This window comes from Archocentrus centrarchus, chromosome 7, assembly GCF_007364275.1.
Source record: "Archocentrus centrarchus isolate MPI-CPG fArcCen1 chromosome 7, fArcCen1, whole genome shotgun sequence".
Classification (NCBI taxonomy): domain Eukaryota; kingdom Metazoa; phylum Chordata; class Actinopteri; order Cichliformes; family Cichlidae; genus Archocentrus; species Archocentrus centrarchus.
Window position 1 is genome coordinate 5,995,420 of NC_044352.1, and position 144,179 is coordinate 6,139,598.

General features: G+C 41.8%; 6 protein-coding genes across 7 annotated transcripts; 2 read left to right on the plus strand and 4 right to left on the minus strand.

Annotated features, from left to right (window-relative positions):
- Window positions 1-6,574: 6,574 nt before the first annotated feature.
- Window positions 6,575-25,168, minus strand: LOC115783287 (torsin-1A-like). Its single transcript, XM_030734045.1, has 7 exons — window positions 25,144-25,168; window positions 24,819-24,841; window positions 21,032-21,064; window positions 20,636-20,644; window positions 7,605-7,870; window positions 7,343-7,518; window positions 6,575-6,719 (listed from the first exon to the last, which is right to left on the minus strand). Exons 2-7 carry the CDS (start codon window positions 24,823-24,825, stop codon window positions 6,575-6,577), a joined length of 636 nt encoding a protein of 211 aa, XP_030589905.1. The 5' UTR covers window positions 24,826-24,841; window positions 25,144-25,168.
- A 17,364-nt stretch (window positions 25,169-42,532) lies between these two features.
- Window positions 42,533-51,792, minus strand: hsd17b10 (hydroxysteroid (17-beta) dehydrogenase 10). 2 transcript variants are annotated; one of them, XM_030734762.1, is made up of 6 exons: window positions 51,686-51,792; window positions 44,476-44,640; window positions 43,774-43,938; window positions 43,558-43,686; window positions 43,353-43,461; window positions 42,533-43,247 (listed from the first exon to the last, which is right to left on the minus strand). In XM_030734762.1, the coding sequence occupies exons 1-6, from the start codon at window positions 51,719-51,721 to the stop codon at window positions 43,057-43,059; spliced, it is 795 nt and encodes a 264-aa protein (XP_030590622.1). In that variant the 5' UTR covers window positions 51,722-51,792; the 3' UTR covers window positions 42,533-43,056. The 2 variants fall into 2 exon arrangements, with proteins under 2 accessions (XP_030590622.1, XP_030590623.1); XM_030734763.1 differs by lacking the exon at window positions 51,686-51,792 and adding an exon at window positions 48,368-48,519.
- A 3,539-nt stretch (window positions 51,793-55,331) lies between these two features.
- On the minus strand, window positions 55,332-90,788 carry fam120c (family with sequence similarity 120 member C). The gene is made up of 17 exons (XM_030733080.1): window positions 89,942-90,788; window positions 83,243-83,489; window positions 82,973-83,055; window positions 79,381-79,509; window positions 75,712-75,814; window positions 75,479-75,552; window positions 74,847-75,121; window positions 73,324-73,486; window positions 73,147-73,230; window positions 71,004-71,175; window positions 68,038-68,287; window positions 65,109-65,223; window positions 64,108-64,317; window positions 62,358-62,595; window positions 61,033-61,168; window positions 59,629-59,692; window positions 55,332-59,531 (listed from the first exon to the last, which is right to left on the minus strand). The coding sequence occupies exons 1-17, from the start codon at window positions 90,455-90,457 to the stop codon at window positions 59,277-59,279; spliced, it is 3,114 nt and encodes a 1,037-aa protein (XP_030588940.1). The 5' UTR covers window positions 90,458-90,788; the 3' UTR covers window positions 55,332-59,276.
- A 3,174-nt stretch (window positions 90,789-93,962) lies between these two features.
- LOC115783187 (isocitrate dehydrogenase [NAD] subunit gamma, mitochondrial-like) lies at window positions 93,963-101,895 on the plus strand. The gene is made up of 12 exons (XM_030733891.1): window positions 93,963-94,054; window positions 96,822-96,857; window positions 97,105-97,110; window positions 97,340-97,437; window positions 98,602-98,717; window positions 99,126-99,186; window positions 99,319-99,451; window positions 99,552-99,685; window positions 99,771-99,873; window positions 100,121-100,267; window positions 100,839-100,994; window positions 101,137-101,895. Exons 1-12 carry the CDS (start codon window positions 93,986-93,988, stop codon window positions 101,236-101,238), a joined length of 1,161 nt encoding a protein of 386 aa, XP_030589751.1. The 5' UTR covers window positions 93,963-93,985; the 3' UTR covers window positions 101,239-101,895.
- A 7,198-nt stretch (window positions 101,896-109,093) lies between these two features.
- LOC115783775 (vasopressin V2 receptor-like) lies at window positions 109,094-112,922 on the plus strand. The gene is made up of 6 exons (XM_030734766.1): window positions 109,094-109,363; window positions 109,782-110,027; window positions 110,506-110,652; window positions 110,723-111,011; window positions 111,845-112,066; window positions 112,626-112,922. Exons 1-6 carry the CDS (start codon window positions 109,094-109,096, stop codon window positions 112,808-112,810), a joined length of 1,359 nt encoding a protein of 452 aa, XP_030590626.1. The 3' UTR covers window positions 112,811-112,922.
- Window positions 112,923-114,324: 1,402 nt separating this feature from the next.
- LOC115783774 (monocarboxylate transporter 1-like) lies at window positions 114,325-141,808 on the minus strand. Its single transcript, XM_030734764.1, has 5 exons — window positions 141,645-141,808; window positions 127,925-128,255; window positions 117,704-117,847; window positions 116,779-117,567; window positions 114,325-116,615 (listed from the first exon to the last, which is right to left on the minus strand). Exons 2-5 carry the CDS (start codon window positions 128,139-128,141, stop codon window positions 116,338-116,340), a joined length of 1,428 nt encoding a protein of 475 aa, XP_030590624.1. The 5' UTR covers window positions 128,142-128,255; window positions 141,645-141,808; the 3' UTR covers window positions 114,325-116,337.
- Window positions 141,809-144,179: the final 2,371 nt, after the last annotated feature.

The window sequence follows — 144,179 nt, forward strand, 5'->3', positions numbered from 1 at the left end:
AATACTGATACTCCACCGCCCGGGGAGTGCTGATGGAAATTATCTTGCCTCTAAATCAGTGCATCTCCTCTGTTGTGAGATTAATGTTCTTGTATACTGTCAATAACAAATAAGTTAATACAAATATTGCTCAGATAACTATTTCCCAAGATTTCAAAGTGTACTGGGGTGGGGTCGTCACTGACTTCTTCATGATGCTTTCAAATGAGTAGAACTCTTTTGCCATTTGAAGACATCATCATAAAAGTGGGACAAAGTAATTTTTTGTTTCCATGCTTTTGAATTCTTTATGGTGATAATTTGATGCTTTGTAAGAGACTGAAAGGACCACTATTATGTGTGGAAACAATATCAATATCAGTTCATCTATGGTGCAGTTTTTGCATCATACAACAATCAGCTTTGATTGGAGAGACATTACTCACTCATGTTTGCTGTGAATAATGAGCCTGTCCTTTAAAAATATTAATGTTATCATAACCTGCATTTACAGTATATACCAACTTTTAAAGACAATTTGCAGACAGGTGCTTTGAAAGGGTAAATTTACAGATAGATGAACACTGAACTCACACAGAGCACAAAGAAATCAAATGATTAAAATAAGTGAAAGACTAAAAGCAGGCAGCAAAGATGATAAATAAGGCAGCTGAAGAGGATAACCAGACACTAAAAAGAACATCAAGTGTAATGGACTCACACAAGTCTATAAAAATGAGCCAAGGAGCCCTGATGGCAAAAGCACACTCATTTAAATGATGCAGTCGTCCACATGTTGGGCTGAAGCCTATCCAGTTACATTCATGTAAAGGTTGGTGTGGTTGGGTATAATGGGCAGCATAATATATTTGGAAAACATATTGGTATAGTATGAAACTGCTGCGATCTATGGCATCAGTCAAGCTGGAGAAACATATCATCCACCGCAGTAGGACATATTTCTTCCTTTGTTTCATTTCACATAAGTTTCACTCCTCTTATTCAAACTGATCCGAAAGACAAACCACAAACCAGAGACTATGGATGTTCCTGCAGAGCAGCTGATGTCATCAGCTGAAACGTACCAAAGTTAACAGGTCAAACAACACTTACTTTTCCCATGAGGAACATCATATTGCTGTTTTTAATCCGTCCTGTAATTTCTGCCATCTTGTGGCCACAATTATTTATTGGGCCATTTGGGAATTAAAGTATTAAATTACTGTCCATGAACATCTGAAAACACAAGGCCTTGTTTCATTCTTCTTCTTTTTTTTAAATGGCGATTGAAGACTAGTAAAATTGTACAAGGAAAACAAGAGGAAACCGGCCTTAAAGAATTATCTAGCATCTATGGGTATTCCCTACTTGCTACATAAAGACTTATTTACTTCCTGTCAGCAGTGTGCTGCTCAACTGTAAGTCAAACATTAGGTGTATAACATGCTTGGTAGTAGTTAGCAGAAATATTCCTGTACTCAACTACTGAATACACAACAACTACCGAGCTGAACACAGGTGGGAAAAGGATAAACTGCATGTGTCTCTTCAAATTTTAAGACTGCTGGCACCACTATCAGAGCATGGCTAAAGAAGCAATAAGGGAATATTTTGCAAATATGATATAAAATACAATACTACCAGGGCTCTTATCACAGCTCCCCTCTGTTTCAGTCCCTTGCTCTGCTGTTTTTACTCAGTTTGAGTCTGTGACTCTTTCACTTTTAGAGGATATGGTTGGCCATATTAAGCCATCAGGTTCCCCCGGTGATCCTGTCCCTCCACGACTTTTTAAAGAAATTTTATCTAGTATAGAGCAGCCTGTTCTTGCCACTATAAATAGCAGTCTGTCCTCAGGTGTGGTCCCTGCTAATTTTAAACATGCAGTAGTGCAGCCGCTGCTTAACGAACCCGGCCTTGATCACACTGCTAATTATCAGTTTATTTCCAAGCTGACTTTTCCTTCCAAGGTTTTAGAAAAAATTGTATATTGTCAGTTGAAAAAGTTTGTTGATGAGAACGGCATCCTGGAGGTTTTTCAGTCAGGTTCTAAAACCCTTCATAACAATCAGTAAAACCTTTTCTTTCTAGGCAGCACTTTTATTTCGTCTCGACTGGATTACTGTAACTCACTTTATTTAGGAGTCAGTCAATCGCTACTCTCACATCTGCAGCTAGTTCAAAATGCTGCTGCGTGACTTTTGACAGGAACTCGAAAGAGAGAGCACGTGACCTCTGAACTGGCCTCACTTCACTGGTTGCCTTTGTATTTTAGAGTTCATTTTAAAATTCTCATGTTTGTTTTGAAATCTTTGCACAATCTTGCCCCGCCTTACCTTCTTCACCCCTACATACCTTGTCGGTCTCTCAGGTCAGCAGACCAGCTGGTCCTGGAGGTCCCGAGATCAAGAAGGAAGCTCAGAGGGGACAGGGCTTCCTCTGTTGTTGGTCCTAAATTATGGAATAACTTGCCTTTGCATGTTAGAGAGGCCCCTTCACCGTCCACTTTTAAAGTTCATCTTAAAGCCTATCTCTTTTCCTTGGCTTTTGACCCAATGAGACCAACCTGTATGTTTTTAAACCTGAAAGAGTTAGGTCATTTTTATGTATTTATTTATATGTTTTAATGTACAGAACTTTGTGTCAGCTGTGGTTGTTTTAAAGTGCTTTATAAGTAAAGATGGTATGGTATGGTATATATATTCCATATCACAACTCCAATCCACTCCTTGACTGCCACTTATCAGCCACATTTGGTGGTACATGCCTGCAGGGGCATCTCCACAGTGACACCTGCTGGACAGTTTGGTTATCGCCACATCTTGATAAGATGAAACAGTGGCACAGAAAAGCCCTGCATACTTCCAAAAAAAACAAACTATTTATTAAACCAGACTATCAATAATTATAATCAACACTTGTTTTGGAGAAAATAAGAATTTTTGAGATTGTGGAAACCAGCGAGCTGTGACTGTAAAAACCAGGAAGTACAATTTTCTCACTGTTAACATTTGTGAGGCTGTTTCAGTTGCTTAGCAATTCAGTGGAACGCACAATAAACCAAATTATAACATAAAATTTACTGCTGTTTCTTGTGATAATGGCTTGGATGTGTTTAGTTCACTTTTATGGTTTCTGGGAGTCAGTGTCATCAGATCAGCCTTTATCTTCAATTCATTCAAAAATAAATATTTAAATAAATTTTAAAAAGTGTTTTCCTTTAAAGTTTATTAACATTTTTTCTGACCAACAGTCATTTTCATGTTTTCATATTGACCAGAACCTTTTTAAATATGAGCAAACCCACATTGAGCAACCTCTGAACCATGAAGAAAGTTTCCTCAACTTGATTTGCAATCCACACAGCTGTGGACGTCATATCTTGTGACAGGAGCACAGTCTGAGTCTGAGGTTTTGGCTGCAGTGAACCTGCTGTTTACAAGATTTTTACACCTGAAGCTTCAGTGGGAATTTAAAAAAGGTGGCAAATAAATAATTTGTCATGAGAATTGTTAAGAAATAGATCATGTGGAAGTAATGGATGTTTTTTTTTTTTCTTGCTTTTTAGACATAATTATTTGTTTACAGTATGAATACTCCTGGGTGCGCAGTATGCCGATCACTCTGCAGGTCACCGTGAGGATGAAGTCACTTGATGCTGCAAATAACATTTTCTGTTTAAAGTAGAAAAAATAAAGAATAGAAATGAAAATGTCTACCTGATTTATTTTCCTCCTTGGAACCATGGGCAGGTTTTATTGGGATGTTTTAATACATTTACAGTGCTACGCATCACTCTCACTCTGCGCATATAAGTCAGTGGAGCTCACCCAGTCTTTGTCTCGACACAGACCTCTTCAGTCAGCTTGAAATCTCCCCTGTAGTCATTTTGGGTGATGGGGTTAAAGCTGCGTGTACTGGCCATCCTGAACAGGCTCACAGTTCAGGTAAAAAAGGGGGAGCACACAAACAGCTGTGATTTGAAATAACCAAAATATATTTAATTGAAATAAAACTCCTGCCTACTGGGGAGAAGACAGCTCACATACCCACCCCTCTTACACATCAGTCAGAGAAGTGAGTTCTTGTCTCATCTTGGGACTCACCTCTAACACAAAACCAGGATAACAGACAGAAGGCAAAGTGAACTTTGTGTCCCTCAAACGTTGACATTATAGGTACAAGTTCAACCTGCTTGCTACAGTCATGCAGCCACTCTTGACAAACACATTCTCAGAGAGGTGAACATAAGATATATCTCTGGTCACTCTATCTGCCACATCCTTGTCTGGCTGCAAACCTCTGCCTTTCATCTCAGCCATCACACACTGGGTGACGTGTCTGTACTCCAGAGGCAGGAACGGGACAAAGAAGTCGATTATGTTATCATCAATCAAACCTGAGTGGAAAATGTGATGAATAGAGAGATGTTCAGTAATAAATGTTTGTGATCAAAACTAGTTTATGAATTATAATGAAACATGTATTTGTGTGATTTACACTCAACTCACTCTGGTCATTGTTGAACTGAGAAAGTGACGTTTCAAGATGTTTGAGCTTGATCTCTTCTCGATCTCGTCCTTTGTCCCAAAAATCTAAAGCTGTCTGTGTGATGATATCTGCTCCTGCATTGCTGTGAAAGACCAATAATAGGCAATACTTTAGATATTGCCTCTTATATTGCTTACTATTGCTTCATATTTATTCATTAAAAAAAAATTTATACACACAAATGCACATGGTAAAATATATTTACATATTTATATAATGACTATGTCTCATTGGTTAGTCATCGCCAGTCCGTCTATCTTTCTAACAAAGTCTATTGAAGTCCCACAAGATCTTAGCTCAGTCATTCTCTTGCACCCATGGTAGAGAATAACTGGATTTGGAGTGAAACCCTCCATGCATGGTAAGAAGCTTTCTTCCAAGGTACTTGTAGCTGTCTTCAGTGTCTGCAACGTTGCCCTCTGGTAGTGCAACCCCATCACTTCTGACTACCTTCACTCTATTTGTTACCATCTGACTACATTTCTCCTGTCCAAATGTCATTCCAACGTTGTTGCTCTCGATCCGTGTGGTGTGGATCAGTAAATTGATGTCTCGTGCACTCCTGACATCAGTCAGTCAGTCAGTCAGAATACTTTATTGATCCCAAAGGGAAATTACTACTGTTACAGCTGCAACCGTTTCATTTAAACGAGTAAACCTAAAACACAATAACATACACTAAAGGCATAAAAGTATAAAGATTAAAGAGATATTTTGACTATATACACATCTAAATCTATACACATATGAAAATTGTGAGTGCAAAAATTTTAAATAGGTGTCATTATATATATATGCACAGTCCTTTTTTGTACAATGTATAAGTGTATGTACAATGTACAATGTATATAGTGTATGTACAATGTATATGGAAATTTAAACAATTTTATGTACAATTGAATACTGATAAGTGAATGACACTGATGAACCACAATGTCACCTATTAAGGGAGGAGTTATAGAGTCTGATGGCCACAGGTAGAAATGACCTCCTGTGGCGCTCTGTGGTGCATTTTGGTGGGATGAGTCTTGCACTGAATGTGCTCCTGTGTCCCATCACTGTGTTGTAGAGTGGGTGGGAGCCATTGTTCATAATGGCCTGCAGCTTAGACAGCATCCTCCTCTCCGACACTGCCATAAGTGAATCCAGCTCCACTCCCACCACATCACTGGCTTTGTGGATCAGTTTATTGAGTCTGTTGGCGTCTGCCGCCCTCAGTCTGCTGCCCCAGCATGCAATAGCATAGAGGATGGCACTCGCCACCACAGACTCATAGAAGATCCTGAGCATAGTCAGATGTTGAAGGACCTCAGGCGTCTCAGAAAATAGAGGCGACTTTGGCCCTTCCTGTATAGGGCATCAGTGTTCTTAGCCCAGTCCAGTTTGTTGTCAATGTGTACTCCCAGATATTTGTAGTCCTCAACGGTGTCCACACTGACCCCTCCGATGGACATAGGGGCCACCGGTGCCTTGTCTTTCCTCAAGTCCACCACCAGTTCCTTTGTCTTTGTCACATTGAGCTCTAGATGGTTCCGCTTGCACCATGTGACAAAGTCCTTCACTGTCCTCCTGACATGCAGCTTGATGTCATCCATGTAGAGGAGGTGGCTGATGTTTGCTCCATTCCATAGTTGGTATCCATAGCCAGTCTTCTTAATGATCTGGTTGAGGGTATTCAGGCCTATGCAGAACAGCAGTGGGGACAGAGCATCTCTTTGGTAAATTCCATACTTGATGCCGTACTTCAGCATTTCATTGCACTGTAATATGCAATGACAATGAATTGAATCTAATCTAATTTAATCTTGATGGTGACTTGCACAATTGACTTCAATTTGGTCTTTAGTGTTGTTCTCCACATCCCCATTGAGTTCCTAATGAAGCCTCTTAGGGTCCTATTGAGCTTGGCTTTCTTGTAATCAGTCCAGGCGGTGCACAGATTGGTCAGTCTGGTCTTACAGTCTTGAGTGACCGCTCGATCAACCAGTAGCTGCCAGTTCCTTTCTGGGCCCTGCTCATGTATTGAGCTATGTGCCTGATCCTCTTAGCCACTATGATGCCCGACAGGAGCTTCCATGTTGTGCTGAGGCAGGTTATTGGCCAGCTGTTGGATGGGACCACTCCCTGGTGTTGCATCCTTCTCCCATGTGTTCTCCAGTATTGTTCCATCTCCAGTCTTGGCAGGGCTGCTGTTCTCACATTGTTCCTCTGCAACTGAGAGTACACCTTGGATGATTCAGTGGAGAAGATCTGGTTTATTCTCCTGGCTTCAATCTCTCTGGTATACCTCATCAAGCAGTGAGCCAACTGTGAGTCTTTGGTTGGCAGGACACCTTTCTGCAAGTCTGATAGTTGGCTAACTTTCCTTTGTGCTGCCTTGAGCTTGGCCAGAGAGATTAAGTGCTAAGTATAAGAGCAATTAAATGTAAAAGTAGAACAAGTATTAATATGTGAATGGGCAACTGCACAGGCAAAATCACTAAATTCTATTGTTAGGTCTGTCAGTTTCACTGCACAAACTGCCTATTTATTTATTAAATGATTGATTTATTTTATTTATTTATTTTATTAACCAATCACACCTTTTCAAAGATTATGTCAAACCTAGCAATGACGTCAGCCACCACCCTCACTGGCATCAAAGTTTTAGTCCCTTCCTTGCTACAACACTCTTAACCTGGGACTCCTGGCTAATATTTTTTAGTCTAAGTTCTGAGATGTTCAGAATGTTTATTCATATCATACATCTAAGATTAAAATACAGCAGGAGAAGGCTGGGGGGAAAAAAACAACTCATGATGCAGCTTTTTACCTGAGAAAGATGAAGATTGATTTCTGAAAAGAAACTCCATCCAACTGAACATGGTGGTTCAAATACGGCTTAATGCTGTCAATCAAACTAGGAGGCATTTTGTCTATGTTATTAAAAATGAACATGGAGCGTTCACAGCTTGAGACATTGCTTTTGATCCACTCCTGTAACTGAGACTGAGGAGAGAGCAGAACGTGAAATTCAGGTGGCCAAACAGAACAATGCAACTGGGTTTTGCTTGAAAATTTATGGTACTTCATACTTTATAGGTTAAAGTTTCACTTGGATGTGGGAAGTGATGTGTGGCTGAGAACACATGAACAGACTGGCTGGACTTTCCCTTTTCATAAATGTTTTTGGCAATCAGCTGGATAACAAAGCTCTTCCCTGTGCCAGTCGGTCCATGCAGGGAGAGCACCAGAGGCTTCGTCGGGTTGTCATTGTTCATGAATCCACTCACAGCTTTAAAGATGATGTCTGAAGCGATGTGCTGTCCAAAGAGTTTGTTGTCCAGGTCAGCCTTCAGGCCTAGAGAGTGCACGAGTACACAGTCATTGGGATCAGTGGCTAAAAAAAGTGACTGGAATGGCACTAAGCCAGTAAAATCTTACTTCCTGTCATTCCTGACATGGCAAAACAAACTGTAAAACCAGAAGACTAATTAAGCATTTCACTAAGAATTAAGTATATCAATCAATTTTACACAATGACCATTTAACAGTCCTCTCAGAAGTCAGTTGAACAGCTATATGTCTGTGTAGATTCTCAGTCATCCAGGTCATAGTAGTCTCTGGAGCTTGAAAAAAGGCGACTGGACTTCTTTTTGTTTCTTGAAGACGTTTCACCTCTCATCCGAAAGGCTTCTTCAGTTCTCAACCAAATGGTGGAGAGACCCAGGTATTTAAACCCCTGTGGGCGTAGTCCCCTGGAGGTGGTTATGACCCTCTATTGATCATGTGCGTGAACACATGTGCCCAGGTGTGAAGAGGGCGTGGGTCATATTTAATCAGTGGTTTCAGTTGAAACCAATTTAGGACTCCGCTCCATTGTTTCCTGTGGCCTATTGAGGTCACTGGAACAAAGGTGTGAATGGGGGTTGAGACGTCTGGGAAGGGAGCTCAGGACAGCACTGTAAGCGGGGGAAAGTTGGTGACGTAATCCACCTCCTCTGTTCAATGATGGTTGTTCACAGTGGACATAGATGGCTTCTTTCACTCCTCTTTCAAACCATCTGTTTTCCCTGTCCAAAATGTGAACATTGGCATCCTCAAAAGAGTGCCCTTTTTTCTTCAGATGCAGATGTACTGCTGAATCTTGTCCTGTCGAGGTGGCTCTTCTATGTTGTGCCATTCGTTTGTGAAGAGGCTGTTTGGTTTCACCAATGTAGAGGTCCGAGCACTCTTCACTGCACTGAACAGCATACACTACATCGCTGATCTTGTGTTTGGCGGGTTTGTCCTTGGGATGAACCAGTTTTTGTCTTAGGGTGTGACTTGGTTTGAAGTATACTGGGATGTCATGCTTGGAGAAAATTCTTCTGAGTTTCTCTGACAAGCCTGACACATATGGGATGACAATGTTTTTCTTCTTGTCCTTCCTATTCTCTGTAGTTTGTGTTTGGCCTTCATTCCTGTGCATCTTAGCTGATTTGATGAAGGCCCAGTCGGGGTAACCGCATGTTTTGAGGGCTTTCTTAATGTGTGTGTGTTCCTTATGCTTCCCTTCTGCCTTAGAGGGAACACTTTCCGCACGGTGTTGTAGGGTCCTGATCACCCCAAGTTTGTGTTCCAGAGGGTGGTGGGAGTCAAAGAGGAGATACTGGTCTGTGTGTGTGGGCTTCCGGTAAACTTCAATGTTGAGGCTTCCATCTTCCTCGATAAGCACTGCACAGTCCAGGAATGGTAACTTGTTATCTCTGGTGTCCTCCCTGGTAAAACGTATGTATTTATCCACTGAGTTAATGTGACGAGTGAAGGCTTCTACTTCTTGGGTTTTGATTTTGACCCAGGTGTCATCTACATATCTGTACCAGTGGCTAGGTGCCATCCCTTTGAAAGAACCAAGAGCTTTACTTTCCACTTCCTCCATGTAAAGGTTGGCTACAATGGGAGACACTGGGGAGCCCATGGCACATCCATGCTTCTGTCTGTAGAATCCATCATTGTATTTAAAATATGTTGTGGTAAGGCAGAGATCTAAAAGTGCACAAATCTGATCTGGGGTGAAGCTGGTTCTGTTCAGTAGGGAATCGTCTTCCTGTAGTCGTCTTCTGACGGTCTCCACTGCCTCAGTTGTGGGTATGCAAGTGAAAAGTGAAACCACATCAAAGGACACCATGGTTTCATCTGGATCCAGTACAAGATTCTGGACCTTGTTAGTAAAATCTGTAGAGTTTTCAATGTGGTGGGGTGTGATGCCAACAAGCGGTGATAAGATGGTGGCGAGGTGTTTGGAAATGTTGTAGGTGACCGAGTTTATACTGCTGATAATGGGTCGAAGTGGGACTCCTTCTTTGTGGATCTTTGGGAGTCCATAAATGCATGGAGTGGCTTCTCCAGGGTACAGGCGGTAGTAAGTGGGGCGGTCAATGGCTTTTTCCTTTTCAAGTTGTTGCAGGCAGCAAACAACTTTTTTCTTGTAGTTGCTTGTGGGATCACGTCTCAAGACCTCATAAGTATTGTTGTCACTGAGGAGTGTAGTAATTTTGTTGTGGTAATCCGATGAATTCAGCACAACCGTGCACCTCCCCTTGTCGGCTGGCAGTATGGTGATGTTTTGATCCTTGCTTAGGGCTGTGATGGCCTTCTTCTCCTGAATGGTGAGGTTGGATGGAGGAAGTCTTGCACTGGAGAGAGTGGCTGAAACTTTCATCCTGATCTGTTCTGCTACAGGATGAGAAAGTTTGTTATTTCTTATAGCGGTTTCTGTTGCTGTGATGAGGTCTACTATAGGAAGCTGTTGTGGGGCTATGGCAAAGTTGAGTCCTTTGGCTAGCACATTTTCTTCTGGTTTGGTGAGGACCCTGTCTGATAGGTTCTTCACCCACTTTCCTTGGTTTCCATTGCTTATCGTGTCGTCCTGTTTGTTACCAGATGAATGGTATGCCTTGGTTTGCAGAGTTTGAAATTTACGTAGTTGTCTTTCCTTGCCTTTGATGTGTTGTGCGAGCTGGGCTTTGTCCACAAATGTAAAAACTTCTTCTGTGATGGTGTGAGGTAAGAGTGATGAGAGTTTCTGCTGAGTCTGGTGGATTTTGTTCTGGAGTGCATCTATGGTGAAATGGACCTGTCTTATCCTTTCACTCAAAAGGTGGTTCTGTGCTCTCCATAGAATTTGGTCAGCTCTATGTCCTTTAACAGAGGAGGTGAACAGAGGAGGTGGATTACGTCACCAACTTTCCCCCGCTTACAGTGCTGTCCTGAGCTCCCTTCCCAGACGTCTCAACCCCCATTCACACCTTTGTTCCAGTGACCTCAATAGGCCACAGGAAACAATGGAGCGGAGTCCTAAATTGGTTTCAACTGAAACCACTGATTAAATATGACCCACGCCCTCTTCACACCTGGGCACATGTGTTCACGCACATGATCAATAGAGGGTCATAACCACCTCCATGGGACTACGCCCACAGGGGTTTAAATACCTGGGTCTCTCCACCATTTGGTTGAGAACTGAAGAAGCCTTTCGGATGAGAGGTGAAACGTCTTCAAGAAACAAAAAGAAGTCCAGTCGCCTTTTTCAAGCTCCAGAGACAAGTTGAACAGCTACATTTTATCCTTATATACAGAGAGCAACATTTCCAGCTGCATTAAGGAAAGGAAGCACACCTACTCTCACCAGAGACTCTTTCATATACAACAGACAAAACCAAAACCAAAAGTCTAGTTGAACTGTGCTGAGTAGGTATTAGTGGAAACGCAGCAACATAGACCACAAACACAATGTGAAGCCTGACCTTGCACTCTGGGCCCTGTGTCTTATCTTACTGCTCAACTGATTCAGTTTTTGTCTTGGAGATACAGGTGTTTTTGTCTCAAGCCATCATTTAGCAGCCAGAAGTCCTTTTATATGTGTTGTCATATATACTGAAGCCATATCTGATCACAGAGAAACACTGCAGCAGACAAACGGTCTGCAGCAATAACGTTCATATTACTCAAACACGCTGCTATCTCCCAAGATTTCAAACTCGTGCTGGGGTGGAATCATTATTGCTCATGAAGTCAAGAGAACTCCTGTTAATTAAAAGCTTAATTTAAATTAGAGTTTTATTTTCTGGAGTTAAACACTCAACTTAACATGGCATGACATGCCGAGAACTTAACAAAGGCATAAACATGAACAAGCAGCTACAGCACACAGCAGGAAACTAACAAGGACAACTCTGACGAGAACAATGATGAGGGAACCTCAGGACTTAAATACATGAGGGCTGATGAGGGCAATGAGCACAGCTGGGAACAAAATAATACTAATGACCAAGGGGAAGCAAAACAACACAGCACACTGGGAACAGACTACTGTCAAAATAAAACAGGAAATGAAACAAAAATCCTGACTTGACATATGAGGAGGCAAACACACAGGGAACCTAAACACAACACTCCAGGAAAAGAAACACGAGACATGAGAAACAAAACAGACACAGGAACACCGACAGAACAGAAATCAAAACACAGCAACCATCAATGCTGAAAGGAAAACACGATTCAAAAACTAAGTACAACCAAAAATGCTGGGTCAAAGGACTCAGGACCATGACAGTCTGAAAGGATCACTAGTGTGTATGTGGAAACAGTGCAGATGTTTGTCCACCTATGCTGCAGCTTTTAATACTACAGCTACTACTACAACTACTAACTCTACTACTACTAATAATAATAATAACAGTAATAATAATCATTATATTGGTTACTGTTTTTAAGCCATTTTTGACTGAATGATGACATCATTATTTTAGTCATGTTATTTTCAGTCATGTTTGCAGCTGCCCAACCAGAACGCAGCAGGTAAGAACCGGACCTGCTGCTTCTTAGGTTTCATTTTTAAGTGTTAAAAAGCAAAAGTCATGGTCTTTTGACATCTACACTGTGCAGTAATGTGAATAAGTAAGGTTGAAGCTATCTACCTTTAGTCACAGTTAATCGTACTATTAGGATATTTAAATATCTGCACATTATCCATCAATTTCCATAACCCATTATCCAATTCCATGAGGGCCTGGAGTCCATTCCAGTTACCTTTGAAGAGGCAGGATACACCCTGGATAGGTCAGCAGTCCAGAGCAGGTGAGAGACAGACAATCATTCATACCTATAACCAATTTAGAATCACCTAACATGCCCCACCATTAACCTAATTGATATAGCCCCCATTAAAAATAGAGCTTACAAAGTGCTTTGAGGGAACAGCAGAATACTGAAGGGGTCAATATAAACAGTGAGGACCACCATAGTCACAAATAACACAAAGAAACAAGAATTTCAATGAAATACTGATTGCATACAACATAAACAAGCCAACTGAAAAAGATATCAGGATGCTAAGAGCTAAGACACCAAAAGCAGCTACCCACCTGCTGCGTGGAAGCCGGTCCCTTCAGACTCAAGCAAAGTGCGGCCCATTATAAATGGACTGACTAAATACTTGCACAGTACTCCTATACCCATCCCAAGCAAGACGCTGATGGGGTCTATCGCCAGGGTCAAACCCGAGCGGAGCAGCATCCCCAGCAGCAGGATGTGTTGCTTCCTCAATTTCATTTCCTGCAAGTTTCACACGGCTTCATCAAACTGATTCTAAAGACAAACTGATCAAGTGGACAATGTTAACACAATGGGCGTTCCCTCAGGGCAAGCAGAAGGAGTGAAATCAGTTAAAGCAAACCGTACATTTCAAACGGTAAAGTTCTGCTACATAGTCATAGTCGCAGAATCATGTTTCCTTTTGGCACCAATCATGTAAATTCCTGCCACCTCGTGGCTGCAGTTGGCTGCAGTCTTTGTGAGGTCATATGACTGCCAGCCTCTGGAATCAGTGTATAGTTTCTGTAGTGTTCATGTTGTTCTCATGTCTTGATAAAAGAGGCTGGAGCTGGACGATCTGTGAGGAGCAGCAGCAGCTTATTCACTGACTTATTAAAGACCTGAGTTTCCTTTCGGTGAGCCCAAAATCTCTTTAGGGGAAATAACACATTTTTGTATGCATGAAAAACCCTGAAAACAGTATTGAGATATGTCTTGCAAAAGTTGATTTCACTATGATTCATATACAATAGTGAAATTACAGAAAGGGACAAATGTCCCTTTCTGTAACATGCATACCCACAAAGTCCAATATTGATTTAATAAAATTCATTGAACATATGTGTAAAAGATAAGCACAATAAAAATTAAGGCACTTGTTACCAATAATCCATATTCATTGCCAGTGATCTATATCAGGTTTGTCATTAACCCTCAGCATCAGGGGTCAGGAGCCCCGGATGTTTTTTGAATAGTCCTGGATCTGCTAAAATAAATGTTTGTTTAAGGACAGGATCATTCAGGTATCTGTTTGTCATCGTTCATCACGGGCGAAATCACATCTGAAACACTCCCATATCTCTCTGACCAACCTGCCCTAATCAGAAGAACCAATCGCAGCTGAGTATCCATCCAGCAGGAGCAACTTAACCCCAGCACTTCAGACTTCACTCAGCAACGAGCGGGAGCTGAAGCTCCGCAACAATACAAGCGTTTCTAAAGAGAAAAATAAGGAAGACACGAGGTGCAGGAAGAGGAGGAGAGGGAGCTTCCTCCTGCTGCATGCCGTAGATACAAACTCATATATCACATTGTAATATGAAACCAGTGTAACCATGGTTACAAGGAGATGCGTTGACCCTCATGATTCCCAATCAAACATCTCAGTGCTGAACTCTAGTAAAATATACTGTATATGTATATTCTGTATATTACTGAGTTAACCATTATAATACTGACAGTTTTTGTTTAAAAAGTCAATAACTCAACTATAGGGGAAAATGTCTGTCACTAATAATATTTTAGAAGAAAAAAATGAACCCTACATTTTAGTGATTTTGTGTTTCCCGTTTACATTTTTGTTCTGCTATTCAAGTACATGCACTAAAGAAGATATTTGATGAAATCCAGTGGACATTTGAAGACACTACACAAAAGAGTTTGCGCGAAATAAATGTAGATAAATACGATGGCAATGACAGAAACAGTGGGAAAAGATAATCATTAAAATGCTGGTTGGGTCAGTGTTTAAAATATAAATAATGTGTTAAATACCTAATCATTACATCAAATATTAGTGATTTGAATAGAGTTTGACTGATACATGACTGACTGCATTCTTTATACAACCAGAACAGGATTGAGAACAGGAGGAGAGCAAAGAAAACAAAGACTGCAGCAGACTGATGAGAGCAGGAAAGGTGAAGAAGAGGTGAGCATCTAAAAGACAAGGCAGAGGCATTTAAAGGGGCCATTACAATAGAAGCAGAAGCTATGAGACCAGAGCTGCTCACGTTTAAATATGCATATAATTAATTCATCAAAATCAACATTTTGATTTTTTTTTCTTAAAGTTTTTATTTCTGCTTAGAATTTAAAAAAAAAATAGTAACACAAAGCTGAAAAACTCATATTCACAGATTATTTATTTCAGTATTATTCTGTGAAAGACCTTTAGGAAGCACACAGTTTGATATCTTTTGTATTAATTTAACAATAAAATATAGTAACTAACTTAAAAAATTGCTTTTACTGAGTGAAATTCAAAAGATTTCAGAGCAGGACTAAACAGAATGTTTCCCATATCCTAACAACGCCCCTGATGATCAGCACACAGTGCCATAACATTTGACTGTTATACTATATTTAGAAAGTTGTTTATCCTCCACTGAGGGGGGTATAAGTTTCATTTTGAGTCACAAGTCTCCCCTCTGTTCAACAGAAAGCAAAAGTTAAACACACCCACACACAAACACACACACACACACACACACACACACACACACACACACACACACACACACACACACACACACTTTGTCAAGCAAGAGCAGGTGCTCCTGGTTTAGTGTGTATTCTTAGTTCTGACATGTGTGACAGCTATGCCTCACCATTCTGCTTACAGGAGAATAATAGTGTACTGCATGTGTTTGTTAGTCATTGTGTTTATTATAGAAGATTAAATGCACTCAATACACAGTTCAATAACATTTCTGTTCGACTGTTTTCAGTAAGACCGTCTTTTGGGCTGGGAGGGGTGAAGGGTCACAAGCCTCCAGTTTGTTAAACAGAAAGCAAAAGTTCAAATGTTCTCCTCCAGAAATCTGCTGAAAGCATCAGAATTTTTGCTGGGCGCTTCTGGGAACAGTTTTCTCCATTGATAGATGTCAGTGGCTTTGTTTCTGTTCTTGAGTTTCTGTAGATTGTGGCATGATGTGTTACATTTTGAGAACCTCTAGCCTACTTCATTTATTTAACTCAGCTTTCCAAAAAATCTGGTTAGTCACAGTTAATTCATTATTTAACAACGGGGGGGGGGGGGGGGGGGGGGGGGGGGGGGTACTTTCAATCCAAGATGGCGCCGGTGAGGTCAGCAGCCGTCGTACCTGCTCCTACGCTTTGTTTGTATATATTAGGTTTAGCTCTAATTTTGGACTTTATAATTCCGCCTGCTCTGTGTCATATCACGTATGACAGACAGACTCTTTTTAATATCAGAATACAGCACTCTGGCTGTATTCTGACACCTTTTTCTCCCGACCCGACTTGGCCTCGGGAGATACTGCGTTTCCAGTGGGCCAGCTCAAACAAAGGACGGACCAGGTCACGGACAAGGCCCCGAGGGAAAAGAGCCGGCGTAAGAGAGAGGCTGAGGCGCAGAGCGCACCAAACGCCACTGCCGAGCATCCTGTTGGCTAATGTCCAGTCACTGGATAACAAGCTGGACGAACTCAGGGCCAGGATACAGTTTCAGAGGGACATAAGGGACTGCAACATCATCTGTCTCACGGAGACATGGCTGACCCCCCTCATACCGGACCACGCCGTACAGCCGTCGGAGTTCTTCAGTGTTCATCGCACGGACAGAACGAGTGAGTCTGGAAAATCAAGAGGAGGAGGTGTTTGCCTAATGATTAATAACAACTGGTGTGACAGTAGGAATGTTGTCCCTCTGAAACAATCATGTTCACCTAACCTGGAGCTCCTAACCCTGAAATGCCGTCCCCACTACCTGCCCCGCGAGTTTACTTCGGTCATCTTCAGCGCCGTCTATATTCCACCTCAGGCGGACACAAACACTGCACTATCCGAGCTACATGAGGCTATTTCCACCTATCAGGCTAACCAGCGTGATGCGGCTCTCATCGTAGCCGGGGACTTTAACAGTGCAAACTTGAAAAAGCTGATACCGGAGTTGATTCAACACATCGACTGCCCCACCAGAGGAGAGAGGACCCTAGACCACTGCTATTCTCCATTCAAAGAGGGCTACAAAGCAAAGCCTCTTCCGCCTTTTGGGAAGTCTGACCACACCTCTGTCCTTCTCATGCCGAAATACAAACAACGGCTCAGGCAGGAACCCCCTGCTGTGAGAGAAGTGACACGGTGGTCTGATCAAACAGAGGCCGCTCTGCAGGGTGCGTTGGATTCAACCGACTGGGACATGTTTCGCAGCAGCGCGGGCGGAGACATCGAGGAGTTTACGGAAACTGTTGTGGGATTTATTGGGAAAGTTGTTGAAGACACTTCACTTAGGAGGACCATCAGGACTTTTCCCAACCAGAAGCCGTGGGTGGATAAATCTGTCCGCGACGCCCTGAGGTCCCGCACCGTTGCCTACAACTCCGGCCTCGCCTCTGGGAACATGGAGGACTACAAGGTTGCATCATACAACGTCCGCAGAGCGGTGTGAAAGAGGCAAAACATCGCTACGGCCGCAGACTGGAACAGCAACTACAACAGTCTGACCCCAGGGGACTGTGGCAGGGACTACGCACCATCACGGACTACAAAGCACCACACACACACCCGGTGAGTGCCGACGCTTCTCTGGCTGATGAACTCAACATCTTCTTTGCGCGCTTTGAGTCGGGAAGCCGACAGCCCGCTGCGCTCCCGGCCGGAGGGGCGGAGACACTCACTGTGACGGAGCGCGACGTGAGGAGGGCGTTTAGACGTGTAAACACCAGGAAAGCGGCTGGACCAGACGGTATTAGTGGACGTGTCCTTAAGACCTGCGCTGACCAGCTGGCACCTGTTTTTACAGTGATATTCAACCTCTCACTGAAACTGTGTGTGATTCCCACCTGCTTTAAAAAGTCCATCATAGTCCCTGTCCCAAAGAAACCACATCCCAGCAGCCCCAATGACTTCAGGCCCATAGCACTCACCTCTGTGGTGATGAAGTGTTTTGAGAGACTCATCAAGACATTCATCACCTCCTCACTGCCCACCACCCTCGACCCACTACAGTTTGCATACCGGCCAGACAGATCCACAGATGACGCCATATCCTTCCTCCTCCACAAGACCCTTTCACACATAGACACTGGTAAGGGGAACTATGTGAGAGTGCTGTTTGTAGATTACAGCTCAGCATTCAACACCATAGTTCCCTCCAGGCTGGTCTCTAAGCTGCTGGACCTGGGCCTGGGCCCATCCCTGTGCAGGTGGGTTCACAGCTTCCTGACCAGCAGACCACAGGTGGTACGAGTGGGTCACCTCACCTCATCCTCCCTCACCCTCAACACTGGATCCCCCCAAGGCTGTGTGCTCAGCCCTCTGCTGTACTCACTGTACACCCATGACTGCGAGGCCACGTCAGAGTCCAACGTCATCATCAAGTTTGCTGACGACACTGCTGTTGTGGGACTGATCTCCCACAATGAGGAGACAGCCTACAGGAGAGAGGTCTCCCGCCTGGAGAACTGGTGCCAGGAGAACCACCTCCTGCTCAACGTCAGCAAAACAAAGGAACTGATCGTGGACTTCAGCAGGAAGCAGCAGAGGGACTACCATCCACTTGTCATCAGTGGTGCTGAGGTGGAAAGAGTGGACACCTTCAAATACCTGGGAGTGACCATCTCACAGGACCTGTCCTGGACTCATCACATAAACATCACTGTGAAGAAGGCCAGACAGCGTCTCTACCTCCTCAGGCGGCTGAGAGACTTCAAGCTCCCACTCAAGGTGCTCAGGAACTTTTACACCTGCACCATTGAGAGCATCATGCGTGGGAGCATCACCACCTGGATGGGAAACTGCACCAAGCAGGACTTCATGGCCCTAAAAAGGGTGGTTCGTTCAGCTGAACGGACCATCAGAACCACCCTCCCCAACCTGCAGGACATTTACACCAAGCAGTGCAGGCTGAGGGCCATGAAGATCCTAAAACAGCCCAGCCACCCCGGACACTCTCTCTTCTCCCTGCTCCCATCAGGCCGGCGTTACCGCTGCCTGAGGGCTAAGACTGAAAGGTTGAAGAAGAGTTTTTACCCACAAGCCATCTGTCTGCTCAACTCTGAGCCCTAACTGGACCATTATTGCACAGTGTAAATATTATAATTTAAAAAGTGTGTATAGTGTATAGTATATAGAGTATAGTGTATAGTGTGAATTAATTTTTTTTTATTTTTATTCTTCTTATTTATATGTGTGTGTATATATGGTTGCAGGTACAAAATACATTTCACTGTGCATTGTACTGTGTATAACTGTGCATGTGACAAATAAACACTATCTTATCTTATCTTATCTTATCTTATCTTATCTTATCTTATCTTATCTTATCTTACTTACTTGAAGTTGCTTCAATTATAGGAAATGTTTTTATGGTGCGCAGTGAGAGAGCGAGGGAAGGAGGGAGGAATAAATACCAGAGCAAAGCAAGAGCCCACCCACCCTCCGTGTGTGTGTGTGTGTGTGTGTGTGTGTGTGTGTGTGTGTGTGTGTGTGTGTGTGTGTGGTGTGTGTGTGTGTGTGTGTGTGTGTGCGTGCGTGTGTGTCTGAGAGAGAGACAATTGTACTTCTCTGTGTCATTCATCATGGATAGATGGATGGACAGTCAAAAGTAAAAACACAAACCAAGTCAGCTTTCATATTTTTTTATCAGCAGGAAAATGTACATTAAGCAATGTTTCTCAATCATGACTGGAAATCTCAGGACAATTCATAAACCAAAGATGCCTCAGTCTTTTGATGAAAGGCACAAAATGGGCTTAGAAAGATCTGCATTTGGCACAGTCTACCACAAATGAATTTCAAACCCACTGCCAAACAGAGAAACGCTCGTTCTCCGACCAAGGGAGAAGCCAGTTCCCAGCACCTGTGCCTCTACCTGTACTAAGCTGATCCCAACTCCCGTGTCTACCGCAAGACCAAGTTTAGCTTTCACTGGACCAGCAGAGGCTGAAGCACTTCCTATTTCTGCTTTTAAAAAGGCTTTAGCACTGAGATCTTCCACAGAGGCTTCGGCTCCTGCGCAGGCGTTGGGCAATTTGGCCTCTGCTTCAAAAATGCTCCATTCAGCGCGTGCACTCGGAAATCCTGCTTTAACACACACTCCTGCCTTGGGAAGACACTGCCCAAGTTCGTCCTCAAATCCATCTGCAAATGCTTCAGCACGCACATAGGCATCCTCAGTAGAAGATTTATGAGGCCGATCAAGGTTTTCCATTATCCCCATCAATCCAACAGGATCAATCCTATTTTCTGCACGGGGCTTCATATCTATATGGGCTACAAATAAGGATAAATGTCATCTTCAAGATGACTATATAGAAAACAATTTTATAGTGATGGTTATTCCTAAAACATTACAGTCACAAATCATATGAAAATTATTATTTAAAGTAGGTCACAGACTTTACTGGAAATTATAAGTGCAATCATTGTTTTAATTTTTCGTCTGTAAATGTGACTTTTTTGTTTTAATTTTAGATGAGTATGATGGTGCAATTTAATCTTTTTTTTTTTTTTTTACTTTTTGGCATATGTGAAAGAAGTGTAAGTTTTGTCGTGAACAGTTTTTAGTGAATTAAATCAGTGTCAAACAATATCAGAGCAGGGGAAAAAATACATTAATGTCATTTAATTGAATGTGTAACTTAAAGAAACTTGATGTGTATAGTGGTACATCTCTCATGTGCTTTACTCTTATAGCACAAATGGGAAGTTCATTCTTAAAATTATGAAAGGAGAAAAGAAATCACCTCCATAAAATAAATCAGTCGCTCTGTAGCAATGATAATAATAATAAACATTTACTTACCATGAGCAACTGCATTTGAAAGAAAGAACAGAAAAGAAGTGTTATTTAAATAAGTTTATTTATATATATATATATATATATATATATATATATATAAATCACATCAAACTTGTTTAACTCTTGATTTCATCATTTCTGGAGTCATATGTGAGCTCCACTGAAGATTGAAGCAAAATAGCCTGTAATAGTAACCCACAGTATTGGGAGAAGTTTGCCGTTAAAGTTTTCTGCCAGAAAGATTTAATTTCTTTTACTTTTTTTGATTTTTTTGCTGTTCAGGTTTAGAATAAGGTCAAAGCTGTGGTGAAAATACGCTTTTTCAGTAAGGTGTGGACTTCTTAGAGTGTCTGTCTGGGAGAAAGTGAGAACAGAAAACTTCCCCATGTTGAAACCTACCTGCTGCACGTGCCCTTATCCTTGGCCCATTGCCTGGAAAAAAAGGATGCATAGATGACACTTTGGAAACACTGGAGGATGTAGGACTATTATTTGTTTTCCCCTCTGTTTTTATTCTCTTGCCAGCATATAATTATGCAGCTTGCAATGTTATGTTATAGTTTTCCCACATTTACATGCATTTTTTCTGAATTTGGGGTCTAATTTTCAGTTAATAAAAATACCCAATTGATAGTTAGAATGTAGGTAGAGAAGAGCATGGAAATAAAAACTGGCAGGTTTGATGGCGAAAAGAAACAAATTACAGCTCAAATCGATGTGGTCGGGAAAGCAGCAGAGGGGGCTTGTTACTCAGTTTCAGCTGCTTTGGTGTTAATGGAATTAACAACAGGTGCAATAGAGGTGCAACAATGAGACAACCCCCAAACAGGAATGTCTGTGCAGCTGGAGCCCATGCACATCTTTCCCTCCTCATCCTTTCTGACTGTATTTTCACTTGTTTAGCATTTGGCTAGGGTCAGTGTCACAACTGGTAGCTTGAGGTAATAAGTGGACCCCACAGAGTAGGGTAGCCTAACTCCTCCATTATTTGCTGTGTCACTCAACACAGTGTCAGGAGCATAGAGGAGATTTCAGGAGACAGACAGTAGAAGGTCCTTAACCCATCAGCAGGACCGGTATCTGCTCCTTTGAGCAAGGTGGAACAGGATGAGCACTTCCAGAGCTACAAAATGACCTCCAGATGGTCACTGGTGTGAATGTCTCTGACCAAACAATTAGAAACAGGCTTCACGAGGGTGGCCTGATGGCTCATTGTCCTCTAGTGTGCCCAGTGTTCACTGCCCGACACTGTGGAGCTCAATTGGCATTTGCCATAGAATACCAGAGTCGGCATGTCCACCACCAGCATGCTGAGCTTTTGAGCGGGTTCACCCTGAGCTCATGTGTCAGATATGAAAAGTTCTAGAGAAGCTGTGGAGAACATTATGCTGCCTGTAACATCATTCAGCATGACCAATTTGGTGATGATGGGTAAAGTGACGGTCTGAGGAAGCAAGTCCCTGAAGGGACACAGACCACTACAATTCAGTTCAATTCAATTTTATTCATATGCATTAAGTATTCAAAGACGTACGCAGTGAGGATGTTAAAGTATTGATGAGATAATCTACCTCTGTGGGAGCAGAGTTTAGGTAGCTGCTCTGCACCGTGTTGGCACATGGCACTGAAGAGCATAATAATGAAGGAATTATATTTTTAAACTTGATTGATTGATTGATTGATTGATTAATTTATATAGCGCTCAACAACAACCAAGGTGGCCAAAGCACTTTACAGTAAAAATTGCATCAAAGAAAAATACAATAAAAGTTACATCACTGAAGAAATGCACAAAGAATAAAACACCAAAACAAAAAAAAACAAAAACAAAAACACCACAAAAAATGCCATTCCACTACATGGTATTAAAAGCCTGTCTAAAAAGATAAGTCTTAACTTAGACTTAAAGTTTATCTGGCCAGAAGTTAATCGAAGATCTAACGGGAGGTTGTTCCAGAGTCGGGGTGCTGCCACTTGTTTGATCCCACAGGTTTTTACCTCTGTGACAGCTACTCCGTTTCATAGGGTCCAGGCCACATCTTCAGCGGGGTTTTACCCTCTTCTGAATTCTGTGACACTACTTAAGCTGTGGCGGGGTGACTCGTCTGGCTTCTAACCACTGATAATCCTAACCTCTGCCCCGCTTCCTCTATACTCCGATGCCGCCGATCAGGAAGGCTTACACAGTTGACCCCGAAATATAGTCCAAATTAGTTATAGTGGTTCACCCCTTGATCAGTGCACTTGTTACTGGCCAGATTAATTTATCGGCTCGGACAATGAGCCCAAGGGACATAAGTAAAGTTGAAGTGGACTACTAACGACTAGTGTGTCCAAACAGAACCAGATGTTATAGCTTGACTTGCCTAGAGTTTTACTGTTGCATGGACATAGATGTACCGTTTAAGGGGAAAATGATTCTCAAGAGGATTATACCGACTTTTCAAATTTTATTATGCAGGTTTCAGCTCAAGCAGTTGCATTTAGCTCAAAATCAATTCTTAATCATCTCTCGACATGCAATAATTAATTCGAAATTCAGATCTCAAAATCAATATAAATCAATTACTTAATCTTGATCAAAATGAATACTTATGAGCTGGATTGATGAAGAAGGGGCTTTAAAAGGTCCAGTTGTTTAAAATCCTTTTTGTGCAGGAAAGACTTCGAGTGGGTGCCTGGCCAAAAGCGACCACACCCAAAGTCCAGTCCTATTAAACTGCCTCAGTGAAGTGGAGAAAAAGGGGAAGTCCACAGAAAGATGTTTTCTGACATTCGGTCCTCTCTGTAATCCTCACTTCTTAATTCGGAACTCTTCTCTGACCTAGTCCAAAGTCCAAAGATAGAAATTCTAAAGCAAGGTCACATCCAACTTCAGTCGGCAGGGAGAATCCAGCAGAACTGTTCAGGTTCGTTTTAGGTACTTTTCCATTCTGAACATGTTTCTATCTTTGCTCTGCGCGTCTCCAGGCAACAGCTTTCAGTTCCTCATTTTACCCTTAGCTCAAGGATTTCGCAATTTCCTCAACACACTGCCCCAGCCATCATTTCTCTTACACTTACACACATCATTTGATCGTAAATCATATACTTCATTCTCTAACGGTTCTATAAATTTGAATTATGATTGTACATTCAGCACCAAGCTTAGGCTAGCAGGCAATCAAGATCTCAATCTTCACTTGACATCAAGGCCCGATCATGCCAGTGTTTTAACCTAGTTCTTGGGACGTCTTGGGACGTCTAATAAAAGGTAACTGGATGACCTCAGAGATCTCCCATGTACAGGAAAACTTAAAAGCTCAGATAAATATGGAGGGGCTAGCCCATTTAACGCTTTAAAAACAAACATTAAGATCTTAAACTCAATTCTAAAATGACAGGAAGCCAGTCCAAAGAGAATAGAACAGGGGTAATGTGCTCACGTCTAGAGGTGTCGGTTAAAAGCCGAGCAGCTGCATTCTGGACAAGCTGAAGTCGTCTTAGGGAAGACTGATGGACAGCAATATAAAGACCATTACAATAATCAAGTCTAGAACTGACAAATGCATGAATGGCCTTCTCTAAGTCAGTGCGGTTTACAAAAGATTTGACTTTAGCCAGCAAACGCAGATGATAAAAACTAGATTTGACTACAGAGTTGATTTGTTTATCAAAATTAAACTCCTGATCAGTCATTACCCCGAGGTTTCTAACTGTTTTGTTTAACTTAAAAGGCAGAGCACTGATGTCTGTGGTTGCAACGTCACCAACGGAAAGCACTTTCAGAAAGACTGCTCTGCACTGTGTTGGCACATGGCACTGAAGAGCATAATAATGAAGGAATTAGATCCTTAAACTTAGTTACAGGACTTTCAAAAAGACTTCTACTGTAATAAAACTTATTCCCCACTGCTGTGTAATCCATTGCCTGGTTCTGCTGGAGGTTTCTTCCTGTTAAAAGGAAGTTTTTCCTTCCCGCTGTCGCCAAGTGCTGCTCATAGGAGGTCGTTTTGACTGTTGAGTTTTCTATGCAATTATTGTAGGGTCTTTACCTTACAATATAAAGGCGACTGTTTGTTGTGATTTGGTGCCATATAAATCGAACAGAATAGAATGCAATCCTTATCCTTACTGAAAATCATTATTATACTTTTATGTCTTTAAGGGAAGCAGGAAAACAGATTTTTAGATAGTGTTTGCCTACCTGGCATCTTCAGCTGCTTTACTCTGAAAGAAAAGTTCAACCCACATTTAAACTCCTGTTGTAAATTATATATTAAATATCACATCCAGACAAAAGGATTTCTACAATAATTCTCAGCAAGCATTTAAAGCTATTTAAAAAGTCATAAAAAAAACTGCCTCACAATGTGAGTCAGCTTTAACTTAACAAGATGCAACAAATCTGTCAAAAAGTATCCTGTACTAAAACATAACACACCATTTGATATATACTGTAACACAAATTTATATTTATATAAAGTTTTTTTTTTTTTTAAATCACAATTCATTAGTCCATGACTACTTACTTTAAAGAAGTCGCTCTGATTACAGGAAAAGTTACTGTGGTGCATGCACTGAGGGTGGGTGGAATAAATACCAGGCCAAAAATAGAAGAGTCCGCCCACCCACGTTTTGTTTGTGTGTGTGTGTGTGTGTGTGTGTGTGTGTGTGTGTGTGTGTGTGTGTGTGTGTGTGTGTGTGTGTGTGCACGCGCGCGCACGCACGTGTGTGTGTATGACAGTTATGTCTTAGGTTAAAATAAATCCACACAGGTGAGACAAGAGAAAGAGCAAAGACTAAATTATCATTTACAAACTTTGTTAAGAATTATTAGCCTCCAAGTCCAACATTGACATAAACAGGAAGTACCTCTAAGGGCACCTCGCAGCCAAACAATGAACTGCTTGCCCTGTCACCTTCTGGAAAAGGGTATAGGAGTCTCTTCTCCTGAGCCAGCTCTTTGTAATGTACTTCCTCAAATACAAAAAGTATATAAAATAATGTATATCTATATTGTTAGCCTCATAGCATAATTGCCCAACTCATTTTTAAGCACTAATAGGCAACAATGCAGGGTGAGTCTACAGTGTGAGGCAATTTGCTATGAGGCTAATGATATACGTAATAATATCGTTAGCCTCATAGCATATTGCACTCATATGCACTCTGCACATGTATATATTATGTACATATATACATCTATGCTAAATTATTTACCTTTTTACAATGATGCATTTCATGTTTGTATGCAATGTTTATATTTATTGGAGAGAAAGAGTCTAAATAAATACAATCAGTACTAAACACAGCCAAACATAAAGATATGTGTGTGAGATGGTTATGAAGAATAGTTAAAATTTTATTTGTAAAGAAATGCATGAAGTCACTACTAGTTAAAGTGAAAGGAATACTCAGTTCAACAGAACTCTGACTCTTTGTCAGTCTGGCTACAGTGCTGAAAAAAATCTTGGACATATTTTATTTTCTTCAATTACTGATGAATAGTGAGATGTTGTATCTTTATGGAGGGCTTCAACAAACTCTTCTATCATGATGATGATCATAAGAAGGAGAGTAAGGGGAAGAAGAAAGAAAGAATGAGGAGAATGAAAATAGAATGAAAATGAAAGTATTTCAAAGAAGGAAGAAGAAGCACAAAAGAATGAAGAGCAGGGAAGAATAAAAAACAAACAAAAAAAGAATGAAGAGGAAGGAAGATGACTCTCAATCTTATTTTTTGAGTATACAAAGTATGCAAATATTACACAGATTAACAAATCAACAAATCTACCCCAGACACACAGACACACACACACACACACACACACACACACACATATTTTGTACACCTGTGACAGGATGTGCAGTTGCTTTTTATGGTCGAGTATATATTCCTCTCTCTCAGTGCACGCAGCACAGAAACACTTCCTATAACCTACAGTAGGCAACATCATTCAAGTAAGTAATCATGGGATTATGTATAACCTGATTATTTGATTCTTACATTTTTATTTTTTTAATGATGAAACTGACTCACAAAAGATGACATGATTTTTTTTCCTGCCTGGATGTAACTGATAATTTTTTATATTAATTTGCTACAGCAGTTCTCCCAGAGAAAATCCCAGATTAATTGGCTCTGCTGTTGACAGTTTCTTTCACAGTAAGCAACCCGAAGATGTCAGGTAGGCAAGCACCATCTAAAAGTATATTTACCTGCTTAATTTTGAGCATGGTAATAAATATAAAACAAACAGGCTGCACTGACAGACTACAGGGAAAATAAAAATAACTGATTGCTATAATTTCCAATAAAATAATATAAATATTTTCATGTAATGGGACATATCTGTATTTCCAGTCATCTCTGCATTCAAATCACTCTTTTTGAATTACGTAGTTTTTATTTTAGTACTTTTTCAAAATTTTGTTTATATAACTTTGTAGGAATAACTACTACTATAACACTGTTTTCTATTTATCTCAGAAATGACATTTCTCTTTATTTACAGGCCACGCAGTTTACTGCAATTACTGCTAATACAGCCGGGTTATTGGAGATGATTGACACCTTTGATCGGCCTGGTACAGCTTTTGCTGATGAAACCTATGCTCGGGCTGGAACATTTGCAAGTGCATTTGAGGACCAACCTGGGAAGCGTCTTCCCAAGGCAGGAGCATATGCTGAAGCAGGAGTGGGGCACGCTCGTGCTGAATGGAGCGTTTTTGATGCTGAGGCCAAAGGGCCCAACGCCTCTGCAGGAGCTACAGCCTCTCTGACATCAGCTGATGCCTTTGCCAGAGCAGAAGTAGGCAGTGCTTCAGCTGCTGCTGGCCCAGTGAAAGTTAAAGTTGGTCTGGGATTTGACACAGGAGTCAGCCTCGGTCCTGGAGGAGTGGAGGTCAAGGTGCTGGGAACCGGAATCTCCTTTGGTTGGAAAATGAGCATTTCTCTGTTTGGCAGTGAGTTTGAAGTTAAACTTTGGTAAACTGCACCCAGTGCAGATTTTTCTAAACCATGTTGTGCCTTTTATTAAAACAATAAGCCCTCAAATTTGCATATAATACATATCATTGCATATAACTTACAAATTATCCTGACATCTAAACTCATCATGAGACTTTTCTTAATGTGCATTTTCACTTCTGATAACATTAAACTTCATAAGTGATTTTGGTGTTTTCATTGCTGTTGTTTTTAATTTTAATGTCCTCAAATGATCACATTAAAACGAGTTTTACCACACCATCACACAAAACTGGAGGAACACACACATACGCACACACACTGCCTGCCAGGGGGTGAGAGGGAGATATAAAATTATAATATGTTGAAAAAGTTGCTTTATTTCAGTAATTCTATTCAAAAAAGTGAAACTTGTATATTATATGCATTCATTACACACAGACTGATATATTTCAAATGTTTGTTTTACTTTTAATTTTGATGATTATAACTGACAACTAATGAAAACCCCAAATTCAGTATTTCAGAAAATTAGAATATTACTTAAGGGACGCTTCGCAAATATAGACATTTTCCAGAGCGTACAAAGCGTACGACGGGGGGAGGGGGGTAACACCGAGCGTACGCTTTTTAAATAATTAGAAAATATCAGTGGGTCTGTGTAATTTGAGCGCTGCCGCCTGACTGCCAATGCAGTGTTCCTGGCCTGTTTTCATCAGTGCTGGCCTGTATATTTGTGCGTAATCTGGCGATCGGCGGCCGGCACTGTTGCCAACTTTTGTGCAACAAAACTCACTGTGGGCTGTCTCAAAAATTGCTAGAAATCATTAAAGGACGAATCGAGGTCTGGGTGTGTGTGTGCTGTCCCCCTCAGTGTCAAAGAGAGGTTTGGGCGATGCCACAGCGTACGAAGGGATGCAGTACGAGCGCTGTATGTACACCAGTGATTCTCAAATCCAGGCCTCGTGGCCCGGTGTCCTGCAGGTTTTAGATCCAACATACCTGAATAAAATATAGAAGTCATTAGCAGGACTCTGGAGAACTTAACTGCATACTGAGGAGGTAATTCAGCCATTTGAATCAGGTGTGTTATTGATAAAGAATATATTGTAGCGTCTGTTAAGATGTTGAAGAAGATGGCGAGAGATTGCCAGCAAAAGCTGCCCTTTTATTAACAATTAAATGGTTGCTGTGTGCCGCAACCATGCCAAAAACAACAAAACGGGACTCCAGCTCTGACCCTCCTCTCACTCCATGCGCACACACAAGTTCAACAAAACAGTGGGAAATCACAGAACATCTGCACAGAACCATCTAACTTTAACAGAATCGCTACTAATCTACTAAGAAAAGAGAACTTTGTAGCTGCTCCATTTCCGTTGTTTCACACAGAGAAATCTGCAGTACGGAAGTTAAAATATGCTGATGAATTGTTAATACGAAAAATTATTTTTATCTGATTGATTAATAGAATAATTGGTAGAATACTCGATTGCTAAAATAATCGATAGTTGCAGCCCTATTTGTATTCAGAAAGCCATAGTCAAACATTATTTTTCAGCATCAGTGGAGCTATGAAAGTCCTTCAAGAAAAAACTACAGGTGGCTGATATTCAAATGCAGGAAATGTTTTTAGCAGCTGATCGATAAAACATCTGGATTATTTTGTGTGTGTGTGTGTGTGTGTGTGTGTGTGTGTATGATTTCTGCCATTAGTGGAAGGAAACAGCACTCGGGGACACAATTTGTTAGATCGGTTTTTGTTGTAGTTCTAAATTGTGACCTTGAAATATTAAAATAAATTTATTTTATTATTACTTTTTTATTTTTCATCTCTCAATATATGCATCGCTCGTGGAAGCCAGTAGTGGCTACCAGCTTCTGGTAGTATTTGCGGCTCTCAGTGTTTTCTTTTCCATGGAAACCGGGTCGAAATGGCTCTTTGAGTGTTAAAGGTTGCCGACCCCTGTGCAACAAGATCATCAGCAAGAACCTTGGTGAGAAGGTGGCAACTGATATTGTGATTGTTCGGACATGAAAATGACCATCAATCGCCCTCAGTCTGGAGCTCCATGCAAGATCTTGCCTCATGGGGTGAAGATGATCATGAGAAAGGTGGTGAATCTGCCCAAAATTACACGGGAGGTGTTTTTTAATGATCTGAAGGCAGCTGGGACCACAGTCACCAGGAACACTACTTGTAACACACTAAACTGTAATGAAGTGAAATTTTGCAGCAAGGTCACTCTTGCTCAAGAAGTCACAGGACAGGCCCGTCTTAAGTTTGCCAGTGAACGTGTAAATGATTCAGAGAAGGCTTGGGACAAAATGCAGTGGTCAACCAAAATCTAGCTCTTTGGCATCAACTCAACCCGCTCTGTTTGGAGGAAGAGGAATGCTGAGTATGGCCCAAGGAACACCATATCCACAGTCAAGCACGGAGGTGGAAACATTATGTTTTGGGGCTGTTTTTCTGCTAAGGATACAGGACGACTTCACCGCATTGAGGGGCCAATGGATGGGGCCATGTACCGTATAATCTCCTTTCCTCATCATTCCTCCAAGAACCTCCTTTCCTCAGCCACAACACTTAAGATGAGTCATGGATGGGTTTTCCAGCATGACTTTACTTTTACTCCCTACATTTTTACACAAGTATCTGTACTTTCTACTTCTTACATTTTCAAAACAGACTCGTTACTTTAACACGTCTGAAAAAAGTTGGCATTTCCATCAAACATCAAACGATCTGAGCCTAAATGGAGGGATAATAACACATAAGAGACAATCGTACTGGCGTATCCTCCATCACCAGGGCTTATCGGGTACAAAGGGATTAAATACACAAACTCATACAATTTATGTACCATTTATAGCGCTATAATCAGGGGTTAGAGAGGGCCAGACCGAGTCCATAAGTTATCTAGCTTTACTGAAGAGGAGCGAGCATAAACAGAGTAACATGTGGCAGGTAAATGCAACGTTTCTAAACAAATATCAGCAAACACACAAAGTGTGTGCATTTTGTCACACAGTGTGTCTGCTAGCTAAAAGAAGAGCTGCTGCATTTCCAGGGAGAGCAAAGAGAGAGACGTTGACTCAGAGATGGAGAAAGATGTAAGAAAGAGGACAGGAGAGGAAGAAGAGAGGTTAGATTTAAAGGTAGGGACTGCAAAGGAAACTAAGGTATGCTGACTTTGTGTTATTCAAAGATTGTCTGAAAATACTGCAGTTTAGTGTTGTTGTATGGAAAGCCGTTTCATTCAAAATGAAATAAATAAATAGGTAGATAAATAAATAAATAGATAGATAAATAAATAAATAAATAAATCTTGAAATAAAATAATAATGAAAAATTATTTTTAAAATATTTTGTTTTATTTCATGGGGATATTTATTTATTTCATGGAATATTCATTAATAATTTATCAATAGCAGTATTTATTTATTTATTCATTTATTTATTTATTTCATTTTGAATGAAACGGCTCTCCATATTGTTGTACTGTATTTACAGTAAAGCTCTGTGTTGGTGCACAGAGGCTTGTTCATGGTCAGAGTTACAGGTTACATCAGTGCAGCAGAGATGAGTTTGAATCAAAGCTGCTGATGCTGAGATTCATTCACTGAATCCAACATTTCTACAGCCTGTATGCTGTCAGTGTAGGGGATGGAGATCAGCTCAGATAGCTGTGAAATACCGGGTTACATCTTCGTGAATTCAGTTCATCCACACAGAGCAGTAAACCTCAGAGCAGCAGCAGCAGGTCAGCTGATCACAGCCTGCACACCAACATCATTTACTGCAGCTCACAATACAAAGTTGTGATTCTTCTCCCCATGCAGAGCCACTACAGCTGATCTTAGGGTTCCTCCACCTTCTGAATCCCACTGTAACCCCTGAGTATCCTCATGTTTGTGTTTAGGTGGAGGCACAGTCACCCTCTACTATGGAGGACACAGAGAACAGAGCTGTGTTTAAATTCCCTTTCACAGTTTGTGTCCTACATAACAGATTCAAGCTGAGTGCATTCATTAGAATTAAAATTTAGATTGGTATAATGTTTCTATTCTCATGTATTATTTTATATTATTACGATAATATATAATGAGGTTCAGTTAGCTTTACAGAAAAATAGCAGGTAGAAACGTCCTCCAAAGAGCTGCTTTTACTTTCTTACTTTGAGTACATTTTAAGAGCCTGTACTTTTTACTTTTACTTAAGTAAAGAAGTTGAACCAGTACTTCGACTTTTACTAAAGTATTTTTTAACACATGTACTTGTACTTCTACTTAAGTACAGAATATCAGTACTTTTGGCACCTCTGAGTATTTTATTAAATTACTCTTGAAAAGATAGTTTCAGTTTTTGTTCTTTCCAAACTCGGTGGTGTTAAACACTGAGAGTAAGTAAAGAATAAATATAAAAACTAAATTCAAAATTAGTTTGGATTGGTTGTAAGGCTGGATGTAAGGTCAGCAAGTACAAATAGGTGCACTGTTTTAGGATTGCATATTAAGGCTTGTAAAACAATAAACTGTTGTAAAAGTGTTTGCAGCCAACAGAAAGAGCTAGCTGATCATCAGGGAAATGCAAAGACATTAGACAGTAGTGGAAAACTTTAAACCCTCCTACTGCCAGCACAGTGAGGTCCAAAGGATCTTCCAGGAATGGTGATGCAATTTCTCAGAACTGATTGTTGAGTAGGTGGTTATTTCATACTTGTTGCTCTCTAACCTGGTTAACTGCATAAGTTACTATTGCAGTGTACCCAACTAAGAAGTTCACCACCTTCATAGTATGGAAAATCCAGGGTTAACCCTGGAGCTACCTGGATAAGCCACAATCCTGCTTCGTAGTGCAGGCCTCAGGTTGGGTTGTAAAGGCATTTCCCCACATTTTGAGTGGAACACAGAATTCTCACTCTTCAGCCAGACCACCTGCTTCTTATCAGCCTCATCCCGAGCCAGCACTTAAGGACCAGCTCCAGTGTTCAGTCTCCACCAGATTCTGTATCTCAAAAGTGTGGCAATCAGACACACTTACATTTCTCCTTTCAGTTCCCTGTGCTAACACCTTAGTCTCCCTGCTTCCAGTGTAATTCCCCCTCACTGAAGAGTAGAATACAGTTGTCCCTCGCTATATTGCAGTTCACTGTATTGTAGATTTTTTTTTAAATATATCTAATTCTGTATTGCAAACTTTTTGCTATATTGCGGGATTTTGCAGTATATAGGTATTTATATAACTCCCTATAACTATGTTCATCATTTGGACAAAGAGATCAGTTACACTTACGGCTTCAGCAGAAACAGAAGCTACAGCCGAGGATGAAGATGCTGCACCACCTGATGAAGCGCCTGATGAAGTAGTGCCTTCAGAAGAGCTGTAAAGTTCTTTTTGGTTGTGCAGTACTGTACATTCATCTCATCGCCATCAGTACTGCACAGCTACATAATTCATCATCTTCATCATTCAAGTTGTAGTAAGAGAGTGTGGGAAAGGTTTATAGGAATGTGGGAAGGTGTCACGTTCTGCTGGCGCAGGCAAAGCAGAGTACCCCAAAACAAGACTCAGAGGCAGAGCTTATACTTAAGCTTAAACTTTATTTACTACGTTGAACAAAAAGCGAGGCTGGTCAGGTGCAGCAGTACACAATACTAAACTTGAACATGAACATAGCTATGAACGTAACATGAACTAAGAATGTGGCATGAAACATGAAGCACACAGCAGGGCAGTGACGACAACACTGACCATACAGAGACGAGGATGCAACAAGGAACAAGTGAGAACACAGACAATATATACACAGAGGGACAACGAGGGAATGGGCAACAGGTGAGAGCACAGCTGAACACAATACACTGAGACAAGGGAAGTAAACCTAAACACAAAACACAAGGAACACAAGATTGTCAAAATAAAACAGGAAGTGACCAAACCCAACACACACGCAGACCTAACAGAAAACCTGACAGAGGAAATCAAACATTACACAAGGAAAGAATGGGAAGGGAAACTAAACACAGAAGGGCCAAGACACAGGAACAAAACAGACAGGAAGATAAACCTGAATATACAAATAACTAAATAGACAACCCAACAACAAACTGAGAAACTGAACTACAAAAAACACAACCCGAAAAATATAACAAAACAAAACTACACAAGACATAAGACAAAGGACTAAGAAATGAGAACAAAACAGATACACTATAACAGAAAACCATGGTAACCTAAAATCCTGACTCATAACTCAAAACATAACTCAAAGAAACAAGGTGCACTGGGCCACTGGCCCAGGACCATGACAGAAGGATTTATAAAGCCTTAAAATTTTTATATAAATAATATATTTATAATATACTATAATATATAATATACTTCGTGGATTTTCACCTATCGCGGGGGTCTATGGAACGTAATCCCCACGATAGGTGAGGGATCACTGTACTTACCAGAGTTACGTACCTGTTTCTGCTGAGCTGGTCCACTTATCCTGAAAGCGTTCTTTGAAACACCTACCTTACCTACTCACCTGCCCTCTGACATCCTCTACTCCTACGGAAAAACTAACCAGTGGCCTTCCCCTCCAAAAGTTTCCTCCAAGTAAGCAACAAAATTTTGATTGCCTTTATATCTTTTCAATATCATGAAAGAGCAGCATTGAAGAGAACCAAAATATCTGAGCTATAGTTTATTGAATTAAGTAGGCAAAGAGGAATATTCAAAGTTAGAGTGTGTAAATATCACTGTTAGATGTCAGTAGATTGCAGGCAGTAGTCAACTGAGTTCTGTTTTCTTACCCCTCCCAATTCAAGTATGTAATTCTAGCTACGGTGACCACTGTAGGACAAACAGCTCTGACCACTGTTCATATGTAGTGAGCGTAGGCTGTTGGTCCACTGTTTACCTCGACTGGTGTCCGTGTCTATTTACTCTGGAGGGGCTGCAAAACTTTAAGGAGTCCAATATGAGTTGATGAGACAGAGAAGCTCACTTCTGACCAGTGATAACAATACTGAGGTGAGCTGTTGAGGATATCCTGAAGTTTTCTATTGTTGAGCACTGCTGTTTTTGCCACTGTTAGCTGCTGTTACCCGATGTTAGTGAATCTTTGAAGTGGCTCAAACATTGCTGGATTAAGACAACTCGCATATGATGTGAGAATGTAATCAAAGTGTTTATCAGAGGGTACGTGTGATTTTTAGGACACTCAACCCTAACATGTCACCTTGAGGTGACTGTTTGTTGTGATTTGGTACTATATAAATAAATTGAATTGAACTATCATTAGTTGCCATAATGTTAGCTTATAACCAGCTATTGTTGTTTAATTGTTTTGTTTAGTCAGCTGTCTGAAGACAGGAGGGGTGCATGTCTAATCTGCTGACAATAGGTACAGTAGAAATCGCCTAAGTCAGATTCAAGGTGTAAGTCGGATAAAATCCTATTCTTTAAAATATCAGACAGTTTGGGGTCTAATATTGAATTTTGCAGCAATGGCTTCATCCCTGGATTTGCTTCTGCAAATTTTATAATCTCAAAATTTTGCTCATAAGTGCAAGTTTGTAGCTTATACTTGACTCCTGCGCTTGTCATGATTGTCTCCGGTGAACTGATTCGCCCAGTGCAGCCAATCCAGACATCACGTGACTGTATAGACACTCAAGCGATCTCCAGCCGTTGTTAGTTTGTGTAGTTGTGCATCAACGAGCTGATGCATGGAGTTTGTGTAGATCGCAGATATTGGAATTGGACGTGATGGGAGCTTTTAGGTCTGATTTCGATTATGATTTTTATTGGAGTTAATGTTAGGAAACAACAGAAGCCATCCGACTACAGCAAAAATCCAATTTGTGTGACTTTGACTTAGGCGATTTCTTTTGTAATCGTTACAATGTTGGGAATAAGTAAACATGTTTATGCACATTTTCGTGTGTTAGATCCCTGAATTCAGTTCAGGAGATGAGAAGGAAGAGGATGACATTTTTTCCAGATGCTGGACACATTGTCTCTTTCCTTAACATTTTCTCTTCTTTGGTGAAGGGTCTCCTCAGATGATGGAGCGTATGATCCTCATATCTTGAGTCTGAAAGCACAGACATGAATTAAAATTTGCCTCCACAGCATGCGAAAGCTTATGACTTCTCTTCTCCTCCACCTTTCGCATACTGTGTATGTGGCTGGTCTCTAGTCACATACATAAAATGTAATTAGTGCAAACGGTGACCACTATTCAAGATGGGAGGGCAACATGGCAGCTTTCACAAACCAGCATCTGCTCCTTTGAGAATGCATCAGTTTGTTGGAAGACATACTTACACACTAACCAATGTGTTTATATATATATTTTTTTTTTTGCATTTATGGCCACAGCGGCTTTTGCTAGCAGTGGAGAGAGACAGGAAACGGGGAAAAGATACAGGGGAAGACACGCCGGCAACTGGCGACAGGCCGGGACGCAAACCCGTGCCACCCGCACCGCAACGCGGCACATGTACGTGGTCGCCAGCTTCACCACTAAGCCACCCAGGCGCCCCCTAACCAATGTGTTTATGAGTACAGCATTTTTTTTTTCAATTAAATAAACTAAAAAAAAATTACTGTACCTTTAAGTGACTACAGAGTATTAGGACAGTTGTTAAAATTAGTTAAACAATAACACTTAATTACACAGGCTTGGATGATGAAATATATAAGCCATAAAGACTGTCACAAAACTGTGCATGTCTAACAGATTTTTTTTATGTTCTTAAACTTTTCTTTATTGTCTCTGTGATTATCACAAATAGCTGTACAAAGTACAAGTTCACACCCTGGGTGTACTATTGCAGTATTTATACCGCACTTGCTTAGTCCACACTGCATCCGAATATTGCTTAAAGCCCAAGAAACGTCATCTAATAAAAAGTATAAGTAAGTATTATGTAAATTTATACCAAACTGTGGACATTCACTTTAAAATGCACATTAAATGGTGTGGTGTTAGTATATTATATTTTAATTGACTGATCTAATGTGTCTTATTGAACCACCAGAATATTCCACCTAATTTTTAATTTTCTTATGTTATTTATTGTTCTTAATGTTTTTATTTATTTATTTTTATTTTATTATTTTATTTATTTATTTATATATATATTTTTATTTTTATTTAGTATAGTCCTTGGGGTTACAGATCTTGTACAGCACTTTGGTCAACGTCGTTGTTTTAAATGTGCTTTATAAATAAACTTGACTTGACTTGACTTGACTTGAAGAGTTCAGCTACACAAACAGATGAGAGAGATGCATCACCTTAAATTTCAAATTATTTTAAGTTTGATGTTACTTGTTGCAATTGTGCGGGGAGATGAAGACATTGCTGGAGAGGCTGGGCTAGAAGAGATGATTGACACCTTTGATCGGCCTGGCAAAACTTATGCTGCTGGTACCTACGCAGGCACTGAGGCAATTGCACATGGATTCAAGCTCGAATCTGGGAAGCGTCTTCCCAAGGCTAAAGTGTCTGCTGCAGCAGGAGTTGGGCATGTACGTGCTGAATTGAGCATTTTTGAAGCTGAGGCCAAAGGGCCCAATGCAGGTGCAGGAGCCTCTGTGGGACTCGATGGTGCCAAAGCTTTTGCCAAAGCAGAAATAGCCAGTGCTTCAGCTTCTGCTGGTCCAGTGAAAGCTAACATTGGTCTGGGATTCGACACAGGCGTTGAGATCAGTCCACGACAAATAGAGGCAAAGTTCCTGGGAGTTGGCTTCTTCGTTGGTTGTAAAGTAGATTTTACTTGGTTTGGAAATGGGGTGGAATTCAATTTCTGCTAGAAATAACAGCCAAAGAGAGCTTGTATCTAACCATGCTGTGCCTTTCATTAAAACATTGAAGCCTTTATTTTTGTAGCATTTCCTAAGGTGTGTCTTGACTGCTGTTAAAAATGTTAAAGTTGATGAGTGATTTGGTGTGTGTGTGTCTCTGTGTGCGCATATTATGTGCTTTTAAATATATCACTGTCTCACGTTACAAGTAAACTCACCACATTTTGTCACACTGAACAGAATTTAAAATTGGTTTAAAATGAAATCCGAATCTATCAAACAAGGACAATGTCAGTAATAGTCGTAAAGCCATAGTTTACTGCATTAAATTGGCACCAAGAAATATTTAAGGTGACTACAGAGTATTTGGACAGTTAGTGAAAGCAGGTAACTGTACAATAACACTTAACACAGGCCTGGGTGATGAAGTAAACAATCCATTAAGACTAATATGTCTAAGATTTTTTTATATTCTTTTATATACACAGATTCTTTCTCACATATCCTGTATATTATCATCATAATGTGATAATATTAATTGTCCTGCACAATTATCACAGCTGTACAAAGTACACACACACACACACACACACACACACACACACACACACACACATGGTATAAATACAAACATCTCTAATAGTCCAAGAAACTTTGTTCAAGTAAGTAATGAATTCTGTAGGTTTATTTTATTTATTTTTACCAAAATGTGGACACTCGATTCACAATTCCTATTAAATGGTGTGGTATTTGTACATTACATATTTATTGACTGATTTTAATGCATCTTGTTTTTATGCTGAAACTGACTCACAGATAATGATTGAGGGGGTTTTATTACTTTAATTTTGTAGCCAGGTGGGAAAGATGTGTTAAATCATTCCACCAGATGGCACTGCTCCTTTTGGGATACCCCTGCGAGAGCAAGGAATTTGGGGGAATAGTGTAGAGACGTTCAGTGAAATGCACTGACTTTCATTGGTGCACTGATGTTTCCGGGGGCTTGTTATCTTGAAGTGTGGGGAACTGAGCATCGGTTGTGAAAGGGGCAGACCTGATCATTGGCACCTTTGAAAGCTGTGTGATCTGTTTTCATGAGCTTCTGCACTGATGGACTGAACAGTTTGCATGTATTTGAGTTCACAGCTTCCTGCAATGTTTTCTATGTGTAAGTGGTGCAAATGAAATATGGTTAACTGGCTTGGTGACAGCAGGAAGGAAAAACTCCCTTTTAATGGGAAGAAACCTTGGGCAGAAGCTTTAGGCCTAATCTTCAAAATAGAAAGGGTGTCTGTCTCCCGAATCCAAACCGGGAGCTGGTTCCACAGAAGAGGGGCCTGAAAGCTGAAGGCTCTGCCTCCCATTCTACTCTTAAGGATCCTAGGAACCACAAGTACGCCAGCAGTCTGAGAGCAAAGTTCTCAATTGGGGTGATATGGGACTATGAGGTCTTTAAGATAAGATGAGGCCTGATTATTCAAGACCTTGTAAGTATTAAAATTGGTGATTGGTTTCTGAACTATATAGTGCTAGTTCGGGTATTGTGGTGTCACCCTGGTAAGAACACCTCCAGAGTCCAGAACAGGGGTGTCCAAACTTGCAGCCCACGGGCCGCTTCCGGCCCCGCCCACTTTCGGCCTGCGAATTGATGTCAAAAATAACATACAATTTGGCCCTTTAAGTTGCTTTTTTGACATTTCGCCTTCCCCTCCAATTAAGAGGGTTAAGCGAAATGCCAAAAAAGTCACTTAAAGGGCCACACACACCTGAATCACATATAGAAGTCATTAGCAGGACTCTGGAGAACTTGACTGCATACTGAGGAGGTAATTCAGCCATTTGATTCAGGTGTGTTGGATCAGGGACACATCTAAAACCTGCAGGACACCGGACCTCAAGGCCTCGAGTTGCCCACCCCTGTCCTAGAATATCACACCGATTTAGACCAAAATCTCTGAACATAATCTACACAAGTAGCCCATCAAAATTTATTTTTAGTTTTATTGAATATCAAACGCTGTTGCTGTAACAACCATCTGAGTGTGGCATTTTTTTCAATTTCAAGCTCCAGAACATTTTAAAACATCAGCCCCAGGGCTATGCTTCCTCTGTGTATCTGAAATTGTGCAGGCTCATGTAACATCCTGAGACATGCAAAAAAGTTTCTTGGAGCTGCATCCAAAACCCAAGAGGCAGCTATTTTGAATTTAAAGTGTCATTTTTGCAGCATTTTTCACCATTTCCAGGCCCTCTATTTTAACAAACTCTTCCTAGGCTGTTTGACCCAATGAGACCAAAATCTCCCTCTATCATCTAGACGAGTAGCCCATCAGAGGTTATCCAAGGTTTTACAGAATATCAAACGTGTTGCGTAGATTTGTCAAATCTCAAATATACATTGTCCAATCTGTCCCAAACTTCACATGCTTCATGACAGTGTGAGTGAGTCTGGACGCACCAGCTTTGCATCACACTCATAACACCACCTAGTGGGGACAGGAAATCAGTAGTAGACTGATAATCTTCATCCTGTGATCATTACAATTTCATTGATGGGTATAGGCATTACATACACCATCGTGACATGTAATTAGTGGCCACTTGCCAAGTGGCACTGGGCTGACGATATTCAAGTGAGCTCGTGACGTACTCGACCGCGGCAACTTCCGAGTGCGCCAAGGCTCGACGCGTGCAGGGTGCGAGGCCCTGATCATCGCCGCTTGCGGCTTTAATTATCATTTTATTCCCATTTTTCTTGATGCACCAACATTGGTTTGAAGACAGCGACCACTGGCAGCTCCAGAAATCTTTTTCTGCAGGTGCTAAGAGGGGGCTAAGCATTTTACTGAGGGTGCTATGAAGGATCATTTGTTCTTTCAGTGCTCAACACACACACGGACACAAGCTATTTTCTTGGGGGTGCTACAGGGGTGCTATGACTTTTCTAGGGGTAGCTTTAGTACCCCCTAGCGCCCCTCTGGCACCGCCACTGTCAGCGACTGACAGTACACCTGGTCCTCATATCTGCAGCACCATTTCAAAGGTAAGAACATTGCAAGTTGATTGCACAGGGTCACACTGTGGTCTTCAACTACTGTTTTCCCAGTGTAACTGTAGCCTAATATCTTTGAGTTTCACTGATGAGCATCTGTGATAAATACAGGCAGCATTATTCCTTATTTCTTTCCTATTGTTTGCAAACGATTTTACAAAAATTATATTGTTCAGCGTAAAGCATAAATATAATCCTGAAATAGAGAACCTATTTTTACTTGTTGACCTTGTATCAAATTAGCACATAGTCTAAGCTTACACTTGAATTCTGTTTTTCTATTTATTCTTTATTCTCAGACTATTAAACACCACCAAGGCTGCAGCAGACTGGACTTTATTAATACAGTATCTATTTTCCAGTCTGCAGAAGCTGTATTGCTTTCAGTGTATATTATGCCCCTTCTTCACCTCTTCTCCTCTAATGTTATACTTTTATTACAGTATTATTACTGTTTATATATATCATTATATATTATAGTTTTATTCCTTTGTAAAATCAGCAGGCTTGTTGACAGTACACTTCTGTGTTTTTGATTGGTCAGATGATGCAAGTACTATCTGTTTCATGAGAATTCTCAGGGGACACCGTGGGTTAACTTAACAAGCTGATAACTAACTTTGTGTGACTGCTTATCCTGATTGTCAGTGTTAGGGTAAGTAAATCCAGATAACGAAAAGATACCCTGGGTATGTTGTACTCAGTTTGTTGTAAAGAAGCCTAATCAATAGTCCAATGTCAGCAACACAAAGTAGCTGGTATTGGACCTGGTGAACTTGGATGGAGAACAGAAGTATGAAAAAAGGAGGCTTAAATTTCTGGCTGATATGAAAAGTCCAAATTTAGTCCAAAATATTAAGTAAAACAGTAAAGAATAAAGATGAAGAGCCAGAGAACGATCCAGAGAGCCACAAGAGCCACTCAGAGTTTTTGTTGTGCATTTTAAAAGTTTGTAGTGCAGTAAAAATCAGATAAGGGACAGATGTTTACTTTGATCACTCAAACATTATGTAGCAGCAGGTGGTGGACATTAGGTATATATTTGTAAATAACTGGACATGAATAACTTGAGCTTATTATTTAATTTTATACTACAGTATATTTATAACTAAGCAGCTCATTCTCTTTCTCTTGACAATATTTTCTTTAAGGATGTAACGCATTTTGGAGTCAACTTGGAAGAAAGGCAGATGTGAAAAGAGGTCAGAGGTCAAATGTGACATATTTGGATGGAAACTATAACGTGGCATTTAGAATCCCCATATACCAGCATCATATCCTAAATGTTGCAAAATACAAACAAAGGCAGTAAAATCTTGAGCAGTTTTAAGTAGCTCAGTGTTCCAACATTCACGTGAAGCAACTACTATCACAACTAGAGATTGATGAGCTACAACACAAAGGAGTCAGGACATCAGGTAAAGAGGAGATATCATCATCCCCACACTCTGACTTTAGGTACCAAGCAACAAGAACTTGTAGACTGAATATGAGAACAGTTAACCTGAAAGAGAAGATCATGGCTAAGCTGGAAACCTGCACCCTCCATGACCCATTACCAAGGCTACATTAAGTACCTTCTAACAGTCGACTAGAAGATGTGGTTGCAGCATTACACATGGTCCCTACTTCGACCATCACTGAAACCAACCAGCTGATCCTTGAGATGCTTGGCTACAAGCTGAAGAACCCTGAACAGGATCCAGTAACGGTCACTGTGGCAGACATCCAAGAAAAAGTCTCAAATATGAAGAGTCGGCCAGCACCAGGCCCTGACATGATCCACCTCTACATGCTAAAGAAGCTAACTGCCAGGCTGTTATAAAAGCCAAAGGAGGTCCAACAAAGTGGTTTTTGTTGATTTCATCATTTTCCCCCCTAACTGATGTGGAAAATTATGCCATTAATTCAAATAATTTAACTGGTTTAAGACAAAGCTCGAATGTTCACCTATTGAAGTAAAATAGTTATTTTTTCATATCTCTGGTTTGTTTATTTGCTTCAGACTAAAAAGGCTGAACTTCCTCTAAGTGAGGTGAGTCCATACCTGCTGATAGGGGTCACAGAAAAATAACTCTCAGATTAGTCAAACTCATGTGAGGTTTATTGTACTGCAGTCATTTTTTACATTCACATAAAAATCTGATAAAATGGCCGGTGATCCCTGACAGACTTATTTACAGTGTGCAGATTCCTACAATGTAAATGCAGCCACAAAGACAAACATAAGATTTGCTCGTTAATTAAATCTCAGCAGCCTGTTCTCACCCTGTACATGCTGTTCTGTCAGAGACGCTGGCGTCTCAGATGCAACGCTGAGCGTAATTCATAACAAGTGTGTGTTGTTTGGACCACTTGGCGTCACATTTAAAGGCACTGGGTACCATTGGGTGTCATTTCTCTATGTGTACGGTTTTTGTGAAGGAGTGTATTTAACCCAAACCTAAACAAGTGGCTAAAAGTAAAATTAAAAGTGGAAATCACAAACATCCCAAACAGGGAACAAACTGAACCCCTCCTGCTTTCTCGGGCATCTTTGTGACGCCAGCGGCTCCTGATAAAACGCTGAGATGAGAACGTGTCAGAGACTCGTGCTCGGTCTTGTCTCAAGGCTGCATGCGAATGGCTCCGTCCAGTCTGATGACCTCTCCGTTGATCATGGGGTTCTCAACCAGGCACGTGACCAGGTGAGCGAACTCAGCGGGGTCGCCCAGGCGCGGGGGGAAGGGCACCTGGCGGGCGAGGAATGCGCGCACCTTCTCTGGAAGACTGGCGAGGAGAGGGGTGGAGAAGAGCCCTGGAGGAAGAACACAGTTCCATTTTTCCATTGGCAGGTATTTTTATTTGCTTTTTGTGTTTGTTAGTTTAGTTTAACTGTGATGGTCTTGATATGAACACTAACCAGGTGCTATGGTGATGACTCTGATGCCCATGGGTGCGAGGTCACGTGCGATGGGGAGGGTCATCCCAACGATGCCGCCCTTAGAAGCAGAATAAGCTGCTTGACCAACCTGGAGAAATTAAAAAAAATAAAGCTCATTAATGAGGCGACTGCTTCTTTTTATTGTTTGCTTATGTTTTTGTTTTGTTTTGAAATAAAAACCTGCCTGTCCATCAAAAGCTGCCACGCTGGCCGTGTTAATGATGCAGCCTCTGTGTCCGTCTGCATCGGGCTCGTTCTTCCCCATCTCGCCTGCAGCGAGGCGAATCACGTTAAAAGATCCCGCAATATTCACCTGCAGGATAAACAACAACAAAAACACAAAAGTCACACACAATTCTCTGATTTCTTCCTCTTCTCGTCAAATGTCCGTCCATCTTACATTGATGACACGCTGGAAGTCCTCCAGGCTGTGAGGGAGGTCCTTCTTAAAGTTGTATGTTTTCACAGCCACAGCAACGCCGGCACAGTTCACAGCCAGGTCCAACTTCCCAAACTTCTCTTTGGCCAGAGACACAGCTGACTGCACGTCTGCCTCTGACGTCACCTGGAAAACATCACCAAGAACCCCTTTTTCACATCAAACTATAAAATATCCCAGCAAATGATACTAATGGCACCAATACAATAACCCTAAATACACCAAAGAGTCACAAAAATACTCTTCTTTAGTACAGTAAAGGTTGGGGGCCAGAGAGAAGAATTAATTCACTGGTGCTGGGTGTGAGCACCATCTACTGAGCTGAGAGGGTATTACACCTCCGGCGACCCCTGCACAATCAAATTTAATGTTTCTCCTACAAAACGAGTCGTTTGCTCCCACAAACGACCCGTTCAGCCCTCAAAAAATTTAACAGTTACTTGATTTTTAAAAAGCCAAGTGGGTCAAAATGACCGTGTTTGTGGTTCTTCTAGTGTTAAAGTACAAATCTTCATGAAGATGGTCCAAAGTCCACGTGTGAAACTACACGCTCCTCACAGCTCACACAGATACGGGTTTAAGGTTAAGTGTGACTTCCTCTGTCGATGTTTCCACTGGGAAAACATGGATTCACGTGTCCCGTCCGCTGAGTTTTGAACTCACGTCTGCAGGAGCGAAGGCACAGCGGTCTCCCAGACCGGCTGCCACAGCCTGTCCGTCAGAGGAGGGCAGGTCCACGATCACAGCAGACGCTCCGCTCTGCACCAGGCGCTCCACGGTGGCCCGACCCAAACCGGAGGCACCACCCGTCACCAGGCCAACCAAACCCTGCTCAACACACACACACACACACACACACACACACACACACACACACACACACACACACACACAGACAGTGGGAGAGGAGGGCAGGGGCAGAAGAAGGTTAAGACTCAGGTTTCTTTCTGCATCCTTAGGTAGATTTGTTTTCCAGATATCAAACACAGACACTGGACAACATTCACAGAGAAAAACAAAAGGGAATAAAGGGAGAGCGCTCCAGGCTTCACTAAAACCACAAAAAAAAAGTCCAAAAAGCTAAAAACTACATGATAAATATAGATTCAAATTGAGGAGGGAGTCGTCATTTTAGATGGAGCTGGCCATCCTCTGCAACTGTCTGACTCCAGGTTAAGTTGTAATTAACCAATCAGCTTCCATGACAGTTCACAGTTCCTATCAGTTTGTCATTGAATCGGTTTTCTCTTTTTCCTCGGTGTTGCGCTCCTATCTCTGAAGGACAGGAACTCTGATGACCCTTTCTGCACACAGCTTCACAGTTTGTGTCAAATTCAATCTGGAACCAATAACAGTCCCGTGAGATTTCACACCACCTGACAACATGCTCAACAACAACAACAACAGGTTAACAGCTGGTTTCTGTGCCACGCTCAAGACTGAATGATCATGTCATCTGTGTACTTTAAAATGAAGAAGGGAAAGTCACAGATCAGAAGGACGAGTTCAAGGAGAGGTCACTGATTAATCATTGATGTCATTGGGTTCTTTTGTGGAAGAAAATCAATAGTTTGGATTTTATTTGTTAAAGCTGGACTGAGTTAAAACCCCTTAAACTTCATGAAACTGATGTTTTTTTGTTTTTTTTTTCGGGGGGGGGGGGGGGGGGGGGGGGTCAAACCTATTTCACATTAAAGCTGCTTCCACAAATACCTTTAAACTATTTTAAAATCCTGCCCAGTACCTTTACAGTACTTCAGTCAAAACCACAGCAGAAAAATGTTCAATGTGATTTCCTGTTACTTTCATCAATATTCCAATGAAGGATCTCCAGCCGATACTGCAACATCCGCACTGTCCTGAAAGACAGCTTTAACTGAGCCACAATTCCATTAAAGACGTATTTAACTGAGACGTCAGAGCACGTGTGATGACCTGCAGTTACAGCTGCACCATCAACATCACATCCACGAAGAACACTTTAAAACCTCTGTCTCCACAGCTGCTTCACGAGCGTTCAATTAGCGCTCAGATTAATTTTACTCTTTTCACATTTTGATTGATTTTTGAAAAAAAAAAAAAAAAAGAAAGAAAGTGATTATTATCAAATCCTTTAAATTGAGTATCGACGGTATAAAAGATGGACGCAGCTACTGTGATGTTTTCACTGTCACCAGATTTGCATTTTGGAAGCTGACAATCAGAAATCATTAACCAATGAGGAAATCCTGGATAATCCTCCTTTCTGACACTTAGAATGAGCACAATTTTAAACTGGACTTAACCATTTATGCAGTATTTATACAGCATGACACAAAACGGGCAACAGAATATAAACTGCAGGCAGAGGGGACGGAGCAGATCCTGACAAAATAAATGTGCACCAAAGCCGAGCTGTCAAAACCACCGATGCTGAGCGGGAGTCTGGAATACAACAAACACAAACTATGCAGGTTAAAGGTCAGGTGAAGGTGAGCGTGCATGCCACTTCATGCACAAAGCATAGAGCTGAGGAAACCTACCAGGTACAACATCAGCAAAGAGACAGCAGTTAAAGATGAAGATGGCGGTGGTCCCACCTCTGCTTCCAAAGAGCCGTGTAGCTCATTTAGTGCTGTTACACTGACTCACAGGCAACACATAAGAAAAAGACATCCTGTCTCTTTTCCTCATCATTTTTCTTCAACCTCAATAGAGAAGTTGGTGGCTGACCCATAAATGAAGCCATAATCACCTGAAGTAGTATAATCTGCAGGAAATACGTTTTTAAAACTGATTTATATCAGATTTGAAGTCATTTTTATCTCTCTGAAATGACAGTTAGGGCCTCATCATTCATCTGGAAAGCTGCTCTGTCTTGGTCGCCTGAGATAACTGCTCAGAGAGACGGCTGAGTGGAAAAACCTGCTCCTAGCTGAAGTCTGACACCACTTTCTCATAACAGAACCGAGCGTTGCACTTTGACCTTCTTGCTGTGTGTGCAGCTGCTCCTGTGGAACATTTGAAGCCAAAAGATAATCTGCGTCTAAACTAACCAAGTGGCTTTGTGTTACTTAAATCTGACCAACTGAAAACTGAAAATACATGCGTGCGTGTGAGGTAACTGAGTGGGAAGTCAGCAGTCATTCCCAAAGCTGCTGGGAGAAGCTGAGATTCCCGTTTTATACAGCACACTTACACACACATTAACGTGCCATATTAGTGCTGCTAAATCATATTTTATAAATCAGGAGCATAAAAACATGCAACACAAACAGTGTTTTACTGGAGCTGGCGACCTCACGTCCTGGAGCCCATTTCTTATCCAGCGAGCACTAAACGGGCCGGACCGCAGGTTTAAAATGCAAACACCTTCAGGCAGACGGGCCACAGAACAAATGTACATGCAAATATAAGTAAATGGGATAAACTTGTGTTGTTTAAATGCATCCAGTAATACCTCTCTGTGCAGGTGGAGTTCACACAGTGTGGCTGACTGATTAAAGACATACTGTAGCAAAATTGGCTGTCAACAAAATGTCATAATAAAGAAAAAGGAAAAAAAATGGGCACATGAATTCATTTTATTATTGCTATAACAAGAACTATACTCCTTCCTTTGCACGAGAGGAATCTGGACCCCTACTGTACACATGAACACCACCAATCTGTCTGCTTACAGTCTGGTTTATGTCTTCAGGCCACGACGAGCGTGGATATTGGAGATGTTTCAGTGTTTCCACCTTGTTTGCTGGGATCAGTCTACAGCAGGAGATCCAGTAAAGCAAAATGGCACAGAAACCATAACCACAGATTTCCCTGCAACGATCACCTGCGGAAACCAGGGTTTCAGGGACTGCAGCATAAAATACACGTTTGTTTATCAAATGAGCAGAAAGCAGGCTTCTGTGAAGGGACCCCACAGGCCAATTCTGAACCATGAAAAACCTCGTGTGTAACCCACAAAAACCACAAGGTGCAGCATTATTATTGCTAAAGCGTTCTCAAACTGCAGATTTTCCTCTCATCACTGAGGCCTACAGCAAACACAAGAGCAAAACACAAAAATGTGAATTAGAATAATGATTCATTTTTACAATATAGTGAGTCCGAAGCAACAGGCCAAACGTGACAAAGGAAGTTATTATTTTGGGAAGCCACTGGGGGGAAATGGACAATGACAGTTTTTTTAAACCTGTTTATTACTTGGTTTGTTTTGATGTTACGAAGGGAACCAAAAAAGCTGCAAACCGACGCACAGACCCTGGTTCAGTCTTCAGAGTCAACGCAATGATTTTTAAGCGGTGAAATAGAAACAGAGGTATTTTAAAGCCCTCATGTGTCCAGTGTCCCTGCAGCTGAGTCCGGAGGGGAGGTCCCAGCACGTCTGCTAACCTGCGGGAATGTTAGCCGGACTTATGGACTAGAAAGAGAACATGCACGCCGGAAGACACACGAAAACTCGCAAAAATCGAAACCGAAGCGACACGAAAGCCTAACCCATCAGATTTCTTTAGAGGAAGCAGAGACAGCGAAGCGGTGCGGAGAGATTTCACGTTTTTTTTCTGTTGCTCACCTTCACACAACGAATATTCGCCATCGTAGACCGGACTCGCTCTGACGTCACACCAAAGATCGTGTGGTTGCGCCAGATGGACACGTGCTGAGCGCGTGACTAATTAATGAGACCGAAGATCGAGTCGCTAGTCTTTTACAGCTTCAGGCTCCCATAATGAGCGCGCTCCTTCACTGTTTGTTTATTAAGCTGTAATCTGTGATTGTACTGTTAATGTTTGTAACAAGTACTGCGAAAAGTACTGAAATAGTGTTACGCGTCATGATTTGAGTATCCGGAAAAACCAACGAATGTGAGAGCTCTACTTTTACTGATCTTTGATTATAGCCCCACCCTCTTAGTTCTAATTTGACCAATCAGGGAGAGTTTCGGGGGAACGCCCCCACCCTACGCATCAATATTATCCAATCAGCACAGTGATACAGCTCCGCTTAAGTTGACCCGGTTTGAACTGTCAACTCTTTAAAAACATATTTGATCCTGGAAATCACACAGCAAAGCAAACAGGCCGCATTTGTTTCAGAAAAAAAACTTTATTTTTATGTCAAGTGCAAAAATACACATTAAATATACAATCCTGTTTCTTATATCCACTCTGACACTGTTAAAGATTGTAAAAAATATGGATTTTTGGCAGAATTACACACATTAGATAAGTCATTTTACTGTCTACATCACAGGTTGATTGATATTATCAATCATGATAATGATTGATATTATCAATCATGATAATATCAATCATTAGCATGATTGATAATATCAGTCAGCAGCTGGTTGGTTTAACTATTTGCCAAATTGTTATTTTACGTCTAGAATTTACAAAATGCATCTCCGAGAACATCATGAAACTTTGTTCCAACTCCATCACAAAAATAATTATCTGAATTATATTTAATTAAATAACCCGAGTCTCATCTGTTATTTAATATAATAAAATACAAAGAACCCACACGAGAAACTGAAACCAGCAGATCTGTGCTGCCTGTGCTTTAGAAAATCTGATCATATTTCTATAGATTACTTAAGAAGCTTCATCTACAATCCACAATGAAAGAAAGAAAAAAAAAAACTCAGCAGGTGAGATGATGATGGAGGTGATGGTTTCAGGTGCTGTGAGAAAGACAGTAGGCTGTATAGTTATCTCCCAGATCTGGTATGATCCTAAAACTATACAAACTACTACCTCACCCCACAGCTCCCACTTTCTTTCTTGGAGTCTGCTTTGCTGATGTTATGACTTAACAAGCAAACAAGCAAAATAAAGGTGGCTGCTCTCTGTTCTTGAGGAGGGTGGGTAGGCATCTCCAGGGCCAAACCTAGGAGAGATTAAAAATAAGAAGAAGAATTGCAACATATGCTGAACTGCAATCAACCTTAACTACACAGCAGAAAGCTTTAAGCAACACATCCTGTTAATGTTTCTTTTCACAACCAATAAAAACAGGTAAAAAGGTATCAAAGAAGAGTTGAATATGGTTTGGGAGACTCTATAAAGCATTACCTGAAGGTAGGACCTCCTTTTCTGACAAAGACAAGCCAAAAGTGACAAGATCACCTGCTATAGAAATCTTATTTAATGTTAATAAAATTTGTGTATGAAGGTATTTTTGTTTGTGGCACTTTTCAAACTTGTCTTTGCTAAAATCGTGTTTGAATGTTGTCACATGTATCTTCACAACATATGCTCAGAATATAAGTGTATTTCTTGTTTGATTTAACTGCTTGTAACATATTTTAACAGAGCAGGGAAACCCCTCCAGACAGTGAGACAGGAGAACAATGCCCCTGAGCAGAAGTGGGAACAAAAAAAAAAACAAAAAGAAAAAAAAACAGGGTTTTAAATGTTACTTCTCTGGCTGTTTAGTGAACTTATTAGCCTTAAATGGCTTTATAAATATATTAAATGCTGGATGGCTGGTAACTTCCTGCAGATAAATATGGATAAGTCAGAAGTGATCGTTTCTGGCCCTGATGCAACATGCCAGAGCTCCTTATCTATGAAGTCAGGCCAGTATTGTGAAAACCTCAGTGTCATCTTTGACAACCACCTCAGCTTAAGAAAGGATGACAATTCAGTTGCCCAGTCTTGTTTTATGCAGTTAAGTTGACTCAGCAAGATCAGCTCAATTTTATCCCAACAAAACAAATCTAGAGAGTCATGCATGTTTTTATCTCCTCTAGGTTAGACTACTGTAGTTCATAACTGCAGCTCCTATTTTAGCTTCCATTCATTGATACACCTATTGATTTCAGATTGATTTTACTGTTGACTTTTAAGGCTCTCTCAAGTCTCCCATCAAATTTTATTCCAAGTCTTCTGACACACCAATAATCAGACATTTGACCATCCATCTGGATTTAAATAATAGATTTATACAGTTGACAGTAAACAGTGCTCAGCTTTAGTCATTCGTGGTGTGGACTCTGGCCACACCACTGGCCAATAATGTGTGACATCAAGGAAAGCTGCAGAGTCATGTACAAAGGAAGCACAGAATAACTATGAAGTTTCACACACAGTGAAATCTCATCAACCTAAATCGTCATGCACATTTTACAGTGTTTTCTCCCTTTTTAGTTAATGATTTTTTGACTTTAAAAAAAAAAAAAAAAAAAAAAAAATATATATATATATATATATATATAGGGAGGTTGTGATTTTTGGTATTTCTCTCCGAGCACTGTCTGACAGTCATTCCCATACCCCAGGCTGCTCAGTAAGTAAGTAACTGATCAGAAGATCAAACCGAATTAATAAAAACACAAATTAAACCTTAGTTTCCTGCTTGTGTGGTGATCAGGGTTGAGACTGAGGTTAGGGTGGGCCCCTGAAGATTTTCTCACTTAAAACTGCTCAGTCTGATGTTTGGGAATGGCTGCAATAAACGATGCGGAGTCATTTTTAAATCATATTCCCATAAAATGTGTGCGACAGACAGTTAAAATGAAGCAGGGACCCCCGCATCATCCTGCATCAGATGGAGCTAACAGGCTAACTTGAGCCCCCGGAAACATCACTTGCCCGGTCCACCGTAAACCTGAAGTCGTCAGCATCACGGCGGTGTCCATTAAAGAAGGCTGAGGAGCAGCTGCTGTCACCGTGTGCGGTATATTTACCTGAGCCTGCCTCGGAAGCAGCTAACCCGCTGTTAGCTCGCAGAGCTAGCTGATAGCGAGCTCAAATTGGCGGTTCTCGATCTGCTGTCATATCCGCCCCGCACGCGACAGCACACACCTGTCGTCGTCTCCGTTCCTAGACTCGGTGCTTCCCCTATAACTCGTCGAGTGTTTGGGTGCCGACTTACAGCAGCGGTTTACCTCAAAAGCCTCCCCGTAGCTTGGGTGGCCCTTCATATCGCCCTCGCCATCTTTCCGAGCCGAGCGAGTTTGTAGAAGGTAGCTGATGGGATACCCAAATATCGCGAGAGTTATGTGTCGTGCCGGGATTTTTTAATGTCACAGAGCTCATAAATACGCAAGACTTCCCGCTTTGTAGACTTCCTGTTACACAGGGGGCGCCAATAAAATGTACATTTTATGGCGTAAACATTTTTATTCTGTAAATTTCCGTCCTGTTTTTTTTTTTTCCCCTGAGAGAATGGATTGAAACGAGAGATTTAGGAGGAAGTTTTTCGTAGTAAAGTCTGAGTCACTGAATAGCATACAAGTAGAATTCTAGGTGGTTATAGGCAAAATCAGCTTTCCTACATGGACATAAGTGGGGTTTTTTTAATTTATTATTATTTCAATTCATACACATACTGTTTTTGTTAAAACTTTAAAAAATGCCTTTTGTCTCGAAGAAAGCTTTATCACCAACTCCTATTCATTACTATCGCTCATGAGCGCCCTCTGCTGCTCTCTCCGCATGTAGTGCAGCAAAGTTCCACATAAAGGGATTTAATTTAAGCGATGCAGCCTCCCTAGATTGGCTCCAGTATATACATACATACATTTATTTATTTAGCAGAAGTATAGTTCTGTTTTTTTTTTTGTTTATTTTTATGGACCAATATCTGGGTCAGTCTATATAAAATTAAGAGGAACAGACAATGAAGCAACTGGGGAGAGAGCATTCACTGATCCTGAGACCCAGCGCTTATGGATTTAGAAACTTCTTCAGGGCCTAAAGCTGCAAGATCACTGAGATGTGTCCAAACTTTTATACAGAATAGAAGCACACCAGTATTGTTTCTTCACTTCACAGCCATAAGCTACATTTGCAAGTGGTAAGATAGGTATTTTAACACAGCAGAAAGCATATCTAGACGATGTTTTGTATTAAAATGTGGCTAAAAGGAGCTTCTTTCATATACTATAACACGTACCCAGTCAAGTTGGAACAGGAAGGGCCACACCACAATCCCTCCTCCACCAAACTTTACATTTGGCTCAATGTAGTAAATGGGGGATTATGGTGTGGCGTTGTTTTCAGGAGTTTGGCTCTGCCCTTTAGTTCCAGTGAAAGGAACTCTTACTGCTTCAGTATACTAAGACATTTTGGACAACTTCATGCTCCCTACTTTGTGGGAACAGTTTGGGGATGGCCCCTTCCTGTTCCAACATGACTGCACACCAGTGCACAAAGCAGCTCCATAAAGACACAGATGAGCACATTTGGTGTGGAAGACCTTGCCCGGCCTGCACACAGTCCTGACATCAACCTGACAGAACACCTTTGGGATGAATTAGAGCAGAGACTGTGAGCCAGGCCTTCTTGTCCAACATCAGTGTCTGACCTCATAAATGGAACATTCTTCTGGTAGAATGGTCCAAAATTCCCATAAACAGTCCTAAACGTTGTGGAAAGCCTTCGCAGAAGAACTGAAGCTGTCATAGCTGAGAAGGGTGGGCCGACCTCATATTAAACCCTACGGATTAAGAATGGGATGTCACTCAAGTTCATATGCAAAGGCAGACAAGCAAATATTTCCAGCAGTTTAGAGATAAATACCACTAACAGTTGATAGTGGAATATTTAGTAGTGAGGAAATTTAATGACTGAACTTGTTGCACAGGTATCATCCTATCACAGTACCACGCTGGAATTCACTGAGCTCCGGAGCGACCCGTTCTTTCACTGTTTGTACAAGCAGTCTACATGCTTGATTGTATACACCTGTGGCCATGGAAGTGACTGGAACACCTGAATTGAATGACTTGGATGGATGAATGAATATTTTTGGTTACATGGTGTATCTTTCTCCATCTCACTGGAGAACACTATTCTAGAACAATCTGCAAAACTTCAAAGTAAAAGCCCTCATAAAACCAACGAAAGACGACACAGGACACAGCAAATACTTTTTTTTTACTAAAAGAATAAATTTTATTTCAGCACTGTAAGTCATTTCCCAACCAGTACAAACATGACTGCCATCTTTGTCTCTTTCTGAACCATTTCTCCCCTGCCTCTGTGAGATCAGACCACCAACAGCCAGACAAATTAAAAACAAAAGAAAAAGAAAAAAAACTCTCTCTCACCTTTCCACAAACCGTCTGGTGCTTCCATAATGCTAACAATGATGACAAATTATACCAACCATAATTATAACAGCAATAATGATGATAATATTTCTATAACAATAATATTATGGATAAATTTTAACCCTTTTTTCGCTGCACAGGTAGTTTTGGGTGGTTCTGGGTACTGATGCATTGACCAACGTGACAAGAAATGGCTCCCAACGTGACAGGAACTCAGGCACGAGGGGGCGGAGGTGGAAGCGGGGGGTTATTCTGAACCTTCTGGGGGGGGGGGGGGGGGGGGGGGGGGGGGGCTGTTGAGGGGGAGGGGGGGAGTGGCAGTGTAGAGAGAGACAGACAAATTAGGGACCTTTATTCATGCCAGACAAAAATGCTGTGAGATTTCCTGGACAGATACAACCTAACCGATGACTCCTTTCTGTATGACAGAAGATAATACTGCTTCATTTCTACAATACTACAGCGTACACACGTCTGTTCTGGGGCTTTTGCTTCTCTTCAGAGGATGCTCCCGTTTTCGTAGGCAAAGAGGCGGGATGAGAATTTTCCTCAGATTGCTTCAGCTGAGATTATCGCTTCTACCTTCCTCCTGGATTAAATCAGTAACTGGAAATGAGTTTTTATGGACAATCATAGCAAGATGTAAGCCACGGGCTTGAATCTGTTAACAAGGACTGAAAGTAACACAGACTTTGTTGATTTCTTCAAAAATAATGCAGCTTTTAGTGGAGGAAACATCTTATTTTTGGTAGACCGACAGTCCAAAATGCAGACATTTAGCTTAAATGTCATGACATAAAGCAGTCAGTAATATAATTAATAACTCCTTTCACTATGATGAGTAATTTTAGTAAGATTTGCTGGGAAAAAGTTGGATTTTCTTAATTTTTTTATTTAAATTGCTTGTTAAGTCCACAAACTCTGAAAGCTCTCTTTGTGGTTATTTCCTTGAGTCACACAAAAGCTCCTGGAAGGCCGACCGATCTCAGATTCGCATTTTGAGGAAAATCTGCTCTCTCTCCATCACCTCGGTGCCCACGTACAGCTTGAAAAGACTCAGTCGGCTCGAGTCTGGGGGAGTTAAAAAAGAAAAAGAAAAGCAAAAGAGGGCACCGACACCCCGGCGTGACCGAGAGCATATTTGTCAGGTGTCATTCCTTCCGTCTGTGTGTGGTTTGTTAATCTGATCTGATGGGAGCGAGCGGAGCGGTTCCTAAAATTCACTGTGAGGAAGCGAGCGAGCAAAGCGAAGGATTTCCTTCATGCTCGCTCACTCGCCGCCCCGTCTGTCTGCGTCTCCGCAAAAACCACAGTGTAAAAAAACAAAAACAACAAAAGCAAAAATAAAAACACCACACCGTTACCTCACAGATCTGTCGGATAAATCACACGTGCTGTAATGTCATTATACATATAATCATCAGAAACCTGTTACTCGTGGGGGAGGGGGGGGGGGGGGGGGGGGGGGGGGGCAATGTTGGTTGGGGGAGGGGCTATAGAGGGGCTTCAATGGGAGTAGACGGGGATGCTAGGTGTACTTTGGTTCTCAGGTGTTCACAAGAGATGTTTCGCTGCTTTGTGCAAGGGCGCAGAGTTGAGCTTTGATTAACAACGAAGAGCGAAAACTCGTTATCGGGGATAATATGAGAATCGAACATAGTGCAGACGACGATTTTCAATCCGAAAAAACGGGCAATATTTACTTACGTACAATAATAAAACGGTGAAGTGGTCTACAGATGCCATATAAAATACAGGTAAGGAAAATGGCGATTGTTACAGTTCAAATCTCTAGGTTGGCTAAGCGTATTTCAGTACTAACTGAAGCGATGGTAGAAGGATTAGATTAGAAGATGTAATAACATTAAAAATAGTAAGAAAAAACACATTTTGCACAATTGAATAAAACAGTTTTGATTTTTTTTCTGATTTTTTTTAATCCACTCTGGCTAGATACATACAGAAACTGATTATCAACGTTAATATAACCTTTACTGTTAGTTGGGTTGATTAAGGGGGCGGGGCAGCCCAAAGAGAAAAGAGAAAAAAAAAATGGCCAATAGAAACGGTCCTATAGGGGCTAACGGAGCGGCAGAGACGGAGGTGAAAGAAAACTGAGATACAGGGGGAGGAGGACGGGGGGGGTGGGATTAACCTGTGTGTACAATATCTGTGCGTGTATGCAGTGGGCTTGGTTTATAGTGTGCGTCTGTGTGTCTGTGTATGTGTTTTCGTGGATGTACGTACTCTACAAAGAGGCTGAGGAAAATTTGAGGGCGGGTTAAAAGAATAAATGGATGAACAGCGAGAAGAAGTGTCATAGCAGGGGCGGGTTAGAGGACAACAAGCATAAAAATCACTGATCAAATACCTATCGAACTAAAACAGACGAGGACAAAAGAGGGACACTACATCATATGTTGTGTTGACTTTTTTTTTTTTTTTTCCCCAAACTACCTACTGTGTAACTCAGGATTTAACATCTATATATCTGTATGTATATGTGCATGTATTAACTTGTCGTCTCTAAACGTGTGCGTGAGAAAGTGTGCGATTCTCTAATCCGTGTCCATGCAGCAAAAACTTGAACGTGGGATTTCTTTTTTTTCTCTTCCCCGCGGTCAGTAGAAAGTGTTACCAAAAAAGATCTCCGATGAACCGACGACCACTCCACTGGGAACTGAAACTGCACGAAAAGAAACCACTTCAGCACAAAAGCAGAGAAAATGCCGCTGGTAACAAATGCAACTGATTCCTGTCTGTGTGTTTGTGTTTTATGAATATATATATATGTATGTATGTGTGTGAGTGTGTGTGTGTGTGTGTGTGTTTGTGTAACTGTTATCTGGCGAGCGAATCGAGAGAGGGCATCGAATACCAGATCACACTCTGGCTCGCCGCAAAAAAGCCATCTTCTAACAATGTACTGCTGCAATACATGTATTTGTACTAATGTCAAAAGTTGAAAGCAGTTAAGTATATGACTCCTAGTAAATCTAGACTTAGTATTTCGGCCAGTGGAGCTATATTCTCTAGCCTAGTCTTGGTGTCTGTTTTACAGTCCTGTGTTAAGCCCCGACGCTGTTTACCTACTCTTAACCTAAGAACACCTAAAGTGCTCGTAGATCCCTACCAATTAACGGCTAACTAGTCTGAACCTTTTTTGATTTCATTTGGTGTTGGTGTAAGAGACGGCGGCGTGGCCCAAACGAGCGCAGGCCTACGCTCACGGCTGGGTCGACTGTCAGCGTGTCACTGTAAATGGCTGAGTTCATAACAGAAGGGATGTCTGACGCGACTACATTAACACTTACTTATATATATTTTTATATATAGTCAGGGTTCTCTCTTTCCTTCCAAAAAAAAACGAAAAAAAAAAAAACGAAAAAAAAAAAAAAAAAAAACGGCATTTCCTAGGAGCTTTTATTCCGTGTCAATTTTGTGGCACATGATGAAGCGCAAGTCACCAACATAGTAAGAAAATAAGGTGCTTCTTTGCTGACTTGCCCTTTTTTCCATGTGACGAGTTCATTTCAGCCTCTCGGCAAGTTTATAGAGATCACAACGATCATGGCCAGCGTCTCTCAGGCAGTATCTGTCGCTCTACTGCTTTTACGTTTGCAGTTGTGCTACTGGTAATCAGTAAGAAGGTACATGCTTGTATTTCTGTTGTCAGATGAGACGTTACTCTGTGTGTGTGTGTGTGAGGGGGGGGGACACATTTCATTCTCTACAAACATAAATGCTCTAATAAAACATTTCTTAAAAGTCTCAGATTGTGAGCGGCACACTCAGGGTCCGCCGTGAGGCCTCCCTCTCCCCTGTCAAGTGACATTGTGGTCCGGCCCGTGAAGGCTCTCGCCGTGCTCGGCTGATGGCGCTTCAGGGGCAGGGAAGTGCTTCCTGCTGGTCTAAAGTGACACACCGGAGCGTCGCGGAGCAGCAGCTCTCGGTGTCGGGCTATCGTAATGGCAACAGCTGCTCAATCCTTTGAGGCTTTGCTGCCACGCCCCTTTTATATCACACGTCTTATGAAAATACACTTTGGAAATAGAGTTTAGAAATCTGAAATGATTCCCAGGAGTACGCTGACGTGAACCATCAAGACTCCTTTTAGCTTCTTTGCAAAGTGAATGTCTGAGGGCAGTCTGAGGGGAACTCTGCCTGGCAGCAGTTACCCAAAAACCTCACCACTCATTTCCATCTTTTTTCTATTTTTGGCCTTTAACTGAAGAAGGTGCCTCAGAGAGGCTGTCATTTCTTTATCACCTAGTAGAGGACTGTCCAGTGTGGTTTAACATTTTTTAAAACAAAGTGCTTCGTTGTCTGAAACCACTCTGTTCACATTCTGACGTCTCTCAAATAGATCTCTACCTTCAAACATAGATCTATGTGTCATAATGATTTACTCGGGAGTGGGGAACGCCCCCCACTGACTGTCAATTCAACTGTGTAGGGGCTCGTTTAAATTCATTATATTTAAATACAACATTAAGTGCTTCTGCTGGGGTAGTACAATCAAAGCTTTGGGAGAAAGGGAAGGGGAGAGGGGTGGGACAATAACATAATAATGCACTTTTTTTTTTTTTGGAGGGGTGGGGTAAAATCTTGCATACTGTAGGGCTTAAGGTGCATAAATTCATGGGATCTCTTAGCACAGCTAAGTACTAGGCTATGCTACATAGGGCAAAGTAAGATAGCACACTAATGCCGCAATGGTGCATTAGTGCTTCAGTGACAGATTAACCAATCAGTAAAAGAAAAAACAAAACAAAACGGGGTTTGATGCTAACGCGAGTGCTACCATTGTGTTTAGCAGCGCTGCCTGCCTGCCTGCCTGCAGAGCGGGGTTTGGCGAGGGTCGCTGCACAGAGGAATCGGACTCTGAACATCTGACCTCTCGTGAGGTGGCTATGGCAACAAACCACATCGACACACAACGACCGCCTGTCACCGTCGCCGGATGCTTAACATCTGTGTGCAGAGATTCAAACAACGGGATGATTAAAAAACACAAAATAATCAGACTGTACAGACAGCCCTAATAAAAGGGGGCGGGATTGTTTAAAGATGTGGGGGAGGCGTGATGGGGCGGGGCTTTAAGCTTATTTCACTCTGAGTGCGGTTAAGGGAGGATTTGGGGGATTTTTTTTGTTTTTTTCAGGTGGGGCGCTTACGGACTCATGGAGAAAACCTCTCTTCATAAACAATGTAAAACCATATGAGACAACTTAAGGGGGGGGTAACGGCTAACTGGTTTAGCTAATCACACGGCGCAGCAGAGGAGGCGAGGAGGAGCCTCGCGTCACCTCCTGCGCCGTGCGATAAATGTGCACAGCTAGCAGACAGGGCTACAAAAACAGGGAAAGGCAGTCGAACACAGATAACTCTCTTAGAGCAGCACATCCTGGGAAGGACGCCATCACTCCTCCTTCTGTAGTGCTCCGTCTGACGGGCAGTCGTCAAGGCAACAGGGGGCCTCCACTTCCACCCCCTCTGATTGGTTGTCTCTGCTGGCTAAGGCACACGGGGTTGGCTGGGCCAGGGGGGCCAGCTCCAAGGGCTGGCCAATGGCGGAGGCTGCTGAGCTGCCGTTCAGCTGCTGAGAGGCAACCTCTGGCGTGGAGCCCGCCTCCTCTGAGGGCTTTGGGGGACTGCTGGATGGGGGGGATGACGTCTGTGGAAGGAAAGTCAGACAAGTTGGAGTGCGACAAAGAGATGTAGGCTGAGATGTCCAAGAGAGGCTTTTAGGGAAGGTTCACCTGCTGTCATACCTGTGTTCTGTTGGCAGTTGGCTTCTTCCCTCCCCTTAATTTTGATGGAGTCTCTTTACCCCTCCTGTGATGAACACACAGAAAGGCATTTTAAAAACTTCAAACCCGTCTGCTTCAGACTAGAGAAGCCGACAGGTTCAGGCTTCATATTCTCCATATGGGTTTGATTATCATAATGTGGTCAAAGTAGACTTAGTATGAACTACACTGTGAAATGATGGTATGTGCTCCTGTAGAAACCACATCTGGATCAGATCAATCTTGTTTTGAAAACATGTGTTTTACTCACAATGTTGTGGGAAATAATTACTGTGCTTACACTCTTAACCTGAAACAGTGACTTGTCTGATTGGCCGAGGTTGCTGTTACCTTGGAAATGTTTAAACCCGCGAACACCGGATAGCTTAGTGAGTATGAAACTTCAGAAATCGTGACTGCGGTCAGGAACAAAGTACTGTACAATATCAACAAGTAAGCTACATATTCAAAATTATTATAATACAACACTACAATAATGAAGGATTAAATTCAAAAGGCTGGAAGTCGCTGTGGAAAATTGGATTTGCAGTGCATTATGGGATGAGACTTTGTTCCTTTCTCCATTTATGTTTCAGAAAATCCTTTTATAACCAAGCCAACCAGCTACAAGGTAACCAGAAAAAATCCAGAAAAAAAAAAAAAAAGGCAAAGTGAATGGGAAATTTAACCAGAGCCCTTAAAAAAGTGGCCCTATAGGCTTTAACTGTTAGGGACACTCCTGGTAACTAGTTTAGCAGTTATTTAAACAGAAGAGGGAAAAAAAAATACTAGACATTAGTCTGAAAGTAAGAAAACAGAGGAAACAGTCAAAATTGAGCTCAATATGCTGGATGAAATGAAATACTGACCTATTTATGATCCATCTCAAACCTTTAATTGTATTCATCAATAATAAAGTTGTATTGGACATTTCACAGTGGCTATGTCTGTGATTCACACAGGATTAAATTCTTCAAGTAAAGAACTCTGAAAACTCCCCGCTGTAATCTCTGCCTATCCTCGGAGTCAGAACATGAGCACCCCCCCGCAAAAAAAAAAGTAGGCTTTCCAAGCTAGCACTAAGAAAGAAACATTAATGCTTTTCAGAGGGTGAGGAAGACTTTTCATGATGAGAAAGCTGAACTCGGTGTAAAGAATTTCCGGAGTGCAGGTTATTAATGAGCATGATACAGCATTTATAGACCAGTGATGTCAATAAATGGAAAGTAGAAGTATAAACTGTGGCTAAGCCCAGAATAAAGTCCAGTGACTAAGGCTCAAAGGACCTCAGACTTTTTAAATTAAACTAATCAAAGCCTTTACAGTCTTGGCCGCACTATCCCTGCAACATCTTCATTTTACCTGCAAAACCATAGAGGCACTCACCCTTTCCCGGTTCCCACTGACACCACCTGCATGTTCAAGCCCCCTCTCCCACGGACTGGTTTGTTGCCAGCCCACTGACCAACCACCATGCCAGCTATCTCCAGTTTCCCTCCCTGAGGGGGGATGGACTGAATGCCTGAAAGAAAAGATTGTAAAGTCAGTCTACTAAAATAAACTCTACCCATGTTCCAGTTTTATATTTCATATTAACTGCATATAATATATATACTACATATTTATCTTCATTCTACCATTTTTTTCTCCAGCTAGTAGACAACCAATCAGCACTCAGTTTTATACTAACAAGAAACTGTACAACAGTAGGCTGGAGCCTTGTCTCAAATTAAATGTAATTACATTAGGGACAACTTTCTGTTTAATCTGCTACAGGAGATCTATTCTGCTTTTCCCTTTTCTGCCATATACAGTATATACTGCTGCAGTGGTGGATACTCATAATAAAGTTTCAAATAATGAGGTCCATGCATGTTCAAAAAGTACAGCAGTCCAAATCTCAGTTCAGACTGCTCTAAATGCTCCATTTCCAACAATATTTTCCTACTTGTCGTCACAGAGCGATTAGCTCAGACACACAGCTCAAATGTCCTGTTTGCAAAGTCCGACCAATCAGAAGAAAGTTGGCTTAAAAGAAGTGGGAAAGGAGCTAAAAAGGCTCATTTCAGACAGCAGATGCACAAGGACCAAATAAAGATAAAGGATTATTTTGAACTATAAATCATTCAAAGCTACTCTAGCAGATATCTTATACAGACCTTTAAATTAAGGCGCTAAATAAACTTGCTTCACCATTCAAAGGCAGTCCAACTACGGTCACAGAGACAGCAAATGAGTGTCCCACAAATAGTAAAAATACAAAGTGTTGTAACTATTTGTTGGAGAACTTCTATTACCAGTTATGAGTGTTTTTCAGCTGTCAGCAGTTTATCCTTTATGCTGTGCCTTGCATAGCGGGGCAGCTGTTTATATATGTTTCAGAGCAAAATGTACTTAGGTTTTAAATGCTGGGGGCTTCAGTTTCTTGAGGTTTTTTGGTTTCTCCCATCATATATAAATATGCTAGGTTTGTGCTGCGTATGACTGCCCAGGACATTTTTACAAGACAGATTCTAAAATCTCAAGAGTTTTATGTCCTGTTAAATAAAGGTTTTAAAAGAAGCTTGTGAAAATAAATGTATATTTTTAGACTCTGTATTTGTCAGCTCATCCTTAAAATCTGCAGGATGATGTCGGCACAAAGTGAAGAGAACATTAGCTTTAAAGTGTCTGCAGAGAAACCAGCAGGAGAAACGAAAGCATCTCCGTACCTGGGAAACCTCTGGGTCTGTGCTGGGCCGGGTGATGTGGATGATGCGGGTGATGTGGGGGCATGCCGCCCATGGGACGAGGTGGGTAGAGAGGAGGCATGGGATAGAAAGGGGGCACCATGGCAGGGGGAAGGAAGGCAGGAGGTGGAAGAGGAGGTGGAGGAGGAGGAGGGCGAGACAGGTTGATGCCCTCGAGGATCGCCTGGCGCATCTTCTCGACCTTGGACACCAGCTCCTCCTGCAGAGCAGAAAAGAGAGTTTAATGCACAGCAGATACAGAGTAGATCAAATTTTCTCTTTGCTAGTTTTATTAGCCATAAAGCTGGAGTGCACACAAATCATTTGCCACGTTCTATTAAGCCTTAAAAAGCTTAACAATTACCTAGATCAACATGCATCCAGTACCCTCCGTCTATCCTGCTTATTTTATAATTTCCTGTTTTCTAGGTTGTATGTCCATGTCTTATTGCTGTTCAATTATTGCAAATAAAGGAAAAAGGAAAAAAAGGTAATGCTCTTGGTGTACTGTACATATGGGAAAATCACTTCGTTAAAAAGTTTTATGTCAATAATGTGCCATTAAAACTGTTTAAAGTAATGCAACAGTCTATACAAACTATCCCACCCCCTCACAGTCCAAACAGGGGAGAGAAGCTGATACCTTCACAATAATAATTTAAAATGCGATTTTTATACATTTTTAATCTGTAATCATTTTAACTGTGAGGATAAATAAATCAATATCCAGTGATATCAAGCATTAACAAAGAGGTGTAAGAATTATACGAGCAGATGCTCCGTTTTCCTGCTGCTCTGAAGCTTTTTATCCCAGGTCTGTTTGCTTCCTCCTGTACCAATGTCCCCATCCTGTTGGTTTAATGTCTACTTCACTTTTGGCCATGGGACAGCAGCTGGAAACTTGGTTAACACAGACACATTGGTGAGTAATTTACACTGCCCCTGGAAAAATAAACCAACCACGGTCACCGATCAGGGCTCCAACAAGCAAAAGAGGTTTATAATCCTTCAATAATTCAGCCTCTGTACATTCTCCCTCCTAATAGCAGAATGCTAACGAAATGCTGCTCTCCTTTTACATGCAACTAGTCAGTGAGATGCTAAATATTGCAAAAGTTTTGTATTGTTATTGATTTTCCTTTTTATATTGTTTTCTTTTTTTAGAATTTAATTTAATTTTTAAATCGGGGATATATGCAAATAATCTACTTGATGTTTAAACAGCTGCCGAACAGCAGAAATACAAGCGGGTTAAACGATTGGTCATATTATATTTCTAGTCCTGTATAGCGACTCAGGTGTTAACCAACCACTCACCACTAGCAGGCAGCACTCACACTCTCTAAATAAGCAGGAGTAGGTTGGTGTGTACTAAGCTGACACTGTGTGTGTATGCACAATGTTGTTTATAGTTTATTTTGGGGTTTTTAAAGCCTTCATTTGATGGGCACAGCACACAAACATTGGTGTGGACTCGAACCCAGGCCGCTGCTGTAAGCCTTCAGCACATCAGGCACGTGCGCTCCCAGGTGAGCTACAAGAGTGTCCTACATGCAGCGTTATGTGCCAAGTAACCCAGATTTACTGGGTTTTTGTATGGACAGTGTTAAACCACAGCCATTAAAATTTCCTGTTTTACTTTCAGATGTCTCGTTTGTTTCCGTCCCTAATGAGCTCGTATTCACCTACAAACTGGGACCTGAGCGACAACGAGTGGTGCTCTGTGTCATACCTGCCCCTCACACATGTCCAGCAGGGCGGCTCGGTCGCGGGCGGCTCGGGCCAGTTTGCTCTGGAACAGTTTGCCGTCGAAGAAGCCCCAGGGGCAGCAGTGTTCCCACGGCAACGGCTGACCGCAGACATCGTTGATGAACAGCGCCGTATCGACGCCGGCCATAAAGAGAGCGGCCAGCTGCACGCCGCGGGCATCCACCTTCTCCACCTGACAACCAACACACAAATGAAAAATGACAACACTCAGGAACTGGAAGCAGAAACGGTAAAAGAGGCGACGGCGCAGGGGAGCGGTGAGGTCTCTGGCACACGTGAGCGCTCGCAGCGGAAACACTTCTCGTCGGGGTTTTTACTCTACGGAGGAATTTTGACTCTACAGAGTTTCATCCACTCCTGAAGGCGCCCACGCACTGCGATCTCAGGAAGTTCACTGCCACCCACATCACAGCTGATGCATGTATGATGATAATCAATACTGAAATCAGGGCCAAGAAGAACATCTCTACTATTCGTTTTCGTGCTACTTCCTCCTCTGCTCGGTCATAACAGCAGCTCGATGACATCATACAAACAAAGCTTCTGCTGTCAAAGCTGAACTAAATTTTCTTTCTATGCTCAAATCTCAACCTTTTTTCCCCAAAATTTTACCACCATCTATTCTGTTTGGGTTTATTTTGTTGTATCTGTGTTGAACAGTGTGTCATCATGCGTTTTGGCTTGTTGTACACCTCCCAGTTTTTGTAACCTGCTGCACATAGTGCGGCCGCAGCAGCCAGCCTACAGGCGTGAATATGCAAGCAGGGCAGTCTCTACATGGATTTCAGTGAAACCAAGAATTTCAGAAGAAAATCTTGAAAAGAAACTCTGCAGTCTCTTCACTGCATGAGCTGGTGCACCAAGCACCAAGAGATATAACAACACAAAACAAGAAAAAAATAGTGCAGAAACTGTCCAAAAACAACATTTATTAATTATTCCATGAAAGGAGGGGACTCTCACCTTGAGCTCCTGTAGCTGGTCAGGCTCATAGAGCTGGCTGGAAACAGCTTGAGCCAGGAAGGCATCAAGCTCATGTCTCTGAAGGATCCTTCCTCCAGGCCACTGCATCATATACCTGAGAGGAAAGTAATTAATACACACAGTGTCCTGAAAATGCAAAGGTGTTCATTTATTGATGAATCATTTTTTATGATTATAGATCAAGTTATCGAAATAAGCTACTATAAAGGGGATCATTTTAGGGGATATCCCAGAGCCAGACAAACATTTACTTAACCAGGCAGTGAAACTGGGCCGACACAGGCAGCATTCGGAGAAATAGGAGCTTCCAGGGAAAAGCCAGAACAAGCCCAGAGCCATAGTGCACCATTACACAAGTCAATCCCAGGCAAAAACATGCATTCACAGCCACTGAGCTGCTCCAGTTAGTGTTTGAAATGCAAAAGTCGAGTTCGTTTTGTGACTTTTTGATTTCTTGAGTCTGGATGATGTAACATTTTCTCCCTGCCGTTACTGTGTCCACATCAAAAAGGCTGAAGATTCACTTCGTGTTTCAAGTCATGAAAAACAAAGCAGCTAGTTCCACCTCTTCGATAAATAAAATTGCAATTCAACTGAACTGTGAGGCATGTTTAATGTTACTATAAATACCCACACAAATCAGAAATAATCAGCACAGTATTTGGTTTGTCTACAAATAAAAAAGCAGTTTTGTGTAGAGACTGTGCAGCAAAGGCACCATTACAGGCTCCACTGTATGTCATTTTTCTTTGTCAATCTACTGACGGGCCTTTTTCACAGAAGGCATCCTGACATATCACCGTAAGAACAGCACGGCTATAAATAATAAAACGACTGTTGAAATCCAATTAGCATCCTGGTATTGTGAGCGCTGGCTCACAGCAACACTGATGAGGCTTACCAGGACAGCAGACAAAGCCATTGTTAACGTCATTAGTAACAACTGTGTCTTTCCTACTGTGACGAGTCGAGATGTCTGCTGTGGGAAAACACCTCAATTTTTAACTGTTATAATCGACTTTAATAATAACCAAATGGGAGGATTATTCCAGGATTGTAATCCCCATCTTCAGCTGGTTCAACAACAAGTGAAACCAGATTCATATGTATTTTATTCTTCTAATGTGTGACCCCAAGTGATTTCTGAGTTACAAGTACAGCTATGAATGAGGACTGGGAGGCTGACGTGAGGACAGTCATAAGAGGACATGAAAACACCTTTGACAGAGCATCACCGTTCACGGCCTTGTTTACAGAAGACATTTTGGCTTTTGTAACAGCTACAATTACAACATCAAAATGAAATTTTTCCTTGTGCGCTTCCTGCACTGTAGTAGTCTGTACGCTGACTCACTGTTGGGGCTTGACACGACACCTGATGGGGCATAGCCATCATTATCACATGTGACAAAAGGTCCACTGCTACAAAGGCAAGGCGACAAGGGCTTTTCAGTTGAAACTAACAAATGAAAACGACAGACTCTCCTGCTCAAGTCTTGCATATCACCATTATTACCAAACAAAGGCCAAAAAGAGGACGTCTTGCGTAAACACCGTAACACGGACTGATAGGGTTTTTTTTTTTTTTTTTTTTTTTAAATCCTTTGCACACTTTTGCACACCTGGTTCTGCTGGAGGTTTCTTCCTGTTAAACAGGAGTTTTTCCTTCCCACTGTCACCAAGTGCTGCTCATAGGTGGTTGTTTTGACTGTTGGGTTATGCTCTACCACAACCATTAAAGGTCATAAACAGCTTATCTCTTTTTAAATCTCGTCTAAAAACCCATCTGTTCAAACAAGCTTTGGGCCTATGACTCGGTGGGTTCTTCGATTTTATCCTGGTCTTAACTATTGTTTTGCTTTTCTTCAATTTTTGTTTATTGTGTAATTGTAATTTTTTCATTTTTGATTGTTTTTTACCTGTAAGGCAACCTTATTATTATTATATAAATAAAATTGAACTGAATTGAACTTTTAGTTAACAGACGCCTTTAGAAGAGTTTAATCCTGCTAAATCTGCCGTATCACCATTATTACTGAATAAAATACAAGGGTGACTCTCAGGGAAAATTCAGAAGAAAACTGCAAATGATATTATGTTTGCCATCAGCTTAGAAACGGTTTTATTGCAATAAAGACAGGAGAGTAATGTTAGATCAACTCTCAAGCAGGTAAAGGAAAAAAATTTATCAGTGGGACAGGCATTTTATTTCACTTTATAGGCCATTTATTCCTATTTCTTAAAAAAAAAAAACCTTAATAATGAAGTAATAATTAATAATTTTTCACTGGTTTTATATCACCTACACGAAACAACATGGTAAGAACCCATAGGGCAAAGATGAGTTTTTGGCATCCCAACTTTAGGTGCTATTGTAGTTTCCCCTCTAGAACTTCCTTGACCTCGTGGTGTTTCCATCGAGAAAAAGATGAGATCTTTTTTTTTTTTTTAACTATTCGACAAGACCTCTTGACATACTCTGAAATAACTACCTGTAGACGTTGCCAAGATGCCTGCTGAGTGCCAAGACTTGCTTTGTGTATACCCAAGAATGCACATATGCTGCTGTGCCACATTCATACACTGCTGCATTTGCAACAAGGCAAACATTTGGACAGTTCACCCTCCAACAAACCGGAGCCCATATCCAGCAAATTTCAGATAAAGGGGTTCAGATATGCACCAAAATTTAATGATGCTCCACCACTTCACCAAGATCACGCGTAATCTCACTGACAAACTATGAAACAAAGCCCCGCCTTGGCTTTGCTTCGGCAAAGAAATCATGAGAGGGGGTCAAACAGCATTTAACCTCAAATATTCTCAGCTAAGCAAGCACTAAAGCAACACATATATACAGATGTGAGCAAAGCATTTTAAACTATATGATTACTGCAACTGATGATACCTGAGCACGCAGCACATGAGCAGCAGATGCTGTGGGACCTGTGCTGGGTTGAGGAGGGCTGGGCAGTCTGAGCGTAGGCAGGCCAGGAAGGCCCTGGTTCTCCGGGAGCGGTCCTCGCTGGCACGACCTAGCCAGAGCCGCCGCAGGTTGGGGCAGGTCCACTCTCGGAAACACAGGGCGGGAACCAGCTCTGGCGTCAGGGCCGACTTGGCCTTACCGCTGCTCCACTCTTTGATAATCACTGGAGGAACTGCGACACAGAAACAAGGGACAAGTTGGAATAATAAGGTATATAATGTGGTACCTTTTTACATCTTCCTGAAAGTTGCAGACGTTTTAGTTTCAGGAAACTTTGGAGTCTTTCAAAGCTGCTAAAGATGAAAGCCCCCTGCTCCACATGCTCTGCTGTGTGCGCCTCATACCGCATGTGTGATGGGTGAAATGCAGAGACTGAATTTCACTGCATGTATATGTAGGTGACAAAGTTGCTCTTCTTAAGACCTGAATTAATACAAATTAAGACTGGGAAAACTTGAAATTATGTGTAATTTTCCAGCATTCATAAACAAGCTGTAACTACTAGTCGGGTATTCGACTTCTGCTTTTCTTTGCCACACATCACAGTCAAGTGAATCGCATGTAAATGTACTTTCGGTCAGACAAAACAAGAATTGGAAGACGTCACTGGGATTTGTGGTTATTTGTTTGCAAACCTGGCAGCCCATCTGGCTGTTAATGACTCTCCACATGTGGGAATTTTGTATTTTAATATGTCTTTTCAGACATAAACTACAGCCTTAACCGAGCTAATGCATTAATAGATCTTTGGCTGCATCAATGGCAAATCTTAAACACACCATTTGCAAATGTAACAGCAGCAGCAATTTATGGGAAATAAGAGTGTATTTTCCTTGATTTTAATGACCTGTAGAAATCCTGGTACTTCTCACCCTAAAACACAATATTACTAAAGCAGTTTTTCAGCATGAAATCAAAATGACCTCTGTAGGAAAAGGCCCAGGAGCAGACGAAAAACTGCAAATGTCTGAATAATAAGCTCCCAGTCGGTTTTCTGACAAGTCAGCAAATATACAACCCCTACAACCCACTTCCTTTTAGTCAAGGGAACTGAGAAAGGAAAAAAAAGTAACAGGCACACACACATCTGGAAGGTGGCCTAGTAAGAGCCCGACATGAAAAGTTTACCCAAGCAAACGTAAGGTTTGGGAGGTCCTGAGGCTACATGGCACCGCATGAAGGTGGAGTAAGTATCTATAGCCTGTAATCTGTTCAACTCAGAGGCCTTCTTCCAGTTTAAATTTTTATTCTTGAACTCTCGTAGAGGAGCTCTGCGTGATTCACAGTTCAAAATAATCCCTACTTATCTCACACTGGGCCTTTTTGCAGTTCCTCAGTTCACTCTGTCTGAAATAGAGACGCTCATGGCAAATAATTTGCTAGTCATTAAAACGAGAGGAAAAAAAAAAGAGAGAGAGACTGACTAGTCTAAAAGAGAGAAACATGACCAAACAAATATTTGTGTGTTTCCTCAGTGATATGAAACAGTTATTCATGTCTCTCAATTAAATATAATTAAAAATTAAAAATTATAAATATAACAGGAAAATGCACAGATTACTGTCAGACCCACTGAATTTAGTGAATGTACTGTGTGCGCCTACATGTAGTTGTGGTCAGACGTTTACATACACTAGTCATGAGCATGAACATCATGGTAATTTTGGGCTTTTAATGACTTTATTGTTCTTTTCCCAGGTCAGAGAAAACAGGAAAAAAAGGAAATAACAGTGCACAAGTTTGAATTTATTTTGGATTTTCTCTAATCCACACAGTACCAAATGTATACATACAGGCTCAAATATATACATACACCCCCACGGACACTTTTTGTAGCCATCAACAAGCTTCTGGTATAATTCTGGCTGGATATTTGACCACTCTTCTTGGCAGAATTGGTAGTTTATTTAAACAGTTTGCTATCCTAGCACAGATCCTGCTTTCAAGCATAGTCCACAAATTTTCAATAAGATTGAGGTCAGGGCTTTGGGAAGCTTAATGTTAGCCTGCTTTACCCATTCCAACCAGTTTTGATGTGTTTTGGATCATTGACCAGTTAGAACATTCAGCTGTGTTCAAGTTTCAACCATCTAGCTGTTGATTTGAGGTGCAGTTTAAGAATTTGGAGGTAGTCCTCCTCCTTCACTACTGCATTCACTTTGTACTATGTACCAGTACCACTAGCAGCTCAACATCTCCAAAGCATGATGCTCCCACCAACATGCTTGACAGTTGGTACAGTGTTCTTAGTTTTGAAAGCCTCATCTTTAATCGCTCCAAACAAAACTCTTCCCATTGTGACCAAATGACTCAATCTTGTCTCACCTAACCTTCAAACCTTTCTCCGGCAGGCCTTTGTTTTATTCATGTGGACATCAGTTGAGTTTGAAGGTGTCAGTTTTGGAACTGGAGCTTTTTTCTTGGTTGGCAGCCTCTTAGTCCATGGCTGGCAAAAAGAAACTACCAGTTATAGTCAATCATGACCACTAATGAGAATTTAACAGGTCTTGACTTTGTCAAGTTGAAAGAAACTGTACAACCTTCAGCACCACTTATTAAAAGATCTAAAGGGAGCGCACATGTGTATATTTGAGCCTGTGTGCATATTTTTGACCCTGTGCAGATTAGAGAAAATTCAAAATAAATTTAAGCTTGCGCACCCAATTTTTATTTTTAAAGTAATTAAAGATGTATGTGAACCATCATTCCACCCAGGAAAAGGAACAGTTCAAAGAAATCATTAAAAGCCCCAAATTACCATGACATGACTTCTGACCACAATTGTACTACAGTGAGGTTAACTGGCTAACTGCGAGTGTTCAAGCAACATTAAGCCCATCCTTAAATACTGCACCCAGGTATCTAGTCTACCCCAGACCAAGGCCTACCTTCCAGGGGTGCCCTCTTGCGGAGAGCAAGCCTCTCCAGGCGGCGGTGTGTTTCAGCCAGGCTGAAGAGGACGCCGTAGGCATACTGTCTGGCAGCACGGAACAGCAGAGAGGCAGGAGGCAGCTCAGAGTTACACTCGTCCTCTATACACACTGGCATCTTCATCTCTCCCTGAGGGATGGGGAAGGTAAGGGACAGGTGTGGACAAAAGGAAGAGGAGGCAAGGAACAAGAGCTCTGATGAGGACGATAACTCTCTTTTTAAAACCTGTTTAACACGACAATATGCTTTACACACGGACAAATGCTAAGACGGTGTTTTTAAGTTTGTTTTTGTTGAGTCTTACAGAGACAGTCAGCCTTGAATGTGTTTAGTTGGTCCAGCTTAAGCTGCAGAAGTTTCTGAGAGTAAAGGAAACAAGCTTCGCACATCTCTCAACATCTCAATTGCCAAAAATTACAGCTGTCGCAAGTGACAAGCTTGACAACAGTGTGAAAGAAAATGATCGGCAACAAGTTAATAACCTGAGAAAAGTGTATGATTAGAATCACACACATAAGTTTCATGTGTTGCAGTATTATATTTACTTACAATACTGCTCCCACATGGAACCACTGATCGTAAGCAAATGGCTGCTACAAGTCTGGGGCCAGAGCTTTCAGCTGGTACAGGGTGGTCATCTCAGCTCAGACTACTTCCCTGCAACCCAGCTCAGGATATGAGGCAGAAATTGGATGTATAGATATACGTATATAGACGTACAATGGCCCATGTTCAGCAACCATCACTCCAGTGTTCAAAGGACATATTACGCACCTAATATATGTTTATGATATAAAAGGTTGATTGGCTATTAGGGAAAAAAAAAAAAAAAAAAAACACTTTTCCAATTATGCCAGCACACCGGAAATGCTCCATACAAACAGGCTCTAACCAGAGAAAGAGAAGTGGGAGACCCCAGTGTAAACTTGAGCAAGAACACTGGGACACAACAGGGTTTTTCCTGCATAACTGGTTCAAAGATGTTGCAACGCCACCATATGCTACCCAGGGCTGCCGTCCTAATAAATGGCTGCGCCCTGCTCTCTTTCTCTCTCTCTCACAGTCAGCAGGTGGCAGCTGTGCTAACCAGAGCTGTTCTGCAGTATTTTGCTGTAAAAGCAAAAAGAGCGACAGTATGTCAGCTTTGCAACATTTACAGTGTGCTTTGTTAGTCAATGGTGCTAGTTTCGGTCATTATACAAAAGTACTGTATGCAGGGAGCCTGCAGCCAGCTAAGACTGAAGAAGCCACTTGGATGTTTCACCCACTGAAGACGCTTCATCCAAACGAACAGAATCAACTTTCTGGGCTAAGTTTTTTTTAGACAAGGCAAACAAATCAAATTTTTTTCCTCTCATTTAAATGAATAAACTCCAAACGTGTCGTCTGTGACACAGCGTACTTCAAAAGTGCCGCCGTTTGCAGACTTCCAGCAGCAACTACCATAATAACCCTGTTGGGTGTGTAGAGCAGTTTCTCAGCTTCCAGGAACCCTTTGAATTTTTCAAATAGGACAAACAGTCACATCATTAAGGTAATTCACAGTTCCTTTGATCAGCCGCCTCAGCGGTGATCTGCTCGGTGTTAACCAGCTGTTCGCGGCTAGTGGGGGGCAGGTAACGAGTGCTTCAGCGGCGATCGCCCGGTGTTATAGGGTTAAATTGTACCCATAAAAGCCAAACTGTGACAGCTTGTGAAGGGAGTAGTACACACAGTTGTTTCAACAACAGCAAAAACCTTCAGGTTTTTTTGAGACTAAAATCAAAATCACAGATGCTCATTCGTCAGATACTTTATATCTATATCTTTATAATGTATTGCTAATTCAATAAGCAGAACATTGTTTTCATCAGGTGAAAAACTCGGATTATGTGACTGTATGCATTGGAACAAAGTAATAATGGTAGACTGTCACAGCATGTAACTTACATAACTCAGACAAAAACATGTTTCAGTGGAAGGACATTTCAAGGTCACTTGAAATGTGGCAGCATATATGAGAGAGTTCAGGATTAAAACGGTCTCAGGTTCAAGATTTTTTCTGAAAAGCAGATGTTGAAAAAGAGTTTAAAACCCGAATATGAGGAAGACCTTTTTTACCTTGGTCAATATGTGGTAAATCTGGGGGTACATCAGCCCTCTTCTGTGTCTGTGTTCAGCTACACGAAGAACCTCAGCGCTGACCTACAATTAAAAAAAAAAAAACAGGAAACAGTGACAAACTTTCCCCAAAACAACACACACCTGTGCTGTGGTCCTCTGGAGTTCCTGTCTCACCTGAGGCAGAGGAGGTGTGGTTATGTCCATGTGACTCCGCGTCGCCATAGACAACAGTGACGGAATGTTTGACCCGCTCCCGTTGCCTTGGGAACCGTCTCCAGAGCCGGAGCCCCCTCTTCCAGCGGGATCCTCCCACCGAGAGGACTTGTCTGTCAAATGGCTGAAGAGAGAGGGTTTATGGGAATGTTTAGTTTTCCAGAAACTGGCATTTATCACGTGTACGTGTGATTCAACTGACTGGGAAAACTGTTTTATGTTGCATAAAGACGAACCAACAGCAATGTTTAAAATAAAACGATTGATAGCCAATGCTGACTGATATTTTTATGTATTTTGTCTCTGTATTGTATCTGTCCCTGTTATTAGTGCCTGACATAAATGTTTCAAATACTTAATTAAAAAAAGAGGTTTACATGCATATTATATTATTATTTACCATGAGAGATATGCGGCATACTGAGCGGGACCCTGAATTACTGGGTAACCCTCTCACTCACATTACACTGATCCATCATCATTATTAACTGACAAAATATTTCTTCTTGATTTGAAATTAAAGATTTTAATGTAACAGTGCACATGAAGAAACACTCATTTATCACATCTCCTTAAAATTTTTTCCTCCCTCCACGGGCACGTGTGATTGTCAGCAAAAAACTCCACTGTTTGTGTGTGGAGGGTGAAAAATGGAGGACAGACAGGCAAGGAATTTAACACAAAGAAAAACAAAATTAAATAAACAATAATTTTAAAAACACACAGTTTCAGCTGTCCGGCTGATATCTGTCCCCTTATGTTAACCAATTACGTTAACATTAGATCATTCATAACTGTATGCCAAGTCTCCTCACGCTGGAAGTGAGAAATAAACTCCAGGGTGTGTTTGTGTCTCTCTCAACGCTCACTACTCAATTTTTTTTTTTTGGGACACACATTGCAAAGTATGGACAGAGGAGGAGAACGTGCAAACAACCATAATGTCTGCATGTTCACCTCGTGTGTCGCTGCCCCGGCTGCAACGGTATGAGTCACCGGTGATGTCAGAGGGCAATGACAAGGACGATGGAGCAGATTGCCCAACCCTACTGCCTATCCCTGAGTAGAAGAATGAGTTACTGAAAGTCTATATACAGGCTTACTTACGCAAAAATAATATTAGTAATTAAAAAAAACAAACAATAAAACCGATACAGTGTGAAACCATAATTACTGTAAATGAGTGTAAAGACATCAGTGTCCACTACATGTCAGATTTATGAGCTGTCACTGCCCAGGCTTGCTCAGTCTTGTTTGCCTTGGTGTAAAAGTGGCCTAACAGGTTGGTAGGACATGCAGGACGTCTTAATTGAGAAAGGCAAAGCTCACGCAAGTTAATTTTCAGACATGAAACCCACAGAGTACAGTGGTTGTTTTATAGTCCTACGTTAGGTCCCTGCAGAACCTTCTACGCAGTTGTTGACTAGCACTCCTCCTTTCGCTTCAAACTGTGCAGAAGCAGCTTTACTTTCTCTGTGTCTTACTTGGCATTGCTGTCGTTGGGCTCATCTCCATCTGATGATGAGGAAGGAGACGGAGAGGGGCCAGACTGAGCGCCGGTGTGATGATTGGGTAGTCGACTTCCCCCCTGAGTGGAATCATATGGAGCTGACCAGTCAGAGAAGCCCATTTTGCCCGTCAGTGAGTCGTTGCAGTCTTGAGATGGCGGCTGCGGGGTCTGGAACAGAGTGGCGGAGCCAGGTCCATATGGAGCATTTTGATAGGGTGGCTTTAACCCCGGGACCTGGGGGGGAGGGAACTGGGAGGGGAGAGGAGGGGGAAAAAATAAGGGAAAAAGGGTTGGAGGAGGAAGAAGCATGGGAAATTGAGTATAGGACAGGAAGAGTAACAGGAAGATGTCTCAAGGGGTGGGAACTAATACTGTCCTATTTTATATCAGATCAAACTGGAAGCATCTAATCAAGGCTTGTGTGAGGATGTGAGACAGGAAGGAGTGCACCCTCCTCCATCACCTACTAAACGAGCACATGCCTCAAAGGGATTTCAAAGAGCAAAAAAAAAAAAAAATCTAATCCACTATTCTACATGTAGATTCATGTAGAAAGAACAATTACACATCAAAGAGGCTGAAGGATTAGCGAGAGAAGGAATCTACCTGATTCTTTCCAGGCTGCATCGGTCCCATGTGACCATGTGGTCCCCCAAATGGAGTGGGTCCAAACCCAGGTACTGAGCACAGCGAGACAGAAACACAAGGATTAAACAAAACTAGAAGAATGTGTTCTGTTCACGGTGAATTAAAGTACATCGAGTAAGCCAAAAAACAAAACAAAACAAAACAAAAGATTACATTTTCTGAACCTGCTTCCTGAGCAGTTTACTACTCACAAATGAAAGAGGAGGGCCCCATGTTAGGTGAGCGGGGTTTGGAGGCAGCTGAGAAATACTCCACAGCTTTCTTGAATCGCTCCACCTTGTCCTCCATACGAGACTGCAAAGGAAACACAGCAGCATGAAGACTGCTGAAGCTGCTGGGATTATGACAGCGAGGATGTTCTAACTGAGGGATCTGCTGGTGAGATTTCCTGCATTATACGACAGTGCTTAATGATTTCGCAAGATTCAGCATGTTTTGGTAATACGAAACACATGTTGGGTTGGTTGTCGCAGCAACATAGCCCTAAAGTTAAACCTACACGTTGGCTGGTTTATTCAGTGTAAACAAAATTAAACACCATGCCAAAACACTGTCCCCCAACCACGCCGCAGCGTTCTTGTGACACCAACACAGCCCCATAACCATTTAAACCCGTATTTGAGGCACACTTGACTCACTGCTGGAGTCACTCAGAAAAATAGTTTAAATTATGACTGTCAAGGTGCCTGGGTGGCCTAGTGGTGAAGCCGGTGACCACATACATATGCCGCGTTGCGGTGCGGACGGCATGGGTTCGCGTCCCGGCACGTTGCCAATTTGCCCGCGTGTCTTCCCCTGATTCCCCCCCCCCAATTTCCTGTCTCTCTCTCCACTGTCGATAAAAGCCGCTGTGGCCAAAAATGCAAAAAAAAAAAAAATTATGACTGTCATGCTGCAATAGAAATGCACATCATAAAGAATTAATTCAATTTCACCTTTAATGTGAATGATCTCTGTAATTCCTCATAACCCTCAAACAGAAGCTCATGTTAAGGTCAAACTTTGTACCCTCTCATTTGCCTTTTTCATCATTTCCCAATATCAATATATACTGCACTGCCTCTAGTGACTGACCACAAGAGTGAGCGATCATCTCAGAAGATTGAATCCAGCTTGGCTGATCCAATTCTCTTGTGGCTTTGTAAAACAGAAGAAACTGGATCAGGTTACCAGATCCAGATTTCCCAGTTTGAATTTTTTCAGCAACATTCCTGAAACAAACCCCTGGTCTCCCAACACTCTCTCTCTCTCACTTCAAGTTAACACACACTAGAGGTGCACCAATTCTGAAATTCTGGATCACGTGTTTATTTTGGTAGTTATTCACTTCCCCTTTGGTGCCAGGAAATAAATGAAGAATCATATCGCAAAAGACTGGACAGTTTTAAAGCTCTCCATCACACCATTTTTAAACATTTAACCAGTGCAAAAATATTTGACATAACAGATTGACTAATACAAGGCTGAACTCTCAACCCTATTAAACACAGGTGTCACTCATTACTACAGGAACAACTGGTTTATGATACCCAGTTAAATGTTTGCTGTGCTGGTTCCAGATCAGTAAATACCTGTGAAGGGAAGAGAGCAGCCATATTCTTTGCTTACTATAAACAGATCTCATCAAAAGGTTCATCTCTCAACCTCCCAGTCCCATCTGTGACACTCACTGCTGTTTTGGAGAAATAAGGTCAATAAAGGTTTATGCAACATACCTAAATCCTGTTGAGAAGTCTGTAAGCAAAAATGAGATGGACTAAAGCGTGTTTATCACTGTTTGAATGGAGGGATGTTATGTGAGAAAGCTGATCTGAATACATGAATATTCAGGTCCAGTTTATGGGACCTTTTCCTCTCCCCTGGGTACGTGCTGACAGTAGGAAAATTTGGATTATCCCCATACTTAGTTAGGTCCAACAGTTCAAGCAAATAACTTGACAATAATGCAATACAATCATTTGCTGCTTGATTCAGAAAAAATAAAATCAGTTCTGAACTCAACATGGCAGCACAAGTAAAAATGTTCCGCTTTATATATTTATTAGGGGTGGGACTCCATTCAAAAAATTAATCTAATTAATTAGGAGCTTTGTAATTAATCGAAATTAATCGCATTTTAATCACATTTAAATATTTAACACGATAAATATTAATTTAAGTTTGGTTGATGAATGAATCAATATACATAAGCTTAAGCTTCAAAATTTTGTTTATTTTCCCACCAGTCTACTACACAGACCAATGAAGGGTGGAAGTGCTCCTGTGATAAGCAAACTTCTGAAATTAAAGTTAAGCATCATAACTGGATAGTTTTAGTCAACATTAATGTCTCACTTAATATAGTTGGAAATTAATCATTCTCTCAGCTGTATTCCTTGATGTTGAAATGTGTCATGCTTGTTTTAACAGCTTATTTTGAATAACAGACTTAAAATTAAACCACAAAAAGGAGAAAAAGTTCGTTCTCCGTTTAACCAGCTGCTTTTACACAGCTGTGCTTCGCACTCAAGGTTGCTAGGCGACATGAGCTACGCAGAGGTGAGGGCAGGCGATGCTGATATGAAGGCTAGCCGCTCACTTCCGGTCTTTGCGGTCTTCGTGGGCTGCGAAGGACGTGGGCCGGGTCCTTCGAACGATGCGGCCGCTGAATTTTTGACATCGTGCGTCGATATAATCTGTATGCCTGGAACTCGTGCACTGAGAAACGTTTCACGGTGCAAAGTGCGATTAAAATGCGTTAAAATTTTTAATTCGTTAATTTCCCCGTAATTATTTAATCGAAATTAACGCGTTAAAGTCCCACCCCTAATATTTATATATAAATTGTAAAGATAAATTGAAGATGCTATTTTAAGTCTGTCAAACTCAATTTTACTAAAGATCAGGCCATGTAGTTGATTAATATGATGGGATAGACGGGGGTTTGTCCAATAGTTTGGGCCGAGGTGTAATGTCATGAGGTTCAATAGCAGCACATTGCTGTGGTCCTGCCAGGTGAAAACCTGCCTGGTTTGGAGTCTATGAAGACCCAAGTCCTTTTAGCGGGCAGCCATCCTGGTAGTGCTTTCAAGTCCCTATCTAAATGAATGAGGGAGAATATCAACTTTAAACTTTAATTTAACACAGACTGTTTTCTCTAACTATAGGTGAACCAGTTGTGCTTACAAACCCCAAAAGGTCCACTTTGAGGCATGAAAACAAGATACTATAAGACCACGTGTGCATGCTTGAAGATGATGTAGTAAATACACCAGCTTCACCTTTTGGTTAGCACAGCCTCATTATGTGTTCAGCTTTTTCTCGTCATGTGGAACAGTGGAAAAACACATGCACTCTGCCAGCGCGGCTCAACTGACCACCTAAACCAACCACAATGGAAAAACCCTATTAGTCAATGTGAATGTCAAAGAGCTTCGACATGACATGCAGTTTATAAACATGTTCAGTAAACTGCTACTGAACCCCTACCATAATTTTCCTTTTACAGAAGACACCGGGCTCAATGAGCTACCCAAATACAGGCTTAAATATTTATGTGTCCTCCAGACGTAATCAACACAGCAGGCCCGCTTCCGAAGATGACACCGGGGACTAGCTAAACCTGTGCAGCACAGATTTACAACAGATGGGCAGAAAGCTACAGTTTAGCACTGATGTGTGAGGAGGTACAGTTGCTGACTCAGGCCTGGTGTCAACAATAATGACCTATTTTACTGTCAGCAAAAATCCGACGTGTAAAGTCAAACCTCAGCTAAAATCATGTCCTTTTTCATGTAAATCATATTCAAAGAAATGTTAATTCACCCAGCACGATGTTAGTTTAGCAGTCAGTAAAAAGGATCAGCGCACACATGACCTACCTGTGACTGTTTGAAGACATCTCTGGCGATGGCGTCGAGGTTTCCCAGGTCTTTGATGGAGGCGACGTACTCTGAGACGGCTTTGATCACCACCTCACAGGGCGGCAGCACCAACTGATGGGCTCGCACCTGACAGCAAAAGAACAAAGGGTCTCATGTACTTATATCGAGCTACGAGGAGAGCAGCACTGAAACAGCCGCGTGAGTGTACTGAGAGGTAGATTTTTAAGAAGCGTTACGCAGAAGAAGCACTCGTTTCTAACTGTTGGCTTTGTATTAATACAAAATTGATACAAATTTTTCAAAAAGCATCTCTGGTTATTTTCCCCATATAATCTAGTATTGTGATGTTACACCTCTGACAAAAAAAAAAAAAAAATTAATAGATCTAAAAACTTTTAATTTTAATACAATGCCAATAATAAAATGATACTGATCCAGCTAGATGGCTTTAGGCACCTGCCCATCCCAGTGTTAAATTAATAAGCGGTATTTCTTGCTCCGAGGGAGAGGCTGGTTAGGTTTGTGGGTTTGTTTGCATGGTTACTTAAAAGTTTATGGGCAGCTTTGCATGAAATTCTTGCCACCGGTGGGGCTTGGCCAAACTTGGAAATGATTAACCAATACAGTCTCACAGCAGGTGGTGAATCAGAGCTCTAATCTATTGGTTTGACCTGTGGATATGAATTTCCCACTTCTTTCATACACAGAATTTTCACCTGATCCATCTCAAATGTACTGATTTGATCACTTCACAGATTGTTACATTATTATTCGATTCATTATGAAATTATGACTAATTAGCATTGAAAATCACTTGGTTAGCCTTAGGCATTCAAAATAACAGGTTTAGGAGTCAAGAACGACCTGGTTAGGTTTAGATGGGAATGACTTGGATAAGTTTAGAGGTCAAACTGTTTGGTTAGGTTCAGGCATCAAAAACAACTCAGATTTAGTCATTAAAATCTGTTTGGCTTTGGAGAAACTCATGGACCATGAAAATAAATAATGTGGTTCCTGCTTTTTTCAAAGCTCCATTTTCTTGGGTGCAATACTGAATCATTCCCACTGAAGACTCTGGACAACAGCTGCAGCCACAAAATATACTCGCTATTGAAAAAGCATCCATCCATCCATCTTTTTCCACTCATCCAATTCAGGATGTTAGAAGGGTGGGAGCTTATCCAGAGAGGCAGACTACATTTAGACAGGTCGCCAATCTGTCGCAGGGCTAATACAGACAGACACTCACATTCACACCTATGGGCAATATAGAGTCACCACTTAATCTAACCCCATGCTTGTCTTTGGACTGGAAGGAAGGACACTGGAGTACCTGGAGAGAACATGCAAACTGAAAGGCCCCAGACTGAATTCAAACCCAGAACCTTCTTGCTGTGAGGCGACAGTGCTAACCACCGCACCACCCTCTACTGAAAATTACTACATACAAAGCTGTGCTGGGCATCACAAAATAGGACAATTCATGAGCGTGAAGGCAAACACATTGTGAAATAGTTGTGAACAAACGTTTTGCTATGAGACTCTCCTGGATTAACTCCTGAAGTCAATCCATATGTGTGTGCAAGAATTTCTGGAAGGATTATCATTTCATTCCATTATCTGTTCAATAATACACCTCAAAATGTATGAACTGATTCAGGTTTCCAGTTCTAATAGGACATCAGTGCCTTGCCTTCAAGTGTTTGCTGGGATGGGGAATCATCACTTTGTAAAGCAACATCCAACATACAAAAAGTAATAAATTGGTATTTACTAGTAAAATAATGCATGTCAATGGAACAAGACAAAAACAGCTAAAGAAAAATAATGAACAAAGTGAGCTAAATCGTTTGACCTTTGTTGTTTACGGTCCCTGCTCTCAGTTTCAGTGTGGGCGCACCTCGTCACACATGAGGAACGGAGCAGATGAGCCAAAGATGATGTGATGATATCAAGTTGAAAATAACTTTTGTCACCCTAAGCTTCATAACAAGTGTTATCATAACTAGAGACAGAAGCCATCCAGGATAGCAGAGTCATCTGAGCCTTTTAGTCATCTGCAGTAACGCAAACTACTGCACTAAAAATTTGTTGGTGCAGGTAGTTCACACCTGCTGCAAAGCGTTAACCCTTACGTTAGCACTCTTTCTAGCAACTGGTGCACTGCTGCTGAGGCATGGCATAGTAAACACAGACCAATATAGGATTAAATATACTGACTCCTTGTGACCAACACCCAACTTTCTGAGGCACCATCAGACCCAACATTTGATCTAATGAGGTTCATCTGAGTCTGCATGTGGTTGGCTAGCAGACATGAACCTTTACTTTTTTTATTATTATTATTCTTTTAAGCATGATTTCATTTCAAGTTTCTGGGCCACGACTGAGGACGCTTTAAAGGGATGGATGAAAATCTTCTAATATATTCAAATTTTATATGAATATTTTAATATTCAATTAATATTCAATTAATTTAATATTCATTTGGATGTTAACTTCTGAAAATGTCACTTTATCCAGGATGATAGGAACCATGTTACACATCATACTTTGGCACAAAGAGTCACTTTTGAGAGTAAAATATTAAATATTTTTAATCTAAAGTTTAATGCTGACAATATAGCCTCTTTGAATCATATCAAAATCCCTAAATGCTTAAACATGAAAAGACTACAACATTTCGTCCCTTGTGTAGTCTAACATGCAAAGTTCATGGGTGCACAATAGTGTTGGAAATGGCTCAGAGGCTCTGAAAATTAAAAATTATAATTTTCTAACTACCCAAATATTATTTCTCCCTATGACTAAAGTAGAAGTCTGTGCAAATAGTTATCTAGACAATTAAATGTTACCTTTGCTAGTAAAAGTAGCATAAAGTAATTAGTCAGATTTAAGTGCAGCCGCCAGCGGCCCTGGCCTATGATAACACCCACCACTCTCTGTGACGGGAAGTTATAAGCAAGCAAGAGCGAAAGTAAGACCGGTGACAGGCAAGTGAACCGGCAGAGTTCAGCAGTACTTCAATCATGAAAATGCAGTTGTATAAAGGTGGTATCAGAGTAAACCACATCAAAGACATTCTGCAGCGTGTGGACGAAGGCTGCAAATGCTAGCAGTGCTACACACTCGGCACTCTGAAAGCTATTAATTGTAACAGTTTGCATCACACAACATTGGTCTGCCACAGCTGTGGCAACCAATGAAGAAAATGATGATGTGCATCTAAATCCTGCACTGAGACCTCTCAGGGAAAGGCCTTCCTTAGAACCAGAGCAGACACTTCAGGTGTGTTTTAACAGTCAAGTAGCTTGTTGCACGATGGTACTATATTTAGATATTTATTAACACTTCCTACACGTGTTTCACAATAAAAGCCTTCTAAAGATCAAAAGGAGAGATTTTATTGTGAATGCATTAAAAAAAGAAAATAGGACACCCCTCTCTTGAATAGGTGCCATCTATAAAGTTTATGCCAAAATCTGGTTTTGTTTAAAACTGAGTTAAGGGTTCATGTGACATTACATACTGTTACAGCTAATATTGTGTGTGTTTCTCAGAGAACTTTGGACACAGAACCAGTCGCTACCTTGAGGGAGGCTAGTGGGTGTTCTGGTCCCAGCAGACTCCAGTGGAAGGCAGCCAGGTCCTCATCAGGCAAAATATGATTTCCTGCAAGAAGGAAACTCTTAACTCTTTGCTGTGTCAGTGAACAAGAACAACAAATTTAGTTGCCAATTATAACTCACAAACAGGAGTGTGTCTTTCTACAAAGAGAAATGTGGGATACATGTTTGCTTTTTGTGTGTGTGTGTGTGTGTGTGTTAGTTGAGCTGTGTGCGAGTATGCCGCTCCTCACCCAGCAGAGCAGCAAAGCAGGGCAGGTGTTGTGTCTTGAGCCCGAGCTGCCTGGCAGCCTCGGACAGCAGATACTGGTGTGTGGTCAGGTTCTTGCCATTCCAGCTCAGTTTGAGCGCATGTGAGGAGAAGTAGGCGGGGACGTTGCAGAGGGCAAACTCTGAATCCTGAGCGATCAGGCCAGCAAATCCATAGTCTCTGTAGAGAGAGAGCACTTCCTGGTGGTGGTCCTCCAAAGTCTGTACAACCTGTAGATGCAGAGAAGACAAACTTGTAAACTCTGTGTGATGTGTGGCACCGCCTCCTTCATATTTCAAGTACAAACAGCATGGTAATTTAGAGCCGTAATAATGGATTAACAGAAAGTTAAACTATAGCTATTCTCATCACTGTTTAAGTTGCTTTTTTGTGCTCTGTGCTCTTATTTTGAAAGTTGAGTTGCTCCCAAAGACTATACAAATGATGGATCTAGCTATTGTGATGTCTTGCATTTTTTTTTTTTTAAACACCCATGGGAACCATAACTTACAAAATCAACTTTATGTTGCCAGGAAAGTAATTTAAAGACATTAGTTTGTTGGTAAATAATGATGGGCATTTTTCAGTACTTTCAGCATTTTACAGACTAGAGCTGCTCGATTATGGGAAAAAAATCATAATCACAATTATTTTGGTCAATATTGAAATCACGATTATCTAACACACTTACTGACTTTGTAAACACTGCATTTATTGCACTTAAAGAACAGTGAATATATAAAAGTATAAAAAAATATATAAATAAAATGCAATATAAATAAATACATTATAATTGAAACACAAATAAATAGATAAATAGAAAGGTAATGCCAGTTATCATGCCTAGAAATACCACGAAGAAACTGGACCAAGTTATTTAGACCAAATAAATTTGCTCACATTTTAGTGCCACATCATACTGACAGATCCTGTACATCGGTTTTAGGGGGGCGGGGCAAACAGGGTGTGGTGCTAATTACACCCGCAGAGCGAATATTGGTGGGGACATCTCTTCAATGCTCTCATAGATGGCAGCATGAACAGATCTGCTAATCAGGAATCGTGATAATAACGGACTTTATTTGAAATTTCTCAGGAGGTGCAGATCAGGTTACAGCGTAGATTTCCCGCTCGATAATTAACGGTAATTAACACATAATGCACCTGCACAAGCGTAAGTGCAATGTCACTGGCCACTTATGTAGGTTACGTTTTAGGGCCGCAAAGATTCAACGCTGCAGCACAAACTTAGAGTATAGGGAGCGTAATGTGACAAAATAATTTAAATAATTTTTTGTCGATTACGCTGTTTTTGTGATCGTTTGGAGCCAAAAATCTAATTTTGAAATCCAGTTTCAATTAATTGCACAGCCCTAACACTACAGGGCCACATTAAGAAAAAAATTGTGCATTTTGAGAATAAAGAATAAATTTTGAGGAAAAAAGTCATAATGTGGAGATTAAAGTTGTTGTTTCAAGTCAAACAAGATCCACGCCATGTTTGCTGTACCCTCCAGAATGTCTTGTGTTACGAGTTAGTGAAACTATACTTTAGAATCGGTTATAGTAACAAGGAAATTATTTCTCTTTTAGCACATAAACACAATTTAGTGGTAAGTATAATAAAGTACGAGGATGTTATAGAGATGTTGCAGAAAGCTGCAGAAAGAACACACAAACTGGCACTGGCACTGGACAGATGCAAGGATATCGATGGTTGCATCTTTGTGTAGTACAGAAGGAATGCGTTGAATCACAAGACACAATAAGACAGCTGATCAGGTTGTTTCATCTACTCGAGGCATTTTGTAGAGGGTATAGCAGCCGTGGCTGTTGTTTGACTTGAATCGACAACTTTTTTCTCAAAATTTTGACTTTATTCTCAAAATGCACTTTTTTTTCCCCCTCAATGTGGCCCTAATACTCCTTATAATACAGACCACATGACATTTTAGGGAAAAAAAAGTGAGAAGGTGGACTGCCAACATAGAACATGACCAGCTCTTGTGCAAGCTGTCACTACAATATACTCAGTTTATGACGAGTGTAGAGATGACCAACTGAAAATGGCACTGACACATTTTATACCAAGGAAATATTTCTGCTCCATGCTCCATGACAACATTTCATAAAGCACTGTTTGCTTGCAAAATTGCATCTGTGGAAAGACTGTGCTGCACTGGTTACTTTCAGTTTCCTGGTGATGTAGATATTTGGACATATGGCTGCGTAATTTTCTTCATAGTTTGTGGATGAGAGGCAATATTTTTGTGAGATAGAGGGAGAGCAGGACAGCTTCGGGAATACACTACAATTGGTATGTTAATCTTTTTAATCAATGTCAGAATTAATCAATTTGAAAACTAAATAATTACACTGAGCTTCTTTATTAAAATTCAATTTAATGAGCTGGTAATCAAATATCTTCTTTCAAATTAAATCAATAGGGGACAAAGATGGCAAGGATGACTGAGACTTGTATAAAGTGCTTCCTATCTCCGTATCAATAAAACCAGGGCTCTGGCTATACATTAAAAATCAAAAATCAATCAAAACAATGCCTTTTAAGACCTTTTTAATTAAAAATTAAAATTCAAACAATGTCGAAATGACTTAAGAGATTATCCATGGGAACTACTACCTGGGTAAATAACTATTCCAATAGTGCAATGATCACTACAACACAATGATGCTTTTTAAAATCAGCTAACAATAGTGAAGTAGATTTTAAGACACCCACACAGGAAGAGTGTAGCAGACGTGGAATCAGAGACCATGAAATGCCAATAAAATTCAGCAACTGGTAGCGGCAGAGAAAACGGGCGTGCACCAAGTTAAACTTATCTCTATTTTGAAGTGACTACCAACCGGAGCAAAGAAAACTACTGACTGATATATAAAGATGTGGTCTGCTGACAGTTATGGTAAAAAACAAGATGTAATCTCATTTATATAAACACGATTTAACATTCATTTACTTAACTTAAAAAAGTATTTTACGAGTCTTTTTTTCTTTAACTTTAAATACAGTCAAATCAAATAAAACAAATATAACTACATCAGTGGGGTAAAAAGAAAGAGGTGAAAGTGGTGGGGGACGCAGGGTCATCTAGCAGGCAGTTAGGTGCAGACTGAGTATCTTTGACCATAAAGCCCAACTCGTTTGCCTATTGGAGCCTTTTATTACTTTTCCTGGTTCTAGATAACTTATAAACCAAAGACACTCTTTAAGCCGACTCGGCTCAAGCTGAACTGAATGATGACTGAATGTGTGCTTTAAAGGAGAGGCGAAAGCACGATGCTATAAATGCAAGGAGTAGGCCTGACGAATAACACGACACAAAACAAGAGCTTTGTCGCAGAAGTTAATGCAAAAGAATGATTATTCTCTCCAGATCATGTTTTTATAACAGCTGGAAGACAAAAGAATTAAAATTTAAATAATCAAGCCCCAAAATGTGGCAAGCACCAGGGATGTGTGCGACTGGTCGACTAGACATTTAAACACTGCTGCTCTCGCTAGCCTGCACTAGAAATACTAGCTAGCTAAGCATTAATGTACAGCAGTTGGTAGACGTTACGAAGGCACCCTCTGCTAACTGGGGCTGCAGCCGTGACAAATGATTACGCCGCTCTCTCTCTCTCTGTGTGTGATGGGAAGCTTTAAAAAAGCAAGGTGAAAAAAAATTAAGCATACGACAGCTTCAGTACTTTAACTTAAAAAAAATAATCAGTTATGAGCAGTTTGTGTCAGAGTAAAGTGACATATCCACAATCTGCATAGGCGTGTGGACACTAGACTGCACGACACAAAGCCAGTGGCACGAGCATTGTTAACATCGGCAAATTAATGACATTGTGTACATAAATACACCTTGTATATCAGATTGCAGTTAGTCCTGAATATTTTCTGAGTGTTTTCTTACTTTACATTACTCAACTAGCCCAATTTTTTTCACTTGCTTTTAAACATCTAGTAAATTAGTTGCCAGAGACGTCTTCAGTAACTACATTAGATGTTCAACTACAAAGTGATGATGAATATTACTAAGATTCCAATATATTAAAGTTTGTTAAGCCTAAGAGTGGATTGGTTTGGTAGTGTGGTCTTTATTATATTTAAGTTTTATTTCCTTTTTTATGACAATGTTAAAATGTTTTTATATTCTATATGTTCCTGACAGCAGAATGAGGGCCCACTTATAGAGAAATAATATAGCAATAACAGAGCGATATACTGTGAAACAGCCAGAATCTTTAAAATATTGTGATACGGAGTCTAGTCCTGCTGGCCCAGCACTATACATGAGCTATTAGTTTCAGTTTTAACTCTGTATCTCTAAAACTAATATGACAGTTTAACCATGAGAATAATGCACATGCTGCAACTTCAAACAGACTAAACTGCCATCCAATACACAACACTAAGCAGAGCTCCAAAGCTGCACAGATAACAACAACAGTAACCCCTGTGAAGGTGCAACGCAAGCAGAGATGAGATACTCGGAGCTGCAGAAGTAAGATTGTTTCTCAGAATACAGGTAGGGAAAAACAAGCATGCACACATGGGAACTGTGAGTAACGATGCTGTATGAGCACAAGAAGCATCAGAGTGCGTTGTAGTGTAATGTAGGTGGGATTTTTCTATTCTAACAAGTATCCTCTCAGGATACAATATGGCACTGTGTTTTTGTTATACCAGCTATGGGAAAGTAGATCAAAGGCAAAACATGACAGCAGGCTACATACAGCTGACTAGAGGGGACTGCGAGAGGCAGAAAGTGGTGCAGCTGCATTTATGGCTTTCTAGGATACATTATATATTTCATCTTACTGTATTATACATCAGGATAATAATAGCAGAGTGGTTCAGTGCATTTACAAAGCACAATGTTAATGCTTCAAAAGGTCACAGGCACAAATTTATATTATTTTTCGTATTCTGAAGTACCAACTAACTCAAATGTACAAAATAATTCAAAGTATACCGCTGTAAGTCCCTTATGAACTATAAATAGTCTTTCCCACTCAGCAGCTGTTCAACAATGTACGAAAAAGTTCATTGAGTTCACGTTATGTAATATATAGGCTAGACAGGTCACGGAGTAAGGTACATGTTTCCAATCTCCACTTCTGAATGAGGATGCACAGACCAGTTCAGCCAGCATTCATCTCTATATCCTAATTTATCTTGGATAGACCTTTATGAACACATGAGGCCACCAATTGCAAGCAACAGCTAGAAACACCAAGTGCAAAATTCCTTAAAATCATCACAGGTGTGTGTGACATGTTTTAAGCCTGCAGAAATCTTGCTGAAACACATCTAAGCTATTAAAATTCAGAGCTTTATAAATACATTTTTTTGGACAGGTATCTTCGGCACCTTTGAGCAGGTAACTTCTTCAAACAAAAGACATTAAAGGAGCCTGATATCAGATAGAATTATCAGCTGTTTACACTCCGACTTTCATGTCTGGGCCCAGGGAAAAACAAAAGCGTGAATCACACCTATGCGAATGAAAAAAAGTTGAGAATAATTATTTGAAAGCAACACGGAATCCCCAAGAGATGTACTGCATTATATCCTAGATATTAATAGCATAAACTGATGCAGAAAGGGTGAAAACTCATGCCAGAAATTAACCATGAATAAACACAACTAAGCGCCTGGTGCTTAAAGCTACGTCCAGGATTGACAAGTACCAGGGGCTGAAGGAACAACTGGAGCAGATGTGCAAGGTGAGAGCAGTACCAACAGATCCCAAACACATAAGAGCAAAGAGGAGCAGCTACATGTAACAGCTAGAAGCAGACATGTGGCTCAATTGGGTAAAAAAAAAAAAAAAAAAGGCACTGCAGAAAGTTTTAAAAATGGGCAGAAATCCTGCTGAAAAGCTATTAAAATTCAGGAGCTTATAAATACATTTGGACAAGTGTAATATGCACATTAAGGCAGGTTATGTCCCCAAACAAAAGACATAAAAGTAACCTGCTATTAGACTTAGCTCCTGTTTGGACTGCAAACACAAGAGACCAGAAATAACAGGGATAATGCTGAAAGAGTAAAGTTGACAATAACTAGTTGAAAGCAATACTGAATGCATGAGAGACTTACTGCAATGTATCCCATATATTTAAAGCATAAAGTGATGCAGAAAAGGAGCAATAACAAAAAGAAAAAAAAAAAAAATCACAGAAAATGCAGCAAATAAGCGCCTTGTCTACTGTGAGAAATTAAACCTATGCTCAGGACTAAGAAATACCAGGGGCTAAAGGGACAGCTGGAGCAGACGTGGCTGGAGCATTGGGGGCTGTAAGCCCCAGACTGGGGGCAGCAGATCCCAAACACTTGAAAGCAAAGAGCAGCTACATGCAACAGCTAGAAACCGACATCTGGCTCTGCTGGGTGGAAACAGCCGGTGTAAACCCACCGCTTTGACAGAAAGTGCTTGCATTTGTTTAAAAAAAACCGGGGGAAATAGACCCGGGTTGATTTATTTTTGTGGTTTGAACTGCTTCTTGCACTTGCTACAAAATAGGTAGGCGTTAAAACGGTTGTAAATGATGTAAGATGCTAAATGGGCCTGCAGCACTTAAGAACAAGTGTAAAATGAACGGCACGCCGTATGATACGACCACAATAAAACAACTTTCACACAGCCATGATTAAAATGCTCACCCGCACTCGGAAGCGGAACATGGCGAGGCGGACACAGTGGCTGAGGCAGGCCGGGGGCAGGAACCATGCCCGGGGAGGCGGGGTGGCCTTGCTGCCGACGTGGTTGACTATCAGCTGCGCCGTCTGTCGCTGGCTCTGAGCTCGCCGCGCCCACTCGGGCCAGCGCTCCTTCCCCAGGGTGCCGTTGAAAACCACGACCAGCTCCAGGCCACCCTGGTACAAGCAGGCCTGCGACAGGGCGGCCAGGTATCCCAGCATGGCGTTCCACTCGCCTCCGCACACCCAGTCCGTTTGGTAGCCGCCGTACAGGCGCTGCAGGCCGGAATCAGCGTCGATTAGGATCCTGGCAGGCGGGGGCGGGGGAGGCATGGGCCCGGGGTGATGTGGGTGGTGGTGTGGGTGATGATGGTGAGGGGGCTGGCGGGCCGCGGTACGGGCAAGTTTGAGGAGGTCCACGGGGACCGTGGCCCCGGGACACCGCTTCTCTAAGTACTCCTGAAAGCCCTGGACTCCCATGACGGTGTTATTGAGCCGGTGCGTCTGGCCGGGAGCGGGCTCTGAATACGTCCTGTACGCCGTGTTTGTAACGTGTTGTGGGTCGAGACTTACAGCTAGCTGTGCACTCCGGGGGCAAAGCTAACTGGTCTCCGATGTAGTGACAAAACTGTAGTTTACTTAACCTTGCAAAACAACTTGGCAACCACGCTGACTAGTACAACGAGTCACCATGCACTAGCGTGTCTGGTAGTTATCCCAAGATACCGAAATGCCAATTTTTCTTTGTCAGTTTTGGTCGAGGGTGCTCAGTTTAGTGTCCATCCCTGTGGATTTTTGGTGAGGTGCCAAAAAAGGCCAGTGTAGCTACCTACCTACCTACCAGAAAAAGTTCAACACGTTTCCTGCTCCCATAATTTGGCTTTAACACGACCAGCTTCCAAAATGCAGTCGGCAGCGAGTAACGGAAATGCAGCGAGGTGGTAGATGTTACCGAGAAATGTCTGCAAAATTAAAGAAAATCCCGCTGTTTGGTGCACATGAAACAGATGCAATACTGCGCTTTTTAGTTAGCAAACGCACAGGCTGGATGGCCAGTTCGCGGACATGATGTTAAACCGAGCAGCTTTTTTTTTTTTTTAATCTGACATGAAAATGTTCACATTAATTCGGCACTGGCTTGGGAAATTTCAGCACATGTGCAGCATCAGCGTGTAGGATAACCGGTGTCAAAATATTAATTAAAAACAAACTAACGAGCAGCGTGCCTGGCTGCACTAATATTTGCTAACTGTGGCTAAGCTGCTAGCTGCTGCTGGCAGGGTCCCCGGCGTGATTTGACGCGTCAATTCCCGAAGACCTGGTCCGGGGTGGACACGACGCGGAATGAGATGGATGTTTGACGAAAGAAAAGAAAAGTAACTAAAAGAAAATAAAAATAAAAGCCCGATGGTGCCTCCCTCGCTTTCTTCCACGCTCACGGCTTCATGTTGCAGAGGGGAACGTTACTTCCAAGCGACGTCAGCCATCTTGCGACTTCCTCGCGGCCCAGTGGAGTGGGAGGGAAGGCGGAGGGAGGCGAAGAAGGAGGCGCGGCCGAGTGTGGGGAGCGATGGGAGTTGTAGTCTGAAAATGGCGGCGCGTCCGTCCAGGACGCAAGCGGCGGCAAAGAGAAAAAACTACAACTGCCAGCGACGGTTTGTATGAGGATAAAAAGCTGGAGAGTAGCAGTTCTCCAAGTGGTCCACAAGTGAATCAAGTACAGACGTGAATATTTGTCTGTTTACTGTGAAGACTCATATTTTACCTCTTAAATAATAACACAAAAAAGCAAAAATATGTCCACAATATAGCTGCTGTTTTATATGACAAAAATTGGCGCACTTATCACTACCTTGGTGAAAATCTAACGCATTTCATTTATGGAATCAAAGTAGTAAAAAGTGGCAAATAGAAAACATTTAAATATGAATTGGTGGTACTTTTACACACGGTCAGTTACGTTAGTGTAACAGGTAGGACGGGCTGTCCCACCTGTCCTGAAGCTCTGTGAGTTTGTCGCCTCCTTGTGGCTGTGTACAGAAAATGTTTTTGTTGGGGGGAAAAAAATCAACGTAGATAAAAAAACAAAACAAAAAAACAAATTCATAATAAACCTTTATACAAGTTATACATAAAGGGGGAAAAATAAGAATGAAATAAAACCAAGTAGCAGGGACTGAGTGAAAACCAGACTATCTGACAAAAATAAACGAACCCCTGGACTCATCTGGTGTGAACACTGGGTGAGTTTTTCAGGCTGATTTCTGGATATGACCAGAACAGTAAATGAGCCCGTTTGTGTGTTTATTCAGGAGGGACAGTATTAAATGAGAAGTGCTGAGAATAGATATTTGAAATCGTCGCAGTGCCTCACATCTGTACAGCAGCAACTCATCTGCTCTCTCATGTTAATGGTGTATTTCAACCCTGCACTTTCACAACACTTAACCCTCTGTACACCAAATCACCTTATTACACTGTTATACTGAGCCACTTATAGTATTGAAAAAGCTTTATTTAAATGTATACTTTATTGAATTTCTTTTGATTTGAAGTTATTTTTTATCTTATTAAGATATTTGTTTGGTCATCTTGCATTTTATTTTCTTTGTTTAAGCTATATACTGTTCTATTTATTTGAGCTATTTCGTTACAGTAGGCTCTGTTTATAGCTGCTGTAATAAAATAATTTCCCAACTTGTGGGATAAATAAATTACATCTTCTCTAATTAGCTCTGATAAATTGTGTTTTATGTTGCATAAGGACATTTACACCATAAATTGATTCAGAAACAGTATTAAACGGATCTTTAAAAAAAAAAAAAAATCACTTGAATGCAGGAAATTACTTGTTTGATGCTCAGAAGTGTCCCCACCCCCAGCTTACTGTAATCACTGCAGCAGGTGTGTGGCTAAAGGTGGGACCTGGGGCCCTTGGAAGACATAGTGATTTGCTTCACTGTCCACCATTATTTAACTCTTTTGCATGAAACATATTTACTGGTTACAAGGCCCACAGGCTTAAACACTGGTCTGTGACCATCTGGGAACCACCAGTCACTGTTGAAAAATGAGTATTCCCTGACCGGTTGCAAGTAGTTGACGGTAGTTGCTGAGAAAATGATTGCTAAAGCTCCAGTCACACTAGCCTAGAGATCAGTCAGTGAGCCCTATTTTTTTTCCTAGAGACCCACCTGTTGCTATAGGGGAAAATATGGATTCTCCAGCTGGCTGGCAAAACCACCTTGTCACCTGTAGTTTGCATGGAGGTGACTTGTCTCCAAACATTGCCCAGCTACTCTCCAAGCTGAAACGTTGACACAAATTAGAAGTGGAGACCTTCAAAGTAAAAAGCTGTATATTTTGACAGGCTGCAGCTCTGAGAGACAATTTTCATTTCAAAGGCAAACATTTGATGGTACACTTTTTCAAGTTTAATATTGATGGGTGAGTAGTTAGTGGGTGTTTGCAGACAAACATGAAAAACTGTAAGCAAACGTGAAAATCTGCTATCGACCAAAGCAATCACCAGGAGGTTTTTGGTGCTGCACCTTCTTTGCAGCTGATCTCATTCAGTGAGAGCCAGCAACCTCCAGGAACTACTGCCAGCTAGTTAGGAAATGCACGTCTCCCTAGCAACCGGTGGTTGCATCACGTCGGAAGTCGCAGATAAATCTGCCACCATTAAATCTTGTGCTTCAGAGCAGCCAGCATATTATTAAAAGTAACTATGTCTCCTAATGAGTACTTACTGAGGCAGAAGGTCTGTGCACATAAAATCACTATAACTCAGTTAATTTCCAGCCGGTTTTCCGGTGCTTTTGGTTGTTTTTGTTTTATTATAGAATTTTCTGATTTCCCACGAGCCTCCTGCGCCACCCTATTTAAAAATCCCGGAAACGCCTCTGCCCGCAGGGCTCAAATAAAACATAGACAGAGAGATTAACGTGACTACGCGGCCCGTCCTCGTCTCTTCCTGGTTTCAGTCTATCCGCGGGGAACGTGAACATGACGGGCCGCTCTGTGCGCGCTCTGTCCGGAGCCCTGAAGCCGCTGTTCAGCCACCGATCACCGCAGGTAGGAGCACCCTCGGAGCGCTAAAGCAGCAGCAGCAGTAGCAGCAGCATCGGATGCCGCTACCTGTTGAACAGACCGTGTTTTGACCCGTGAAAGAGATTCACAGGTTTATTTAACCGAGCAGCGCAGTGCGTGCAGATTAACTGATGGTTAGTTAGCTGGTTTATGTCGCTGTCCGTTCAGCACCACAGGTCAGCGCTCGGTTCACGTCAACTTTTTACATTTACTCTGCAATTTGAGGAGCTTTCCTCCTGTTCCTGCTGCCAACTGTAAGCCTATACTCTGACTTTCCGCTGCAAAGTCATTAATTATTCAAAGACCGCAACTTTGTATCTAGTAAAGTTGGGGCGGGGGGGCGGTCTGTGAGACCATGCTTTTATTGTAATCTATTTTTTACTTTTCTTGTGTTAGTTTCCTTTATGGCTGATGTTACTCAGGGACAGATGTAACACGTTTAGAGCAGGTATAGCAACGCCAAGATTTGACTCGCTCATCTTTTCATTTTATTTGAGCTTTGTGAGATGCAAATTCAAACATACACTATATTTTCAAAAGTATCCACTCACCCTTCCAAGTCATTAAATTCAGGTGTTCTAGTCACTTCCATGGCCACAGGTGTATAAACCAAGCACCTAGGCATGCAGACTGCTTCTGCAAACATTAGTGAAAGTATGGGTAGCTCTCAGGAGCTCAGTGAATTCCAGCGTGGTATTGTGATAGGATGATACCTGTGCAACAAGTCCAGTCATGAAATTTCCTCACTAGTAAATATTCCACAGTTGACTGTTAGTGGGATTAGAACAAAGTGGAGCTGATTGGGAATGACAGCAAAAGCGGTAAACCACGTAAAAATCACGGAGTGGGATCAGTGGATGCTGAGGCACATAGTGCAGAGAGGTCACCAACTTTCTGCAGAGTCAATTGCTACAGACCTCCAAACTTCATGTGTTCCTTCAGATTAGCTCAAGAACAGTGCAGAGAGAGCTTCGTGGAATGGGTTTCCATGGCCGAGCAGCTGCATCCAAGCCTTACATCACCAAGAACAATGCAAAGCATCAGATGCAGTGGTGTAAAGCACGCCGCCACTGGACTCTAGAGCAGTGGAGACGTGTTCTCTGGAGTGGCGAATCACGTTTCTCCTTCTGGCAATCTGATGGATGAGTCTGGGTTTGGTGGTTGCCAGGAGAACAGTACGTATCTGACTGCATTGTGCCAAGTGTAAAGTTTGGTGGAGGGGGGGTTATGGTGTGGGGTTGTTTTTCAGGAGTTGGGCTCGGCCCCTTAGTTCCAGTGAAAGGAACTCTTAATGCTTCAGCATACCAAGACATTTGGGACAATTTCATGCTCCCAACTTTGAGGGAACAGTTTGGGGATGGACCCTTCCTGTTCTAACATGACTGCACACCAGTGCACAAAGCAGGTCCATGGATGAGTGAATTTGGTGTGGAAGAACTTGACTGGCCTGCACAGAGTCCTGACCTCAACCTGATAGAAGATCTTTGGGATGAATTAGAGTGGAGACCTTCTCGTCCTATGTCAGTGTCTGAGCTCACAAATGCACTTCTGAAAGAATGGTTAAAAATTCCCATAAACACTCCTAATCCTTATGCAAAACCTACCCAGAAAAGTTGAAGCTGTTATAGCTGCAAAGGGTGGACCGACATCATATTAAACCCTCTGGATTAAGAATGGAATGTTACTCAAGTTCATATGCGTGTGAAAGCAGATGAGTGAATACTTTTGGCAATATAGTGAATGCCACAGTTTTTCCACATTCATTGACTCTGAGGTCATCATATGTTACAAATCACAGTGTGAAGGCAAACCGCATTCAGCCGATTGAATCTTTACAAATCAATCGGCTTGTCCAGGCCAATAATTACTTTAAAGTTTCCAGACATTTTCCACTCCCGTGTAGTAATGCTAGCATCACAACATTGAAAAACTGGAGTAATTATTACTTCATTGCAGTTTTAACACTGTGCAAAGTTGTTCAGTGGCCCTAACGGGACCATATGCAGCCTGGTTTGGTCTCAAGTAGTTTTGGCCAGTAAAACCATTGTATAAGGATATATTTAAAGCAAAAAAAAAAAAAAGGCATGTATATTTTACATTTTTTATTACATTTATTTGCAGCTAGTAATTTTGCATATTTCAGTTTGGATTGTGTAGACACTTTCACCCACTTTAGTTCAAATTTATTTTAGAGCTCAGAGCAGGCATTACAGTGGCATTCAGTCTATAAATGACAGTGACAGAGTCATGTGGCGCCTGATGCCTGGATGTTCATGACAGGCCAAAGTGACCCTCAGTCCTCTGTGAGACATGGCTGCTCCTGTGCAGAAATGCTGGCATCCCTACACCTGGAATCGTGGTGCAGTGTAGTGAAGGAAAAAAAAATATTTCATGATTTTTCAGAATTTTTCACCCTTTCCAAAAGCCATCCAATGACCTTTTGGCCGACCCTCCATACAAAGGCTTTGACACTCCGGTTTATATAATCTGCATAAACTAAAATATTTGAGTGTTTGTTTTTTTTCTATATTTCTGACACTTTTTAGAACAATGAATGAAAAATAATTACAGAATAATGTAAAATTAAAATCCTTGTTGTTATGCAGATAATTCCTTTCATTTTGAAAGGGCTCATGAGGACATTATGTAGATGTGCTGATTCATTATTTATCATTTATCGACTCATTTATCATATATATATTTAGTGCTTATTTTGTCTGCAGGTAACCATCTTTCTTCTTGATATCTTTAGGTTTATGAGGCGACAGCCCACAAGTCCACCTACACTGTAAGTTCTCAGATAGATAGATAGATAGATAGATAGATAGATAGATAGATAGATAGATAGATAGATAGATAGATAGATAGATAGATAGATAGATAGATAGATAGATAGATAGATAGATAGATAACCTCACTCTGATTAACCTTAAGAGTTGATTCTCCAGGAAAATGTGGGTCCTCATGAGTCTCAGTCTCTCCTTTGTCCTGTTTTCTCTCCCCTCTCTGCTCCTTCCTCCGTCCACCCACACAAGACCATAGTGAGTATGGATGCTTATAAGTCTTGTATTAGATTTCAGTGTAACAGTTTGTTCAGTTGTGTGTCCAGCAGAGTCTTCTCAGTAGTTTTTTATGGTTGTATCTACACTCTGTGTGTGTGTGTGTGTGTGTGTGTGTGTGTGTGTGTGTGTGTGTGTGTGTGTGTGTGTGTGTGTGTGTGTGTGTGTGTGTGTGTGTGTGTGTGTGTGTGTGTGTGTGTGTGTGTTTTAGCCTCCACCTGCTCGTTATGGAGGCAGGCACACTGTGACTCTAATTCCTGGAGATGGCATCGGACCGGAGCTGGCCAAACATGTGTGTGAGCTATTCCGGTATGAATTTACTCTTGTGCGCACACACAGGGACATTGTTTTAGCAGTTGGTGTGTACACACACTTCCTCAGGAGGCGTTTCCTTTTGTAAATGCTGTGTGGATGGATGTAGTACAAATTGGCCCAACCCTAGGTTAACTGCTAATATTTCTTTCTAACAGTACATGTACATTTTAGACATGAAGTTCATTTTAAGGGCTTTTAAACTATTTAGATTTCAGTTATAAGGCTTTCTGTCAGTTTCTGACCAATAAATTATCTGGTTGACCTTGAAGACCTTGTTGGATATAAGCCACATTCGAATAGCCAAATTTGAATGACCCCACTCTGCACCCCTGGTTTAATCAGCATTCATTCCAAACCTTTTGAGGCTGCTCCTCAGACTCTGAGCTCCATCTTTACATCTGAGCTCCTCAATCTATCTCTAAGGTTGAGTCTAGCCATCATACAGAGAAAACTCTGTATGGTGGCTGAACAACATGTATGCCACACAAATCCAAAGGTCTTCCTCCCGCCCCTCCTTTCTGGTACTTGTAAATAAGACCCCGGGTTCCTCGAACCTTCTTGCTTGGAGCAGCCTCTTTCCTCAGCCCAGAGGGAGCAGTCCTAGCAAGCTTAAGTTGGATAATCAGTTAAGAAAATGGATGGCTGATAAGTTTCTTTGGGCTCTTGCTAAAACCATAAATCGATGCAGAAAGGTCACATGCTGGTGCATTAACAGTCACCAAAATACGAAGAAGAAGAAAGAAGAAGAAGAAACAGCCTTTATTGTCCCACAGAGGGGAAATTTGGGTGTAACAGCAGCCGCAGTTATTATAAATATAAGTAAAAATATAATAATTCACACTAAGAAAAGAATATAAATATATATAAAATCAACAAACAATATTAACCTTAATACTACTAATAATAACACTATATACAATGTACATGATGTGCCTGTGTGTTGAACCTTAACAGGCCGGACTATTTACAGTATAATACCAGGATTTAAGAGGCTGATGTTCAGAATTTCCCACGGGATGTCCCCACACTCACTACTTAATGTTCACTCACACACACACACACACACACACACACACACACACACACACACACACACACACACACAGAGTGCTAAAATTAAGCCACTGAATGATTCTCTTTATCCATGTTTGCTGTCAGATTCTGCTGCGTGCCCGTGGACTTTGAAGTTGTGAATGTGGACTCGACTCAGACCTCAGCAGATGATATCAGTAACGCCATAATGGCTATCAGACGCAATGGAGTCGCGCTGAAAGGTAACTGTGGGAAATATAGGTGTAAGGCAGAAAATATGCAAAAAAAAAAAAAAAAGTTTAAAATATTAGTAATGTTTGAATTTTTGGGTTATTTTTCAATTTTTGTGTCTTATTCAGCAAAATTATGTGATTGAAGTAAACATAATGTGGTTTTAAAAAACACAAAAAAAAGCCACATTGAATAAATCCTGTTATAGGCACATAAGTCCTTTGAGACAAACAATAATAAAAGACATAAATCATTCCCAGACATCATAACGCTGCAGCCTGGTTTGAGATCTGAATGTTTAATCATCAGAGGGATCGACACACTAAACGAAACAGAACCTCTTTTCTGGTTTTTGGTATTTTTCTAGTTTTTGACGTCCACAGATTGTTTTTTTTAATCTTTTAAATATGTTTATTTAGGAAACATTGAGACCAACCACAACCTGCCGCCCTCCTACAGGTCCAGAAACAACCTCCTCCGGTGAGTCCACTGCTCCTTAATTTTCAGCTGTAACATTTAGCTGATAAATACCCGTTGTGTTACAGATTTTGGGCTCTCTGCGAATGCGTACCCCTCACCTCTTCCTGTTTGTGTGCGTCTTCCTCTCTGCAGTACCACTCTGGATCTGTACGCCAACGTGATGCACTGCCAGTCTCTGCCAGGAGTGAGGTCGCGCCACAGAAACATCGACATCATGATCATCAGGGAAAACACAGAGGGAGAGTACAGCAGCCTGGAGCATGAGGTGTGTGTGTGTGTGTGCACACGTGTGTGTGTGTTCCTCATCTCTTTTAATGGGCCTCTAACAAATCAGCCTCTGTTTTATCTCCCCTTCACCTCTGCAGAGTGTGCCGGGCGTCGTTGAAAGTCTGAAGATCATCACCAGGACCAAATCCTTACGCATCGCCGACTACGCCTTCAAGACAGCTCGAGAGAAAGGACGCAGACGAGTCACCGCTGTACACAAAGCTAACATCATGTCAGTTTCTGTGCCTCTAACAAATAAACCTCTTTTCTTAGAAATGATCTGTTCCACTCACCTTTTGTGTGTTTTCACGGAGCAGGAAGTTGGGCGACGGCCTCTTTCTGGAGTGTTGCAAGGAGGTTGCCAGTGGTTACCCTGAAATCACCTACGACAGCATGATTGTGGACAACACAACTATGCAGGCATGTGCATGCATGCATGTCCATTGTGTGGTCTCTGTATCATCATGTAGCTCACATTCTTATTGGTGTATTAAATCAGAAAAGTGTGAGCATTTTCAACCCAAGACTCACACTTGAGTTTCTTGAAGACAGAAGGAGTTTTCTCCCTGAAATCTCTGGGTCGATGTCCAATAAACTTTGCTCTGTGTGCAGCGTCTCCAGCCTGTAAATATGTCCTAAAGTTAGTTTTCTTGTGTGTATTTTTCAGCTGGTTTCCAGGCCTCAGCAGTTTGATGTGATGGTCATGCCTAACCTGTATGGCAACGTTGTGAGCAACGTGTGTGCTGGATTGGTGGGTGGACCCGGGCTGGTGCCTGGAGCCAACTATGGCGAGAACTACGCTCTGTTTGAGACGGTGAGACAGGCTGTCTCTCAAATTTAATCCCCTTATAAAAAAACAGGGCGGCCACTTTGATTTATGGCACAGGGAGCTGAAGCCGATCACTGTCTGCTAGGCCTCACCTCCACTAATTGGTGTCACTGAACTGAGTGTTTCTTAGACGTCTGGTTTTCAGTGGGGTTTTGTTTGGGTGGATAGAAGTTCATGGCTGAGTGGTCTGGGTGCTCCTCACATGTGAAAATGCCCTCAGCAGCTGAATCCCAGTTCTGCTCCTGCTCAGCTGTTCATTTGCTCCTTTCCATTCGCCACACACAGGGGAAACCCTGGGTTAACTTCTCATTTTTGGATTTTTCACCATTTTGTAATTTTGTAAGTACCTTGGTTGTTGACTTTTTAATGAAACCATTAAAACCTCAACTTTTATGCCTGCATTTGGGCGTACATTCACGCCAGCCTCCCCTGACAATAACCGGATAAACCCTGATGTCAGGATGTAACATCTCATTTTCGAGGGGATCTGTCAGACTTTGTGCAGCGACGTTTAAATGGACATCCCGCTTTTCTGAACATGCTCTTCTCTGTGCAGGGTACCAGGAACACCGGGAAGAGCATCGCTAACAGCAACACCGCGAACCCCACGGCCATGCTGCTGGCCTCCTGCCTGCTGCTGGATCACCTGAAGCTCCATGCGTACGCCAGCATGATCCGCAGAGCCATCCTCTCCACGGTCACAGACACCAGGGTACGATCTGACTGATCACAGGTTTCCAGTAACAAGCTACATGTTGGCAGCATTTGACTTTGGTTCATAATTGGTCAGTGTGGATCTGAATTATGCGTTTAATAATGCAGACTCTAAATGGGTCGTCTCTTTGGTTTTCTAGCTGCACACTGCTGATCTGGGAGGTCAGGGCTCCACATCTGAAGTCGTCCAGTCCATTATGGATGCTGTTCAGCGCGCTGGACCTCGCACACAGAGTAGCTAGAAACCACACAGGAGGGATGACTGTTGGACTGTACCTATGCTCAGGAGCTCTGAGCTATAATAACCACATAACAGGAAATATGTTTGATTGGAAGCCTGGACTGAAGTTGTAATGTGTGCTTTTATTTCCTATGAGGGTTCAGTGGCTTAAAAAGCCCTCTGTATCATGCAGAAATATATATTAGTATATTAGTATTAGATTTCTTGAAATATCTATATAGATATAGATAGAATCATGGTATTTACTTAATGAAACAAAAAGTCCTACAGGTATACACAAATGCCTTGTTTTGCAGGTTTCCTATAGGTAGACCAACTAGGAGTGCCTGGCTGGTCTGCCTGGAGTATTAAAGAGCTGGTTCTCTCAGTCTTTGTTCGCCATGGACACAGCTCCATATTATTTTAGTTGGTTTCAGCCTGATTATTTTAGGTTTTAAACTATGCAACATCATACACCAGGAATTCAAACACTCAACCAACTGCTGACACACTGATAACACCAGTAAAACTCAAAGCTAATTATGGTTTCTGCTTCTTTTGTGTAATAAGTGGTTCAGTTTTGGTGCTGGCTGCATCTTTCCAATGATTTGTCGTGGCGCGTGACAGTAATTGTTCGTTTTGTAAACTTTTGTAGAGTTCTGGTAATACAGAACAGCGCACCTCCCTGCACTCATATTTTGATCATAATTAAAAAAGAAGACAAAACACACCAGAAACAATGTTGAAGATTAGATTTTCTGTAGGTGTCATCGAAAAACTACAATTTCTAGCACTTAATGATGACTAGGCAGATTTAATGTATGGATGGAAAATAAGGAGAACCATTTGGTTTGATCTTCAAGTACTCTGTCGTATAATATCATAATTCCAAAGGCGCAAAAACCAAGGAATCTCTGAGATTTTGCATGTTATTATTTATATTAGTTTGAATAACTTCCAACAATGCATACTGAAATGGGTAAACACCGCCCGTGCCTGCGTAAAAACCAGGCACTTGTGTCTGAGCATGAGCGAAACGAGCACCTCAGGCCTGGCCTGTAAGATTAATCTGGACTGAAATCAGAGAGGACAGGAAGCAAAAAACTGACACTTGTAGCTGGAAGTGGTTGACTTCTGAAAGGGTAGACTTCACAAACAAGGACTTTACAGTCATTTCTAGAAGATACAGGAATCCAATTCACTGACACAAGCTGTGAGATTTCAGTATGCATGACCTGCTTTGGAAGGATAAATTTCTTCAGTAAGAACAGAGCACAGCAGGTAGATTTGCTGACAAAAACAAAAATCTTTCTCTTGACGGTGCTCCAACTAAAAACAACCCACCAATTTATGCTCAAATTAAAACTAATTAAAGCTCTGCTGCTCATGCTTACTACTTAAGAGACATTAGAAACCTGTTTATACACAAACAGCGGAGCAGCAGCAAGCCTCATGTTTGGCTGTTTCTGTGTGTAAGTTTAAGGTCGCTCTGCGGGCCCCTCGATAATTAGAGGCCTCTCCAAATGAGGGAGCAATCGAGGGGAAGCAAGCAGATTACCACCGGAGAGAGAAGGAATGAGAGAGGGAGAGGAAACTGGAATGCAGGGCAGCGAGACACAGAAGAGGGGAAAAACATTGGAGCAGGGGTGAGAGGGAAAAAGGTTGCTGAGAAAGACAACTCTCCTTCTGTTGCTGCTGTCTTCTCATTTCTCTCCAAAAACCTGAGCTCCCATCTGTCACAACATCTGACGCTCTATCTGCCTGCCTGTTTCCACCCGTCTGGACCGCCCGCTGATGCAAAATCACACGTACGCTTATTAGTTTGTGCGTATGAAGGGTCTTTGATCATTCTGGAAGCCTAATAAAGCAAATCTCATTTCATCTGCTGGTGCATGTTCCCTATGATCTACTCTCAAGGTGGATCAAAAGCAGGGCCAACAGCAACATGTTTAATATCAATAATCAAGAGGAAATCACATTAATTCACCAACACTGTCCGGACGCTGCGTCCTTTCTCACCCGCTCGCTCTCTCTCTGTCTCTCTTCTTCCTCTCCCACTTTTCATGAATACAAGAAAGCCGAGAAGAGAGAGAGAGAGAAAGAGGAGCGAGAGGGGTGTGCTAAAGAGGAGAGAGAGGAGAAACAGCAGTGTGAGTTGGCAGAGGTCACCATCAGTGTAATGAGCACACACACACACACACACACACACACGCAGCAGACACAGCATGGATGCAGCTAGTGTGTTCAACAGCAGATCAGGTTGTCCCGGCTCCTACAGATGCTTCACGGGACGCTGAGGAGGTGAGTCGGCTGCGTTTTCTCTTATTTTTCCTCAGATTTTTCTTTTTTCTATGAAAAATGGGGAATTAAAGTCTGCATGTTAATGGTAATTTTAGTGAGGCACCTTAAACCTCTTAGATCACTATCGGAGAGTTGGAATTATTAGAGGAAGAATAAAAAGCAGCTTTTTGTAATTTTTTTTGTCAAGAATGGTAAATATCCCCTTAGAGGATTGCAGAGAAAGATGGACTGGATAGATTTGAGCTTTGTGACTTCTGCAAAGAAGAATAGGTGTTAACCAGCAGGTGTCCAGTCTTATAATAGGATTAAAAGAGCTGAAAGATGTCAACAAACTCAGCTGCATGGGCTGCAGAGAATTCTCTGTTTATCTCCAGTGCTTCCAACCTGCCGCCTCTGGCTGATTGGAAAACATTTTCTCATTCACCGATTGAAATATTTACATCGTTAAAAGGTTTAAAATCACCAGACTATGAAATGATTTTCCAACTGCAAGTTAGAAAAAAGGAGAAAAAGAAAAGTCTGATGATTTTTGTCATTTTGTAAGCAATGAGCAAATAACCTTTAATATAAAGCAGGTGTGCAATCTTCTTCAACCGTCTCAGCTGCTCAGTTGTTGATTTAAAGATATGCACGGACTGGAGTGAATCCTGTATTTAGCTCCTGTGGAGTGCTTTCAAACCGTCACCTCTGGCTGAATGGAAAACATTTTTGCACCTGCAGACTAATATTTACATCCTAAAAACGCTTCATTCTGCCAGATTAGGCAGTTAATTAAACAACACATGAATATGAAATGCTGAGTTTAAACTGGAAACTGCTGCACTTTTTTTATTATGTAACCAGTGCTGGAGGAATTATTGAAAACCTTCACTTAGGTGAAGTGCTCCGTTTAGAAGAAAAAAGTTTAACTTTTACTCATATAGAGGATTATTTTTACTGTGTGCATTCATGTCGGTGCAGGACGTTACTGTTGGAGTTCATTTAAATCATTTTCCATCCACTAATTATTTTTTATTGATGATTAATCTGCTGATTCTTCTTATTGTCAAAATTTGGAATGAAATTAGAAATCCAGCCACAAATGCTTCAAATGATTATTAAAGCAGCTGTCAGTTCAGTCAGTTAATTGGAAAATCACTGTAGATGATTTTTGTATTTAGTGAGTATTTAGTAGGTTTCATTTATAACAAACTAATTATTTATATGTGCAAAATGATAATGTTGTAAAATGTGATAAATGTTGTGAAAGAAAAGGAGGAATTAAGTAAAGACTGGCATGAAAATAAAGTACCAGATATGTGCACGTAAGTAGAATACTTGAGTAAATGTACTTAGTTACATTCCCCCACTGCACACATTCTTCATATTGATAACCTACAATCATAACTTGAGCTGTTTTTCAAGTGAGACATTTTAAACCTGCTGTGTGTGCTGGGCACCCTGTTCTTATGGACACTTTCATTTAATTCTGCTTCCTGTTGTAGAGGAAGTACTCATATCATTTACTTAAAACTAATCATGCACTGCTTGCAGAACAGTTGTTGTTCTGAGATATTAACATGTGGGATGTTAATGTATGGCTAATGACAGCCCATCACTAACATACCAGAGTGTTGTTGCACTTCAAGGTAATGTGGGTTTATCTAGTCCAGTGGGTCCCAACCTGAGGCCTGTATTACAGTGCAAGTTCAACATATCCAGGATCTCATTTCCTTATCTGGCTTCACTTAGCCTAACATTGGTAATCAGGCTAAGCAGTCACATGAAGATGGTTATCAGCTCAATGAGTCATCCCAGGATATCCTAATCTAGCTACAAGCACGCTCACATGAAAGCAGCAGAGATGGGAAACAACAATCTGGCCAATCACAAACGTGGACAGGCCTACTGGCAGCAGAGCCTCTGATTTTACCGAGGAACCCCAAACTATAGTGTTGCAACCCATGGAATACAGGCTGTACTGAACACAGCATCACAGACAAAGTGCTGCACAGTATGTAGATAGCAACCTATTAGTAGTATTAGTGTGTGTACTCAGCAGTTTGACTACACTGAAAAAGCTCTATAATAATAAAGTCTATTTAAAAACCAGGAGTGTAGTCTGGCAAATATTAATTGAGTTATCTGCATCCCCACACCGTCATTAAGGGACAGTTCGAGCTGGCAACACAACAACTGTGTGTTCTTTTAATTTAACATGATGCATAAATTTAATGTTCCTGTGTTATGTAAGCTAAACTTTCAGTTCAAGACACTAAGTGACCAAATTTTATGCAGGATCAACAGCACAGGGTGTAGGCTCACATCACTATACACTCACCAGCCATTTTATAAGGTACACCTTGCTGCTACTGCTGGGTTGGACCCAGAGGTTTTGGTCCATGTTGACATGTTTGTGTCACACAGTTGCTGCAGATTTGTCAGTTGCACATTTGTGATGCAAGTGTCTCATTACATTCTGTAACCTTAGGTTATTTCCCTTTTATTCAGTTTGTATAGATTATATTAATTTATGTTGCATATTAAATTGTGCAATATTATTTTATAGCCTTGCAATCAATCACTTTATAATTTCATGTGTGACATTTAAGTTATTTATTGCAGCACCTTGATGGAGATCATTTTGGCTCGTAGCTGGGGAGGGGGGGGGTCTAAGGTGGGACTGCTTTGAGTGTAACATACTCTGAGTAAAAACAGATGGCTGAGTAAACAGCTGAGTCTACGTTGCTCTGCTGTGTTGGTGTTTATTATAGAAGATGCATTTAAGAGAAACTGTTGCCCACCACATACCCACAGCCCAGAGAGACCACAACAAGAAAAAAAGGGTTACATTTAGATGACAGCTTGACTAAAGGCATTTTAAACAAGTCAAATGCCCCAGAAACAAATTGTTTTTTAGTAAACAGTTAAAGGAGGTTGCATTGTTATCCCCAAATATACCAAAGTCTTCTCCTCCAAATGTTGTTGAACTGAGGATGACCTCATTAGCAGCTCAGATAATGAAAATATATGAGTGGTTTGCTGTGCATTGCATTGTAAATGACACCATGCCAAATCCTGATCTAATGCACAAAACAATCTCATCAGTTAGTGGTTCGTGTCTGCGAAGGCTGCATGCATCTGGTGATGGAGCATGCAGCCTTTGTCTGTCACACTTTGCTTGAGTGCAGAGCAGCTAAAACACTGAAAAGTACCCAGAAACAGGCTTGTAAAAATCATACTTGGCCAGAGGTACTTGGGATACCCAAAAAACTCTTTGCACACCTGCATTTCCTGGAAAGTCTGACTTTGCTTGTTACTTTGAAGAAGGGCTCAACTACATGCTGTGATTTATTGAGATACAGAACTCAAGTAAAACCTTTATGGCAATTAGACTCAGATGAACCACCACAGCAGAACGGAGACACAGCAATGATGGTAATTAGAACAGGATCCCCCAGAGTTTACACCATGGTAGAGGTGAAGATGAAGATGGAGGCTTGGATGGAGCTCTGAGTAAGTGTGAGGTGTAAATGGGGAGGAGGCAGGCTGCATGAATGCGAGTCTGAAAGGCAGAATGACAGAAGAGCACTGAGATTTAAAGCATACAGAACAGAAGCTGATTGGCTCTCAGAAGGTGGGCAGATGATTGGACTGGAGTAATGATATCAGGACTGAGTTTGACAGTGATGTAAAGGATAGACTAGCAGCCTGAACACTGAGGAAAGCAGGCAGATGAGTAAATATAGATCTTACTTTCTGAACGTATGCATAAAGTTCATCATAAATTATAAATAATTATTAATGTTGAGATTGTGATTATTTCTGATTATAACTGTGGGAAAGCAAAATTATAATTGAGAATTTTTATTTACAGAAGAGCAAAACTCAGGGAGGACAACTTCAAATAATAAGATCAATGTTTTTATTCTGTTTTAATTTTGGTCCATCCATCCATCCTCTACTGCTTATCTGGCTCCTTCTCTCCAGCCACACTGAGGTATTCCTAAGCAAACACGTGGTCAGTGGTTGGTGTAATTTATTGATTTTGTGTTGCTAGATGTTAAATAATGGATCACATCATGAGAGCAGCTGTCTGCAATGTTAATTTAATCTGAGCCAGAGCAAAGGTCTGAATCATCATCAGAGTAATACAACCTTATAAGTGACCTCAGAGAGGTGGGATGGTTAAGCAAAGAAGCCTCCTTGGCTCATTTTTAAAATTTACAGTGGCAGCATTTCTGAGTAATGACAGCTGACCGAGTGCGGAGAAGATCTCAAGCTGTTCAGTTTTATTTAAAAAAAAAAAAGTTTAACTACTTGTGAACCTTTTCAGAGTGTGATTCTGACAGAAAAAGAAAGGGAACATTTCAAAGTGTTTTTTTTTTTAATTAGGCTATTATTAACAGTTTTATTTGTCCGGCCCTTTTGAGATCAAATTAGTCTTTTTGTGTCCCGTTAACTAAAAAAAAAAAAGAGATCGACACCTCTGCCCTAAACAAACAAAACCAGAGAGCACTTTAAGCATCACAGTGTGTGTCCCAGCATTCAGAAAAACAAAGATCACTGTGAAACAAAGAGACTGAAAGTGTGTACACAGAAGTTTATACAGTTCAGGACACACACAGACACACAATCACAGAGGCATGCGGAGAGGGCCCCTCAGAGCAAATGTGAAGGCGGTAATAAGGTCCCTGTTGTTTGACCAGTTTCCAGTGATCAGCATTTCAAACTAATTGGCAATTAGCAAAAACTGCACCTGATACAAAATCAAATCCAAAGATTTAACAACAAAACTTTTTATAGTCACTGAAAACACATAAAATCAAGACTGAATACATTTACTTGAGTACTTTAGTTCACTTCTGAGGTACTTGCATTTAAGTTCCTAAAAAAACAATAATACACTGTATATAAAAGATGGATTGCAACTGTCACAACACCCATTACTGAGATCCCATTGTGATGCCTCAAAGACCCACTATACCCACTATTGTCATCCTCTCAAATAGCAGTGAATGCCAAAAGTGACATCACATCCCTGGTGCAAGCCCAGCTCTGGTGCTGCTTTGGCTGGTCGTGCCCCACTCAGTTTCTGAAACCTGCTGCAGCCGGTGCAGCCAGGTTGAAGAGATGATTGTACGATTGTGCCAGTTTTTACTGCCCTTTCAGTGACATCAGTGCAGACGCGCAGTGATTCACAGGTTATACAGAGAGAGGTGCTGCAACAGCTAGAAGAGATGACACTTCCTGGACTCTTGTCCTCCTATACCAGCACTGATGTGGAAGTCTTGTCTGAATGACGACACCTATGAGTCAGGAGAAGACTTGGGCTGTTGCCATCTTGGTGTTTTGAAGCCGGACATGATGAGCGAGGGGTGGATTTAAAAGAGAAACCGAGTGATGCTACTTTCTCAAAAGCAGACCCCGCTTCACCGCCTGTTGGTCATTAGAAAGACTGCAGTTCAATGCACTGCAGATAATGGTTACATATCAGTCCTGCTTGTTTTATAGCTGACTGCAATTAAATTGCTTTCATGATGATGATTAAGGTCCACTCTGTCTTTCTTTGGCATTCCTCTCATTTCCCAGCCAGCATGTCAGTCTCCGTGATAACTGACACATATCCGTCCATCGACTGGTCAGTGGTCTCCGAGACCCCCACGGGTGCTAATGTCACAGAGTGGCAGCGAGACGCCCTGCTGGCGGTGGCCGAGGTGGTGGTGCTGGCGGTCATCTTAGTGATGGCGTTGCTTGGTAACGGGTTGGTCCTGGTGGTGTTGCTTAGGCGAAGGCGACACCACAACCCCCTGCACCAGTTCATGCTCAACCTCTGCGTGGCTGACCTGGTGGTGGCGCTATTTCAGGTAACACACACACACACACACACACACACACACATTCACACTGTGTATTATCTGTGTATTGCACGCCATGACATGCATATAGTTAGTAATTGGTATTATCTGAAAATGTGTGTGGAGAGGTATGAAGTTTTAAATGTGTACATAAATCTGTAACTCAGATGTTAAAGGTGCACTGATGTTTGCAGATTTCTGCACAAGTTTGTAAAATATCTACACCTACATGTAAACGTGACCAAAAATTTGGAAAAGTGCCAACGACTGGCTACCAACTCAGTGTGCAAACAAGTCTATAAATTTGTCAGAGTGCACCATAAATCAAAACTCTCCACACAGAAACTACACTGCTATATGTGACTACAATAACACACTAAGATAATAACCCCGTGTATCCTTCCTCCCTCTCCTCTTCCTCTCGGAGGTGTTGCCCCAGCTCGTGTGGGACGCTAAGGGACGCTTTCCCGGCCCTGACTTCTTATGTCGCCTGGTGAAATACCTTCAGGTCCTCGGCATGTTCGCCTCCTCCTACATGATTGTGGCCATGACGGTGGATCGCCACTACGCTATCTGCTGCCCCCTGCAGGCACATCGCAGCGGGGCCACGCAGCGCTGGAACAGCTTCATAGTGCTGGCCTGGGTCCTGTCGCTGCTGCTCAGCCTGCCGCAGGTAGAACAAAACAAAGAGAGTGGGCACAGATCTGCTCCAGAGAGTCTAACGGAGGCGCTGATTACTGTCAGGCTGGTCTTCTTTCAGGATTAATATTAAAAAGCGCAGAACACGAGGTGATGCGCTCATGTTTAAACATAAGGGCATAATAAAGAACAGGGGTATCACTGCGGTCTCAAGCTTTTAACTTCAAAGCCGATCATCAAACTCATTTAGGATTCATTTGCACTTTGAAACACAGGCGGTGGTTTAACATGTAACTTTTACTTACTGCTTTTGAAATGTAGGTGAAATACAGCACACATAAAAAAAGGTGATAGTCCATTCTGATATATATTCCCAACCATCCCTTTTTCATATTAAAATATGAAGCTGTAAATTAGCACCAGAGATCCAATTTAAAGCTTGAAGTGAACGCAAACACAAAATCAGACCGCGTGTCTTCATCATTGCCTCCAGTGATCTCTTTGCGCTGCAGGTCTTCATCTTTTCCCGTTCTGAGGTGGCTCCAGGTGTGTATGAATGTTGGGGCAACTTCGCTGAGTCCTGGGGCCTCAAAGCCTACGTGACATGGATGACCCTAGCCATTTTCATCCTCCCTGTTCTCATCATCACCGTCTGCCAGGTAGAAAAGAGAGGACCAGAAAATGCTTTTGAAAGCAAAAATTTACCCTCTTTCATCTTTCTTCCCTCAGGTGCGCATCTTTAAGGAGATTCACAACAATCTGTACCTGAAATCAGACCGCCGCCTTTCCCCCACCATTCTCCCTCAAGTGAGAAAACACACCCAGAGAGGAGGAGGAGGAGGAGGCAGAGGAAAGTCTAATGTCCCCTTCTATGCTTCTCCCCTTGTGTTCAACAACTCTGGGAGTCACAGTAGTTTTGACTCTGTATCCACCTACCAGCACCTGCCAATGGGTCCACTCAGGCCCAGCAGCATCACGTCACATTGTGATATTCACACTTTTGCTGCTCTTCACCCTGGTGAGATTCATTCAGAGTACAGCCTGCTTCAGCTTTAGGTAGTGCTTAAAATGACATTTTAATCTTATATAAAGTAGGACTTTTATATTAGGAAGATCAAATAGAAAAGTGACCATTGTTGGACTCTAGAGTAGCTTTGCATGATTCAAAGATGAAATAATCCATATGTATCTAATCCTGAGCCTTGGTGCAGCCCCTCACTTCTGAAACAAGCTGTTATGAGATGCATATATTTTCTGGGCTTCTGCAGTAATTTCTTATGGCCAGCACGGGCCTCACTGGTCCTCAGGAGGCTGATTAAGCAGGGCTTGCATTACCATGTGATTAAAAAGCCGTAGCCTAAGAGCGGCACACAAATACACATCTGAGTCCACTGATGTTTAAGGAATAAGTAGTTGAACTTTTAAGATGAGACTGGAGCTAATCTGACTGTTTCCTAGTCAGCGGTTATAGTTGACATGCTGGTTGTTGTTCAGATAAACGCCGAACCCTCCACAATCCACATAACCACTTCTACTCATACTTCGGGCGCTCAGCTTAGAAGGTGACTAATTACTGGAGTTTGCTGCTTGTTTCATGCCTGAAATCAGCTGTTGTGTAGCTCATGGTGCTGTAACATTGCTAGTACTCTCAGGTGTTTTACTACAATAAAAAGCTATATGAAAAATTCATAAAAATTGAATTTTATTTAGTGTATTGACTCAAAGTCATAATGAAAATTTCCAGAAGCAATTTAGGAAATTCCTATAAAACAGGAAGTCCAGAGAGTGGGCCTCCTCGATCCTTCTGTAATAAACAATCAAATCACAGGAATGTTTTTGTGCTCCCGTCAGCTCAGCTTCAGGCTGGCGTCCCGCCTGACCCGGCAGCGCCCTCCACCGTCTGCTCACCGCACCCACCCAAACTCCCCCCTGCCAGAGGTGGAGAGGTAACAGCAGCCATGTCAAAGACGGTGAAGATGACGTTAGTCATTGTGCTCGTCTACTCGCTGTGCTGGGCCCCATTCTTCAGCGTCCAGCTGTGGGCCGCCTGGGACCCCGACCCGCCTCAGAACGGTACACACACACACACACACACACACACACCTAGTCCCGATAGACCAACTTGTTGTAATTTTAAGGATTTTATATCACTGCATCGCATTTGTTAAACCTCTAAATCTTTATTTAATCTTTAATAGCTCACACAAACATCACAAAAATGACTTAAAGGTACATTTCGTATACACCCTCTGCGACCTTTAACTGAAACTGTCGCCACCAGGGGGCATCGCCTTAGCAGAAATATTTAGTGCAGTTACTCATTCCTGTTGTAACAGACAGGAAAATGCAGTAGGTGTGGATGTGAGACTGTTTGGTTGTGACTCTTTGTGTTTGCCCTGTGATGGACACCTCTCACACTGTGACAGCTGGGATAGGCTCCAGTTTGTACAATACACACTACATAGATGCTTTGGGAATTAAGTCATTGTTTCAGTTTAAAACTACTTTTAAACTTTCCAAAATTAAACACAAAAACCTACAATAAGTACCTCTAAGGGTACTGATGACATCACCCTCAAGCAGCTCTGCAATCACCTGTGCCATTTACAGACCTCCTCCTGTGTGTGTACAGGTGTAGCGTTTACCCTGCTGATGCTGTTGGCCAGTCTGAACTCCTGCACCAATCCCTGGATCTACTCTGCCTTCTCCAGCAGCGTCTCCCCGGAGCTCTGTCTGCTGCTTCACTGTCGGCCGCACACACAGCGCCAAGCCTCCGTGACGAACGACTCCACCGTCACACATACCTCCAACAACTGAACAGTGGACACAATCGGACTCGCAGCTGAGGGTGACTCCCTCTCATGTGGCACAGTTGAACTTTTAAGTTGAGACAAGAGCTAATTATTTGCAGCATAGCCAGGGAATGAGCAGGGGGTGCTCCAGATAGTCCTGAGTGAGTAGGAGTGAATGGAGCTAGGGGGTTTTACTATAAATATGTAAAAATAAATTGTAAAAATTGAACTGCTTTAACTATCTCAAAAACATGAGAACTTCCAGAAGAAAGATGTTTATCCCACAGCACTTACATTATTGGATTTCAGCTCTACATTCACTCACACACCTTCTATCAAACAGGAGGTCCGAGGAACGCTGGAAACCACGGGCTGCTCCGAAAACCACAAAAATCTATCTTCCAGCACCTGCGAGACTCATTTCTTTGATGTTTGTTAAATCGGCCATTGCAAATTTCTAATCAGCCAATCACATGGCACAAACCTGGTCCATTTAGGCATGCAGACCTGCTGAAGTTCAAACAGAGCAAAATGGGGAAGCAAGTCGCTTTAAGTGACTTTGAACATGGCATGGTTGTTGGTGCTGGACAGGCTGATCTGAGTATCTTAAATTGATGATGTGCTGGGATTTTCCCCACACAACCATCTGTAAGGTTTACAGAGAATGGTCTGAAAGAGAGAAGATATCCAGTTAGTAGCAGATCTCTGGCTCAAAATGCCAGTCTGCTTCTAGTTGATAGGAAGGCAGCAGTAACTTAACCACTCCTTACAACCAAGCTATACAGAGGAGCATCTCTGAACACACATCAAACTTTGTGGCAGATGAGCTGCAGCAGCAGAAGACCACACCCGTCAGCTAAGAACATGAAACTGATGCTACCGTTCATACAGATGACAGAAGATTGGAAAAACACGACCTGATCTGATGAGTCTTAATTTCTGCTGCAACATTTCACCTGCAACTTTGAGTCAGCAACATGAAAGCATGGATCCATCCTGCCTTGTATCAGCAGTGTGGGGTGGTGGTGTAAAGGTGTGGGGGATAATTTCTTGGAACGGTTTTTGCTTCCTAGTACTGAATAAGTATAGTTTAAACACCACAGCCTCAGTATTGCTGCTGACCATGTCCGTCACTTTATGGCCACAGCGCGCAATCTTCTGATGCTCGCTTCCACGTGTCCTGCACCTTGTTGAATCTATGCCACAAATAATTACACCAGTCCATCTCCATACTAACAAGGTGTACCTAATGAAGTGTCCAATGAGAGTAAATTCGGGATTTATCGAGTTTCATGTGTCTCTCTTGTAGCGTTTCTGTACAGATGCTGCTATCCATGGTAGCTGCAGGTACATGAAGAGGAAAGAAAACAATTCCCTCCTTTCCAGAATTCCTGGGCACAATCTAAAGTTTATATGTAAGCCAATGTTATACATTTTCAAATGTGTAATGACTGTAAATGTACCCGTCTGTGATTTGTCTGCTAATTTTAAAATAAAGGTTTTTTTTGTTTTTTTTTTTAAGTACTGAATGAATACAAGTTTAGTTTCACAAAGTTTTATTCTCTCCACTCAAAAAAAAACATAACACAAAAACATCCACTGCAACTGAAAGAAAAAATTACACAAACCTAAAGTTTTGTTCGCTTTTATAAAAACACTAAAAAAGGCGCCCTGACTACTACAGTACCATTAAAACCCTATTTGAATGAAACCATATTGTTGAAGTCTTTCAATGTGTCACTTTACAAATACTCGCCTTAAAGTTAAAATAACTCAATTTAGGATCATCCATAATTCAGTAAAAAAAAACAAAAAAAAACTCGAGTAACAGTTCATTGTATGCCAATAATTTCATAAAGGTCAGTCTCATAACGGAAGTGAAATCAGGGTTTTGAGCAGTTAAACGTGGACGCGCCGAAGGCAGCAGATCCTCTCTCCTGAAACACAAACCTGTCCATCGGCAGGTGGATACTTCAGCTAGGAGAGAGGAACAAGTTTCCCACTGGTACCTTCACAAAAACAGAAACCCACACTTTACAATTAACCACTTGGAAAACTAACATTTGGTCATATTTAGTTACCAAAAAAATAAAAGTATACGTTCCTACTGAAACGATCTAATCTGTCGCCCCCCTCAGACGTTTTTCTGTGAGGAAGGAAACACACGAGTGATCGTGGAAACATTTCACGTGGACAGGGCTTCCTCCGGATTATACAGCCGGTCATGTGCAACAGTGAGAACACTGTCAACGTGATAACACCGAGACGTTAATTCTGCTCATCCTTCTCCCAACACCTCCAAGGTTTTTAAAACTGTCTGCGGCTCAGCTTCAGGCCCGTTTATTCTCCCAAACTGGAGACAAATCTCCACAGTTCACCGGATCAAATATGAAGATATGAATGATTCTGTACACGTCAGAGAGAAACCTGCAGGATGTGCTGATATTTCATTGGCTGAACTTTTAAAGAATGAAATGACAAAACCTTCCTAAATTTTAAAACTACTTGCTGACACACAAACACGCCTCACTCACTCCCACACGTCCCACTCATCTAAAAACACTTCAGTTCATTAAAAAGACCTCGTCAGATTGTCATTTACTAATAACATAAAACAGATGTTTTTATAGGTATTCGTAGAAACTGAACTAAACCGTTTCATTCACATTTAAACACCATAAATGTGCTGCTCTGAAACCCTGAATTACATTAAAACATTTTCTCTTTTGCCAGAAAGTCCAGGCTACTCAGAGCACACAAACACAAACCAGCGCGCGATTCGTGCCCCCGACTGCGAGCCATTCTGATGATATGATGCGCGTCATCTTCATCAGTTCAATAAAAGATCAAAGCTGCTCTTAAATTCCACATTTCTGCCTCCGATACCCCTCCGTCGTGACCTAGTTTCATACCGCTCAGAAGATTCCTACGTTAGATTTTAGCTTCCTGATTTTCAGGAAAAATATTTGTTATTTTGCATTCCTGCCTAAACGGTTAAAAACATGAACTTTGCTTTTCATTGTATTGTGATGAATTTCTACTTATTACCCAATATTTTAAAAAATAAAATAAAATAAAATCCTAACTAACGCTTCGATTAACAACACGGATGTGGAATTTACATCCAGCCCTTGTGCAGTGAAGTGATTGTGCAGAACATAAGGGAGAACTTTCTGTATTGTAACATGTACGGTGACTTACTTTTAAAAAAATTAATTGTGTGCGTGAGGCTCTGAACCTTTGTGACAGTTCAAGACCCTGAGACAGAGTCCTCGTTAGTTGATGGGATGGTTATTTTACAGTCACTCCGTCTTTATGCAAGCAGTGCCGCCCGGGACGCTTTCAGTTCACCAAAAGGCACGTCGTAGACAAAAAACCGGAGGTCTGAGTGAGGTGAAGCACCGAATCACGGTCAGTGTCGCCGCAGCAGGTCTCTGGTTTTAATTGTGGAGCGGTTTCTATGGCTTCAGGGTTGTAAAAAGGGATTTCTATAAAGATACCGTGTGGTTGTAACTGCAGCTCTTGTGTGCATTTCTTCTCAAGTCCGTTCATTTACACAGTGTCCTCGTCCATCTTGGTGACTTCGTCCATTGTGACGGCGGTCGGCAGGTTGTCCTCATTTGATTTTGCCGGGGAGGAAGGTGCCAACATGGCGGCACGCTCTTCTTTGGGCTCCTCCCTCTCTTTTCTCTCCTCCTCTTTCTTCTCTCGGTCCATCATGCGGTAGTTGATGCCCATTCCCACAAAGAGGAAGATGCTTCCGATTATGAGGACGATGCCGGAGGAGATGTAGGTGTAGTCATAGTGGTGGTAGTAGTTATAGAAACTACCTGGAAGTGGAAAAAAAGAAAGAAGATGCAGATTTTAGGGTTTGGATACACATTTTAACAATTATTACACTGACTCTGATAAGTAAGCTCTCTTAAATAAAAAAGTAATTAAAATAACATTGAAGACGATTCTGATCATGATAATCTTGTAGTGAAATCTTACTTGTTAGTGGCGGGCCTAACAGCACTGGCACACACTCCACTATGGTGACCAGACCCACAGCTGAAGAAAACCTCTGAGCCCCCACCAGGTCCATCAGCGTCTCAAACAGCACGGCGCTCAGCCAGCCGAAACCAAAGCCGAAGAAGATGGCGTAGATCACAAACCCCGTGTAGTCCGTTGACACCGGCGCCAGCACGTGACACACTCCATTATACAGGACGGATGCAGCAAAGTAGTACTGAATCCTGGGCCGAACCCACTTGCTGTTTGCCAAAAGGCCCATGGAGGGTCGAGCAAACATGTCGATGAAGGCCAGCACCGACAGAAGGAAGGCCGCCTTTTCTTTGCTGATATCCTTACTCTTGGCGTAATTGGACAGGAAGACGAGCGGAGAAAAGAGGCCGAAGAACAAGACGAAGTTGCCCAGCAGGTAGAGCAGGAAGCCGCGATGTTTGAAGAGCGTCAGATCGATGAAAGAGTTGATTTTCTGCAGCACCGTCCTCTTGGGCTGTCCTGCTCCCTCTGCATCAGGTTTAGGCGGCTGAGGTTTTGGACCAATGGGGCGCATCAGGGAGCCGGCCACACAGCAGTTGAGCAGAAGTCCTCCCAGGATGAGGAAGCTGCCTCTCCACCCAAACTGATCGTACAGCCAGGAGTTGAGAGGAGCCAAGGTGGACAGAAACACGGGGCTGCCCGCCATAGCAAGGCCGTTGGCGATGGGCCGACGCTTGTAGAAGTATTTTCCAATCATAGTAAGGGCCGGATTCAAGTTGAAGGCCAGTCCCAAACCTGGAAACAAGGGCAAAGAAATAAACTGAAATTAACTGAGGAGAATATGATGGTCAAAAAATAAATAAAAGTTCTCCCACCCATCAACATATAGAAAAATTCAGAGTCCTGATTAATTCACGAAAAACAAACAAACCTCCAATTACTCCGATGAAGAAGTACAGCTGCTCCACTGTGTTGCAGAAAGAAGCTGCAACCAAACCCGCCCCCGACAGACAACCGCCGGCGATCATGATCGGTCGGCTGCCGAATCTGTTCACGAGGATGCTGCTGATTGGACCTGGGGAGGAAGAAGCGAGAAGGGGGGGTTAATCACACAGCGACAGGACAACAGCCGAGTCATGGTGTTGATCATTATTTTCACAACTGATAAATTTTTTGATAAGCAGCTGTTCACAACGAAAGCCAAAATTAGATCTGTTGTTTCAATTTAAAAGAACTTGATTTTCTGAGATTTAACAGTTTTGACTAAAAGTTTTGATAAATCCAAAAAAAAAAAAAATTTAAATGCCCCAGCATGTCAAAAACAAAAGGATTCACAGGAATAATCAAGCTCAGTTCACTCCAACTGAATTCAGTATTTGCTGTTTAAAACACATCTGTCACCAGTGTTTGTGGATGTGCGTTCAGCACAGCATGTGAGCCCTCTGTACATGGAAAAGCTCATCGCTAACAGTGTTAATACAACCAACACCATCTATAGTGTTAGGAAATACATTTCACCTCTTTAATGCCACACAGAACACAGCTTGATACGATTTCACGATTAAAGCAGCTAGAAATGCAAAAAAAAAAAAAAAAAAAAAAGTATCCGAATATCGGACCTCAAGATTCAGCAGAGTCAGTCTAACAGTTCACCAGCAGGTGGCGCTGTGCTGGCACAAATAAAAAAGGGGGACAACGCTTGTGTAACAGTGCCAGTTACAGGACGTTCAATGGAGAAAGAGGGAAGGAAAAAGGGAGGAAGAAAAGAGGAGGAAATGAAACGAGCGAGGACGAGGAGAAGGGAGCCAGGCAGAGGAAGGTCCACGTGTCTCTGCCTGCCTGCCAAGCTCGCCATGAATGGGCCTTCACATGGATCCAGGCTGACGGTGAACGCTGGCTCTGCTGGATGTGAATACAAAGTAAAGGCCTGCACATGAACCTATAGTTACCGTGTGAGCTGCTGCTTCTTTTTATGGTAAACTGAAGACCTTTGAGATTTGCACTGGTCTTAAGACAAATATGAGATCAATAAAATGTAAAATCAGATTCAACATCACCACCAAATATTCAAATTCCAGTTTTCATTCATGTCTGGTTTGACTCATAGCGAAGACTGGAGGACTTTAACATGTAGGCGCCTAAGATTAGTTAATGTCATTTACCTTCGACTGTCTCTTGTCAGCTTGTGTATGAGGAGCAAGGGGGGAAAAAATAGCATAACCGTAAACAGCAGCAGTTTCTGACTCGATGCTTTGTGCAACTCGCCTCTCAAGTTTTTTATTTTTATTAAGTTATGAGAGCAGCGTTTAAGTCGATCCTGATGTTGTCCTTATGCCTCAGGCTCCTCACAGTTTGGAATGCAGCGTAATTCCACACTGGTATCAGATGCCTGAAATTAAGGTATGGCACCTTTGAGAGCTCGATAAAGTCAAGATGGTGCATCTTGATCAGGCTCATTACAAATCCTTTACTTCTGTGAGGGTGACCAATTCAAGCACACTGAGCTTTTTCTAGCTGCCTCCTCCTTTCCGAGGACATCACGCACACTGAAAGGCAGCAAGCATGACTGACTAGGGAGAAACACAAGGCTAGTCACGGCTCATTAAAAGGTAGCCTACAGCCGCCCTATAGTTTCCTAACCAGACTCATTTATCACAGTAATATGTTACAAGTCAGTATTTTGCAAGCCAGAATATTCATCAATAAATAATTAGTAATTTGCGTGCAAACAGACAAAGCGGTCAGAGAGGAGCACAAAAATAAAGTAATAAAATAGTCATGATTTTAGGAGATATAAAGACTCGACTGCACCTAGCCAGCATCCACTTCCCTCGGCCTGGGTCCTTCACTCAGACCACAGTGGCTTTGCCCTTGAAACTTGGCGGAAGGCCAAAAAGGCAGAGGGTACTCTGGATGCACGAGCGTTCACTCACGCACCGGCTAAATACCTCTCTCGGACAGCTCGCCTCTGTGTTGTGTCTGTCCCCGACTGAGGGTCTGACCAGCTGGCGCGAAGCCCAAGCTGGGCACATTGCCATGTTCAGGGTGGTGGGTTTCCACGTTCGAGTCAAACAGGAGCAGTCATACTGTGCTTTAAACACAGGCCTCCACCTGCCTTCTGAGCGTGCTGGAGCTTGACAGTAAACTGAAGTGAAATTGCACACAGACAGGAATAACTCTGCATCCCCTCGGTACACAGGCTGTACATAAACAACTCCTGACAGTGTTTGCTGGCAAAACACAAAGAGCACAGTGAGCTGTGTTCTCAGATATTATATAAATGATTCCCCCCACCTCCTTCATTTGCTCCTTTTCTCCCTGTGAAAGACTCGTCCTCATCTCCACTCTGACACAGCATCCTTGAGCAGTGAGCAGTTGCCTGTCAGGTGTGTTGAGCATCTAATTTTAGCAGACACAGCTTTCTATGGTCAAGGATCACATCGAATTATATAAAACCATCCCATTTACACACCACTTGTATGTCTTCATTTCATTCAGTCCTTTTATTAAAACAGCGACTGACCAGATTTAGCGGCCATCTGAAGTGTTTAGGGGGAGAGGAGCAGCTGGTGATGAGTCAGTCCCACCAGAAAAAAAACAAAAAACAGCTGACTGGATTTGCCTCAAGAGTTACGCTGAATGCGTCGCATTTCTCCACCAGCCATATTACACACAGATCAACGTCCCTCCATCTGGCCTTCTTTCAGTACCTCCATCCACGAACTCAGTGTTTACTGAGGGGCAGACAATCAGGAAAGGTACCAACGACTTCAAACTGAGGGGGTTGCTCTGCTGCCCAGTATCAGATAAATAAGGCTTATCTAGGATATTTTAGATCATGCAAAGCTACTCTAAGGCAAAGATAAATATACTGACAAACTGCCAAAAAGCACAATTACAATGCATATTTTAACAATTGTTATCAGAAGCTAAAGAATGGCAGGGTTTGTAATGCCGACTGAGAGTCCAGAGTTATTTTGGCAGAGCCCCTCATTGTGCTGGTACCCCCAGAGTGCCAACGGACAAAATGGACGAGAAGACAATGTTGGTGAACTTTAAATGTGCCAGAAGACCCCCCCTTTACACTGAGCTTCACATTAAAATAGACACTGATAGTACATCAGCTTTATTTCCTCTACAACAGCCAAGATGCTAAACAGCCTGTGCAGTAACAATGAGTCTGCTCTCTCTGTAGATCTACAGCTTACAGTGGAAATAATTATAAATGCATCCAAGCTTCTGTAACTTCAATCACTTAGTGCAACACAACAAGCACTCATGCAGCAATTCCCACTCATCCCTTCTTCTTCAGACAGAGACTCTGTTTCCTCCCACAGAGTCAGAAAATCCTTAGATCACAAGATAAGTCAGAAAGAGAAGTCCTGTATCAGTGCGCCTACTCATCATGAGGCTGTGACCGGCATTACATGGAACCACATAAAAAGCCCCCCCCCTCCCCTTTTTTCCCCCTCCACAATGTGAAATCCTTAAATTCTTGGACTACAAAGTTAAGGAACATGCTGTTGTTGTTTGCAACTCCGCTACACATCTAAAGCTGTGAGGATTACACAAATCAGGATCAATAATCCTCTTGCTCAGGTTTCCAAGACCGCTTAACAGCGTTATACATTAAATAAGCAACTCTGCCAAAAAGTGCGGGAATAACTCGGTCAGCGTACCAAGCTGTTTGAATCAGGACTGGAACAAAGCCAACAGTCCGTATTTGTACTTTCTGTACATGTTTCTTTGTGCCTGTGAGTGAAAGTCTGCTGTGGATTCCTGACAATCTATAGGATTATGGGACTTGTGACCGTGAAAGTCTTAAGGTATGGAATGACAACTGGAAACAGGCTTTTCCTCCAGTGGGAACAAAGGGTGAAAGTTGGGTTGGCATGTCCAGCGGCCCAAAGGCCTGAGCACAGCTGAGCCAGGCGAGTTGGTCGGCCAGTCGCACAAGCGATGGCATTTCTATTAAATGCAGAAGTAAGGATGGTCATGTTTTTTTTAAATAAATTAAACATTAATAACAGAAATCTAGTCAGTTTTTACTAGTTTATGTGACTGTTTCTTGTATTGATATGCATTTTTGTTTTTATAAATCAGATGACTCTCTCGAAAGACCCCCAATTCAACAGCTCTACAAAAGGAGAAATGGAGGATTCTCCAAACCTCACCAACAGGAACAGCAGTAATAAGAAATTGTATTGAAACAAAAGAAATAACACAAAAACTGAGGCCACGTATGCGTCCTGTTTTTCACCTTTCCGAAAATTCTCACTCGCACAAGTTTTGTATTTTGTGCGCAGTTTTTTCTGAAACATCTCGAGTAGTTTAACACATAGTGAAGCCTGTGATCTCATTGACAGTTCCAGTGAAAAATAAGCTGCTTCCTGTTTACAACCACAAACTACTGCACATTACCACCTACAACAATTCCTCCCAGAAATAACCATCTTGTAAAGTCGTGTGTGAGAAAGTACAAATATGTAGTAGTAGAAGAGAAAAAGGAAGGAAATGTTGTCTTTAACCAGAGCAGGCATGTATGAGAAACTTCAACATTGGGTCAAATATTTAAAAGAATGAGATCCTATTTAGACTCAAACTATCAGATATCAACAGTTTGTGGACACAGGGCTGCCTGACATTGCTCAAACAGCTAAACCTCCCCAGTCTGCAGCTCGATGCAAATCTGTTTACTGTATTTAGTGTGTGTTTGAAAGGAAGTACTTCATGTAGTTTCTGGAGGAAAAACAAAACAAAAAAAAAAATACAAAAGCTTTCCCTTGAGCATTAGAGGGGTTCAATGTCGGGAAAGATTATTCCTCAGCTATGATTAAAGATGTTTTGACGGTGTCTCTGTGGCCTTCACACTTAAACACCCTCAGAAAACATCACGTGACGAGCGGGAACAGAAGGAAGAAAGCCTGGGTTAGCAGGAATAAGACTAATCATGGCTCTCTGAAATCTTTATTCCTGACAAAGGAAAGACGGGATGTCTTGGGAATGATTAGAAAACAAAACACCTGATCACTCACAAATGGGAGAGTGGTGTTCAGGGACCTTCACTTGTGGTTCCTTAAGGCTGAGGGACCAAAACTACTGCACTGATGATGGAGATGTTAGTTTGGGTACAAACAGACCCTGAAAAACACTGGAAAGCTCAATTTTCACCATTACCAGTGTGCCAAGTTCAGCTACAACACAACTACATGCCCTAATAACACCTTTCATCTTCTGAGAGAAGATGGTTCCAAGTGTCCAGCTTAGTGACTACACGACCCCACCGAACTTAAGTACAGTAACATGCTAAGTGATCAATTTGAGTTGGGTCTAAATGGGTCTCCTGGTGAACAGTCGGGGGTTAAGTGGCCATGAACAGGCAGTTCTCACAGTTTCAGTGGAGCTAAATGATGATATGAAGCCCCTTGGAGTACTTCATCAGTATCTTTTAAAAGCAGTCTCTCCATCGAGAAAAATTGACATTTTTATAAAAAAAAAAAAATATTCCATATCATCGTGACTTCTGTCAAATAACGCAGCACAGACTCATTTCTGTTTGCTTTGTTTGTGGACTGATTGTTCTCGCATGGGTAGTCCGACTCCAAGCCAGGAAAAAACCACTAAATAATTAACAACCTTGAAGAAGACTTCAGTCCTGGTTGTTTTGGCAACACCCGTGGGCACAGGTGGTTACAGCAACAACAGCTCAATACAAAACAAACCTGCTTCCATTATCAGGCCTTTTTCCATCACTATGTCAGCAACCGTGATCTCTTTACGCTGCACATGGCGCGAGTCTGAAAACAGCAGGGCAGAACGCAAGTGAAACTCACCTGCATCACTTCATTAGAGGCGCTCCTTTTCACACCATTTCAAAACAACCCACTATGGAACAAAGCTAAAAATAACCACTGCTTTGTTTGCATTGGATGATAAGTCTTACAACTTGCCGGTACACAAACTGTACTTCCTTATAAAATACACTCTTACATCCCTTTAATGTGAAGCAGCAGCAGAACTAAATGCTCAGTTTGAATTAGCAGTAATTTGTTTCCGTTATAATTATAAATATAGGAACAATTGTGCTTGAGCCAACTGCTGAAATATTGTGTCATTTGTCAACAAGAGGAATTCATTGGGGATTTTAATAAGTGATGCCACTCATGTTATTCTTGACTCATCGTCTCTGGATTCTGGTTAAGCAAAGAGGGGAGTTTCCACTTGTTAACTTGTTAAATTCACAAGATGTTCTGCATGTATTTGTTCACGCCATTAGTCAGCCGTCAGTGACGTTGCGCGTGACTCGTTTGGTGCTTTTTGTGTCCCGCCCCACTTTTGTGGAAGTCGGTGTGTGTACGTGCCTTGCCTCATGTGTGAGCCAGTCAGTGAGTTAAGTGGTTGCCGTAACTCAAGCCTGCAGTCTTTCAGCTTCTCTCATTTAGTACAATGACCCCAGTAACGGGTGATCTGCCTGAATTGTGAAGCAAGGAAGGAACATTTCAAGACTGGAGGAAAATACTTTGACTGCTGGGTCCTGTTGCACAATTTTACTCCTTCGGTAGTTCCTCCTTTCAAAAGTATTAACCTGCAGAATAAGACTGAGGAGCGCAAACGCAGGCGGAAGGAAGAGACCATTTTTAGAAATGGAAATTTGAAGTACTGAGGAGAAAAAAAAAAAAAAAAAGAAGACAATAGTGTCTGTAACATGAAGGCTGTGCTGACTGAAAACATTCAAGAGGAGTGTAAGAGAACGAGGAGAGAATCCACTTTGTCTTCGGACAAAAAAAAAAAAAACAAAAACAAGAAGAAACCTGATCTGAAACCCAGCCCAACCTGAAACTGGATCAGTTTGTCCCTTTTTAAATATTGTCTGAACATGTAAACTAAAACGTTACTGCTGCAATCTCAGAACATGTAATTAACTGCAAAGAGAGGCCGTTTTCAAATGAACAAACATAATTTAGTTGTGTTTGTAGTCGAACTTCAGTTTTGGGAGAATCAGGTCAGGACATTTTTCGCAGTTGTTCCTTCTCCCTTAGAACAGGAAATAGTCCATTAAACGTGTTCAGACTACTGGAAATACTGTGAGTGGTCTAGCAGTAAATACACAAGAATAATAGTCAAGGATCTGACATCTGATCATCTCTGACATGTGTGTCCTCACGTGCACTTCTGTTGAGAAATTCCCAGAAAAGCTCGGACCTGTAGTGCATTTGTATAAATAGATTTATTCCCCTCTTTTGAATTCCTTCAGAGCCATCCTCTGATTACCCTACTCTGTAGTCTTTACAGTTTCAGGGTACATAAACCGAAAGCAACATTCCCTAATGGTAAAAGTAGTGCCTAATAAGAAGACACCACTACAAAAATAAAGGACCTTTGATTTCTAATTTTGGCACTTTTGTACCACCGGTTTAACACTAATTTACAAAGACTCAAAGTTTGAGGTGACTCTGATGTAGCCGAGTAATTACTCAGCAGCTACAGTGGTGATTAGAGACATTAAGTAAAGTGGTGTTTCTGGATTTGTGTTTGAAATAAGAGCTTTTTAACTAAAGCTTTGTGGAGGGAAATACAGCAGGAGTTAAAACGTTCCCTTTTTATCACTAGTTAGCAGCACTGATGAGCCAGACTGACTGAATGACTGAAAAGCCAGAATTAGACCCCAAATCCTACATTACATCTTTGCAGAAAGCGGCTACCCCAGGGATCACAGTCTTCACGCACTTTTACAACTCACCAAGGAGCTCACATGATGCAAATGTGTTGCTTCTGCTGTTGTGTTTCTGTATTCTTGCCTAAACGAAGAGGTGTGGCGAAGTTGCAGAGATTTGATAAGTTAGAGATTTGTAAAATTGTTCCGCTATTGTTGCGAGTGGAAGTGGACAGGATGGGTCGGCTTTTTCATATTCAAACTCCAAACTGCAGCGATGGGTACAGCTGATGTTGTATAATTTGGGTTTGTAGACTTCCAGGGGCTGCGTACTGATGAAACTTGTCTTTAAGATTTTCTTAGGTAAAAAATGCTGGCTTAATTTGGGGGATCTCTGGTGGCAGGAGTCAAACGTCCAAACCTTTTATCCTGATTACAAAAACAGAAAACCAGAAGCTTTCTGGGTGTCGCCTCTGAAACTGACATTTCAAACGTGCACTTTTACAGCCTTATGAAACAGTCAAATTTATGCAACAACAAATTTCAGAGATGTTGAAATGCATGGTTGAGTTTTATTACAAGCTGTTCAGTGAGTATTTAACTTTTTACTGAGCTGCTGTGTTGTCTGATTGTAATCCCTCGGCTTCTCAGTAAACCACACCGGGAGCCTTGTGACAGAAGTGAACTCAGTCATTAATTCGACGGTTCAGATGGATTACAGTAGAACAAGCATCTGCTTGTTTTCTTATCTCTTCCATGCAAACACTGTTAAGCATCCATTTCTCGTGTTGTTTCCTGGATACTCTTCAGCAGTGAGTGCTACTCAAGCTGTGAATGAATGAGATTTTAAGTGGTGAGAGGGGGATCGTGTTTGCTTTGCATCAGGTGAAAGATGAAGGAAGAGGAACCCAGAAACACCCCAATAAAACAAAGTCTTTAACACTAACAGTCACACAGAAGTTTCACTGCCAGCATTTCCACTTCTCCCTCAAAGATCCAGATGAAGCCACATTAGAGCTGAATAATGTAGGTCAACCTACCATAATAAACTACATAATTAAATATCAACTGCAAATTGTAGTGACCTTGACGTATTAGCTCCCCATAAACCTCAGTTTGACTGTCCCATTCCCAATCTCTACCCCATTCTTGAGGTTGTCCTGGGACTCCAGTACAAAAGCCCAGCTTGTTAATTTTCTTTAAGCACTTATCTAACTTGGGGTGAAAGACCTAGCACCACTTGGACAGGCTACCAATCCATCACAGGGCTAACACGGACAGACAACCACATACTCAGGGCCAATTTACTCAGAACAGACTGGTGCTACTGCTCCTGGTTCAAACCCCAGCTGAGGCCTTTCTGTGTGGAGTTTGCATATGGGGGTTTCTTCCAAAACACTCACATTAGATTAATGAATGATTCTAAGCTGGTCATGGATGGAGGGGTACATCAACTGTGCGAGGTGAAAGCCAAACTAGAAATATTCAGCTAAGCTCCAGGACTCGAGTTCAAATCAGATCTGGTTGTCATCATTTGTGCCAGATCAGTAACTCTCAAAATATGCAGTTTACACAAAACATAACATTTACACCTGACACACGGAGGTGTTTTTATAAACAGAAAGCAACCCAGTCTTTGCAACAGTGGTGTGTGTGGAGCAGTGGGAGGTGGGTTGTCTGGAGCCGTTGAACCTTTTCTTCCATTTTTTAAAAAAAATGACAGCTGTTAGCATAAACCACAAATGCTACAATCCATCTGTTTTGTGTCAAAACTATTGCAGAAAATCTTTGAGAAACACTTCAGGAAGTTCCATCTGCAGACAACCAGCACACACAGGAAGCGATTTTCCTGTCAGTTATTAAGAGTGCGGTTCTCGGTGTTTTGGAAGCTGCTCAGTACGTTCAGCTGCCAGGGTTTAACAGAAGTCATTCCTCTAACATTTCTGACCATCATGACCGCGATGGCTCTGTAAGGAAGAATGATGGAAGTCCAATGTGTGGATTCAATGCATATGACTATCAACCTAGGTGATTAGTTAAGTGAATAACAATCAAATGAGTAGTTTTCCCTGCAGTTTCCTGTCTTATGAAGATTCTGCGCTGGTTGCACAAAGACTTTAAGTCAAATAAATGTCAGAAAGATCAATAAGTTACCTTTAACTGCAAACTGATACAGTTTTACTATAAAGTGCATTCAAGCCTGTTCATCATTGTCAGTTCAGTGCTATAAAAATCTGAGAAAGCTTCCAAGTGAAATTAAACATTTCAATGTTGGCTGTGTAGAGTCACACTATAAAAATATAAAACGGCTCCACAGCTCATTGCAATTGTAAAACCAGTTTTGATGTCTACGTATTTCATGTTTGTGTGTTTTTGATGTTCCTGTTTATTGGCCACAATAATGGAGCTGAAGCAAACATCGTCATGAGTACAAACCACTTTAAAAATCACCATGAAACCTCAGAGTCAAGTTTTTGATGCCGACACCTGATTACTCACCTCCTGCATACATGACAGCCAGCATGATGGAGGAGATCCAGGAAACCTGACTTGGTGTGGCATTGAAGATGACCTCGATGTCTTTGAAGAACACAGTAATGGATTTGGGGAAGGCATAGGAGAAGCCAATGGCGATGAAGGCCCCCAACACCACTGCCCAACCCCAGCCACCCTCAGGAGGGGTGTACCCTACAGGCCCGCCTACCGCTGCAGGCATATCTGCTCACGATAATGAAGATGACGATGGAGTAAACGACTGTTCCTGGAGGACAGCTGAGCTTCGCAGGAGACGAGGATGCAGGACCAGACGAACTGGGATTAGAAGCAGAAACTGTGAAGGAAGCAAAAAGCAGGGAGTTTGTTAAAAATCCAGAGATGGTGCAACAAGGTGAATGTGATAAAGAAGAAAATTCCTCCGAATTTATCTAAATTACTCCCAGCTCCAAGGTATCAAATCAGTGTGCAGTCTTGGTATCAGTCTAACAGTCCGCTATATAAACAAACATTTCACTTTTTAAATTTTTTACTTTATCATTTTGGCATAAACCTCAGAGCATTTGGTCTTCCCACATAGGAAAAAAGAAGAATTAACCAAGGATGCAGCTGCCATGCTTACATGCATGGACACCCCCCTCCCCAAAGGCACATTTTCAGCCAGGAAACCCCCCTGCTTGTCATAACAGGAAAGGTTCAGGTGTGATTAATAAACCGTGTGACAGGGTCAGAAAACAGGCGCAACACCAGGACCCTGCAAGTGAAGCTTCAAAATGAAAGCCAGCCATTATTAATGTTCGAGGTGTGAGATATCAAAACATAGTGGAAAAAAAAAAAAAAACCCAAGCCACCAGGAACACCCAACCTTCCTTTGTTACTCATGTATGGCTGCGACTAATGGTTCTGATTTAGATACGCTGAAAAAATGTTGACAGTTGAAACCATTTAAGTGAGGAGGGAAAGGTATAAGGGAAGCAGGAGAAAAGGCATTCCCAAAGCAGCCCGACAGAGGGATCGATCCGGGTACATTACACTAAATCCACTTTGTTTTTGAACCGTGGATCTCTGGAGACCCAAAAAAAATATGAGAGAAATTTATTCTCTTCAAATAAAGCTCACATGATTACAAGTGTGTCAGATCAAGCTAATCATGTTTGCAGCTGCCTGTGATCACAGTGGTGGATCACCCCGACACATGACCCTCAATGATCGCCTGCCAACCATTTATTTTCTCTCAGGCGACTACTTCCAACTGTTTTATTTGGCTGCAAGGGCAAACACCAAGAGTCTTCATGTATTTGCCGAAGACCCGGCGAATTACTTTTATCACGCAAATATAAAATTCTTCAGTGTTATGACGTTGCTGATACCGGCACCACTGGCTCGGATGATAAGCCAAGAGGTCAGGGTCAAAACTGTCGAAATGATAGAGCTGAGGGGACAATTCAGCGAGTCGTGAAAACTAAGATGAGTTTATGAAGCTAATAAAGGGCTGGGTGTGGCTGACTCTGTTTTAAATGTCATCTTTAGTTAAGCTGGTTTAAAAAGGACAAAGTTGTGTAACATGGGACCTTTCTTCAAAATTGTGCCTAAAAATGATATCACTGGTCTCCATATAGTCCCAGTTAGTGTTGTGCATAGAGAAATTAGCAAGAAAAGTTAAAATCGTTAATGGCACAGACAATAAGCATTGAGTACAGAGCTTGCAAAAGACCTGATTTCTTATCTGTAATGAAACTCAAATTTCCTGGTAACCATGCCGTGTAAAAACATTCCTGTCTGTATTCAGTTCTTAGGAAACACTCCTCTTTTTCTAATGAAAGAACTCTTCAACCTGACTGACCTTTATTTAAAAAAAAAAAAAAAATATATAACTCAGAAGATGCTATGTTACATTAGATTTGTTCACTTCATGGCAGAGAAAGCTAAAAATAGAAGCCAGTGGGTGAACTGAGTGCAAAAATAAACTGCTCTTAAAGAATCACTGTCAGCTTCAATCGCATCTGAAAAACCTGCTCTTTCAAAGCAGCTTGCACGTCTAACGTTAAATTAACGGAAGCTTTTCAACAAATAAGAAATCTCTGAGCTTCTTCTATGAACGCAACCATTTAAATGCTCCCTTTCCAATTTAGGTCACACACACACAGCTGAGCTATTTATGGTCGGCTCTGACATCATCTGTGCTACTGTTTGGGTTTGCTGTACCTTAAATAGACTTTAGAACACACTTCTGTAAACCACTAAGGCTGAGGAGACTTAACCCTACACCTCCATCATGATGCCGTTTAAAGCAGGATCACAGAAAAGATCCTACTCAAATCACTATAAGCAAGAAGAAGAAGGAGGAGGAGGAAAAAAAAAAGCACTGACTGAGACGACTGTCCCAGGATAATTTGAGAATCCAGCCAGCCTTGTACCGAGTAATGACAACCAGGAATCAAGTCCTACACGATCATTTAGCCTTGATCAGGCTGTAAACAACCATGCTCCACCAATCATTACACACCCCACCTTGCAGGGTAACTGGTTAACCCGACCCTGTGCTCACAGTGCATCACCCCAGCTCAGTGTGTTCACGCTTATCACATGTACTGAAACTTGTGTGGCCGTCACCACTGCCTGTGGTGAGCAGAGAGGAAGTTTTAAAGCTAAAGACAGCATTTGCCTAATTTAAAGCATAGAGCCGTGCCATGTTGGACTTTAAACACATTTATATCATAACACATACACACACAGAGCAGCCTGACTGGTTGCATCCCTGATTGTTACTCAAATCTTCGACAGCAAACTGAAGTACCCGGCTGTTCTGCATTTTTTTTTTGTTTGTTTATTTGCTTTAGATGCTGAGCTTTCGGTCGCTTCCTTCCTTTCAGTTAAGTTTCAGTTGTTGACATTACGTAATGAAAAGTCAACTTCAGAACCTTTTATTGCACCTTTTATTGCACTTTTATTGGGTGGCTGTAGCTCAGTAGGTAGAGCAGGTCACCTACTGATCGGAAGGTCAGCGGTTCGAATCCTGGCTACTCCGGGCTACATGCCAATGTATCCTTGGGCAAGATACTTAACCCCAAGTTGCTCTCCGACCGTTCTGTCGGAGTATGAATGTGAGTGAATGTTAGGTAATTAAAAGCACTTAGCTTCATAAAAATGGAAGTGCTTGTATGAATGGGAGTGCATGGGTGAATGCAAACAGGTTGTATAAGCGCTTTGAGTGCTCATACTGAGTAGAAAAGCGCTATATAAGAACTAGTCCATTTACCATTTACCTAAAATTAAATCCAAGACATATAAGCAATTGTAGTCCACTGAGAATGAGCAGCGTCTGTGCATCTGTGCAGCGTTTAACTCCACAACAAGTAGTTTATTTCCAACTTGGAGCATGAAGAGAAGCTACGGCCTGGAGTCAGGGTTGAACTGAATCCTGCCCGCAGCAGCTGGTAATCCAGCTGACGAGGAGCAGATTAAGGCAGACCTGGGTTGGCTCTTCTTGTTGCCTATGATGCTTCGTTGCACTTCACTCCAAGATTTTACCTCTGGTATTTTCATAAACTCGGGTGTCTTTATTTTAGTTTTCAGCTTATAAGTTGGATCTTTTAAATAAAAATCAGGGCTGGAACCCACTAAACGCGGGAGTGCCCTGCGGTAGGGACGCGCCAATCCGATATCCAGAGCGGATATTCATGATCACCAGCCAATTTATGGGTCAAGCTACTCAATTTGGTTCTGTGTTCACTTTCCCATTAGTGTCCTCCAAGCTACGTTAGCTCTGATGCTAGCTGCTGCTTTCATATGGCAAAGTGACTGCACTTTAGAGGCATTTTATGCTTAATACTCCAAAAGCAGCGCAAAAGTTTATTTAACTGCAAACTGTGGTCAAGACAGATGATTCAATTAAAAGGAGCAGACCTAGGAAGGTTCCCACTGAGAGAGAGAAAGAGCCAATTAGAGAGCCTTGTTCACATTCAACAATGAATAATCTGGCCTCCTGTGAAGAGGGAATAAAAGACAATTATCAGCTTAAATCATATCATTTGTTCTTTAAAATTCAACTCCTTTTGAGACATCAGGGGCTAATGACACATTAGCTAACTTAACCGATGTGGCTGAGCTGTGTGGTACAAAGATTTTCTTGTTTTTACCTACGCGGTGCACTAATGGCAGCTCATTCATTGCGCCGACTGACGTTTAATTACAGTAGGGGTTATATGCCATGTCATTGCTGATAGGGCAGCTCTGAGGTAAAGATTTCCCTGCAGGTGATCGAGTTGCATCTGGGCTTCAAATACACTTGCGGAAACCCTGCATATGAATAAACCTGCATGCGGGGTTGGCTATGTCACGTGTACGGCAGGTATGTGCTTGTTATATCACTGCTTGATTTCCATCTCAAGTATTCAGGCACTCAGGAGGAAGACTAGTAGGTTGAGATGGAGCTTACCACGTCCCCATTGGTCGCACTTTGCAGAGTGCCAACATGCTATGCATTTCATTGTATGGGCTTAGCAGACAGATTATATTACCACACATACTAAACGTGGTCTGTGCGATGACCACGTGTCACCATTCCTGAAAAGGAAGGGATGGCACTGAGGTCATCTCCGTCCAGTTTTACCTGCATAAAAATAATTTGACCTTTTGATATATTATATACCTAGACAGGACCTCTACGTGCGCCATTATCCAGACACATGTGAGTTTTCAAAACTCAGACTACACTCTGAATCATGATGCACTAAGAAAGTTGTCGCAGTTTTCTCATATCTGCGCCTAAAGGACTGATGCAACGTGGCATCAGCTCAGTATTAAAAGTTTCTGATTTTAAAGACAGAGCTGTTAACAGTGAAAAAACAAACAAGACAGCTCTACATCCTCACTGCGTGCCTGTTCTGACGGTTTCAGGCTCCTCACATTAGCAACCACAGAGCTGCCAAACACACTGCTGAGACCTCAACATGAACCCTACCAACCATAAAATAACCTTTACTCTGAGCTGGCTGGCCTACGCTGCACGCCTGGTCCGATGTTGTGCCGTAGATGTGGGTTCACGCTCTTGAAAATATAATACCACCACAGGAATCAGTTCAAAGTATGTATTTATTCATTAGAACACATTTCTCTCTGTCATCAGGTCACAAGTCTTCACTCTCTCTGCACTTAGCCTGGTGCAGAAGGTTAATGTTACCCAACAAAGAATCTGAGCACCAGTGCCATTTTGAAGGAGGCCCAAATTAATCCAACTAAATGTCAGTAGCTCAGACACTTTGGCCCTGGCCTTTAATGTATCATGACCTTCGAGAAAGCAAACTACATGTAGTAAAAAGTCATCCAGGGGCCACAGAGTAAGCCTGGCAACAGCTGGTTGGTCTTTGTGTTGCTCAAGGAGTCGCTGGCCAAGCTCACCTTTAGCGACCTTGCAGTGCAGACCTCTCACATGCCTGTGCAAAAACCTGTCTGTACCTCAAGCCAAAGTCAACTTTTAATCTGCTGAACTAAGATTTTAAGAGGAAAATGCAAAAAAAAAACCCCAAAACTTAATGTCCCACTTATCAAAAAATCAGTTCTAAGTTCATTTACTGAGTCAGCGATAGCTAAGCACCGGGGTCCTGACACGAGTTGCGCCACAGCCTTCCTGTACTGAGGAGGAATGTGATGACACTGCGGCTGGTCTTCCTTTGTTTCTGACAAGAACCAAACTGTATTATGCGTATTTTAAAGTGGTACTTTGAAGACCTGAGTTAATACTAAAGTTTGCCCAGAGTTACCTCTTTGCACCAACCTGTGGATGCTCCAAACAGAGAACACCCACATCAGGTTGCTCTATGGTTCAAATCTAAATTGTTTACAACAAAATGCGTCAGCAGTCCACTAACTGCTAGACTAAGAGCAAACATGGCACTGAGGAAGCGAAAAGGAAAGGGTCAGCACGGTTGCATCACAGCATTGGATTTGGCTTGACCGCAAACTGTGGTCAAGATGACTGAAAAGCCCCAAAGACGCCACTTTTCCTGTCTGCCCCTCTGTCCTTCGTCATGTTCAGGTTGTTTGGAAGCATTTACCGCACCTTAAAGTAACACAGTGAGCTGTAGTAATCTCATCTCTCAGCACATCTTTGCTTTACTCTTGCCTCTTCATGAAAATCCAGTCCAGTGAGTTTATTCACTTAACACTGGTATTGAATTAGTGCACCAGCAGACATTAAACACAAGTTAAATAGATGATGTCACAATGAGCCAAGTTCCTCTTTTTTCTTATGGCTTCACCGCACTGCTGGTGTCAGTTTCCTGATCCTCCTCTTCTGATATTACACAGGAAAATGGGATGAAGACATACCCACACCAACATTTCTACGGAAATGGAGTCATCTGTGCCCAATCAGGAAGCCAATAACTGCACTTCAGTCTTTGGTAACTCGACCTAACAAAAGGCAAATGGTGCTCGTAAAGGCTGCAAAAAATATTAAAAACAGGATTTAAAAAAATATATAATATAATATATTAGTTGTAGAGTTATTAGCTTCAGTCTTGCTACAAGACTAGACAAAAACAAACTTTTGACTCACCCTTTAAGGCCAAGTAGGAAAAAATCCAAAAGTCAGGTTTTAATGCACCTATATTTTTTTCAGATTCTTCATACTGTACCTATGGCCTTCTGTGACTGTGGGGTACCTTATGTACTTGGGACAGAAAGGTCACCAAAGGCCAGATCTGGCACAGGCGCAGCAGCTTCTCAATTACACTTGGAGACTGTCAACCCATAATAGGTATAATGTATCTTTCTGGGCTGCATATCAGATCCTGTATTAGCACCATACCAAGACTATGAGGCATTACTTTCAATCTTTTCAGGAAATTTTATAATGAATGATTTTATAAAAGGGATATAAGCCGTTTGCTGTGCAGTTTTCTGAGCAGCAATGGCTCTGCAAAAAAATAACTAGACGCTGAAGACTAAATTGAAAAACATTGCAGGAAATGGATGAAGCTTAAGTGTCTATCTCACAAAGGATTTTATTTAAGCCAGCAAATGTGTTGGTTGGCAACTATGAAAAGTTAGCCTTGGTTCAAGATGACACGTCTGCCGTGAACCAAGCAATTATTTTCACAAGCCTATTTATATTGATGTGCTCAGACTCTTAAAACAAAACAAAGAAATGTGGAGCACGAGGTCCACCACAACGATTTAGACAGAGGACCAGCTGTACCAGCTGTAGCATGCTAGTACAGTCAGCCTTCAAAGGCTGGCTCTGCTAGCAGGAGAGGCCAGACAGCATCGCTTTCCTGCAGCCAGAACAGGACTTAGCTGCTCACCACACATGGGTCAAATGAGTAGCAACAATGTGGTGCTCACATTTGACCCCATGCCTAGCCATTTCTGTCCACTCACAACCCCAAAGGTTATTTTTTCAAAACAAGATTGATGTCCGCAGTGTCACCAAAAAGAAAGAAAGGCAGTGTTGGTGCATTTCTTAAAGTGCAACTGAAGCGCTGGCCTTTATGATTAAGTCCCATCCATCCTCTTCTGCTTATCCAGTTCAGGGTTGCAGTGGTAGAGCCTATCCCAGCAAACAGCCAGGCAGCCATTCATGCTGAGGGTCACCTTTACAGCCAATTCAGAACAATCAATTAACCTAAAAAGAAAGTTTTTTTCAGACTTTCACAGGAAGTCAGAGTACCTGGGTTATTCAAATTAATTATGGTTATTATACTTGACTTGGGCATATATGATTCTATACCTCATGTGTGCGCACACAGACAGTATGAAACATGTGAGTGACTTGAATTGCAGAATGTGGGGTTTTCATGATTAAAAAAAATGTTTTTTAAGTTGTTAAAGGTGAATTTTATGTGCCCTTATAACAGGTGGTGCTTAAATGACAAGTCCACTATGTCACATAAGTACTATACAGAAAAAGTAGTCAATAAATTTTCTAGATTAGTGCACATTAAAGGCCTTGAGTGATAAAGAGGTCAACTTTAATTCACACAAAACCACCTACTGAAAACTGTCTGGAAAGCTACAAAGAGAACTACCAATTGGTATGGTTCCAAGTGAGTTTAAGGAGCACCTGGAAACCAAAAATCCCTTCAGAAAGAAGAGATTCTTCTTTTGCCCACTTCAAAAGATCACTGGATCTGAATCAAAAAGGTACAAGATTGCCTGTTGGATTGCGTGAAAGTATCTGATAATGAAATTGATGCAAGTTTTATGCTTGTGAAGCTTATTCCAAAGCAAGGGGAAAAAATGTAGTTTTCAAAATCAAAAGTGACAGTCCCAATGGTTTTTTTGGTTTGTTTTTTTGCAGTACAGTAAAATGCAAAGGTGCAGTATGAGAAGAGGCTCAGTACAAACTGTAAATAAGCAGTGTGTGTGTTTTGCAAAGTTTCTATGCTGCAAAAATGCATTTTACTAGTCGTGCAGCACTGAGCTAGAAACCTTTTGCTGTTCAGTATGTCAGGCAAAGACCAAACCACATCAGATATGTAAATCAAACAGAAAGAAATGAGATGTGCAGTTTACAGCCTGCTGTTAATGTGAAGCAGGCTTCACAAGTGGGAATGGACTAATGCTGCCTTGTTCCCCTGAGGTCTACCGATCTGTGCTGAAGCCCATTTAAGTGTTTGTGTGCACCAGTAAAGCAGGACAAGTCCTGAAGGAGCCATCAATGAGGCCATTCATCTGCACTAACAAACGCTTCCCTCAGTAGGTGTAGAGGGGGTGGAGCTACCTGAAACCCAACAGACTGAGAACAAATCAGTGGGTCAAGTGAAGCTCACAGGTGTAAATGCACGTAGGCAAACCATGGCAGGCCGATCGTAACCAGTGTCAAATGCTACTATAGCATTCAGGCACTCACATCATGGGACTCATCTTTGCTTGTAGAGTATCTGCTTCAACTGACCCATTTATTGGCAAAAAGGGAAATTGGGATTTTCTCTGAAGCTTAATTTAACTATTCAAACAGCATTTTTTTTTTTTTGTCCAAGCTGAAAGGCCAAAATGACAGATTTACATTATTAGATCCGAAGGAAAAAGTTTTTTTTCCTACCATGGCCATCATTTGATCACTTATTATTAATTGGGGTGCATTAATAATTCATCCATTCGGATCTGGGAATAAGGGGTGTGGCTGCTGACAGGGGCAGCTGTAGACAACTGGCTAATTGGAGTTACTGAACTGGACTTCTCCACTGCATTTATGCAGTCACAGTGACACCTTTCCTTTTAAATACTATCCCACTTGCTTTACAAAAGCCATTTGCACACCTGAACTCTGGCCCGTGTCAGGAGAGTCACATCAGGACACTGTCCAAAGTTGTGGAGACAAACATGTGGAGAACCTACTGCCCTGCTTTACCTCTGCCATGCTGCCTGGGTAAAGAAGAACAGGTGTGATCTCTCCATACAATTACCTGCTCTACTCAGATTACACAGACCATAGCAGGGAGCTGACACGGTCGAGACTATTTAAAGTCCAACTTGACAGATTTAGAGATTTCCATTCTCACATGCTGTTACTCTGGTTAATGTCTAAAGTTCAGAGCTGTGGTGCATGTGTAAAATAGGCTATAGAGTAAAAAAAGCAAGAGCAGCATACACCACTGCATCTACTGTCCATTTCTCTAAAGCACCAGGCTAAACCAGCCCAGGTTGATTCAGGTTCTAAGGTTCAGGTGACACAGATATCAAGTTCCTTGTCCAACCAAAACAGTGCCGTCTGTGACCTACAACAGCTGGTATTAACACTCTGGATACCTGCCAACAATCACAAAGACAGCCCCAACCTAAGAGAACATTAAGTCTGCATTTCAAAGGCAAACTTGGGTCTATCAGTTTGCTGGCATACTATTAGAACAAGTCATAGCAATAAAGATTTCATAATGAAGTACTCCTGAGTACGTACCCTCCTCCCAGGCACACCTGAGTGCTGGAACGTGTCCTTAACAGGAAAATCGCACGCTGCATTCTGGCAAGAAACTTTCAACCACGATGAATGAATGATGATGAATTATAACGATATTATGATGATAATGAATGATAAATGGACTGGTTCTTATACAGCACTTTTCTACTCTAGCACTCAAGGAGCTTTATACAATACATGTATGAATATACAATCATTCATACCATATTAACATGACTGAAACAAGTTTATGTGGGACCTGTTCTGCTGGTTTCAAGCTCCATATTTTAATTCTTGCTCTCTACCGAAATACCTATGCATAGCTCAAAGTAATCCTTATTTATCTTATACTGTGCCTTGGTGCAGTCTGAAACGAGCTGTTTTAACTCCCCAATCTGAGCACAGGGTGTATATAAATGATAATACTGCTAATTCATCCATTGATTGTGATCTCCTATTGTGAAATCGCGAGCCAAGGCCTTCACAATGGGATGTCGCCATCTTGGGTGTTTTGAAAATGGAAGTGACAACACTGCACGGTCATACAGTAGCAACTTGACTGGGCCCACACTAAAGCGCACCCTCGTTATCCTCCATTTCGATTAAAATAAGGACCGTTTACAAAATGAACATCACAAATTAATCTAAAAGCTGTGAGACCATCGACTCATCAGGAAGGTGTTTACTGAGGTCACAGAGTCATTTTCCCCATAGACCTTTATATAACTAGACTTCTTTTTGATCAATTGCACATAACCGGATCTCATCATTTAAAACTCTGGCAATGTTCAATATAAGCATCCACCATTTTAAGAGTAGGAGGATGGCAAAATACGGAAAAGACTGGCAGCGGCACTTTAAAATTTCAATACAAATGGCTAAAACATGTTTTCTACAGAAAAAAGTTACAATAGGTTTAAATGTGAATAACAGCGCCACCCCAAAACTTCAACTGTGAGACAACTTTCAGAAGATAGAAGAGGCCTTAAAAGAAAAGCTTCAACAACTTCTGTCAGCTACAAATTGTGTCTTCCTGAAACCCGGGGGGAGATGTTCAGCTGTTAAACTGTCAGTCCTTTAGGGAGGTCAGAGTTCAGAGGACAAGCCCCTGCACTCAGATCCAAAGATAAACATGAATCCAGTGCTGTGTTTGGCCTTCTAGGGGTCACCTTGTCACCACAAGTGGAAAATGACACAGCAATCATTCATTTTCTGCACCACGGTCGGGGAACATGCCCTGGTTACACACCTATTAATAAACAGATCTGGCTGTTTGGGGACAATAAGGGCTGCACGAGAGCCCCGTGCATGTGGATGTCATGCGATCTTTCCATTGAGCCCTCAGAGGGTCGGCATGTGAAACTCATTGAGCTAGATAACACGTTCGCCTGCAGTCAAAAGCACTACGGCAGCAGACTGGAAATCACAGCTACGGCAGAAGATCTGGTTCTCCAACAGTAACTGGGATGGTTTGAAGCCAGTTCAGCCTCGGTGCCGTTTGAGAAGTTCAGCATGCAACATTACACAGAAATACTTCAAGCAATACATGAAAGAGCCAACTTGATGTCACCCATTAGTTTTGGGCTCTGCATTTTTAAGCCTTCTGATCTATTGATTGTCACCACATTGGTTGTGACGTCAGCCTTTATACTGGCACTTGAGGCACGCCAGATTATGTGCAACAGCCTCCTGAACAGCAGGTGTCGCCACTAAAAAAACGAAATAAAACCAAAAAAAGCAAAAAAAAACAAAAAACAACTGCATCTACAGTGGTAGAAGTCAAAACTGGAAGCAAAGCATTATCTTAAGCTGTTTTTGTATTGCTTTCTGCATGATCTTGGAATCTCTTAGCTTCTGGACCCCTCTATTCTGTTTCATTCAATTTTATTTATATAGCGCCAAATCACAACAAACAGTCACCTCAAGGCACTTTGTATTATAAGTTAAAGAACATACAATAATACAGGAAAAAAAAAAGAGATTAGTCAACCTCTTATGATCAAGCACTTGGTGACAGTGGAAAGGAAAAACTCCCTTTTAACAGGAAGAAACCTCCAGCAGAACCAGGCTCAGGGAGGGGCAGTCATCTGCTGTGACCAGTGGGGGTGAGGGGAGGGAGACAGGACAAAAGACATGCTGTGGAAGAGTGTGTGTGTTTCCCAAATCCAAACTGGGAGCTGGTTCCACAGAAGAGAGGCCTGAAAGCTGAAGGCTCTGCCTCCCATTCTACTCTTAAGTATCCTTGAAACCACAAGTAAGCCAGCAGTCTAAGTGCTCTATGGGGGTGATATGGGACTATGAGGTCTTTGAGATAAGATGGGGCCTGATTATTCAAGACCATGTAGGTGAGGAGAAGCATTTTAAATTAAATTCTGGATTTAACAGGGAGCCAATTGGAAGACAATATGGGAGAAATCTGCTCTCTCTCCTTCCAGGCTCTGTCAGTACTCCAGCATTTTGGATCAGCTGAAGGCTTTTCAGGGAGCTTTTAGGACAGCCTGATAATAATAAATTACAATAGTCCAGCCTAGAAGTAATAAATGCATGAATGAGCTTTTCAGCATCAGTCTGATACAGGATGGCAAAATCTCTCAGTTCTAAGCTTCATAACATGCTTCACAAACCAATTTTGTGACAGCACGTTGACCATCTTTTATAAGCATTATACAGCAAAAGTTACAGTTATCTCCATGGGAATATAAGCACGGTGAGCTGAATTTGGCAATCATTTCTGAAATTCTTGCAGCAGTTACTTTTAGGGCCCCTGGCATCAGTGGTGTGATGATGGTGCCAACTTTGTGGAACCAGCAGCAGTGGAAAAAGTTCCTGACTTGGAAATGGCTTAGCATTTATGGAAACTGAGGTATAGACATGAGTTGGGGTTTTCCCCCTCCCACACATACAAGAGTCTAGAGATTTTATTCATCAGTCAGTTTCTGAAGAACAAAATACATTTTACTTATCAAATTATCAATATAACAAACTCATTTTTTACTGTGCAGACTAAGCTTGCCTAGTCACCCACTTTGTGGGTTGTGCCAGCCCAATTAAATGACCTGGACCTATGGGTGGATGAGGCAGGCTGGGGCAGGCTCGGGGCTCAAAGGTCCCAGAGGGAGGGGGGGAGGGGTATCATTGGAAGACTCATAAGACTGAGGAAAAACAAAAAAGGCCTATAAAGACACGCATGGGGGAAGAGGACTTGGAGGCAACACAATGAGACGCAGAATGACTAAAAAAAAACTAACAGATTTAGAGATTTCCATTCTCACTAACATCACATTGACCTTTTTTTGTTTGATTGTTTTGGTACAGCTGCAGAAACCGCTAAAAATCCCCTTTTATGAGTCTTCCAGCCCCCTTTCTCTCTCCCATGTAGATGCGGTGAGGCCCTTCACGTGTCCGTGCCATCATCACTCAGTTCACACGTCTGACCCTGCCGGGCGGACAGGCTGCTGAATCAGGGCCGGCCCAGCTGGTCAGACGCGGACAGACCAGCTTCACTGGCCTCACACGTGGATGCAAAAATAGCAGCGGGCAGCATCACGCCAAAGTGAATGAAACCACGCCGCTTCGCAGCGTTCCTACAAAGCCAGTTAAGTTCAATCGTCGTAGTAAACAGATTTACCAGCGACAGCGGAAGCGGGGAGGATGAAAGTGGCTCACACACGAGGCGAGTAACCGAGACGCGGAGCTGGCTAATTTAACGAGGCTTCAGCCGTTCAGCTGAAGTTGTGATGTAAAAAGAATGAGGAAAAAAAAAAAAAAAAAGAGGCTCTTTTGTCTCGACACGCCACGTTGGGACTTTCGGTCCCGCTCACTCACCGCGGAGGATTCTTCGGCTGTGTCCGCTGGGAGATCGGCTTGAGTGTGTGAGTCGCCCCTGGTGTCCTTTTTGTTGGAGAGCACGGAGACACGTTGCCACGGTACCACCTCCGGGTACCACAGACCTCAGACTGACGAACTACGGGGATGGTGACGGCGTTACAACCGTGGCGCATGCGCATATGAAAGAATCTCTGAGCCTCAGAAAAGGGGAAGCTGACAAACTGCACGTTTAAGGCGGGGCATAGCGAGAACCTATCTGACGTCAGCAGTTCTGCGTTTGTTCTGTTAAACTTCAGCACCCCAATATTTACCTTTTCTGCTTCAGTTTACAGCAGAAATGTACGGAAACCTAAAGAATTCACCCTACAAAAGCCTTTGTCTCATTTTCTTCATTATTAAGCTTCTGTGACTTGAAAGTTTACTCCAGTTTTGTTTGGTTTAAGTTTGAAAAATTGAGAGATGCTGGCATCTGTTTCTCGAGTAGCAGCGTAAATGCTTTTCTTTATGCATCACCTTATATTCTAAAGCCATACTGGTTCAACTGATCCTGGAGAAACTCTGCAGTATCCAGCAGGCAGGCTATAACAGTACAGTTTATATTACTCAGTGACACCAGTATCTCCCAGTGTTTCAAAGCTAAGCCAAAATGAAATCTCAAGCTTTAAGTCAATAGAGGCTCTTTGGGGAATTTAATTTAGATAATTATTCATATTTAGTTAAGTGAGTACCTAACATTTATGTAGAAATATCCAAGTGACAATTTATACTGCAAAATATGCAGTGAGGTTCTCAACCCAGCCACCCGGGAGGCCATAGGCCAGTGTACTCGTAATGCTGGTCCCAAGCCTGGATAAATGGGGAGGGTTAAAATCTTTCCTAAATCAAACATGGGGATCATCAAGAATGAGATTTCCATATTGGATGGGTTGAGGCCCAGGATAACAATCGATTCTGTTTGAAACTGTGCTTCTGTTGGCTGAAGACAACGGAAGAGGAAAGTGAAAAAGTGTGTTAGGAGGCACCAAGAGAGACGGAAAAGTGTGGAGGTGAGAGTAGGGACTAGTACTAAGATCATCACTGGGAGTGACCAGAATGAACAAGATTAGAAAGTGCACCTGAGAATGTCTGGGGGACAGCTTAGGTTGAGCAATTTGGAAACAAAGTTAGAGAGGCAAGGTTGGGATAGTTTGGACATGTGCAGAGGAGGGATAGTGGAGATACTGGACAAAGGATGTTGAAGATGGAGCTGCATGGCAGGAGGAAAAGAGGAAGACCTCAGAGTAGTGATGTAGTGAAGGAGGACGTGCAGAGGGTTGGTGTGATAGAAGAGGATGCTGGGGATAGAGTGAGATGGAGACAGATGATCTGCTGTGGCGACTCCTAAAGGAAGAAGCCAAAAGAAGAAAGAGATATGCGATGGGGCTCTCCGGCGTGTTATGTAGTAGTCTCAAATAACTGAGCTCAGCCCTCTCTTAATATTATGTAAAGTCTGTTCAGAAGCCAGTCTTGAAACCTCCAGCCAGTTAATTTTTTTCAATTATTATTTACATTAACTTTGATTTCAAAAGTCACCAGGACATAAAAACTTTGCTCCTGTGTAATTCTCCTGTAGATTTAAATTCAGGGTTCCTCGTGTGCATGCGTCTCTCTCTTACAGCATGTCTGTATTATCCTTACTGAGTCAACACTCTGTCACAGCCTGGCTTAAGAATAGGAGCGAACACGAGGTGACAACTACAAAAAACAGAAATGTATTTTCAACAGCACAGGAAACTTAATACAACATGTGTTTATCAGGAGACACAAGTGGCATAAAGCACACATGGATGAACAGGTGGCATCCATCCATCCATCCATCCATCCATCCATCCATCCATCCATCCATCCATCCATCCATTCATTTTCTTCTACTTACTTCTACAACTCAGGTTCATAGGAGGGCTGGAGCCTATCCCAGCTGCCATAGGGTGGGAGGCAGGATACACCCTGGACAGGTCACCAGGGCTAACACATAGAGAGCTCACATTCACACCTATGGCCAATTTAGATTCACCAGTTAACCTCTTTGACCTGTGGGAGGAAGCCAGAAAACCCGGAGAGAATCCACCCAGAAACGGGGAAAACATGCAAACTCCACGCAGAAGTGCCACAGCCTGGATTCAAACCCGCACTATATGTGCCTCAGCTGCTACACACACACACACGCAGAATTATTTGCTGTTTATCAGTAATAACTCATAGAGAAACATGAATAAAAGTTGACTGAATTATATAATACTGTAATGTATTTAATGACATTACATAATTACATTGTAACTACTGCAGTAATGTTTCTTCTTTTGACTGAACAAAAATTAATTAGAGTGCACATCATTCTGGTGCTATGAGTTATCTCGTTAGGACTAAAATATGGAGAAGTGTTTCAGTTTTTTAGGAATTAATGACAAATATACAGTTTATACATATTTATAGTACTTTTTTCTGTGTCTGGATAAAATGCCACTACATATTGTGACACACGTACTGCCTCAA

Excerpts from the sequence above, each read along its gene's own strand:
- LOC115783774 (XM_030734764.1), bottom strand. The coding sequence starts at position 128,141 with ATGCCTGCAGCGGTAGGCGGGCCTGTAGGGTACACCCCTCCTGAGGGT. Across the intron at positions 117,848-127,924 it reads GGCTGTCATGTATGCAGGAG|GTCCAATCAGCAGCATCCTC; the intron begins GTGAGTAATCAG and ends CTTCCTCCCCAG. Across the intron at positions 117,568-117,703 it reads CTTCATCGGAGTAATTGGAG|GTTTGGGACTGGCCTTCAAC; the intron begins GTTTGTTTGTTT and ends CCTTGTTTCCAG.
- hsd17b10 (XM_030734762.1), bottom strand. The coding sequence starts at position 51,721 with ATGAAGGGCCACCCAAGCTACGGGGAGGCTTTTGAG. Across the intron at positions 43,462-43,557 it reads TGGCAGCTTTTGATGGACAG|GTTGGTCAAGCAGCTTATTC; the intron begins GCAGGTTTTTAT and ends TAATTTCTCCAG. Across the intron at positions 43,248-43,352 it reads AGTCATCACCATAGCACCTG|GGCTCTTCTCCACCCCTCTC; the intron begins GTTAGTGTTCAT and ends TTCTTCCTCCAG.
- fam120c (XM_030733080.1), bottom strand. The coding sequence starts at position 90,457 with ATGGGAGTCCAGGGCTTTCAGGAGTACTTAGAGAAGCGGTGTCCCGGG. Across the intron at positions 75,122-75,478 it reads TGCAGCCTGGAAAGAATCAG|TTCCCTCCCCCCCAGGTCCC; the intron begins GTAGATTCCTTC and ends CTCCCCTCCCAG. Across the intron at positions 73,231-73,323 it reads CCACACCTCCTCTGCCTCAG|GTCAGCGCTGAGGTTCTTCG; the intron begins GTGAGACAGGAA and ends TTTTAATTGTAG.
- LOC115783187 (XM_030733891.1), top strand. The coding sequence starts at position 93,986 with ATGACGGGCCGCTCTGTGCGCGCTCTGTCCGGAGCCCTGAAGCCGCTG. Across the intron at positions 99,686-99,770 it reads GTACACAAAGCTAACATCAT|GAAGTTGGGCGACGGCCTCT; the intron begins GTCAGTTTCTGT and ends TTCACGGAGCAG. Across the intron at positions 99,874-100,120 it reads TGGACAACACAACTATGCAG|CTGGTTTCCAGGCCTCAGCA; the intron begins GCATGTGCATGC and ends TGTATTTTTCAG.
- LOC115783775 (XM_030734766.1), top strand. The coding sequence starts at position 109,094 with ATGTCAGTCTCCGTGATAACTGACACATATCCGTCCATCGACTGGTCA. Across the intron at positions 109,364-109,781 it reads TGGTGGTGGCGCTATTTCAG|GTGTTGCCCCAGCTCGTGTG; the intron begins GTAACACACACA and ends TTCCTCTCGGAG. Across the intron at positions 110,028-110,505 it reads TGCTGCTCAGCCTGCCGCAG|GTCTTCATCTTTTCCCGTTC; the intron begins GTAGAACAAAAC and ends TTTGCGCTGCAG.
- LOC115783287 (XM_030734045.1), bottom strand. Across the intron at positions 7,519-7,604 it reads GTGAAACTTTAACCTATAAA|TCTCAGTTACAGGAGTGGAT; the intron begins GTATGAAGTACC and ends CTCTCTCCTCAG. Across the intron at positions 6,720-7,342 it reads TCAATCTTCATCTTTCTCAG|CAGCCCTGCCAAGACTGGAG; the intron begins GTAAAAAGCTGC and ends ATGTGAGAACAG.